The following is a 144,179-nucleotide window of genomic DNA, read 5'->3' as shown; positions in this document are numbered from 1 at the left end:
ATCCTAGACACTACTTTTTGACAATAATAATTATAAAAGACAAATGACAAATAATTACAATTCCTTTCCATATTGAAAGGCCACATGTCTTCAATAATGTGTCTTCTTTAATAATGGCTTCTTATGTCATTGCTTACGTCATTCCAAAAATCTCAAGGATTCTTACAAACCTAATAATCAAGGTACGATTTTAAACAATAACCATATTCATGATGTTAGATATTTCATAAGAACTAGTATTAAAATCCGTTACAAGCAAATACGTCGTCTATAAACAAAACTATTTGAATTTTTAAAACGTATGTCTTTTAAACATTATTATAATTACCACTACTATTAAATAAATTTTAATCGTAACTTTAAATTCAAAACGAGCTATTTCAACATCTTGTTTGATTATTTTAATAAGATCATAATGTTTGATAATTGCAGTTTTTATAATACCTTTTGTTGGATGATTGAGACTTATATCGTCATTTGTTTGTATAAATGGTTGATATAATTTAAGGAAATTATTTCCTATAACTAAATCTATTCCTGAATCATGTTGATATATAGTTAGAGTTTTAAATGGTGTTTTTTCAATTAATATATCTATATCTCTTCCTACGAACCAAATTTTGTGAATTGATTTATCAGCAATTGTTATTTTTAATGGTTTTTCTAATTTTTCCCAATTTTTTAATATCTTTTTTTCCCAATTTTTTATACACATGCTCTGATACCAAATTGAAAAACATGGCGGAATTAATAAAATTAGGATAGAATATACCTGAATGATGCGTCGGAATGGATTGACGATGGATTGATTGTCTGGGTTTGATATGTTTATATGAATATATGGATATGTTTGGATAGGGTTCTGCTATTCAGAAATAGACGAGCTATTTCAACAGAAGAAGATTGAGAACAACTCAAATCTTAAACACTTAATTTTAGCTTGTTTATTTCATATGAGCAAATGCCCTATTTATAGGCTCAAAGGAGCCGGTTACATAATTGAATTGCAATCGTTTGATTGCAATATGACAAACCTATTTACATTATAGCCCCCTAGACTATTGAGGGTTACACACTTTATATCATATCCTACAAACTAGACATCATATTCGATAGTGACATTTAACCTATCGACATATGACATTTAATCTACAGATAGCGACAAATACCAACAAATACAAAGAAAATACAAATTATAAAATACATCCTTCCACAACGAAAGGACACGTGTCTTCAATAATGTCTTAAATAATAATGGCTTTATACGTCATTGCTTACGTCATTCCTCCCGCCTCCGAAAATACATGTTTTTGAATAATGTTTGCTTTTGTCATGGCTGTCGTTAATCTTCCATGAATGGTGTTTCTTCTGTGTTTTCTGAACAGTGACTGCAATTGTGTCTTGGAGCATGCATAATATGTTTGCAAAGTTGTTTCTTGATATCATTACGTACCATTTCTTTATATTTTGATCTGCTTGAAGTGGTGGGTATTCTTCTGGATTTTGTATTATAGGTTGTTTTTCTGACTTGAGCATTGTTTGTGGCTGACTATCATCGGATGAAATTTCTTGAATGTCTTCTTTTGGTTGCTTCGTTGTTGAACTGCTAGCTGCTTCTTCTTTAGGTACTGATTGGGATGATAGAATTTGTATTGTTTGTAGTAGTTGTTCTTTTTCTCGTCTGACTGCTTCGAGTTGTCTGACTAATGATGCTTCTTGCTCTTCTTTTTGTTTGAACTGGTGTTTGATTTGCTTCATGATTGCTTCCATTTCAGTATTTCTGTGGATTGAATATTTGCGTCTCTTGGGTACCTGAATGATTTCTTAAATTTGTTTGTTTCAAATGATGATATGAGAATTTTCATATCAATGTATGCTTTTGGTGATATATTCATATCACTGTATGCTTGTGGTGATATATTCATATCACTGTATGCTTGTGGTGATATATTCATATCACTGTATACTTTATTATTGTTTACTTCAGATGGTACTTTCATACCATTGTATGCTTTAGCAATGTATATTCCAGATAGATTAGATATGAGGTTTCCCTCAAGTTCTAATTCTAATAATATTTTTTCCATAGAATTATGTACCTGCATCTGAATCAGAGTCAGTTGTATATGCATAAATATCTATATCTGAATTTATATCTGAATCTTCTATGGGTTCGTATCCAAGGTCGTATGCAATTTTTAATATATTTGTTTCTTTTTCTTTTTTAGTCTTTTTCGGGCATTCATAAGCTTTGTGTCCTTCTTCTTGACATATCCAACATTTACAGTCTTTTTTATTTGATGGGCAATAATTTGTTTTGGATTGATATTTTTGTTTATATTGTTTTCTATTTCGGAAATATTTTCTTTCCCCTTGTTTATAATATTCTTTATATTTGGGTTTATAAGTTTGTTTTTTCCAAATTTTCTTTTTACTTTGTTGTTTTTCTTTACAACCATATTGATTTACTTTGTTAGAAAGGATGTCACAACATAAATCTATTTTTGCATCTTGTGTTGTTTTTTGTTCTAAACATTTTTTCTGCATCCATGCTTTTAATATGCTTATTCGTGCTCCTAAGGTGTCTGCAATTTTATTTTGTTGTAATGCTTCTTGGAAATCTTTTATTACACTTTGGCTTACTAATGATGGTAATTTTTGATAGAACATATCTAATGCTGCCTTTTTTCTAATGGGATCTAAATTATAATAATGTTCGGAATATTCGCATATAAATGGTTCTAGATAACACATATTACAAATTCGTAAATTAGTTAAATGCCATAGTGATTCTAATTGAAAAGCTTCTTTTGATATTTTGTCTTCAATTTGTTTTCCTAAGAATTCCTGAATAAGACGGCTTAATACATTTTTAAATGTTTCCATAGCATCAGTGGTGGCTATCATCATTGTTTCGGTTTCATCAAGAGATGAAAGGAAACGATATGCATTACCCTGTGTTTTATGAATGATATAATTAAGAAAATGTTTTGGGTGTAAATTTCTTAATTCTTCGGTTAACTGAATTTGTACTCCCATTTTATTACTCCATTCTTGAATTTTTGCTTCAGGATTTTGGTCACAATCAATAAAAAGAATATCTGAATTTGTTGGAAATGTAAATAATTTAGGTATGTATTGAGGAGGTATTTTTTCCCATTTGTTTTGTTTATTTTTAACCATTCATTGTCTATATAAAAAATTTTCTTCTAATGAAGGTGGTCCATAAATATATTGACTTTGATAATCATCTTCAACATATGATTTGTTTTCGTTTTAATCCAAAATTGTTTTGTGAATCTCTATATGGATTTGAATAAGGGTTTTCATCATCTGAAGAAAAATCATATATTACTTCTGCGTCATTATCATCTGAATTATTTTCTATTTCTATATTATTTTCTTGAGTTTCAGATGGAATTTCTAATGCTGCAAATAATTTAGTTAGTGTTTCTACTTTTTCTTGTAAAGTTTCCATATATATTGTGTGTATTAAAAATAAAATTTTTAGTTTCTTTTTTCTAGTGAAGTAGTTGTTTTTTCAATCATATTTAACAAATTAATTTTGTTATTTTATCTTCAAGGTTTTTTATTTGTTCTTGTTTCCAATTTATACTATTATTTATTATATGTATTGCTTCAATATTAGATATACAATTTATCATTGATATGTCAGAATCTATTTTTAAGTCTAAAAGAAATTTTTTTAGATTGTTTCAATGTTTTACGAAAAAATTTTAATTCTTGTTTATTTGTATCTAGGCTTGAAAAACTCATGATTATAACTTTATAATAATAATGGTTTAGTTTCGTTTTGAATTTAAAGTTACGATTAAAATTTATTTAATAGTAGTGGTAATTATAATAATGTTTAAAAGACATACGTTTTAAAATACAAATAGTTTTGTTTTTAGACGACGTATTTGCTTGTAACGGATTTTAATACTAGTTCTTATGAAATATCTAACATCATGAATATGGTTATTGTTTAAAATCGTACCTTGATTATTAGGTTTGTAAGAATCCTTGAGATTTTTCTTAGAATTATTTATAGATTCTTGGATTTGCTGTATTCTTAAAATAATATTTCTATTAGGAATACAATTCATCAGAATTTTGTTAGACATAAATATATATTTTAAGCATGAATTTGATTAATTTGATTTTTAGGAACGAGTATTATTTTAATAAAAATTTCAAATTTTGTAGAATTAATAGTTAGAATAACTCAAAATGATACTATCATGAAGAAATAAAAGTGATTTAACAATTGAAAATATCTTGAGACATATTTATGGTATTAAATCTTCTTATGATAAATATTTTAATTGTTGATAACTTTTTTAAATATGAATATTTAAAAACAATGGTTATTTATTATCATGTTTATGATGCTTATCATGTTTATGATGCTGCATATGTATGTATTCTTATTAACGATAGATTGGATATGCGAAATAATAATAAGAATAATAAGAACGTTGCTTGGCTCTGATACCAATTTTTTATAAACATGATGCTCTGATACCAAATTGAAAAACATGGCGGAATTAATAAAATTAAGACAGAATATACCTGAATGATGCGTCGGGATGGATTGACGATGGATTGATTGTCTGGGTTTGATATGTTTATATGAATATATGGATATGTTTGGATAGGGTTCTGCTATTCAGAAATAGACGAGCTATTTCAACAGAAGAAGATTGAGAACAACTCAAATCTTAAACACTCAATTTTAGCTTGTTTATTCCATATGGGCAAAGGCCCTATTTATAGGCTCAAAGGAGCCGAGTACAATAATTGAGTTGCAATCGTTTGATTGCAATATGACAAACCTATTTACATTATATCCCCCTAGACTATTGAGGGACTTACACACTTTATGTTACATCACAATAATACAATAGACATATAATAATTATCCTACCGACACTTTAATTTAAATACAATAGACATATAATAATTATGTTACTCTGATTCTTGACCTTTGATCTTTACCGTTGCCAATGCGTGATGATGCTAAATAAACACCGGCAAGTGCAAAGATTAGATGTTCTTGTGTTGGGGATTCATGGGGTAGATCATCTTTTGTTGGTTTTGAGCCGTTGCTTATTCCCATGTTTGCAAAAGTAATACTTGGAACAATTAGTTGAGAATCTTCATCAAAAATTGGGTAGCTAGAATGCATTTTGATGAATAATCATCTTTCTTGTTTTGCAAAGCGTATTTTATAATTTCTGATGATAGTTTGCACAGCAGAAGGGAATTCGCTGATGCAGTGTAGATTGGTGCCTTCTAGATAGATGGTGTCGATGAACCCATGAATAAAATAATCCCATAAAGTCATAGGATCTGATAAATCGGCTAGGAAAACTGCTTTAGGGCCTGGGCGCCTGGCTACTGGGTAAAAACCCATTAAAGAATGGACCTCGGTGTAGGAAACGAGGCTATCCCATAATTCAGCGAATTTTTTGGCAGATGGTTTTTTCATGGCTTCTTTTTCTTTGGTTGATAGAATGGATTCAAGGGCAATTTTTGCATTTAATTGGTTAAGGGATCTTGGGATGGATACAGGTTTTTGTGGTGCGAAGCTGGTTATAGGTTTTTGTGGTGTTAGGAGAACTGTTTTTGAACATTCTACGTTATCTTTTATCACTGCTTTGTATGCTTCGTTGTATGCGGCTTCTGCTTCATTTTTTGTTTTGTAACTTTTGTGAATAATATTTCTTCCAAGAATATATGAACTGGCAATTCCCCAATTGTCATATACTCCTTTGTTTTCTCCGTTGAAAATTACGTACCATTTCTTTATATTTTGATCTGCTTGAAGTGGTGGGTATTCTTCTGGATTTTGTATTATAGGTTGTTTTTCTGACTTGAGCATTGTTTGTGGCTGACTATCATCAGATGAAATTTCTTGAATGTCTTCTTTTGGTTGCTTCGTTGTTGAACTGCTAGCTGCTTCTTCTTTAGGTACTGATTGGGATGATAGGATTTGTATTGTTTGTCGTAGTTGTTCTTTTTCTCGTCTGACTGCTTCGAGTTGTCTGACTAATGATGCTTCTTGCTCTTCTTTTTGTTTGAACTGGTGTTTGATTTGCTTCATGATTGCTTCCATTTCAATATATCTGTGGTTTGAATATTTGCGTCTCTTGGGTACCTGAATAATTGCTGAAAATTGTTTGATATGAAAATTTTCATATCAATGTATGCTTTTGGTGATATATTCATATCACTGTATCCTTTTGGTGATATTTTCATATCACTGTATACTTTATCATTGTTTACTTCAGATGGTATTTTCATACCAATGTATGCTTTTGGTGATACTTTCATATCACTGTATACTTTTGATGGGTCAGATATGAGGTTTCCCTCGTTATCTAGTCCCAATAATACTTTTCCCATAGGATTATGTACCTGCATCTTAATCAGAATCAGTTGTATATGCATAAATATCTATATCTAAATTTATATCTGAATCTTCTATGGGTTCGTATCCAAGGTCGTATGCAATTTTTAATATATTTGTTTCTTTTTATTTTTTAGTCTTTTTCGGGCATTCATAAGCTTTGTGTCCTTCTTCTTGACATATCCAACATTTACAGTCTTTTTTATTCGATGGGCAATAATTTGTTTTGGATTGATATTTTTGTTTATATTGTTTTCTATTTCGGAAATATTTTCTTTCCCCTTGTTTATAATATTCTTTATATTTGGGTTTATAAGTTTGTTTTTTCCAAATTTTCTTTTTACTTTGTTGTTTTTCTTTACAACCATATTGATTTACTTTGTTAGAAATGATGTCACAACATAAATCTATTTTTGCATCTTGTGCTGTTTTTTGTTCTAAACATTTTTTCTGCATCCATGCTTTTAATATGCTTATTCGTGCTCCTAAGGTGTCTGCAATTTTATTTTGTTGTAATGCTTCTTGGAAATCTTTTATTACACTTTGGCTTACTAATGATGGTAATTTTTTATAGAACATATCTAATGCTGCCTTTTTTCTAATGGGATCTAAATTATAATAATGTTCGGAATATTCGCATATAAATGGTTCTAGATAACACATATTACAAATTCGTAAATTAGTTAAATGCCATAGTGATTCTAATTGAAAAGCTTCTTTTGATATTTTGTCTTCAATTTGTTTTCCTAAGAATTCCTGAATAAGACGGCTTAATACATTTTTAAATGTTTCCATAGCATCAGTGGTGGCTATCATCATTGTTTTGGTTTCATCAAGAGATGAAAGGAAACGATATGCATTACCCTGTGTTTTATGAATGATATAATTAAGAAAATGTTTTGGGTGTAAATTTCTTAATTCTTCGGTTAACTGAATTTGTACTCCCATTTTATTACTCCATTCTTGAATTTTTGCTTCAGGATTTTGGTCACAATCAATAAAAAGAATATCTGAATTTGTTGGAAATGTAAATAATTTAGGTATGTATTGAGGAGGTATTTTTTCCCATTTGTTTTGTTTATTTTTAACCATTCCTTGTCTATATAAAAAATTTTCTTCTAATGAAGGTGGTCCATAAATATATTGACTTTGATAATCATCTTCAACATATGATTTGTTTTCGTTTTAATCCAAAATTGTTTTGTGAATCTCTATATGGATTTGAATAAGGGTTTTCATCATCTGAAGAAAAATCATATATTACTTCTGCGTCATTATCATCTGAATTATTTTCTATTTCTATATTATTTTCTTGAGTTTCAGATGGAATTTCTAATGCTGCAAATAATTTAGTTAGTGTTTCTACTTTTTCTTGTAAAGTTTCCATATATAAAATTTTTAGTTTCTTTTTTCTAGTGAAGTAGTTGTTTTTTCTATCATATTTAACAAATTAATTTTGTTATTTTATCTTCAAGGTTTTTATTTGTTCTTGTTTCCAATTTATACTATTATTTATTATATGTATTGCTTCAATATTAGATATACAATTTATCATTGATATGTCAGAATCTATTTTTAAGTCTAAAAGAAATTTTTTTAGATTGTTTCAATGTTTTACGAAAAAATTTTAATTCTTGTTTATTTGTATCTAGGCTTGAAAAACTCATGATTATAACTTTATAATAATAATGGTTTAGTTTCGTTTTGAATTTAAAGTTACGATTAAAATTTATTTAATAGTAGTGGTAATTATAATAATGTTTAAAAGACATACGTTTTAAAATACAAATAGTTTTGTTTTTAGACGACGTATTTGCTTGTAACGGATTTTAATACTAGTTCTTATGAAATATCTAACATCATGAATATGGTTATTGTTTAAAATCGTACCTTGATTATTAGGTTTGTAAGAATCCTTGAGATTTTTCTTAGAATTATTTATAGATTCTTGGATTTGCTGTATTCTTAAAATAATATTTCTATTAGGAATACAATTCATCAGAATTTTGTTAGACATAAATATATATTTTAAGCATGAATTTGATTAATTTGATTTTTAGGAACGAGTATTATTTTAATAAAAATTTCAAATTTTGTAGAATTAATAGTTAGAATAACTCGAAATGATACTATCATGAAGAAATAAAAGTGATTTAACAATTGAAAATATCTTGAGACATATTTATGGTATTAAATCTTCTTATGATAAATATTTTAATTGTTGATAACTTTTTTAAATATGAATATTTAAAAACAATGGTTATTTATTATCATGTTTATGATGCTTATCATGTTTATGATGCTGCATATGTATGTATTCTTATTAACGATAGATTGGATATGCGAAATAATAATAAGAATAATAAGAACGTTGCTTGGCTCTGATACCAATTTTTTATAAACATGATGCTCTGATACCAAATTGAAAAACATGGCGGAATTAATAAAATTAAGACAGAATATACCTGAATGATGCATCGGGATGGATTGACGATGAATTGATTGTCTGGGTTTGATATGTTTATATGAATATATGGATATGTTTGGATAGGGTTCTGTTATTCAGAAATAGACGAGCTATTTCAACAGAAGAAGATTGAGAACAACTCAAATCTTAAACACTCAATTTTAGCTTGTTTATTCCATATGGGCAAAGGCCCTATTTATAGGCTCAAAGGAGCCGAGTACAATAATTGAGTTGCAATCGTTTGATTGCAATATGACAAACCTATTTACATTATATCCCCCTAGACTATTGAGGGACTTACACACTTTATGTTACATCACAATAATACAATAGACATATAATAATTATCCTACCGACACTTTAATTTAATAACAATCCCTTCCATATTGAAAGGACACGTGTTTTCAATAATGTCTTCTTTAATAATGGCTTCTTATGTCATTGCTTACGTCATTCCATGGTAAGCACAAAGCGAACTATTCTTTCGCCTTTTACTAAAGAATACCGTGTGCTTGCCATACTAAGTGGCATACGCCTATTTTTGGAGAGTCCCTTCCTCCATTGGTGGGCTCCAATCAATTTTTAAAGTTTAAAGTTTAGTTTTTGTGTATCATGGCAATTATCCGAAAGCTTCGAAGAAATTGGTCAAAACTACAAGGAAAATATGAGGTAAGAAATTCAATTTTGATTAAATAAGATGAGAGTGATTAATCAGAATATGATTTTCTCTGTAAGTGTTCATAAGCTTTTCTTACTTTATTTATCTTTATAATATTAATTTTTTTGCCAGAAAAGTTCTTGACTTTTTGAGCTTATATATAAACCCAAATAAATTCTGTTTTCCTTGCTAGAATAAATCTAAGTTAAGAGTTAGGACTTAAAGTTAGTTTACATTTTTAAGTATACATAATACAATTGCGTATAAGTTTGTTGAACTGAGGCAAACATTAGTGTGAACTCAAAAACACATTTTGTGTTCGAGCAACTCAATAATGCATGCATCGACAATTATCCAACCTTCTTGATCCACAATATGAAAATCCACATTTTACCATCTTCTTGACTTTAATATGAGTTCTTTGGACATACTGAACGTGATGCTTTTTCGGAAGCAATTTTTATTTGATAACATTGTTGTGTTTTATTTTAATTTGTTTTTTCTTTTAAAAATGCTAAGGCTTCAAATAATTGGACTGACGTGGATTCAACACCCAATTCTGCCTTAATTTGTTTGTTCCTTGCTAGTTTTTTTTTTTTTTTTTTTTTTTTTTTTTTGAAATAGTTGCTTTTCTGAAAAATAATGTTGTAATTTGAAAACATGTTTGAAGAGTAAAACCCAATGTGCCGACTGTGAAGTCTAAATTCAAAATTATTTAGACTCTTTGACAAGCGAGAAAAATAAAATGACTTAATATATGTCATTATCCATTTTCACAATGCCTGTGTCCAAAAGTAAACCGAAGTTACCAATTTACCCCCTTTCATTTACCATAATATGAAACCCCAACTTCGTTTTTCTTCAAGAAAATGTTTTGGTCAAATAAAATTAATGTTTCACTAAATATCTTATTCTAATTAGACTATACGGAGTACCTCCGTAAGGAGCTCGGTAAGTTGATGTAGCAAGGCCACCTAAGCGTGAGTGAAGCAGCTACACCGCCCCATGCATCGTGAGTGTGAGGCTTTGTGTTTAATTCAGATCTTGGGAAAATACCTGAACAAATACAATATTTTAAAGAGTTTAACTACTAAAAGACATTGCTTGAAACGATTACTTTTTGTAAATTGTAATTGTGAGTTCAACAATCAACACAATCATGGCTTGTACAGGTTTGTTATCTTCCATTGCATTCGTCTTTCTTTTGCATTTCCCTAAACCTTTTCACTATGGATTTGAGATTCCATACCATCATATGTAGCATCGATGATATAAGTAGAAGGAAATTTATGGGTGTAACTTGTATGCTATATGTAACTTTTGTTTGACTCCGTTGCATTACTTTTTAGATTCACTCCGTAATGTAGAGAAGAAAAACATAATTAAGCCATAAAGGATTCAAGCAATACAATACTTGCTTATTCAAATATACAAGCAAACAAATTGAATTATTAGGCTTCGAGTATACAAATTGACTCCTATTATGATTGGACATTCTGTGTATAGGATCATGTCCTGAAACTCAGAAGATATACATGCATTAATACGTTATTTTTTTAAGAAATCTAGATACCAATGCATGTCTTAGAAACCGCTTGAAATGTTTTTAGCTGCACAAATTTCAGTGGAGTTGACGAATGTTTGATTGATTTGAATTTTCTTTGAAGCTCTGAATTCAAAAGGTGCAAATGGAATTTCAAAGGAAAGTATTATCCGTATATATATATTTGATTGCTTTCAAATAGGATATCCGAAAGATCCTCTACGTAACTCCAGATGATACTTTCATTCCAACTTCCATTTGCTAAAACTTGAATTCTTGTGAGGTCCCATTTCAACAAACCTTTTTAAAACTGAGGGAAAAAATAAGGAGATATGAATTTAAGGTCATCTCCAACCCAACACCAAGTCTTTGTGTAACGTCCCAAAAATACTAAGTAAAAATTTCATTTTTAAATAAGTCAAAACCATTCACTCATTGTTCCAAAATAAGATTAGATTCAAAGTATTGTCAAAACATCAGAGTAATTTGTAAACATACAGTGCATAATAAATCTTCAAGGGATGTAGTGCGATCAAGTCAGAACCTTCCTTTTGAAACCAGAAATACCTGAAAAAATTTAAACATAAACCGTAAGTACGAAGTTTAATGAGTTCCACAAAATACCCCATACCATACATACATATAAACGGGCCTCGCCCAAACTACATACGGCCCACGACCACAGTATAACAGGCCCCGCCTAAACTGCATACGGGCCCCGCCTACAACATAACAAGCCCCGCCTTAAACTACATACGGGGCCCCACCCACAACATAAACGGCCCCGCCCAACATGATATATAAAACATACATACACATGCAAGAATCACAAAGACAACAAGCACATACATGCATATCAACAAGTGTCACGAAGACCACTATCATCCTACAAACATAATCCAGTGGGTCGACATTGGTGCCTTCGATCCACGAGTATAGTGAAGAGACTCACCTCGATCGGTAAACGAATAGATCTCACACACGAGCCACTGGTGCCAAAGTCTCTCCCATTAAACATATCCAAAAACCAAACCCTAATTAGCAATTAAGATAAATATCCCAACTCATTAACTCTAAATACCAAGACTAATCCTCATTTGGGAAAAAGACCATTTTTCCCTTTAAGTCCTCAACCCCTCACAGTTGACCAAAAGCCAAACTGGTCAAAAGGTTAATGGTCAACCATCCATTGACTTACACATGACGTATACCTTGCTCTACGCAGGGCGTAGAGCCTTATCCAGAAAACGGGTGAAAATCCGGCTACGCTGGGCGTAGCCCAGATTACATCCGGCGTATAGTGTTTGTTGCCAAACTTCATTTTAAGCACTTAATACATTAAGACCTTACACATAAAGCAGACTTGGTTCCTAATAACTTCATAATGGATAAAGTTTCCAACTTTATCCATTTTGACGGTCCAAACAAACAAGATCTAGTCTTTAAGTCTCAAAGGGACCAAAAATGCATCTTTCTTAACTTAATCCATTAAGTCCAAGTCTCCAACCTTTAGATCTGAATCAATATGATGTTTCGATGGATACAGTTTCCAACTTTATCCATAACAAGGTCACAAACTTTCAAGATCTAAATTGTATACACTAAAATGACCAAAAATCCAAACACAACTTGCATGACTTAATGAACAAGCACTAAAGCACAACTTTCCAAGTCCAAAAAGTCCCAAGAGTGTTCCATATAGATAAAAAGGTGTTGGAGTTGCCTCAACTCCCAAAACACAAGCTTAAGGGACCGAAAAGTGGCAAATATGACAAATAACTAGATCTATGAAACCAATGAGTAAGTTTGAAGCTTTTTACTTACAATGGTACAAGAATGAAGTAACCTTGTTGGATCTATACTTGAATCGTTATTCTTTAAACTTTTCCACCACCTTGTTCTTCACAATTCCACCTTCCAATGGAGAAATAAGCTCATAAATGATACCAAGGTTCAAAACAAGTGAGAGGAGGATAGGATTTCTCAAGGACTAATCTTAGGTGATGGAGGATGTTCATGAGATGGTTTCCCATAAGCTTTAAATAAGGCTCAAAACCAAAGAATTAGGATTTTGATTTGCCGCGATTACGCCCTGTGTAGCAGAAGTTATGCCATGTTGTAACGTCCCTAAAAATTACTAAGTAAAAAAATTCATTTTAAGAACCAACATAATAGCATTCATTCATTTCAAATCCATCAAACGTGATAATGTATAAAATAGTTATCAGAGTACAAATCAGGTCATAAAATGTGGAATGCTGGTGGATGTTGTGCGATCATGTCGGGCCCTTCCTGTTCGAGATGAAAGTACCTGAAACCATAAACATAAAATTGTAAGCACAAATCTTAGTGAGTTTCCCCAAAATACCCCAAACCATACATGCATAACAGTCAAACATAATTGGGTCTATTTCACCCCCTCCGGTCTCTTTCAACCGGTACTTGGTCTATTTCACCCCTTCGGTCTTTTTCAACCGGTATTGGGTCTATTTCACCCCTTTTGGTCTCTTTCAACCGATGTTGGGTCTCTTTCATGTCACACCCCGCTAAAGCGGAAACACAGGGCGTGGCAGTACAAAGGGTTTCATCGCAAAAGTTAAAAGACAACACCAACCATAGTATTAAAAATCATTACAAATTCACAATGGGTTTGAACAACTTTTAAAAGAAATTACAATGTAAATTGAAATACAACACATGCGAATGCTCCTAAAAGTGAAGTGTCCCTAAGTGCCACTTACTCGATGATTCCTGAAAAAGCATGTAAAACGAGCGTCAACTATAAAAATAGTTGGTGAGTACTCACAGATAAACAAAATAATACTGGTTCCATGAATTGAAATCAAAGTTTTGATAAAAGTTTCCAATAATAAAAGTATATTGTTAAGATGGGTAAATAAGTTTGTAAAAACAAAGTTCTTTGTCATCATGAGAGATAAGGTATGTTGCCCAAATAAGATGCAACATTCATGTTCTCATGGAAGATAAAGTTCGTTACTCAAACGAGTAAACAAGTTTCATTTGCTAAAATGAGCAATCAATTTCGTTGCTACAAGGAGCAAACAATTTCATTGCTAAAACATGTATATAAGTTTTCAGTAATAACAGTTCGTTGTTGTAATGAGAAACAAAGTTCATTGCTATAATTAATAAACAAGTTTATTGCTATAATAAGTAACGAGTTTGTATGTGTATGAGCAAACAATGAGTCTCAACCAAACCTATGACTGAAGCCCTATCAAGATCTATGCTTATCGTTCCATAGATGAATATGGTATCATGCACTCCAACAATAAGGCGAGTGAGGAGTTGTCAATTCCTAATAGCGCTATCCATAATGACCATTGGCTCAAAGAGTTAATGGTTAGAGATAAGGGAAGGGCCTTAGTACGATAAGTTCTCATGTTCCGTGATGCATAGACATACATAGAGAGACATAGCAATAAAATAGCAATCATGTTTGATACAAATCAATTTAAATACAACATTCAAATAATAGTTTTTCGGGACATGCTTTTCCACCCCAAAACATAAAAACTGAAAATAGGGGAGTGTGTGAATACTCACAATATGCAAAATATAGTAATCAAGTTTATACGAGTCAACTAAATATAACGAACATAAATAGTTTAGGACATGCTTTTCCACCCCAAAACGTAAAAACCGAAAATAGGAGAGTGCGTGAATACTCACAATATGCATTGAGATGATGCAAATGATGCCTTAAGCTAAGTTCCACTTGTACCACTATCGATTCCTACAATAATGGTATTCGCTAGTGAGTCTTTAATCGAAATCTAACACTAGTATACTTACTACTACAATAGAATTATGCCAATATTGTGTCAAAATTTAATATTGATAAGTTACAAACATTTTTCTGTGAAAATTAAATTTCAATGAATCAATTGTTATATAACAATTTAAGTGGAAATTTCTCATTATTGAAATGTTAATATTTAACAATTTAAGAGGTGTTCCAATGATTAAATATTCAAAAACTAAATTAATTTAGTTCTAAAATTTCCCAAAGTTTGCATTTCAGTTTTAATTGAAGTGAAAGACCTCAAGATAAATTTTCTTGAATTTTTGATTTGTCTGACTATTTTTCACGATTTTAGTTTCTTGAATAACCATAAAATCTTGAAAAATACTAAACAGTTAATAAAAATTACCAAACTTTAGATTTTGGTTCTAAATGTACTAAAAGACTTCTAGATAAATTTTCATGGAGTATGAATATGTATAACCATTTTTCATATATTTAATTCTCTAAATAGATACGAATTTATGAAAAATAGAAATCAGTTTCCAAAATTACCCAAACTTTTTGTATTACTGTTATTAAACATTATTAAGCTGGGAAAATATAAAAATTGATTTCTAAACTGTTTAACCCAATTTTATGATTTTTGAGCATTTATTCTAATAAAAATTGAAATAAATAGAAAACAGTTTCCAAAATTGCCCAAAACTTTTGTAACACTTTTATTATACATGTAGAAGCTGTGAAAAATATAAAATATATTTTTCAATTAGTCTTTCTATTTTTCTTTCTTTTATCCTCTTAAATAATCATTAATTAGAGAATAATTATCAAACAGTTAAACTAAATTACCAAAATTTTTGTACACTTCATTTACAGAGTAAATAATCTGGGAAAAATACCAAATGTGGTTTTTATATACTGAAATCCGATTTTGTGTATTTAAGTGTATTTAATCTTAGAAAATAGGAGAAAAATAGTATACAGAAGAGAAAAATCATCAAAAATTTTATGTAGCCTCCTAATGTACTAAAAAGTGTTCTGGTAAATTTTCATGAATTTTGGGTGAGCAGAACTATTTTTTCTATTTTTAGGCCATTATAAATACAAAATCGGGGAAAAATACGAATGCATTATGAAAAATTCTAAAAATATTTTTCTAAGTCTTATACCTCTGGTAGAAGCTGCGAAAATTGTTATACAGCCTTTTCCAATTGTCTAAAGTGGTTTTATGATTTATTGGGGCTAAACAAAAAAAAATTCAAAACCATATTAAACAGTAACAAAAGTCATTGAAACTTCATGGGAGATGTTTATTAACTTAAAGAACCATCCAAGAATTTTTCCAGAATTTATTTACTAGTGTAAGTATTTTATATGATTTAACACTCTATTTTCTTATTATCTTCATATAAAAATAAAGAAAATATATATTGAGCTGAAAATTTCCAGAATGCATCTTCATACAATTTAACAACAATGAAAAATTGTTTTCTTATTTTTGATGTTGAAAACCATGCTTAAAGACTCAATAAAATGTATAGAGAAAACTTGGTTCTTGTGATTTATGTAAAGATTATTGATGTTACTTTGACAATTTTTGCAACATGTTACAAAGACTTTTGAATCAAGATCTTTTTGTTCCTATTAATACCTGATATTAAGAGTTTAAAATAATTTTTGAATGATTTGTAGTGATGAATAAGTCCTTTGAACATGCAACACAAAACAAATGTTCATAAGGAAAGTGCTGTTTGAGCAACAGTTTTGTAAAAATTGGTAAAAATCGAAATATTGGAATTTTCCAGTGAGGTCAGATGGGTTTGAAAGCTAACTCAAAATATTATATTTCAGAAAAAGAATCACGAATTTTGGCTAAGAAATGAGTGATATATGACAGTTTAAAGTCAGGTAAAGAAATCTGGCAGATTGCATGCATGATGATTGGTTAGAAAAGTGGGTTTTCATCATTTCCTTGAGTAAATCTTTTGAAGTATTTTAAATATATCATGATAAACTCATATTTTAGTCATGTTTCCAGAGATCAAAAGATTAAAACTTATCAAAATGTATACATGCATTTATGAACCAAATTTTGTTTCTCAAAAACTCTTAACTTGAGTTTGATGTTTTACTCCTTAAAATCGATTTTTGCACTAAGATCATGAACATGCAACCTTGTTTATCATACATGCATGGTGTTAAAACACATCCATCATGTTGTAAAAACCATTTTAACAAAAAGAAAACAGGTTTGAAGAAGATGAAGAAGGAGAAAGTGTAAGAAAAAGAGCAAAACTTGAAGGAAAAGTGAAGTAGAAATCGATTTTACCTTCAAGAATACCACAAGATGATGAAGATTTCGAGTTTGAGGAGTGTTATTGGGTTTGTTTTCTGGAAAATTTCTTGGTTCTTAGAGGGAGGAAGAGAGAATGGAGTGGTGTTTGGAGAGAAAAAGTAGAGAGAAGGTAGAGAGAGTTTTCTAGAGAGAGAAAGAAGAGAGATGTGTGTATGTTGGAGAATGAGAGTGTGAGAGAGATATGGGGAGAGAGGGATCCGATTTTAGGGGAGGAGAGGCTCTCTCTCTCTTGTTTCTTTTATAAAAATTCAAATCTTTTATAAAAATATCCAACTTTTTATAAAATGTGCACCTTAACCTAGTTTTTATGCATAAAACTCTTGATTTTTGACTTATAAATCAAGGGTAAATGTTAATAACTAAATCTTTATTTTTCATTGAATTTTATTTCATAATATTTATTATGATAAGATAATATTATAAGGTTCATAATTGTTTTTATAGGATTTTTAAGGTTAAAGTTTATAAATATGAGTTTTTTAGGGCTTATAGGGTTTTGGAGTTTAATAAACTTTGAATATCAAAATAAATAGAATATTTGAGACTTTAAATTATCTTATGGTATTATAACTCTTTTATAGTTATAAATAATGTTTGTAATTTATTTTTATCGGTTTATTGGCATTCTATGTAGTGATTCCGAGATTCAAGCGAAATTGAGGAATCAAGTATACTAGTCCTAGTCTTCAAATTTGACTTAAGTTTCTATAAGACTTTGAACTAACTTCTACTTCTAGGTCAAGTGCATGATGTGTGTACATGATTCATGAAATATTGTTCGAGTCAAAGAGTGATCCAAATATGGATAGTCACTACAGCTTAGTAGATGTAGAATTCACATATCAAGGTGAAATCTAAGTACACCATCCATTGTTTCTATCTGTTTCCAAGTTTCTAGTAGGTTATAACTTAGCTTCTAATTACTAAGTCTAATATGTGTTGTGCCTATATGTGCAACTAAGTTTATCAAATCTAGAACTAACTCGAATTTTGACGGTTGTCACATTTCACCCCCCCCTTCGGTCTCTTTCAACCGGTACTGAGTATATTTCACCCTTTCGGTATCTTTCAACCGGTATCGTTCTATTTCACCCCATACAGCTAAGCATACAATCATATCAGCACGAGTCACAAAGATAACAAGCACATACATGCATAAAAGTAAGTGTCACAAAGACAACTATCATCCTAAAAACATAATCCAGTGGGTCGGCATTGGTGCCTTCGACCCACGAGTACAGTGAATGAACTCACATATCAAACGATGATCAACTGCAACTACTACTACTCCTGCAAACACAGATGGTACCAACCACCTATACGGCCATAAAAAGTACACCCTTATCTTTTTCTTCCAAGACTTGAGGTTTGACCAAAAGTCAGCGTAAGTCAAAAGTCAAAGCCAATGGTCAAAGTTGACTCGCCACGTTGTGGCTATCCTTGGCCACGTCGTGGCCCACAGGTCTAACCCAATCCGAACCCAAGTCAAAGAAGTCAACACACCAAATTCCTCCACATTGTGGTCTTCCTTGGCCACGTTGTGGGCACAAGATGACAAAACAGTTGATCTGACCCCAGTGGCCACGGCGTGGCGACCTGATGCCACGTCGTGGTAACTGGGTTCCAAACAACTTAATGGATTAAGTTGCTTTCTTCAGCCCCACGAGCTTCAAAGCCCAGATCTAGTCCAAAACATGGTCTACAAGGATAAACTTTCTAACTTTACTCATTAGGACCATCCAAAAGGTATAAAACCCAAAACCTAGGTTCAACAAGGCATGAGCTTAACCATTAAGCACTTATTTCTTTAAGTCCAAAGTCTATCTTTTCCAAAAGTGTTTCTAAAACTAAAACCAACATAAAAGTTGGTGCTTTATAGACATGCATTCCCAATGCATGTCATGAACCCATATTAGGTCAAAAAGAGAGTTTATGACCTAAATCCCATGCATGACTTCAAAATACAACCAAACTTCAGATCTAAGCCACAAACTACACCAAATGTACCAAAGATTCATAAAGTTGCAAACTTTATAAGATACCACCATTCTATCTAACTAGAACAATAAGATTATGGGATAAAACTTAAGATATAGCAACCTAACATAATAAAAATCGAGTATATGACACTTACAAAGGTCCATAAGAGTGCCAAGGTGAAGAATGGAGACTTACTTGTTGGATCTTAGCTCACTACTTCCTCCTTTTTCCTTCAATAGCTTCCAAGAACACCAAAAAGAGCTTCAATAATGGAGGAAAGAGATTAGGGCTTCTTCATGGCTTGAGGAGGCTGATGGAGGTTGAGGCTGAGCTAACCTTAGCCTCCTCATTTGTAACATCCCAAAATACATGACTAAAAATTTCGTTTTAAAAACATTACTTAAACCACAATTGTCAATTCATAACATAAATCATAACATAAAATCATAATGTGAATTCAAGCATAATCTTCTTATCAGAGTAAAACATCACGGGCTGACTAGTTATGGTGTGTGCCATGCGATCATCCCAAGCTCTACTCTCCGCTACCAGAAATACCTGAAACCAAAACTGAAAACTGTAAGCACAAAGCTTAGTGAGCTCCCCCAAACTACCACATACCATACAATAACATATAAATCACATACTGGGCCTTGCCCACTGCATCGGACCGAAGTCTGGACTAACTGGGGCCTTGCCCCCTGTATCGGACCGAAGTCCGGACTAATTGGGGCCTTGCCCCCTGCATCGGACCGAAGTCCGGACTAACTGAACATAACATAGCATAATCATAACTACTAGCATAAACACATATACTGCATACTGCATCGGACCGAAGTCCGGAACACATAACACAAAAACATGCTTGAATCACAAAGATATCAAGCACACTGAACTACTGCATCAGACCGAAGTCCGGACTAACTGGGGCCTTGCCCCCTGCATCGGACCGAAGTCCGGACTAACTGAACATAGCATAGCATAATCATAACTACTAGCATAAACACATATACTGCATACTGCATCGGACCGAAGTCCGGAACACATAACACAAAAACATGCTTGAATCACAAAGACATCAAGCACACTGAACTACTGCATCGGACCGAAGTCCGGAACTACTGCTAACTAAACGGGCCGGAATTGTGGCCGTAGACCCGTTCCTACTGGAAGGAAAACTCACCTGTACTGCTGAACTCTGCTGATAATCCTCTGGCTGCTAATCGACTATTCTCCGAAGCGCTGCTCTCCTAGCTCACCGAGCTACCAACACCAAATAATAGAACTTAGCCTGAACTGTCCTCTAGAGGTCAACTAAGTCAACTCTGGTCAAGGTCCTGGTCAAAGTCAACCTTCCAGTTGACTCGACTCGCCGAGTCCATGCTCTTCAAATACCAAACAACCTCGACTCCACTCGTCGAGTCTACCGAGAACTCGACGAGTTCTCCTTCATCTAACGCTTCTGGACTATCTTCAACCGACTCGCCGAGTCCATCTTCATCAGCTAAGAAGATTGCCTTGGACTCGCCGAGTTCCTCCTTGAACTCGTCTAGTACCATGATATTCATGTCCATCACAGACACAGACTGGCTGAATCCTTTACTAACTCCACTCACTGATCTGTATCATAAACAGAAAGGTTTGGGTTTGCGACCCGACTCGCCGAGTCCAAGACTGACTCGCCGAGTCGATCTTGAGACAACTCTATTCTGTCGATTTCAATCTATTCCAACACTCCTAACTCATAGATCTGGACTCCTTATGCTAGCATTGCACGTAAAGTTGCTAACTTTATGTGCATGCAAGGTGCTATGAGGCTAGAACACCAAATCCAAGGTAATAAGAAGTTCAAGGTCAAGACATGGAGCCTTAGCTAGATAAAGCCAACAACTTTCAGCTTCTAGAGCTCAGAAGTGTCCAGATCTAATGTCCAATCCATCCTCCAAGGCTTATCACCCGGATTCCACTTGGGAATGGTCCAAAAGTAACAAAAGATAAGCTAGAAAAGGGATCTAGATGATTAACAGCCAAGGTATAAGCTTTATACCTTCAAATGATCTGGAATGTCACCCAAACTCTGGATCTATACTCCTTTCCTTGCTCCCTTTCTTCTACAATCTTCAAGATGCACACTAAGAGCCTTAATCTTCTCACATAAACTCAAGAATGAAGTTGGGAGGCTAGGGTTTCGTCTCTGGACAATGGAGTCTATAAATGAAACCCTAGAAATGAGAATGAGATGCTTAAATAGGGTGTCAAGTCCCGAAATTAGGGTTTCTCAACCCAGACCAGACTCGTCGAGTCAGTCTCCCCGACTCGCCAAGTCGGTCACTTAATCCGCGACACGGGTCACGCTCCGACTCGTCGCGTTCCTCCTTGGACTCGACGAGTTGACTCCTTTGACTAAGGGCTTTTCTTTCCTTTCTTGGTCCTTCGGATTCTGGGTGTTACATCATTCCTTTAAATAAGGTGAAAACCCAGAAAATTAGGGTTTTCCATCAGGTGGCTGCCATGCCGTGGCCACATGCTGCCACGTCGTGGCAGATAAAATGGAACACGCATTATAATCCAAACTCGCCACATCGTGGTGGTCCTTCGCCACGTCGTGACAACCCTACTTATGCCAAAATAAATAAATAAAAAGTACCTCAAAACTCTGGATGTTACAAATGCGTAACTTATAGAAAAATTGTAACATCCCAACCATCAGGTATTATTAACATTGTTCCTTTTAGACTTCACGTTGAAGGTCTACTCGACGAGTTGGCGCTATGACTCGTCGAGTAGCAGCGGGTTGGTCCGCATGTTTTAGTGACCTACTCGCCGAGTCCAATAGGGGACTCGACGAGTAGGAGCTGGCAGATGAAACCCTAAATTTTGGGGGTTTGCACCCTATTTAAGGATCACTCATCCCCCCTTAGCCTCTCTTACTGCTCCCCTCGAATTCAGAAACCCTAATTCGTGTTGGTCTCTATATTGGTGTGCTTCTTAGCTTGGAAGGGGGATTTGATGAGGAAAGGTTTGAAGACCAAGAAGTTTTGAACAAGGAACAGTTGGGGATCTGAAGTCTACCTCAGTTTATCATCCATTTGGAGGTATCAATTCATCACCTTGAGCTTCTTCTAGTTGAACCCCCTTTCTTTATTGAGTTTTGGGACCATTTTGGGCATTTGGTGTTGCATTTCGAGTGATGAACCAAGATCTGAAGTTGCAACTTCAGATCTAGGCTCATTTTGGCCGTTATCATCATAAAGTCTCAGTCTTTAGCATGTTGGTGAAGCTCTTTTGCCTAGAACCCCTTATTTAGCTTGTTTTAGGTCATTATCACCTTGCATGCACGTAAAGTTTGCAACTTTACGTAATAAACATGCCTTGGGAAGCTGGATCTACAATATGGAGCCTCAACATGGCTTAAAAAGCATCTGTATGGATGAAGGATTGAAGGGACTCGGCGAGTCGCAAGGTCGACTCGGCGAGTCATATGAAGATGGGCATGAACTCGACGAGTTGATGAACAACTCGGCGAGTCCGTTGAAGATTGCCTTGAACTTGGCGAGTCGTTCGACGACTCGGCGAGTCGGCTAGGGTTTCTCCCAATTTTTGGACACGTATGAACTCGGCGAGTTAAAGGGGAACTCGACGAGCCAATCAAGGATTTCACGACTTCTCGAGTTCAGGAAAGACTCGACGAGTCGGTGAACTGCACTCGACGAGTCGAGTCAACATGGACTGTTGACTTTGACTGTGGACTTTGACTTTGACCAAGAGTTGACCAGTTGACTTCTGAGGGTATTCTAGTAATTTGGAGATTTATGAAAAAAAAGGGTTTTATGGTAACTATAGGTGGTGGAGTTCGTGTTGGTGATCCGGGAGTTGAGCCTTCTAGTTTCAGACGACAGTTGCAAGGTGAGTTTTCCTCACTATACTCAAGGGTCTAAGGCACCAAGGTCGGCCCTTTGGATTATTATATTGTTATGTTATGCTAGTATGATCTGTTAGATCGGTATCCTAGAGGGTAGGATAATATTATATGATATGTGGTATGATCTGTTAGATTGGCATCCTGGTAGATAGGATGGTGTTATGTGCTATGTGGTAAGATCCGTTAGATCAAGTATTGTCTATAGACTGTTATGTGATTATCTATTATATGTGCACATATTTGTTTAGCGGTTGAGGCTTATCTGCTTGGTGCGAAGGCCAATAGACCTGGGCATTCCAACCTGTAGGTTGTGGGCCGTGAGTATTCCATCCCGAGGATGATTGGACTCAGAGTATGTGGGCATTCCAACCTGTTGGTTGTGGGCCTGGGGTATTCCAACCCGATGGTTGATTGGACCCATAGTGTGTTGGCAATCCAACCTGTTGGTTGTGGGCATGGGGTATTCCAACCCGATGGTTGATTGGACCCATAGTATGCTGTTATGATTCGATGTGTATTGTTGCGGGTATGGGTATTTTGGGGGGAACTCACTAAGCTCCCGGGCTTACAGTTTCAGTTTATTGTTTCAGGTACATCAGGGGATCGTGACAAAGCGAAGGCGTGATCATACAACTCCTCATGTTTTGTCTATGTTTCTGGGAAAAACTGTGATACTATACATTTTGAAAACAAAGTTGTAATAATTTTCAATGGTTTGAAATGTTTTTAAAAGTTTAAATTGGTTTGAATTTTTGGGTGTTACAAGTTGGTATCAAAGCCTTGGTTTGAGTGAATTGGAGGAACATGCCTGTAACTCCAGTCTCAAATTAAGGAAAGGATTTTCAAAACGATTTCTTTAAAAAGGTTTTCAAAATAAGTAAAGGAGGATGCAGGATGTACGATCAGCCGGAGCCAGTATGTAGCCCCAAAATACAATACAGTTAATTGATATGTTAGAACAGCATGCTAGTTCTAGGTTAGGGGTCTTCAGGAATTGCATGATAGAATTGCCTGATTGTATGATGCCTGATAGCCTAGGGTTTCCCTTATATGAAATTGACATCATTACTGTAGTTGCTTAGTGTATGCAACACGGCCGTACATAATCAAGATCTTATAGCCTAAGAATGTTTGATTTAGCCTTATGTTCTGTTCTTGTTTGATTGGGAGCTTAGGGTAGGATTGGATATTCGAAAGTCTATAGGGTCTAGCATTATGTATGACTGGCATACACAAGGGCTGCAGGGGTTGGTGGAAGTTTCATGGATGGGTGAGTTGTAAGGGGACCGGTAGGTCAGTTGTGAGACGGTTAGCCTTCCTCTAGGAGTGAGGATTGAGTGTTCTCTATGATATGTATGTTGTTAGGGTGTTGTGGTGATACTTGAGACAAATATGGGTAGGTGTGGAAGGTAGTATGGGCCCGTACTATTGAAAGCACAGGACCCATACACGTAGCAAGGAAGTCACAACCCCTAGGGATTAGTCGGGAGTTGGTTCCCAGTTACTTATGCGGATTGTCTGATATCTTCCTATTATGTTTCAGAATGGCAGTTACGAGGCATTTCACGTCGGGGTCCGGATCAGGATCAGGACAGGGTGATCAAGAGGCCCCAGTGGCACGTGAGGCAATCGGCCAGGAGGGGCCAATGTTGACAGAGGATCGGGTCAGGGACATCATCCGCGAGGAGGTGGTCGAGATTGCCCGGGGTTAGATTCTGGAGTTGTTCAGGACTATTAAGTCCGCTATGATGGAGTATTTCGACGACAGATATGCAGCCCTCGCTCAGACAGCTGCCGCTGCAGCCACTACGGCTGTAACAACGGCGAGAGGGGGAGCGGGGTGAGTTTTTCAGTACAGGGACTTTGATAACACGAAGCTCCCTACTTTTGATGGGACGCAGGATCCCATCAAGGCTATGAGGTGGATCTCGAATGTGGAGGGGTGTTTCTGATGGGTTTTAGGTACAACAAATAAACTAGAAAACAATTCCTAAGTTCACATGCAACCTACTTTGGATCTATGTTTTAACTATTGAACATACAACTTTGAATTGCAAAACAAGAACCCTAGAGGAGAGAGGCTATTTTCGAAAATAGTAAACTAGGGTTTAGGGTTTACATACCTTTCAATTGCTATAGCAAACAATTGACAATCCTCTTGATCTTGATCTTGATCTTCTTGGAAGCTTTAGCACCACAAGTGTAATGCCTCTAATGGAATCACACCCAAACTAGCAAGAAGGAAAGTAGAAGAGAGAGAGGGGAGGGAGTATGCAAAATCTCGGCCTTAGGGTTTCTTCAAAAGAAAGAGTGACCAAAAACATGAACCAGGAGGCTCCTTATATAGCTGAGGGATCTAGGGTTTAAGGGAAACCCTAGTTATCCTTTGCTTAGGGCCTAAGCAAACTCAAGGGCCTTATCCAAGCCCCAATGGACGAAATTATTAGGGTTTCCCCTAAAGATTTCGTCCACCCTCTTCCAAGGGGGTTCTAGAGCCTTCCACTCAACTATTAGATAATTGCAAACTAGTCCCTGCACCTTATAATTAATTCTTTTAACCCCAAAATCAATTCTGATTAATTTCTGGCTAACAATTAATTAAACATAATGATTTCTAATTAATATATTAATCCATTAACATATTAATAAATCATTTATATATATATATTAATTTATTAATCTTATAAATTAATATCTCTCCTTTCATAATTTCCTTGTCCAGTTGCTAGGTTGAGGGCAACCCAAAAGGACTGTGCTGCTATCAATTCAAGTACATACCAATTATAGTTATGGGCTTAGACACCTAATCCAACAGTCTCCCACTTGGATAAGTCTGTAACTATAATTGCTAGTATGCCTTCTAAATTTGACCAGCAAATTGTAGCTTCCAAAAGCTGCTGCCGAACTCTGACCCAGTCAGTTATGTGTCCTAAGATAAGTGATCATATAACCCATCGTTCTGCTTGATATCCCCAGACAAAAGACATGGAATGTAATCAATATGTTTGTCCAGAATCTATGTTTCCCGATTCCTGATTTGTGATGATGAAGGACTTCTAATCGAACACATCAATTTAGTCCTGGCTGGGCCCAGCACATAAGTCAACACCAAATCATCGAGGGGCCCACAGATATCGCTTTTCCTGTTAGGGCAAAAGGAACGAATAAACGTTGACTCATATGCTTGTATCTTTTACTCATCAAATTATGCATGACAATACGTTTTATAACACCAAGTTACTGATGCGTTTTCGTATCACCAATGCACAACCGACTTGTAAATTACAACTCATATATCTTCGTTTCAAGATTACAAGATATTATCGTCTCAGTATTACTCGTGATGAATTCCATGAAGTAATACTCTGAGCGAGGGTTTATCCAATACTCAAATCTCAATTTCTGAGTACTCATGAACGTTGCAGCAATTCTATTGCCATGTCTATCCTTAGACAATCTGCAATCCAATTCATGACAGTCTTAATTCACTACTTACTTCCAAGAGTACGAGCGACTGTGGAGTTTGAATAATCTCATTATTCAGGAAGTAAAACATGCAAAATATGAAACACAATAATAAACAATTGACAAAAGGTAGTAGCCAAACTTATAAATAATACTTTATTATTTAATCACCAAAAGTCAATTACATTTACTTTGTTACAAGTTTCAAAAACTAATCTAACTACTAAAACTGATATCATCTTTCAGTCCTATGCTCCGAGCATGCTGAATATGCTTAGCCCTACTCAGACCCTTTGTGAGGGGATCTGCTGGGTTATCTTCAGATGACACCCTCTTTACTATAAGATGGCCTTCTTCAACTCTATGTCTAATGAAATGGTACTTTCTGTCGATATGTCTGGTCTTACCATGATCTCTCGGTTCCTTTGTCAAGGCAACCGCTCCTTCATTATCGCAGAACAGTTCCATAGGCTCCTGGATGGTTGGAACAACTCCGAGATCCCCGATGAAGTTCCTCAACCAAGCTGCTTCTTTCGACGCTTCACTTGCTGCAATGTACTCTGATTCACAAGTAGAATCAGCCACCGTATTTTGCTTGGAACTCTTCCAAGTAACTGCTCCTCCATTCAGTAAAAATACCCAGCCCGACTGAGAACGGAAGTTATCTCTATCCGTCTGAAAGCTGGCATCACTGTAACCATCTACTCTCAAAGTATCACTGCCACCAAGCACAAGAACCCAGTCCTTTGTCCTTCGCAAATACTTGAGTATATTCTTAACTGCTATCCAATGAGCTCTACCTGGGTTTCCCTGATAGCGACTGACCATGCTCAAAGCAAATGCCACATCAGGGCGAGTACATGTCATAGCGTACATGATCGATCCGACAGCGGAAGCATAAGGTACACGACTCATGTCATCTATTTCAACATCTGTACTCGGGCATTGAGTCTTACTCAATTTGGTATTGCTCTGGATAGGTAGCTCTCCTTTCTTGGAATTTTCCATACTAAACCTCTTTAGTACCTTATCCAAGTATGTGCTCTGACTAAGTCCAATTAGTCTCTTCTTTCTATCTCTCAATATTCTAATCCCAAGAATATAGGCAGCTTCTCCAAGGTCTTTCATGGCAAAACACTTTCCAAGCCAAGACTTAACTTCTTTCAAGGTTGGAACGTCATTACCAATGAGTAATATGTCATCGACATACAACACCAGAAAAGTTACTATACTCCCACTAGCCTTGATATACACACAAAACTCATCTTCACTTCTAGAGAAACCAAACTCTTTGACTTTCTCATGGAAGCAAAGATTCCAACTGCGAGATGCTTGTTTCAATCCATAAATGGATTTCTCAAGCTTGCACACTCTATTGGGGAACTTTGCATCAACAAAACCCTCTGGCTGACTCATGTAAACATCTTCAGCCAACTTCCCATTAAGGAAAGCAGTTTTGACATCCATCTGCCAGATTTCATAGTCATGAAAGGCAGCTATGGCGAGCAATATCCTAATAGATTTAATCTTAGCTACTGGTGAGAAGGTCTCATCATAGTCAACCCCTGGGGTTTGAGTGAAACCTTTTGCAACCAGTCGAGCTTTGAATGTGTGCACATTTCCATCCATGTCTGTCTTCTTCTTGAAGATCCATTTGCACCCAACTGTCTTACGACCTGGTGCACTATCAACCAAATTCCAAACTTGGTTGTCATACATGGACTTAATCTCGCTGTCCATTGCCTCTTTCCACTTGGAAGCCTCTGGACCTTCCATTGCTTCCTGATAAGTGACTGGTTCATCTAAGTTTACCAGTGTTCTGTCACTTATGAATGTGTCACCATCTGAAGTAATATGGAAACCATACAACTCAGGTGGCACACTCACCCTAGTGGATCTTCTAAGAGGTAATGAGTTATCAATTGGTTCAACAGGAACTGTTTCCTCTGGTTGAGTGCTAGTGTCATCTAAGATTCCTTCATTGGCTGACTCTTGAATTTCTTCAAGGTCAATAGTGCTCCCACTGTCCTCTTTGAATATGAGCTCTCTTTCAAGAAAGACTCCTCTTCGTGCTACAAAGACCACGTTCTCACTAGGCCTGTAGAACAAATATCCAAAAGACTGCTTTGGGTAACCAATGAAAACACATTTCTCACTTCTAGCTGCTAGCTTGTCGTGAGTCTCTCGTCTTACGAAAGCTTCACAACCCCAGACTTTAATATGTGCTAACGAGGGAACTTTCCCTGTCCACATTTCGTGAGGTGTTTTGGCAACCTTCTTTGTAGGGACAAGATTGAGGATGTGGGCGGCTGTCTCTAAGGCATACCCCCAGAAGTGAATGGGAAGCGAAGCCCGACTCATCATAGAACGAACCATGTCTAACAAGGTTCGATTACGCCTCTCAGCTACACCATTTAACTGTGGTGTCCTAGGAGGAGTCAATTGTGAGACTATCCCACATTCTTTCAGATAGTCGTTAAACTCGATACTAAGATACTCCCCACCTCTATCGGATCTAAGTATCTTTATCTTTCTACCCAATTGATTTTCGACTTCATGCTTAAACTCTTTGAACTTTTCAAAAGTTTCTGACTTATGCTTGATCAAGTAGATATATCCATATCTGCTATAATCGTCAGTGAAAGTCACATAGAATCGATTAGCATCTCTTGTAGTTGATCTAAAGGGCCCACACACATCCGTGTGTATGAGATCCAACAGACCTTCACCTCTTTCACAAGACCCTGTGAATGGTGATTTTGTCATCTTTCCCAAAAGACAAGATTCACACATATCATCTGACTTTAGGTCAAATGATTCCAACACTCCATCCTTTTGGAGTTGGGCTATGCGTTTCTTGTTAATGTGTCAAAGACGACAATGCCACAAGCATGCCTTGTCTACACTATTAGACAAGTCAATATTAAGTACACTATTTCCTAGGCTATCAACACAAGTCACTGTTTCATACACACCATTACAAGGTAAAGCTTCAAACATAAAAACACCATTCTTATAAACAGAAATTGAACCATTCAAATCATTAAAAGAATATGTAAAACCTTGTCTGAACAATGCATGAAATGAAATAATGTTTCTCGTCATCTCAGACGAATAGCAACAATTTATTAAATCTAATCTAACATCATTACTAAGCAGAAGCTGATAAACTCCGATCTTGGTTACTGGTGAAGACTTTCTGTTTCCCATGATCATGTTTATCCTTCCTCGCTCTATCTCCTCACTTTCCTTTAGACCCTGCAAATCAGAACAGATATGAAAACCACATCCTGTATCAAGGACCCATGAACGAGAAGATAATGAGTTATTAGCAGAAATAGTGTAAATACCTGCCGAAGATGGCTTCACTTTGCCATCCTTGATATCTTGCAGATATTGTGGGCAAGATCTCTTCCAATGCCCCTTTTGGTTGCAGTAAAAGCAAACTGCCTCTTTTGGATCAGAAACATGGGGAGTGGAACCATTGGGCTTAGCCTTTGGGCCATTACTAGATGACCCAGCTTGAGCCTTGCTCTTCCAGTTTTGCTTGGGAGGACCTTTCCTCTTTTTCCCCTTTCCCTGTCCAATAGCCAAAACAGGGGCACTCGTAGGTGTGGAGGGTATACTTTTACCCTTCATCCCTGCCTCAGCTGTCTGCAACAAGTTGTGCAATTGGGCCAAGGTCTGCTCAGTATTGTTCAAATGGTAAGTTAGAATAAACTGACCATAACATTCAGGAAGTGAGTTCAAGACCATGTCAATGGCCAATTCCTCATCAAAGTGAATATTGAGCTTGACCAAACGCTCTATGTAGCGTTGCATTCTTTGCACATGTGACACAACCGACTCCCCATCTTTCATCTTGCAAGCCATGAGTGACTTGACTACTTCGAACTTTTCTTGACGAGCTCGCTTATGGTACTTTTCCATAAGGTCCTTGTTCATCTCGAAAGGCCAGTAGTCCTCATAGTACCTCTGCAATTCTGGGGACATAGTTGCCACCATGATGCATGCCACTTTGGTAGCATCATCGTAATGTTTCTTGTAGGCAGCAAGATCTTCAGGAGTAGCTTCATTCTCATCAACCTCTTTGAGCTCCTTTTCAAGAACATATTCTTTGTTCTCGAAACGAAGAGCCATCTTGATGTTGCGCATCCAATCGTTATAGTTTGAGCCATCCATAACGACTTTGGAGCAGATATTGAGCAAAGAGAAGTTTTGGTTGGAGGAGGACGAAGCAGAAGTGTTTCCAGGAGTAGACATCTGAAAAAAAAGTTTTAGTTAGATTTCAAGATACCTTAATAAAATAACCCAAAGATATAATATCAAGGTTAGGATCCAACTATGAAGATTCACAACTCAGAAATGGGATGCCGAGATCCAAGTGCAAATTTCATAAAGGTAGGTGAATGACGATTCACCAATTCCACCATTAGACGAAACAAACGAAGTGAAATTCCTAATTCTTTTGAGATACATTGAAACTATTCAATGGCATGTTTTAATCTCAGATTATGCTCTTCTATTTGTGACTGGGATGCCGAGGATCACAAACAAGATGTGAATAACCATGCAAATGTGCTTGGTAACCTCATTGTCTTTATCATTAACTATTGATGTGCTGGTAAACCACACACGCTCCATCAAAATGACAATTATGAGATACCCATTACTACTCTTTATTAGTGCCTTTTAGTGTGCTGGTTAACCACACACGCTCCACTAACGACCAATAAAGCATAATGTGCAATTTCATGGATTAGCATACTTTTCACATTTTTCCTAAAGTAACTAGAGTTGGGATTTTTGAAAATAATGTTCTAGTACTTTTAATATCATTATACTTTTAATGAAAAGTAGTTGTCCTATCAAATCCGTTCTGCTAACGACCCTCCACTAATCAAGGAAGCGGTGGGTGAGAGTGGACACTCATTCAACTACCATTTTATAGGCAGTTTCCTTATACCCCCCTTATAGATTAGCTTCGTGAATGAGGCATACTAGCGATTTGACTGACCATATTCTTATACATAACCTTTAATTATAATATATATATAAGGTGTGTTTTAAAACTTTTTAAAACTTCAAGGGTTTATATAAATTTCGAAATTTAAGCTGTTAAATTCAAATTTAAATAAACCAATTAACTAGATTTAATATTTATCTATTAATTAACTATTAATCAAATTATTAAATCTTGTAAGGATTATCTAAATAAATTAATCAATTAATTTAATCCTAATCCTTATCCCTCTAATTTCGAAAAATAGGGTAAGGATAATTATCCAATTAATCTAATTAAGTAACAATTATCCAAAAACAAGAAACCCTAAAACTTCTAAGCAAATTTCGAAATTTACAAGGGATGAGGCTAGGGTTTTCAAAACCCTAACCCTAATTTCGATTAGGGTTCTTTGGAGGCTAGGGTTTTCGAAAAAAAACCTTTGATCCAAAACCCTAATTGCAAAAATTTGGCCTTTAGGGTTTAATGGCTATAAACCCTAATTTGCAATTCAACTATTATAGCAATTCAATTTAAAACAACTTTGGCTCTTATACCACTGATGGGTTTTAGGTACAACAAATAAACTAGAAAACAATTCCTAAGTTCACATGCAACCTACTTTGGATCTATGTTTTAACTATTGAACATACAACTTTGAATTGCAAAACAAGAACCCTAGAGGAGAGAGGCTATTTTCGAAAATAGTAAACTAGGGTTTAGGGTTTACATACCTTTCAATTGCTATAGCAAACAATTGACAATCCTCTTGATCTTGATCTTGATATTCTTGGAAGCTTTAGCACCACAAGTGTAATGCCTCTAATGGAATCACACCCAAACTAGCAAGAAGGAAAGTAGAAGAGAGAGAGGGGAGGGAGTATGCAAAATCTCGGCCTTAGGGTTTCTTCAAAAGAAAGAGTGACCAAAAACATGAACCAGGAGGCTCCTTATATAGCTGAGGGATCTAGGGTTTAAGGGAAACCCTAGTTATCCTTTGCTTAGGGCCTAAGCAAACTCAAGGGCCTTATCCAAGCCCCTATGGACGAAATTATTAGGGTTTCCCCTAAAGATTTCGTCCACCCTCTTCCAAGGGGGTTCTAGAGCCTTCCACTCAACTATTAGATAATTGCAAACTAGTCCCTGCACCTTATAATTAATTATTTTAACCCCAAAATCAATTCTGATTAATTTCTGGCTAACAATTAATTAAACATAATGATTTCTAATTAATATATTAATCCATTAACATATTAATAAATCATTTATATATATATATATATTAATTTATTAATCTTATAAATTAATATCTCTCCTTTCATAATTTCCTTGTCCAGTTGCTAGGTTGAGGGCAACCCAAAAGGACTGTGCTGCTATCAATTCAAGTACATACCAATTATAGTTATGGGCTTAGACACCTAATCCAACAGTTTCTTCACCTGCTCGTGTCCTACTGACCAGAAGGTCAAGTGTGCTCTGAACCTGCTAAGGTCCGGGGCCAAGGACTGGTGGAGACTTGCGACTGGGTCGTACACTGATGACCAAAGAGTTGTTGTTACTTGGGAGCAGTTCAGAGGCATGTTCCGTGCCCGTTACATTCCGCGGGTCGAGCGGGAGCGTTTAGCACAGGAGTTTCTGAGTTTGAGACAGGATGGGGAGTCGGTGACGGAGATCACCCGTATGTTCACTGAGAGGGCGATGTTTTGTCTGGAGTTTGCTTCCGAGCAGGCTCAGATGACCCGTTATCTGAGCATGCTCAAGACTGACATCCGTCAGTTTGTGTCTAACCAGCGATGTGATACACTTTTGGAGTTGCAGGAGGCCGCTAGACGGCGTGAGTTGGAGATTGAGCTGCAGTTGAGGGAGCAGCGACAGGCCCCGACACAGTCACAGCCGGCGCCAAAGCGGTCTAAGACCGCTGATACGAGGACTGGGGGACAGTCAGGCCGCACTTGTGGGAAGTGTGGGAAGGCTCATTTAGGGATGTGCCGGACAGGGAGTGGGTGCCACCGATGTGGCAAGCAGGGCCATTTGGCCAGGGATTGCAGGCAGCCGACTCCGACTTCCGGAGTCAGGCTTTGCTATCATTGTGAGCAGGTGGGCCATATGAAGGCCCAGTGTCCTCTACTAGCCGCCAAGTCGGCGCAGGCTCCAGCGCCGACTACCTTGAGGATCACGGATGGGAGACCAGTCACGACAGAGCCTCCGAAGGCTCAGGGTCGTGCTTTCCAGTTGACCGCAGAGGAGGCCAGGACAACGCCAGATGTGGTTGTCGGTATGTTTCTCCCCTCTATCTCATTTATTATAATTGTGTTATGCTTATCTGTTGTACCTGTGATTAGGTACGTTTTTAGTGAACTCTTTTCCTACTTTGGTTTTATTTGACTCGGGGGCGAGTCGGTCTTTCGTATCTCAGTCATTTAGTAGGGAGTTCAGTGTACCAGTGGGCGAGTTAGAGTTTCCATTGCGAGTGTCTATCGCCAACGAACACGAGGTTTCTGCTTCTTCGGTTTATCGAGGGTGTGATTTGGAGATTTTCGGGGTGTCCTTTCCGATAGATTTGATTCCGATTCCCATGGGGGAGGTGTGCGTGATTGTAGGCATGGATTGGCTCAGTCGGTTCGATGCTATGATTGATTGCGAGGGCCAGCGAGTGGTAGTTCGAACCCCAAGTGGGGGAGAACTGACTGTATATGGTGAGGGCACCAGAGTGGGATCAGGGTTTTGTTCAGATGCCAGGGCTCGGCAGTACATTCAGCACGGGTGTGCGGGTTATCTAGCGTATGTGGTAGATACGCGGGTCAGGGATCAGATTTCGGTTTCCGATGTACCGGTGGTCAGGGAGTTTGCAGATGTGTTTCCGGAGGAGTTGTCGAGGATACCTCCGGAGAGGCAGGTCGAGTTCAGGATCGACCTGGTGCCAGGTGCGGCCCCTATCGCTAAGGCGCCGTACCGATTGGCACCGCCAGATATGCAGGATCTATCGTCACAGCTACAGGAATTGCTAGGCAAGCAGTTCATTCGTCCGAGCAGTTCTCCATGGGGAGCACCGATTCTTTTTGTCCGGAAGAAGGACGGTTCGCACCGGATGTGCATTGACTACCGGGAGTTGAATAAACTAACGGTGAAGAACCGTTACCCACTCCCGAGGATAGACGATCTCTTCGATCAGTTGCAGGGTGCATCTTGGTTTTCCAAGATAGACTTGAGGTCTGGGTATCATCAGGTCAGGGTCAGAGAGGACGTAGAGAAGACCGCGTTCCGAACTCGTTATGGACATTACGAGTTCGTGGTGATGGCGTTTGGGCTCACCAACGCGCCAGCGGTGTTCATGGACCTGATGAATCGGGTCTGTAGACCGATGCTCGATCGCTCGGTCATAGTGTTTATAGATGATATCTTGGTGTATTCCAAGACCCGAGAGCAGCATGAGGAGCATCTGCGGGAGTTGTTGGGAGTTCTGAGACGAGAACGGATGTACGCCAAGTTCTCGAAGTGTGATTTTTGGCTACGAGAGGTCCAATTCCTCGGACATCTCGTTAACCAAGAGGGGATTTTGGTCGATCCGGCCAAAATCGAGGCGGTTATGCAGTGGGAGGTTCCAAAATCTCCCTCAGACATCAGGAGCTTTTTGGGATTGGCAGGGTACTACCGGAGATTCATACAGAACTTCTCCAAGATTGCGGTACCCCTCACTCGTCTGACGAGGAAGGGAGTGGATTTCCGGTGGGGCCCTAAGCAGCAGAGGGCGTTTGAGACCCTCCGACAGCGGTTGTGCGAGGCCCTAGTCTTGACACTCCCGGAGGGAGTTGAGGATTTTGTGGTGTTCTGTGATGCATCCATCATAGGGTTAGGGGCGGTCCTCATGCAGAAAGGACGAGTGATAGCTTATGCGTCGTGGCAATTGAAGCCGCATGAGACAAGATACCCTACGCATGACTTGGAGTTGGAGGCGGTGGTATTCGCCCTCAAGATATGGAGACATTACCTTTATGGGGTCCGCTGTACCATTTACACGAATCACAAAAGCTTGAGACATATCATGGATCAGCCGAACCTGAACATGAGGAAGCGCAGGTGGCTGGATGTAGTCAAGGACTACGATTGCGAGATCCTTTACCACCCTGGTAAAGCGAACGTGGTTGCGGATGCTTTGAGCCGCAAGTCAGCTGGGTCTTCCACCCCAGCGGTATGTATGAGGTTAGCAGTGGACTCCTCGCTTGTGAGTCTGATCAGAGATGCCCAGGTTGAGGGCATGCGACTGGAGAATTGGAAGTTGGAGAGGATCAAGGGTGAGAATACACGGTTTGAGCAGGATAGTCGGGGATTATTGACCCGATGCGGTCGGGTTTGGGTTCCGATGTCTGGCGGGGTTAGGCAGACGGTTATGCAGGAGGCTCATAAGTCTCATTTCTCTATTCACCCGGGGGCCACCAAGATGTTCCGGGATTTGAGTTTGAGCTATTGGTGGTCGTGCATGAAGCGAGAAATCGCTTGGTACGTCGAGAGGTGCTTGACCTGTAGGATGGTCAAGGCCGAGCATCAGAGGCCGCATGGCAAGCTGCAGCCCCTGGAGATCCCCATGTGGAAATAGGAACAAATCACGATGAATTTTATTACCAAGTTGCCGAGGACGGCAAAGGGATTTGATGCTATATGGGTCATCGTGGATCGATTGACCAAGAGTTCCCGTTTCTTGGCCATACGGGAGAGCTCATCGGCCGAGAAATTGGCCGACATGTACATTCACGAGATCGTGTCTGGCCATGGGGTTCCCGTTTCCATTGTCTATGATCGGGATGTCAAGTTTACCTCCCACTTCTGGCAGAAGTTTCATGAGGAGTTGGGCACGCGGTTGCACTTCAGCACAACATTCCACCCGCAGACTGATGGTCAGAGCGAGCAGACCATTCAGACCCTCGAGGATATGTTGAGGGCGTGTATCATCGATTTTGGTGGGAGCTGGGATTCCCACCTACCGCTTGCAGAGTTCGCCTACAACAACAACTATCATTCTAGCATTGGCGCCCCGCCATTCGACCTGTTGTATGGGCGGAGATGTCGCACCCCAGTTTGTTGGGGTGAGGTTGGTCACAGGGTGATGGGTCAGACGGAGGTGGTCTTGCAGACTACCGAGAAGATTCAACAGGTTAGACAGCGGCTGCAGACCGCTCAGAGTCGGCAGAAGAGTTACACTGACCGACGCCGGTCCGAGTTAGAGTTTCAGGTCGGTGACATGGTACTCCTGAAGGTCTCGCCCTGGAAGGGTGTGATCTGCTTCAGGAAGAGGGGAAAATTAGGTCCCCGATATATTGGGCCATTCAGGATCATTGCCAGGGTTGGCAAGGTGGCTTACAGACTAGAGCTGTCGGAGGAGCTTAGTCGGATCCACAGTACTTTCCACGTTTCGCAGTTGCGAAAGTGCATTATGGACCCGGAGGCAGTGGTGCCACTAGATGATATTCAGGTTGATGAGCGACTGAATTATATTGAGAGGCCGATTGCCGTTTTGGAAAGGAAAGTGAAGGTCATGCGCAACAAGGAGGTTCCATTGGTAAAGATACAATGGGAGCATCGGAGGGGATCCGAGTGGACATGGGAGTCGGAGGCTGAGATGCGGGAGCATTACCCGGAGTTATTCGCTACAGCTGACTTCGAGGACGAAGTCTAAGTCAAGTGGGGGAGAATTGTAACATCCCAACCGTTAGGTATTATTAATATTGTTCCTTTTAGACTTCACGTTGAAGGTCTACTCGACGAGTTGGCGCTATGACTCGTCGAGTAGCAGCAGGTTGGTCCGCATGTTTTAGTGACCTACTCGCCGAGTCCAATAGGGGACTCGACGAGTAGGAGCTGGCAGATGAAACCCTAAATTTCGGGGGTTTGCATCCTATTTAAGGATCACTCATTCCCCCTTAGCCTCTCTTACTGCTCCCCTCGAATTCAGAAACCCTAATTCGTGTTGTTCTCTATATTGGTGTGCTTCTTAGCTTGGAAGGGGGATTTGATGAGGAAAGGTTTGAAGACCAAGAAGTTTTGAACAAGGAACAGCTGGGGATCTGAAGTCTACCTCAGTTTATCATCCATTTGGAGGTATCAAGTCATCACCTTAAGCTTCTTCTAGTTGAACCCCCTTTCTATATTGAGTTTTGGGACCATTTTGGGCATTTGGTGTTGCATTTCGAGTGATGAACCAAGATCTGAAGTTGCAACTTCAGATCTAGGCTCATCTTGGCCGTTATCATCATAAAGTCTCAGTCTTTAGCATGTTGGTGAAGCTCTTTTGCCTAGAACCCCTTATTTAGCTTGTTTTAGGTCATTATCACCTTGCATGCACGTAAAGTTTGCAACTTTACGTAATAAACATGCCTTGGGAAGCTGGATCTACAATATGGAGCCTCAACATGGCTTAAAAAGCATCTGTATGGATGAAGGATTGAAGGGACTCGGCGAGTCGCAAGGTCGACTCGGCGAGTCATATGAAGATGGGCATGAACTCGACGAGTTGATGAACAACTCGGCGAGTCCGTTGAAGATTGCCTTGAACTCGGCGAGTCGTTCGACGACTCGGCGAGTCGGCTAGGGTTTCTCCCAAATTTTGGACACATATGAACTCGGCGAGTTAAAGGGGAACTCGACGAGCCAATCAAGGATTTCACGACTTCTCGAGTTCAGGAAGGACTCGACGAGTCGGTGAACTGCTCTCGACGAGTCGAGTCAACATGGACTGTTGACTTTGACTGTGGACTTTGACTTTGGCCAAGAGTTGACCAGTTGACTTCTGAGGGTATTCTAGTAATTTGGAGATTTATGAAAAAAAAGGGTTTTATGGTAACTATAGGTGGTGGAGTTCGTGTTGGTGATCCGGGAGTTGAGCCTTCTAGTTTCAGACGATAGTTGCAAGGTGAGTTTTCCTCACTATACTCAAGGGTCTAAGGCACCAAGGTCGGCCCTTTGGATTATTATATGGTTATGTTATGCTAGTATGATCTGTTAGATCGGTATCCTAGAGGGTAGGATAATATTATATGATATGTGGTATGATCTGTTAGATTGGCATCCTGGTAGATAGGATGGTGTTATGTGCTATGTGGTAAGATCCGTTAGATCAAGTATTGTCTATAGACTGTTATGTGATTATCTATTATATGTGCACATATTTGTTTGGCGGTTGAGGCTTATCTGCTTGGTGCGAAGGCCAATAGACCTGGGCATTCCAACCTGTAGGTTGTGGGCCGTGAGTATTCCATCCCGATGATGATTGGACTCAGAGTATGTGGGCATTCCAACCTGTTGGTTGTGGGCCTGGGGTATTCCAACCCGATGGTTGATTGGACCCATAGTGTGTTGGCAATCCAACCTGTTGGTTGTGGGCCTGGGGTATTCCAACCCGATGGTTGATTGGACCCATAGTATGCTGTTATGATTCTATGTGTATTGTTGCGGATATGGGTATTTTGGGGGAACTCACTAAGCTCTCGGGCTTACAGTTTCAGTTTATTGTTTCAGGTACATCAGGGGATCGCGGCAAGGCGAAGGCGTGATCGTACAGCTCCTCATGTTTTGTCTATGTTTCTGGGAAAAACTCTGATATTATACATTTTTAAAACAAAGTTGTAATAATTTTTAATGGTTTGAAATGTTTTTAAAAGTTTAAATTGGTTTGAATTTTTGGGTGTTACAAAAATGCTACCAACATTAGCCAGTTACGCTCTGCGTAACTTTTAGTTATGCCATACGTAGCAGCTACGCCCTACGTAGGACAAACCCCAAATTTCCACTTCAACTTCAAATAGTCATAACTTTTTCGTTTCAACTTTGTTTTCGGCGTTCTTTATATGCACGAAAAGGTATTGAAGATCCCCACAATTCTATCTAATTACTTTTTACTTAAAATATGCCTAACTAAAATCCTTAATACATGAAAGAAGTCTGAAACATCATTTTTCCCATTTTACCCTTTAACTCCAAAACACAAATTAAGGCTTGGATCACATAACCATTATTATCAACATCCAATAGGGTCTAAACCCTATTCCATTGAAGACCAAGGCCTTTACTTGATATTCTTATTGTCCACAATCCCGAAATAAGAAACTTCTCGAAATAGGATGTTACACTCTGTTTGGCAAAAATAATCAAGCTTATTGTAATTTAGGGTTTGGTAAGACCACAAAAAGTAGTTTATCGAAGCTTATAAGCTAGCTTTTTGAAATGTAGTTTGAGATAACTTATTGATAAGTTAAAAACTAGCTTTTCGATTAACACGCTAAACATGGACAAATCATATTATCTACATCAAAATGGTGTAGAGTCATGTTCAACTCACTCGCACAAATTTGGAGTAAATTTTTAGTTTTGGTCTCATGGTATGCACACTTATGCATATTTGGTACTAGTTTTTGAAATTCGACACCCGTCATCCTAAGAGTTGGAAAATCCATTAGCCTTGGTCCTTTACACTAACACCATTATATTTTTTTTGTTAAGCTCAATAAAAAATATTTTTTTTACCCTTGGACCATAACGGTTAAAAGCTACAAACTAGACAGACCATTTTGGAAAAGAAAAATTAAATCTTAATTAAAACATGTTAGAGCCATCTTGTTCACCATAAGCATGTGGCTTTGTCTATCTCGCTACTACAACTTTGACAACCACCCTTATTCTCCGCCTACCCAACCCTTCCTTGTTCACCGACCCTCTCATCTTCTAAAAGAGAAATGTAGGTTTGATGTTCATCCCACATCGTCTGCTTACAAGAAACAAAAGATATGAAAATCATTACATAAACCAAGCAGGTGGGAAACTGAAAAACATCCAGCCATGTGGTGATAACAAAACAAACTATTCTTTCGCCTTTTACTAAAGAATACCATGTTTCGCCATATATAGTGGCATCCCCCTATTTTTGGAGAGTCCCATTTTATTGATGGACTCAAAGTAATCTCAAATAGATCAAATTTCTACCAATTATTGTGTTTGTCAAAGGAATCTAAGAAAAAAAATTTATCTTCATTCTTCAATACCTAAAAAAAGAATTTGTCGCAAATTTCCTCATTACCTGTTTTGCTAGTTTCTTACAACCTTATTGTTTGTTTGTATATTTTTTTCTTTAATCACAAACCACTTTTTATTTTCTTCATTTGGACTGATGTTTTTATTGTAGGAGATCATTCTATCATTGAATGTGTGTTCACAGCTTTTGTTTTATGTCGAAGGTCATCAATGAAACCAATCCCCCTTTCTTAAAAGAAGGTTGTATGCGCCTTACCTTCCCCTTAATCCATTTTTATGGGAAATGGGTGTTGATATTTATATTTAGTGATAATCTTACGAGGACTTGCTGCCATGGGAAACATTCTGTGATGACCATGGAACAATTCCTTCCAAGTCTTAGTGGCTCATAGGAATCTTGGTATTCCGATGAGCTATAATCTTCTTTTTGGAAGCAGGAAAATAAATGAACAAAAGACAAAAATACTATTGCATTATAACACACTTTTCACTTAGAACAGATACAATATTTGAAAAAGATTAACTATTAAAAACCTTCCTTGAAACGATTATCCTTTGTAAATTGTGATGGTGAGTTCAACACATCAATCAGGGCTTGTACAAGTTTGTTATCTTCCATCGCATTCGTCTTTCTTTTTCATTTCCTTAAACTCTTTCACTATGGATATGAGATTCCATACCTTCATAGGTAGCATCAAAGATATAAGTGGAATGAATATATATGGTTGAAACTTTTATGCTAAATTTGCCTTTTGTCTTGTTGATATCTATCAAGGATCCCAATTGTATTTGACAAGTTTTTTTTTTTTTTTTTTTTTTTTTTTTTTAATCTTTTTACAACAATGAGTCTATTTCAAAAAACCTTATGTTCGGAATCAGTTGCATTACTTTAAAAGATTCACTCCATAATGTAGAGAATAACAACACAAAGCAATACAATACTTGCTTATTCGATATACAAGCACACAAAATTGAACTATTAAGCTTCAAGTAAACAAATCGAATCCTATTATGATTCGACATTTTGTGTATAGGATCAATCCTGAAACTCGGAAGATATGCATGCATTAATACGTTATTTTTTAAGAAATCTAAATACCAATGCATGTCTTAGAATCCACTTGAAATGTTTTAGTTGCACAATATCATTGGAGTGACGAATATTTGATTGATTTGAATTTTCTTTGAAGCTCTGAAACAGTACAAATGGAAGTTCAAATGAATGTATCATCCGAATATTTGATTGATTTCAAATAGGATATCCAAAAGATCATCTCCTTAACTCCAGAGGATACTTTCATTTGAACCTCCATTTCCTAAAACAATCATTGAGTTCTCGAGAGGTCCCATTTCGGCAACTAAAACATGAATATCTGATTGATTTGAATTTTCTTCGGAGCTCTAAAAGACACACATTAACGTTTGCAGGGATGGGAGGGTGGGTTAGGAAGGGAGATACATAATCATGGTTCATATCTTTATGATCATCATAGTCTTTACAGTTGAAAACAGAAAGATCAACAGCTGATATGTGGTTGCTCTCTCCTGTAACTGGTGGTGGCTCATGCTGCAACCCTGTCATCTCTGTAACTCTGCCTGTTGTGGGTGTGGAGGATCTATATATGTTACCAAGTTGAGTATGAACAGACTTCACTTGAACGTGTTACATATACACAGTTTGTAAGTAACACACATTCAAGTAAAATCTGTTCATACTCAGCTTGGTAACTTATATAGATTTTCCAAACCCACAAAGACAGAGTTACAGAGATGGCAGGGCTGCAGCAAGAGCCACCAGAGTCGCAGGAGGGAGAAAATCACTTGGATGTGTTACTTATACACTCCAAAATAGAGTTCTGTAGACAACCAAACATCCCGATTTGATGATGTGCTTCCAGATTTCTCTACTCACGATATGATGACATACTCACGATTTGATGATGTGTTCATGATTTGATGACGTGTTCCTAACTTCTGTACTTGCGATTTGATGATGTGCTTCAGGATTTCCTGTTGGTAAAAGTCTATAAATACTACTAACTTTTGTGAGAAATAATTAAAATTTCAGCTGTAATGTCTTGTTTAGTATCCTTGGCCCAATTAAAGATATTTATGAATTTGTAGTCAAGCACGTCATTATTCTAATCCTAAGTAATCGTTGTTTCGTTATACAGGGAGCATAAAGTTATGATTATAAAGATGCCAAAGGTCAAATATGATCATTTATTGGGATAATCATTGTTTTACAACCAAACAATTAAATATGAACTAGTACCTGTTTCACCAATGGTAGAGGCAATTTCAATAAATATATGTGAAAATTTAGGGTGGTAAACAAGCCGAGCCAATCCCGAGCTCGAGCTCTGCTCATTTATATTCATGGGGATCAAGTCCAGCTCCTTTCGAGCCTAATTTTGAAACGGAGGAGTTAACTGGCTCGGGCTCAACTCGTTTTCCAGCCACCCTAAACAAGCCTAAGCTCGGCTCTATCCAACATGACCCAACCTTGTTGAGCCTCTATCCAACATGTTCTTTATATCACTATATCTATAGATTATAAACCAATCAACAACTTTGTTCCTAGGTTTAATCCCCATATCTTCATATTACATTCTGTTACAACATACGCTTATCCAAAAGCTAAACGAACTTTCAAGATAATATTAAGCTTTAGTTTCATAAGGCTGCTATTTTTCTTTACATATTATTTTCTTTTTGACCAATTAAAACCGTCACAAACATCCTATTCTGATTATCAAATCTCTAGTATTTAGTTTCAAAACCCACTGCCTAAAAAACAAAAATCAAGGTAAAAGAAGAGGAAAATAAGAGAGGAAAAAGGGGTTGAACACGTGGAATGTATGTGTGGGATTCATCCCACATCGGCTGCTGGAATGAAACAGAAGGTGTGAGAGTCGTTACTTAAAGCAAGCAGATGAGAGAAGGAAAGGCACGCAGCCATGTGGTAAGCACAAAGCGAACTATTCTTTCGCCTTTTACTAAAGAATACCGTGTGCTTGCCATACTCAGTGGCATACGCCTATTTTTGGAGAGTCCCTTCCTTCATTGCTGGGCTCCAACCAATTTTCAGTGTTATAATTTCTCTCACTTTTTGTGTTCTCCCCAAATCACCGTGTGATTATTACACCGGCCCTCCATTAGCTAATCACCTAGACCTAGTGATTGTTTGGCCAAGTTTTATCGTTTCACAGTTAGGATTAGCTAACACCGGCCCTCCATTAGCTAATCACCTAGACCTAGTGATTGTTTGGCCAAGTTTTATCGTTTCACAGTTAGGATTAGCTAACGGGCACAAATCCAACAACACCTGATGCATAACAGATCGTTGGCCACAACCTCTTTGGTTAATTTACCAAAATAAATCATGGGCCATATTTTTAAAATTGTTAGGATCGAGACACTTAACACACGACTCTAAACACACACACAACTCACGAAAAACAAGAACACAAGGATGAACACGAGGGATTTAACGTGGTTCGGTCCTTCTCTGACCTACGTCCACCGGTAACTAGGAGTTTATATTTCTTGGTGCTAATCTGCACTCACTCTTTGTTGCTTATTTTTACAATACAGATGAGACTCATATATAGAGTCTGAAGTAAACAATTGAACAAGAAAAGCAGCCATGAAACATGCATCCGGGAAATATGGATCACCTCTCCTTTTCCACCTTTTTGACTTGCTTTTCTTCCATGTTTTCTGCCTTTTGACCAGCCCAATGGCTTCACACTCAACAAAAATGTTATATGAGATGATGAAAGAGAAGTAGTGCATTAATCATTAAATAGGTAGGATGATGAAGTAGGAGTATAAAGTAGGTGGAAATTTTATTTTCCAATGTCTTATCATAGTTGCCCACCATATTTTGACCCGACCAAATTAATTTGACTATTTGACATGGATTAAACTGAATGACCATAGTGGGATGCGAATGCGAAGCTTTCATACAATTTGAAGTTCAATGGGAAAATGATTAAACAGAAAAATGATATATATATTTTTTAAAATATATTCTACTGAACTCTATAGAGTTCTATGTGTTGTACGAATTAAATGAAAACTTGTATTAAAAGTGGAATGTTGATATAGAAATCTTTTAAACTTATAGAATTTAATGCATTATGAATTCCCTTAGTTTCACAAGTCCTCTAGATCTTAAGCAAAATTTTGTTGGTCTATATTGGAAAGAAATGTTGCCAAACCAATTTCAAGGTGGTTCTAGTAAGATTAACAATTTGATAGGTTTAGTTCATACATGTCATAATGACATTGCTGGTTTGGCCGGAGTTTTACAAATCAAACCTGCTAAAACGGGACCTAAGCATGCCTAGCTTCAATAAACTTCATATAGAAATGTAGGAATTAGAACTATTACCTTTGTTGGATTTCTAATACAGTTAGATATAAGTATATAATTAACATTGTGTGTTCAAAAGAGTAGGCACTTCCACTTCCTTCCTTTAATGAAACTCGGGAACACTAATTCCTTTTACTTTCTTCTCACTTCCATCCATTTCCTTTCTTTTCTTTTGTTAAGTAGAACTCGGGAATAAGGTTTAAGAGACTCTAATATGAAATAACTCAGTAATGCATGAATCGGTAATTACCAACTGCCTTAATTTACAAAATGAAAATATACCTTTCACCGTTGTGTTAATTATCAAGTTGTAGAAAAAGGAACTCATGTTATTTGAGATTAGTCAAAAAGTTGAAGGTTCACTTTCTTTTTTATTATTATTGAAGGTTGAAATCTGGAACATATTTCTTACAAAATGGAAAATGTTCTTTTTGGTTGATATGGATTTATCCCTAACTAAATATTCTATTTTAATTATCCAACATCTAGTATTTAGTTTCAAAATCCACTTCCTAAAGACACAAAAACAAATTCTAAATTCTAAGTCAAAGAATAAATAAAAGGAGAGGAAGAATAGGGGGAGTAGGGTTTGGGAGAGGGGAATGAGGATTTGGGGTTCATCCCACATAGGCTGCTTACAACAAACAACATGTGTGAAAGTCATTACACAAACCAAGAAGCTGCAACATGTACAGGTATGCAGCCATGTGTTAAGCACAAAGTGAACTATTCTTTCCTCTTTTACTAAAAAATACCATGTGACTGCCATATTTAGTGGTATATGCCTATTTTTGGAGAGTCTCTTCCTTTGGTGGAGGACTCCAACCAATCTTAATTAAAAGCCCAAATTTCTATCTAACAATACGATCTTATAAAAAAATTGCTCACCTACAACTTCTCATTTGGGCTTATGTTTTTTTTTTTAAATATTATGACAATTATACTGTTATTTTTTTATATTCTGGAAGTTATAAATGAGAAGATTGAGAATGATAAGCAACATCATGAAAAGTCAACTGGATGAGTCCTGCATTTTTATATTACATTTTGTTACTTCTTTAATGTGTTTTTATTCATTTATTAATTTGTTATGTCATGAAGGCACGCAAGCACCTATTGATAGTCCTCAAATGAAGCAGCAGAGTCAACATTTTTAATCATATTAAGTCGATTTGAATAATGATGTATGGAACTGGGAATGAATATAAAGTACATAATGTTCAATAAACTTATTATAGTAATATACTCATATTCACAATATGTTTGATTTTTCAAAGAAATATAACGATTTTGGGCGCTTGCATCATCCTAATTGGATGAGGTTATTGATATTGAAGCTTCTAAAGTTTAATAATTTGAGGAGAACTTGACTCATACTGCTGACACATTGGAAGATTCTCCAAAGAATGTCAATATGCCTCGGTGTGATTTGTAACATCATAAAATTTAAGATTGTGTTGTTGAATTAATAAAGTAAATAAATGAAACATTATTTATATAAATAAATCATCAAGGTATAATCATATCATTAGTTGATATGAAGTTTAGAAAATTATAAGTGAAAGTAATAACATTTCAAAAGTTAAAGGACCAAAAGTGTCAAGTTGGCAAAATGAGTTAACCAAAGGGTTGACTTAAATAATGGAATGGACTACCAAAGTTATAAAATAGATGAGGAAGGACTTATTATATCAAAACTTAAGTTAAATCACAAAATATGAGTTTATGGTGGAAATTGGCAAAATGAGCAAACTTGAGAGACTAAATGGTACACTTTTAGGAAATAAGATGCATCATTCTTCTCTTATGGAGGATGAATGTGTTTGAGCTCCATCATACCTCCTCTAATGGCGATTTTAATCCTAAGAACTCCTAGGGTTAGATTCAAGTGGAAATTGGAGCATTCAAGCAAAAGGAAGAGAAATCAAAGGCTTTCTAAGTATAATTTCTTCTCCTTCTAACCTTGAAATTCAAATTTATGAAGTGATTTCACCCCAATGTTGAATTTGATGAGAAATATTGATTAGGGTTTGGTTTTCTAGCCTACATTTATTGGTTTCCATGGTTCTAATCTCAATCCAATCATCCCATTGATGGATTTGGTGATTTGGGTAAAAAGCTCCATGAACCTTAAAAAAAAAAACCCAAATTGGGAATATTTCAATTGATGATGAAGTGGGATTGGATTCTATGACCTAGATGATGTTTGAAAATAATTAATCCAATTGGAATTATCAAACTCGTCCATGATGGTAGAATCATATATAAGCTTGGATTGAAATTGATTTTGGGACAATATGATGAAAACAATGGAATCCAATGTAGTTGAGCAATTGTTGAGCAAATGAAGTTCATAACCATGAATGGATGCTATTAGAATGATTTGGAATTAAAATACTAAGTGTTTATTGATTATTGGATGAATCCATGGAATTTGTGGTCATAAGGGTATTTTGGGAAATCTATGGATAACTATATGATGATTGATTTATTATCAGTGAATAACATTCATGGATATGAATTGACACTCTAGATATGATATTGGAACATTAACATGAAGGGATCCTAGTGAAGTTCTAGCCCTAGTGATTGTTTTGGCCCAAAGGGCAAATTGGGAAACATATAATGGAATTGAGGATTCATGTACATACAAAGAGATTGGTTGTGGTTTTATGTAATTGACAACACCCAATGATGTATTAAATGATTTGGGAATAATTCATATTGGTTAAATAGTGTTATTGATCAACTTGGACTCTTAACCCTTTAATTTTAGTGTTTGTAAGCATTATGAACTTAACATTTTGATAATGGTCTTAATGATTAAGTCATCATGAGGATAAGGGTTAATTGAGTATTTGGGAAGTTAATAGTCCTTATTATGTCCATAATAGCCTTGTGGTGAAGTTTGGTAGCCATTAAAGGTGTAGAAAACAAGTTACAAAGTTTTTAGCAAAATTCTACACAAAATGGTGACCTGCAGTTTTGACACGGGGGTGTGTCAAATAGTCTGTTAAATGTATTTTTTTTCGTGGAAAACCTAGTAAATGACCTCCGATTGCCCTCAAACTTTAAATATAAGCTAATAGGAAGTAAATAAGCTTATGGGGGATATCTAAATGTTAAAAATCTTATAAGGTTACTTTGGTCATTTTGTTAACCTTCACCTCTATGTTATATAGGTGGTGTTTGAGAAGTGTTGATCTAAGCAAAGGAACTAGAAGAGGACTAGCTAATCTACATTGGAGAACGAGGTGAGTACGTGTTGAAAATTTTCCCACTTTGGGGTACATGGCAAAATTATTTTATGATAATGAAGTGTAATGTTTTGATATATGAACTGTTTTAATAAAGAATTGTTAAATATTTTGGAAAGAGTATTTTGAAAGAATGCCTTGAAGGCAAAAATGTTTTAAAAGCAAATAATGTTTTTGAAAGAAAGAATGTTTTGATAACGTGTTTGAAACGTTTGAAGTATAGATGTTTTACTTTTGAATGAGCATTGTAATGCAAAAGTATGAAATGTGTAAAGCATGGAAAGTAATGATAAGAAACAAAAGTAATGACAAGAATTGGAAAGTAAAGAAATAATGATTTGTTCTTTCCACCTTGGTTTAGACTTGGTGGATTGATTTGTTCTTTTCACCTTGGTTTATGACCCAAAAGTAATCATAAGAGGTCTAGAGGAATCTACTAGGGTGATGCCTCCCCTCCGCGAAGTAGATGTCCTAGTTAGCATGATGCCTTGGTGGATTGATTTGTTCTTTCCACCTTGGTTTAGACTTGGGGGTACCCTAAGTATAAAAAAATTAGAAACGGTTTAATATCAGAATTAGCCCTTGATAAAAGAGAAAAAAATGTAGAAAGATGTCTTTTGAAATGAAATGATAAGATGTGAAATGATAAGATATGAAATGATATTTATGATGCGTATGAAAAGAGTTTTCCTTTAAAATGCTTGAAAATGTTTTATAGTCTAAAACTATGTTTTGCAAAGATGAAATGTTTTTTGATGAAAATGTGATAAAAGTTTTGGGTCATAAACCCACGTAGCTCACGAGACATTATTGTCTTACATATCTCTTTTATATGCCATGTATCTCAGGTTACAATTAAGGAGAGAGGATGATAGATGAAAGTTAGAAGTCAAGAGATAGAGAATGGAGTGGAACTTGTTAAGTTCTTTATTAATTGCATTAATGTAATTCTTATTTGCCTGGTATGGTTGTAACGATGCTTAATGGTAACACCTAATGTTTTAATTATAAATGTGTTTTATGGGAATGGATTTTTATTAAATATGGGTTAACACCCAAAAGTAATCATAAGAGGTCTAGAGGAATCTACTAGGGTGGCGCCTCCCCTCCGCGAAGTAGATGTCCTAGTTAGCACGATGCCTTGGTGGATTGATTTGTTCTTTCCACCTTGGTTTAGACTTGGGGGTACCCTAAGTATAAAAAAATGGAAACGGTTTAATATCAGAATTAGCCCTTGATAAAAGAGAAAAAAAATGTAGAAAGATGTCTTTTGAAATGAAATGATAAGATGTGAAATGATAAGATATGAAATGATATTTATGATACGTATGAAAAGAGTTTTCCTTTAAAATGCTTGAAAATGTTTTATAGTCTAAAACTATGTTTTGCAAAGATGAAATGTTTTTTGATGAAAATGTGATAAAAGTTTTGGGTCATAAACCCACGTAGCTCATGAGACATTATTGTCTTACATATCTCTTTTATATGCCATGTATCTCAGGTTACAATTAAGGAGAGAGGATGATAGATGAAAGTTAGAAGTCAAGAGATAGAGAATGGAGTGGAACTTGTTAAGTTCTTTATTAATTGCATTAATGTAATTCTTATTTGCCTGCTATGGTTGTAACGATGCTTAATGGTAACACCTAATGTTTTAATTATAAATGTGTTTTGTGGGAATGGATTTTTATTAAATATGGGTTAACACCCAAATGTTTTTAAAACCATAACATTTTAAAGTTGGAAAATTTTGGGGTGTTACATGGTTGTTGACCTGTAATTAGTATTGGTCACTAAGTTTCACCTAATTGGTGATTTGGGTGGTTCGTGTTGCTGATTCGTTCAAGGTCACGAGTGTGTGGTTGTTCGTCTTCTAATTCAGGTGAGTGTTTTCACTATATTGTGTGCGATATTGTATGTCCAGTGTGGTAGGTTGTGTGTGTACTGTTAGGGTATAGTCATGTGAATAGTATTGGTTTTTCTTATATTGTGGTATGTATCGAACCCTAGGGGAAGTTGGTCTTAAGCCTTTAGGCCCATTAGGAGGATAACTAAAAGTTTAATAGGTTAAATTGGAATGAGAGATTTGTGCCTATAAGCCCATTGAGGTGTTTCTTATGAGCTAGCTAAAAGTCTAGCACGTCAGGTTGTGATGATAGTATCATACATATATGCCCAATGAGGTGTTGACTATGAGTTATCTGTATGTATGCATTGTATACATGATGTGATATATAGTATATTGGAGAACTCACTAATCGGTGTGCCTACTCTCTTAAGTCAACTGTTTTTTAAATTGCTCCAATGACAAAGGGAAGGGTAATGCTTGACTGCTACGCATCAATATTTTTTTTAAGTTTTGAGACTTCCACATATTCTAATATATTTTGATTGGGTTGGGTTATATGATGACTGAACATTTTGGTACTTGGTGTTTTTTAATGAAAAGTAGTTCATGGAATGTTTTGATTATGCCTTTAAATTTTTTTAAAAAATTTGGTACGTTAAGTGTTAAGATTCATTAATGAACAATAAAAGACATATAGAGCTTACTATAAAATATGAAAGAGGTTATTTTTAATAAGATTATATTCACATAAGCTAGAAGGCAACTTGTAACATCCAAAAATATGGTCCCAAAAATTTTATTTTAATAATAGATAAAAGAGTATTTTCCAATAACATGCAAACATTTAATTAAAACTCAATGTATCATTTTGTCATAAAATCAGAGTAAACATCATAAGCGAAATCTCAACGGTGTGTGCGATGCAGTCATCCTGAGCTCTTCCCTTTACAACCGGAAGTACCTGAAACATAAACTGAAAACCGTAAGCACAAAGCTTAGTGAGTTTCCCCAAACTACCCCATACCATATATAATAAATCGTATACTGGGCCCCCTCCCGACCTCGGGCCTTGCCCGACATCAAGCCCCGCCCGACATCGAACCCCGCTCGGTATACATATCTGTTATTCACAGGCCTCGCCTGTCACTGGGCCTTGCCCGCTATACACATACAATCAATATCATATAATCATGCTAACACATATAAGAATCATTACAGTAGCATATGTTCCCATCTTTAGGCCTTGCTTGGCATCGAGCCTCGTCCGGAACGCATAGCAGCACATAACACATGCGAGGGTCATGAAGACTCTTAACATCCTAACTTATCAACAAGGGCCGACATTGGTGCCTTAGACCCGCTAAACCCAGTAAGGAAAACTCACCTCGAATACAGAAAGATAGCTGGATTGATCCCGACTTTGAGTATCGACTCTACTCAACCCCTAAACATAAAAATTTCCTTAAGTACAACACAAAATGCCCAAAAGCCCCTTATAGGTCGAACTTGGTCAAAGACTAAAGTCAAATTCAAAGTCAACAATCTGAGTTGACTCAACTCGCCGAGTTTCCCCCAATCAACAGAATCGTGAAAAGTCAACCCAACTCGCCGAGTTCACCTATGAACTCGCCGAGTTTCCCCTTTAGTCAACAAAATCGGGAAAAATTCGGTCCAACTCGCTGAGTTTACCCATGAACTCGCCGAGTTCTTCAGGAAACACACCTCTTAATCCATTGAGTTACCATTCTCGAAACTAAAAGGTCCACCACTCAGATCTTAACTGAAATAACGTCTAGAAGGGTAAAGTTTCCAACTTTACCCTTAAGAACCATCCTAATGGGTTTAGAACCCAAACCACAATCTTAAAAGGTTAAGGCTTAATCAATAATCACTTATTCATCAAGACAAGGCCCCATAATACAAATATGGTCCTTAAAGGCTGCAAGGTCACGTAAAGTTTCCAACTTTACTATCAAGCATGGGTAGGAGAGACTCAAATGTTCAAAGAAGCCATAATAAGGACTCAATGGATGCATGGAGCTTTTAAGACCATAAAGTTGGCACCTTTATGCCAAAAGAGCTCTTGAAGATTATGGATATTAAGGAATAACCCCTTTGGGACGACCTACACTCCATCACCTACTCAACTTGGCTAGATCATGCAAACTAGCCCCAAAAAGAGATCTAAATGAATATTAAGCAAGGTTAGGACTTTATACCCGAAATAGGCTGGAAATGGAGCAAAGAATAGAGATCTGAATGCTCCCACTTGAATCACCACCTTGCACCAAGCTCATTTCCTTTAACAAGCTTCAAACACACCAAAAAGCACTCACAATAAACTCACAACACTCAAGGAGGCTCTTAGGTTTCGAGATTAAGGTAAGGGACTATGGAGGCTGCAAATGAGGACAACACCTAGGACTTAAGGTGTTTAAATAGGGTGCAAAACCCCGAAATTATGGTTTCTTCCCCTGCCGCCAACTCGCCGAGTTGAGGCATCCCAAGTCGTCGAGTTGGTTCATTAAACCATGTGGTCAAACCCACTCCAACACGACGAGTTGAGGCTTCCAACTCGTCGAGTTCTACAAAGAATTTCAATAATTTGAAGGTTAAATACATACTAGAAACCATACGTTACACAACTAGTCATATCCCATAAAAGGAGACTATAGAAATACATGGTTACATATACAAATAAATAGCTGACAAATAAAGAAATCAAATTCCTCTTCTTTTAACCTAACATTATTGAACGCTTTGCCATCCTTAATGACCACAATGCATTCCTATAAAAATATATTTGAATTAGGCATGCTTGGTGACAGACTTAAAGTTTTTTTTAAACTATGAAGAACCAGTAATACCTATAAACAAATTTGATTCGTTTAATACATGTTCATTTATCATCAAATAAACTTCAAACTAGTATGAACTAGGGTGAGTCCGTTGCTGATATTGAATACATTAGTGAAAGAAAGTTGAATGTGAAAGACGCACAATAGATGAAGAGAATCAAGGAGATTTGTGATAGAGAATATAGTTGGTATATGAAGCATGATATTTATTCGTAATTGGTAAGGGCATGGAGCGATGACTGTTGCCAAATTTCCTCCTCGTCTTCTCTTCATCTTCAGTTATTATAAAAGGTGTGTCGATGCAGTGTTGTTAGGGAGAACGAGGAGTCAGAAGCATACACATGGGATTTAGGTGCGTCGCTGACCCCTTCATTTGTTCTCATGTGGACTATAACTTAACTCTTTGTGCTAGTGGATCAAAAGCAGGCCTAAATATGATATACCCATAACAACCATATGTAATCATAAGCCCCATTAAAACCTGTTGTACTAGGTTTTGTCCAACTTGCCCTAGGCTCGGGTCGGCCATGTCGTCATCATTTATAAGTTTTGAGGGGAGAATGTTGGATGCAAAGCTTTCCATAAGGGATGACAAGGAGGATTGGATTATTCCTTTTAATATGCGGAGAATATTCTCTTATGACTTGGACACAAACTTATATATAGACATATATGTATTTGTTGGAAGTGTTTACAGATTTAGTTCATATAAAGTTGTTAATTGAAAGTTGAACTTAGATTTATATCTATTTCACTTTTGTACTTTCCTAAAAATAATCGAATGCAACTTTAACCCCGAAATCATATGTTGTAAATTATGTTGCTCTTAATTTCCGCATATCAAATTCTGGTTTTTTGTTGCGAAAATCTACATTATTTATAATTAAAAGGCATTAGCTAAGTAATATTAAAATATTGTGATATTAAACAAACCAATTATCAGGAACAAAGTTATTAACAAAAACAACCAAGTTTTTTGTGTTTTAAGAAAATGACAACTTAGTTCGGAATGGGGAATTCCGAATTCATTCCGGACTAACTTAATGTCACATCAAAAAACTTTTTTCTAACAAAAAAATATACATTTCGGATTGACGTTCTAGCAAGACCATTTGAGATTACAGAAAAAAATACATTTTCGGAATATTCTGGAATTACAAGAACAATTCCGAAATCCAATACACAAATTTGGAATTTCGAGAAGATGCTTTGTTTTTCACTCAAATCCAACAAAATTCTAGAGAAACGTAACTGATGGTAAGTAGATACAATAAAAGAACTTAAAATGTGATATTTAATTGAAAAAACATTATATTAGACATTTCGAAAGTATCATCATGAACATGAGTAGAGATATTTTTGGTGCAACTAAAAAAAACAAAAATTATATATTTTGATTAGTCCGAAGGAGCCATCCCGGCCGGACAAATTGGTTATTTTCACAAATCACAAACAAATTATCATTTTTGTTAACAACTCTATTCCTATTGGTTAGTTTAGTTAATATCCATATAATATTTATAGTGACAACTCACAAAACACATAAGGCAAAAGGTTCAAATACAAGGAAGCCTCAGTTTAGGATTAAGGACCAGTCAAAACAGTTGAGGCAAAAGGTTCAAATACAGTTAAGACCAATCAAAATTTTAACTAGCACTATATATTTTACTCTCATTATTCAATATCTAGTATTTACTTTTGAAACTTAAACAAAACAAAAACAAAATCAAAGTAAAACAAGAGAGGAAGGGTTTGAAAAAGAGGAATGCAAGTTTCTTGTTCATCCCACATCAGCTGCTGGAATGAAACAGAATGTGTGACAGTCATTACTTAAACCAAGCAGCTGAAGGATGTAAAGGCACGCAGCCATGTGGTAAGCACAAAGCGAACTATTCTTTCGCCTTTTACTAAAGAATACCGTGTGCTTGCCATACACAGTGGCATAGCTTATTTTTGGAGAGACCCTTCCTTCATTGCTGGGCTCCAACTAATTTTTAAAGATCAAATTTCCAATAGGTCTTGTGTCAATCGATACAAGAAATGCAGTGATAGTTTTAACAGAAACCCTGAATGTTTGACTTTTTGAGCTTGTGATCGGAAACAGCATTACAGAAGAAACCAACTGGATTTTGTTAATTTATTTATCTTTATAATATTAAGACTTTATAATGGGGGGATAAATAGGCGTTAAGCCCAAATCAATTAAGCTTCTGTTTGCCAAACTCAAATTGACCTGGTCGTTAGTTTCGTAGGTTAACCAAACCTTGCTTGAGTAAAATTCACTGAAAAAAAAGTTAAGAGTTATGACTTATACCTTCTTTATGTTTTTAAGTATACAAGTGTATATAATAACCTTGAAAAATTGAGCCAAACAATATTAGTGCTTCTGGAATTCAAAAACACATTTTGTTCCAAACCAACTCAGTAATGTATGAATCTGACAATTACCTAACCCCCTTGATTCACAATATGAAAATGCATATTATACCAAAACTATCTTAAGAAATACAATAAAGGAGCTAATGCTGTTTGAGATAAAGTAAAAAAGGTTACAGATCATCTGTTTTTTATAAGGCTGGTCGGAATACCAGCACCACACACCACGGTTGAGGTCCCAAAATGATTTCGGCGCACCTTCTTCCTATCCTCCCCAACGGCTACTTTTGGATTTTATTTTATTTCACACTATCTAATACTTTATCACTCAAATAATACACTTCCTACTACTCATTTCACACAAACACTACACTTAATTTCTGCTACCAAAAATGAATTCAGACAACCTTTCCACCAATTTCACCCCAAGATTCGGGCGAAACAAGCCGCGTGCAAGTGGTTCAACAACCCCGAGTCAAAATATTTTCGTTTTTGATCCGTCGGTTTACCGACCACAACTTGATATGTTGGAATCCTAAGTCTTGGGGTCCAAGCAATCTAATTTACGGAAAGTTTAGTTTATGACAAGCCGATCATAAGTTTCCTAGTCTAATACAAGTTGGTTTGTTAGGCTATATATACATGTTCATAACCGAGTTTATGATTATGAGAACAAATTGTAAAACATCGGTTTTGAGTTAGTTTCCGATTAATCAAAGAGTTATTTTGGTTATTTTGTTTTGCATTCTTGTTTTCTAAACTTTAATAGGTATCAGAGCATAAGGTTCGTGAGGACGTAGGGCGGCCGGTTTGAGAGTCGGTTTTAAGCAAAGTGTAGCCCTTTGCTGCGGGGGAGACGCAGCGGGAAACAGATTCGGTTTAAGGGGTGTGGATTGTTTTTGAGCGCAAGTTGAAGCATCTCAACAGCAGCCTCGATTTCTGTTGATCGGGCTTGTTCTAAGGTAGAGAGAGACTAACCGGAGGCGCGGAATAAATGAATGGGAAGACGTAAAGCGGGTAGCTTTGATTCGGTTCATTTTGCGGGTGACGGAAGACGGTAAAGGTTGTCGTGACCTTGTCTTGTTGTTCCGTGGAAAAGTGCTCTCGGAACAAGCTTGATTAAAGAGGTCGGGTGGTGAAAAAAGATAATAGGATGTTGATCGGGTTGAAGAATTCTCTAGAAGGACTTAGAGATTCAGGGGTCATTGTTGGAATCCTAAATCTTGGGGTCCAAGCAATCTAATTTATGGAAAGTTTAGTTTATGGCAAGTTGGTCATAAGTTTCCTAGTCAAATACAAGTTGGTTTGTTAGGCTATATATACATGTTCATAATCGAGTTTATGATTATGAGAACAGATTGTAAAACATCGATTTTGAGTTAGTTTCCGATTAATCAAAGAGTTATTTTGGTTATTTTGTTTTGCATTCTTGTTTTCTAAACTTTATGATACCCCTATGTTTTCAACCCAAACAATTTCACTATTAACAAATACCACAATATTACTCTATGCCACCCATTAACCCAACCGTATTCCATAATTTTTCCTCTCTCCCCATATACATTTTGGTAAGCCAACCCCTGACCAGGCCGAAAAAGGTATTTGTTCGGGAGAAGAAAAACAAAAAAAGTTGCAATATGAAATTTCTAACGAAAGACATTGACCATTTTCGGGAGACGACCTCGTGATGGTTTGGAGGAGAAGAGAGGAAATTATGAAAAATTATTTCAATTAGAAGTATTCTATATTGTTTTTATTTAATTGTCGTTTTTTACTACGTAATGATTTTTATTATTAAATTAATGAAATATTCCTCTTTTATTATTTTAAATATTTAGAAACTTATTAAATTATAATTTTATATATTTAATAGAAAAAGAAAAACATGAGACGTAGCCATTTCCTATCGATGAGAGAGGTGAAGGTGCCTATCGATGAGAGAGGTGAAGGTGGAAATGACATGATTACAATGTCAGGCAAAAAGTGCGAAGTGGTGAGAAGGTACACTCACTAAGCCTTACGCCTTTTTCCCAAGTTCTACTTAAAGAGAGATATGGATGTATATGGAGGGAATGTGAGTGATGTCGAAGGAAAACCGTGTTCCCGAATTTAACCGATGTAAGGAAAGTAAGGGGAAGGAAAGGATTTTAGAGCCATGTTTTCATTCTAAAATTTCCTCCCAAATTGGGCGGATTCTGGATGAAAACACAAAACTTACAATTTTCCTTTTATTTCCTTTGAGCTCGGGAACACGGAATAAGAAAATTTCTCCTTCCCCTCCCTTTCTTCCTGTCAATATTTTCTTTCTCTTTCTTTTACTAAATTTACTAAAAACTCATGAACAAGGCGTTAGTGATAAATGTTGAACTATGAAACATGTTTAAACAGTAAAAGCCAACGTGTGAACTGTGAAGTCTGAAGTCTAAGTTCAAAACTATTTAGAATCTTTGACAAGTGATATGAATAAATTGATTTAAGGGCATATCATTATCCATTTTCACAAAACCTTTGTCCAAAAGTAAAACGTACTTACCAATCTATCCTCTTCATTTACAACTCCAACTTTGTTTTTCTTCACCAAAATATTCTTTTTTTGGTCAACTAAAATTAAAATTTCACTCGATATCTTATCTTATTCTAATAATAATTCCTTTCAAAACCTATATAGGAACGCTTCCTATATTAAAGACAAATCAAAAACCAAGTAAAGAGAAGGGGGAAAGAAAAGAAAAGTGGAAGAAGGGTTTGAAAAAGAGGAATGCAAGTTTCTGGTTCATCCCACATAGGCTACTTAAACGAAACAGAAGCTATCAAATTCAATACTTAAACCAAGCAGCTGAGACATGAAGAGGCACGCAGCCATGTGGTGAGCACAAAGCGAACTATTCTTTCGCCTTTTACTAAAGAATACCGTGTGTTCTCTATATATAGTGGCATACGCCTATTTTTAGAGAGTCCTTTCATTTATTTGGAGGGCTCCAACCAATTTTTGAAGTTTATTTTTTCACTAGTTCTTGTTTGTTAACTGTCACTGATCAGGTCTAATGTTATCTGTCGCTAAACCTAAAGCTTGTAAAATTGTTGTCAAAAATACAAATGCAGTTATAATCAAAATAGAAGTACAAAGGAGGAACTCATGTTGTTTGAGATAAAGTCAGAAAGGTTACTGATCATCTGGTTTTGACTTTTGAATAATGATTAAATGTTGAAATCTGAAAACCTGTTTAAGCAGTAAAAGACAATATATGAAGTCTAAAATCTAAATTCAAAACCTTTTAGACTCTTTGACAAGCGGGATGAATAAAATGACTTAATGTACGTCATTATCCATTTTCACAGTACATTTGTCCAAAAGTAAAACGTACTTTTACCTATTTATCTATTTCATTTACCATAATATGAAACTCTAACTTCATAATACTGTCGTTTTTCATCAAGAAAATATTCTTTTTTTGGTCAACTAAAACTTATCTTTCACCAAATATCTCATTCCAGTTATAATACCTAGTAATTTCTTTCAAAAACCCATATATATGAACACTTCAGAAAAAACAGATCAAAAACCAAATCAAAGTAAGAGAAGGGGAAAAAGAAGAGAAAAGAGGGAGAATGGTTTGGGGGCATCCCATATCTGCTACTTGAATGAAGCAGAGGGTATCAAAGTCATTACTTAAAGCAAGAAGCTGGGATGTTAGAAGGCACACAGCCATGCTGTGGCATACACCTATTTTTGTAGAGTCTTTTCTTATTCAAGGGTTCCAACCAATTTTTAAAGTTCTAAATTTCACTAGCTTTTGTGTATTAATCACTACTCATGTCTCTTGGCTGCTTACAACAAACAGAATGTTGAAAGTTGTTACTTAAAGCATGCAGCTATGATATTGAAAGCCACGCAGCCAAGCAATGAGCACAAAGCGAACTATTCTTTCGCCTTTTAGTAAAGAATACAGTGTGCTCGCCATATATAGTTGCATACCTGTTTTTGGAAAGTCTCTTTCCTTTGTTGGAGGGCTCCAACCAATTTTAAAATCCCAATTTTCAATCTAACAAAATAATCTTACAAAAGATTTGCCCAACAAGATTACCCCTACACCTTCATCTCTACAAAAACCTTAACCTGCCAATGGTAAAAAGATTTTGGTTGGATATTTTAAAGTATTTTTTTTTCAATAAACTTGCATTAAGGATGCTCTCATTTGGGCTGACTTTTTTTTTATCGTAGTGGATAATTTGATTATAAAACTGGAGTCAATATTTTGTTATGACAATGCAGTGATAAACCAAAAAGTGGAGTTCACGGTAACAAAACTCAAATCACATTCATCACATTCGTGGAATGAACTCAAACCGCAAGTGCTTGCTTATTCATCGACAGACTAACAAACCACAAGTGCTTGCTTCATTGACAGACTAACCTGGAAGTACTTTTTGGAAAAAATTTAAAAACGGTTTGGTATAAAACAAGAGATTCGCCAGCTAGAAGAAGATCTTGTCATACTTAAGGAATGGGGGACGAAGGTAGTAGAGTATAATACAAAGTTACTCATTACTCAAACTCATGGGCCTCGCAGGGAGACTTGCTCTAAATGAGAGAATGAAGACAAACTAATTCATTTATGGATTACCCTAAGAACTTGCTTTAATTGGTGATTTAGGTGGTTCGTGTTGTTGATTCGTTCGATGTGATTGTTCGTCTTCTAGTTCGGGTGAGTGTTCTCACTATATTGTGTGTGATATTGTATGCCTGGAGTTGTAGGTTGTGTGTGTATTGTTAGGGTACAATTATGTGATTAGTACTGGTTTTTCTTATCTTGTGGTATGTATCGGACCCTAGGGGAAGTTGGTCTTAAGCCTTTAGGCCCATTAGGAGGATAACTAAAAGTTGAATATGTATGTAACGCCCCGACTCTCAGGTATTAATTTTATGGCTTTAATTTTCATAAATTGCAAGGTCTACTCGACGAGTAGGAGCTAGGGGATGATGAAACCCTAATTTCTGGGGTTTTGCACCCTATTTAAAGGATCATTAGCCTCCTTTTGCCCCTTACAGCCTCTTGAGAGTCCAACAAACCCTTATCCATGTGTGTGCTCCATTCTTGTGTATTTTAAGCTTTGGAAGGTAGATCTTAGTGAGAAAAGCTTGGAGAAACAAGTGGCTAGAAGCAAGGAGCATGTGGGGATCTGAAATCTACCTTACTTAGCATCTTCTGAAGGTATCAAGTCGTTACCTTGACCTCATTTCCTTCTAGATCTCAATTGGATAAAGATTAGGGCTTTTCTAGCATATTAGGAAGCTATTTTTGGGTATGAGCTAAGATCCGAAGTTGCAACTTCAGATCTGAACTCTCTTGGGTCTCTAAGTCTATAAAACTTCCAACTCTAGCAAGTATGAACCTCTCCTTAGGTGTAAACCTCCATTACAAGCTTGGTTTTGACATTATAAGTCTTTAGAGCCTTGCATGCACGTAAAGTTTGGAAGTTTACGTGATAAACATGCCTTGGGAAGCTGGATCTGCAATATGGAACCTTAAAATGGCTTAAAAAGCATCTGAATGGATAATGGACTGAAGGGACTCGGCGAGTCCGATGAAGATTGTCGTGCAAGGACTTCTGCATGGACTCGGCGAGTCAGTGGGGTGACTTGGCGAGTCAACTAGTGTGACATCCACCAAAACTCAGGTCAGTACTCATCTAGAACTTCGTCATTTTCTTGTGTGCACTTAACTTGGCTCTAGAGTTACAAGTTGAACTAGGTTCACGACTTAATAGATCCCTCGGAACAATTAGTGTATCTTAGCTTGTATTGAACAATCACATTGATATTTGTATGAACCAGCTGAGTGATAAAGTGCCAAATTTGAACCTTAAGTCCAAACACAACACTATGTTTGGTAGACCATAACCCAAGGTAAGTTAGCAACCCTAAAATTTCCATATTGGAAAAAAAAAATCTAATGCTTAACAAGGTTAAGTAATTTAAGCTAATATGAACAAAATTAAACCATAATATGAACCAACTATAAAGTTGATGAGAAATTCATATAATTCATGATTCGAAATGTGAAACAAAAGAAAAATCCAAGGATATCAAAATCTTACAACCACATATTATGAATCCTTGTTATAATTGTTGAAATATGAGAAATTGATTTTTATAAAAAAAAAAAATTAAATAATAGGTTATCATTTTCTAAATTAATTCAACAAATATAAATTTACAAGTTATTACCTAGTGTAATTATTTCAACAAAACCCAATAATTAAAACCTTAGGAGATTATGATAATGTTTGAGTTTTTATAAAATATAAAATCTAGATTTATAAGAATTCAAGGGAGGCTTTTATTATTTGATCTAATATCAATAAAAATACCATATCCCTCTTAAATTTTCGTCCATTAGGCTTTTCCCTCTCCCCCATGCCTTAAAACCCATCATTACACCTTATTTGAACCACGTACACACTCCATCTCACACTCCTTCTCCAAGAAAACTCTCCCACTTCCAAGACCACTCCTACACATCAGAAAATCCTCCATTCTCTGTCCTAATTTCGGATTTTTGAAGGTCAAGAAGTGTTCTTGCTTCTCTCAAGATCAAAACCAAGGACGCTAGTAGGAATCGCCCTCGTCAACATCAAACCGCGAAGCCCGAGCCACAAACTTTCTATTGTGAGTTTTCACAGCCCCTATTTTACGTTTTAATGTTTTGGGGTGAAAAGCATGCTACAATTTCTATGAACATTATTTTACGAGCTTGTGTTATGAACTTAGTGATGTGAACTTTGTTGTATGAACCTTTTATTATGAACTTGTACTATGAATGTGGTGTTATGAAATTGTATGTTAAGTCCCCGGAGAACCGATACAACCTATTAACTCATATTTGAGCCGATGGTCTTATGGATAGCGCTATTTAGGGTCGACAACCCCCACTCGCCCGGAACCGCGAGTGCATATTTCCATGAACTGACATCATGGGAACCATGGACATGATGGAATGGGGCAGGAACGGTAGTTAGGCTTGGTTGTGAATGGAATGCAATGGCATTCATCGTTTTCTAAATTGGAACATTCATAGAATAAACTACCTTTTTGAAATAATATATTATTATAAACCTGTGAACTCACCAACTATTTTATAGTTGACCCTCGTTTTTGCATGCTTTTCAGGGAACGGTCAGTGAATCAACAAGACGTTAGCATGATTTAAGTTGTTACGTTTGCTATGTATTAACTTATGTATTGTGAAAACTGAATGTATTTGTTTTGTACGCGATGTAAACTTAAAACGCTTAATGTTTATGGTTGGTACTTCTATTTACCTTTGTGATGAGACCTTAGCCTGTCACTCTTCGTGTTTCCGCTTTAACGGGGTGTGACAAATTTGGTATCAGAGCCTAAGGTTATAGAGAATACCGGCTTCCCCTTTCCCTTAGGGACGCCTAAACTATAACCATTGAGTTAATAAAACATGCCATTTAGTATAAGTAATTCCGGTAATGCGCTACTGGACCTTAATTATACATAGCCTGATCACCTATGTATAATTAAGGAAGAGTTAGTGCAAGACCGGAATTGATTATAGTGAATGGTATCAACACCCTAGGATAAACATAAACATCAAACATAATAGAAATTTTCTAGAAGGCTAAAAATTCATCTAAACATTAGAGTTTCTCGTGTACAGCGTAGCCATGTCAAACGCTAGCTCTCAAGCACTTGGATCGGCAGATGAGTCTGGTTACGTCACTGCGCGCCCGAAAGTCAACCGCGACTCGAGCACCGAACTGACTGAAGATCCGTCTACAGGATCAGAGACTGGAGAGGAAGTGAGCAGCCAGGCACCGACTGAGGAAACTTCAGCCCCGCCGATACCCGAGCCTTCGCGACAGCTGACGCCTCAGCCACCCCTTTATGGACTATACCACAGGAGGACAGCGAGAAAGAGCGCACCAATGCCGAGAGAAGTGTTGAGGTTCGAGCGTCCAGAACCCGTGGCAGCACCTCCCGCACCAAGGAGTAAGCGTCTCAAGCCTAGTCAGCCTCGACCCCCAGTCATAGGGACGCCTTATATGCGAGCACCCGGAATGACTTGTCAGGAGCGACGCAGCATGGAGGCCATGGCCCGAGACCTGCATGATGCCCGTAGTAGGATTGCTTATCATCATCACAGCATAGCCGACATGTCAGACGTGGTGGATGCGGTGTGTGGTTATGCATACTCCGCCCAGAGGACAGCAATCAGAGCTATGATCACTAGCGCTATCGCTGGAGGGCTAGCATTGATTCTGGCAGTGGCACTTGTCTGGGTGATTGTGTTTTGGGGTTGAATCTAAACGTCATGGTTTATGTTTTGTCGTTTTTGGTCTATGTATTTTGATGTAATGCCTTTGGTTTATGGCTTTTGAGAACTATGGTTGAAGTGTCTTTTGTAGCTTGCAGTATCAAGCAATATGCTTTGTTAAACCTTTTATGTACGAACTACGAATGAAATCTATTTTAATGATTTTCAATCACCATGTTATTTCACACTTATATTTTTCATGAACTGTAAATTGTTTTGATGATTTGAAATCGTTCTTGAAAATATATTTTATTATTATTAATATTATTATTTCTTTGAAAAAAAAACTAATTAATAATGATAATAACGTCCTTAATTTTGTTTGTGTGTTATAGAACCATGCCCCAAAGAAGAAACACCCGCTCACGCCCAACACAGCCTGAGAATGCCACTCCCGATATTGCTCAACTGGTCTCGCAACAACTAATGGCTGCTATCCCTAACATTGTGGCTCAAGTCACTGCGGGAATCAATGCTAGTCAGACAAACCATGGAGGCCCTACACCTACTGAGAACACCGAAGGAAGCGGAGTTCGTAATGAGGAAACAAGGGGATGCACCTATAAGTACTTCATGTCTTGCAAACCCAAGGAGTTTCATGGAACAGAGGGTGCAGTGGGATTGTTGAAATGGATAGAAGGAATTGAGGCTGTACTCCACATCAGCAAGTGCTCAAATGACTGCAAGGTTCCCTATGTTGCATGCCTTCTCCAAGACAGAGCCTTAACGTGGTGGAATGCGCAAGTCCGGAACCGTGGAAGGGAGGCAGCGAACCAATTAGCTTGGGAGGAATTCAAAGAGTTAATCAAGAAGGAATACTGTCGTAAGGATGAGATCCAGAAAATGGAATCTGACTTCTGGAACCATGCCATGGTAGGAGCCGATGTGGAAGGCTACACTGTGCGTTTCCATGAACTCGCTGAACTAGTGCCGCACATGGTCACCCCTGAGAGCAAGAGGATTGACCGATACATATGGGGTTTAGCACCAGAAATTCGAGGCATGGTTACTTCAGCAAATCCTACCTCAATCCATAGCGCTATAGACCTGGCCACCGCCTTACGAATGATAAAGTGAGGGCCGGGATATTGACCATAAGCAACGAAAGTAACAAAAGAAAATCGGAGAACCAGCTGGGAAGGAAGAAGAATGACAACTCAGAAAAGAACAAGAAAAGGGCAACAAACTTTACGGTTAAAACAGAGGAACCTGTGCAATGAGGGCCTAAACCTAAGTGTGAGAAATGCAGTTATCATCATGAGGGTGCCTGCCCTATCTGCCACAAGTGCAATCGAACTGGACATTTCGCAAAGTATTGCAGGATAGATAAAGATCGCAAGGATGGTAAACGGGCATGCTATAAGTGTGGAAGTGTGGACCACTTTAGGAATGTCTGCCCGAATCTGAATAAGGGCCCCAATAACAACAATACCAGGAACCAGGCGGGACATATAAACCGTGGAAATCCAGGAGGCCAGGCTCGTGGGCGAGCATTTGTGATTAAGGCGGAAGAGGCTCGCCAGAACCCGGAGGTGGTAACAGGTACATTCCTCCTAAACAACCACTATGCATCAGTATTATTTGACTCGGGGGCAGATAGAAGTTTTGTGTCACATGAATTTAGACCCCTAATCGACTTGAAATCAAAAATATTGGAACATGCCTACGTAGTTGAAGTTGCTAACGGTCATGAAATTAAGGCTAGGGAGATAGTTCCTAATTGTACCTTGAACTTAGCTGATAAAATTTTTAGTATTGACCTTATCCCTATAGAACTTGGAAGCTTTGACGTAGTGATTGGAATGGACTGGTTGTCCAAGAATCGAGCAGACATAGGATGCTTTGAGAAAGTTGTCAAAATACCCCTCCAAAACAACGAAACCCTTATAGTGTACGAAGAGAAACCAGGCAAGAACTTGAAGATAGTCTCATGCATGAAAATTCACAAATATCTGAGGAAGAAATACCTTGCGTTCTTGGCTCTTGTAGTGGAAAAGAAATCAGAAGAAAAACATATTCAGGATATTCCAATAGTGCGAGAATACCCCAAAGTATTCCCAGAAGAGTTGTCTGGGCTCCCCCCAGCAAGACAAGTCGAATTCAGAATTGATCTAATTCCTGGATCGGCACCTGTAGCTAAAGCACCTTACCGCTTGGCACCTTTTGAAATGCAAGAACTTTCGGGCCAACTTCAGGAACTTTTGGAAAAAGGATTCATTCGTCCAAGTTCCTCACCATGGGGTGCACCGGTCTTATTTGTGAAAAAGAAGGGTGGATCGATGCAAATGTGCATCGATTATAGAGAACTAAATAAATTGACTATCAAAAATAGATACCCCCTTCCTCGAATAGACAATTTGTTCGATCAACTCCAGGGTGCCACGTACTTTTCAAAGATTGATCTACGATCGGGATACCACCAATTAAGGGTACGCGATGAAGATGTTCCTAAAACCGCCTTCAGGACTCGTTACAGACACTATGAATTCCTAGTTATGCCTTTTGGGCTAACTAACGCGCCAGCTGCCTTCATGGATCTTATGAATAGGATTTGTAGGCCGTACCTTGACAAGTTTGTGATCGTGTTCATTGACGACATACTAGTCTTTTCCCCAAACAAAGAAGAGCATGAACGACATCTTAGGTTAGTTTTGGAACTGTTGAAAGACCAAAAATTATTTGCAAAGTTCTCTAAGTGTGAATTTTGGATTAGGGAAGTACGATTCATTGGTCATGTGGTTGTAGAAAAAGGAATACACGTGGATCCCACCAAAGTTGAAGCAATTAAGAAATGGGAAACCCCAAGATCCCCGACGGAAATTCGGCAATTTCTGGGATTGGCGGGCTATTATAGGCGCTTTATTGAGAACTTCTCCAAAATTGCCCAACCACTGACTATTTTGACCCAAAAGGATAGGAAATTTGAATGGGGAGAACCACAAGAAGATGCCTTCCAATTATTGAAACATAAGTTGTGTAATGCGCCAGTCTTGGCATTGCCAGATGGTGTGGAGAACTTCACAGTGTATTGTGATGCGTCACACCAAGGTCTGGGTTGCGTACTGATGCAGAAAGGAAAGGTTATTGCATATGCGTCAAGGCAGTTGAAGGTTCATGAGAAAAACTACACAACCCACGACCTAGAATTAGAAGCGGTGGTATTCGCCCTTAAGATCTGGAGACATTACTTGTACGGAACTAAGTGCACTATTTATACTGATCACAAAAGCCTACAACACATCTTGGATCAAAAGATGCTTAACATGAGACAGAGGCGGTGGGTAGAATTACTCAACGACTATGATTGCGAAATTAAATACCATCCAGGAAAGGCCAACGTTGTAGCCGATGCGTTGAGTAGGAAGGAAAGGGTGAAACCCTCACGAGCACATGCCTTCGGAGCCCTTGTTCAAACCAGTTTGAAGAGCGAAATCCTTGCTGCTCAAGGCGAAGCGTTAAAAAACTGAGAACTTGAAACGTGAAACATTGCACGGCCTGGAACAACAATTTGAAACACGTTCAGATGGAGTGAAGTACTTCAAAAATAGGGTATGGGTACCAAAGATCGACGAATTACGTAAGGTAATTTTAAAGGAAGCCCATAATTCCCGATACTCGATCCACCCTGGAGCCGACAAAATGTACTTGGATCTAAAGGAATACTATTGGTCGTCTGGAATGAAGAAAGATATTGCCTTGTATATTGGGAAATGTTTAACTTGTTCCAAAGTGAAGGCCGAATATCAAAAGCCCTCCGGTTTGCTTCAACAACCAGAAATACCTCAATGGAAATGGGAGCAAATATCCATGGATTTTGTTACCAAGTTGCCAAGGACCACAAAGGGACACGATTCTATTTAGGTGGTGGTGGACAGATTGACGAAATCCGCACACTTTCTCCCCATTTGAGAAGATTATCAAATGGAAAGGCTTGCTCGAATTTACATAAACGAGATTGTAGCACGCCACGGGGTACCTATTTCCATCATTTCAGATAGAGATAGCCGTTTTACATCTAGATTTTGGCAGTCACTTCAAAAAGCCTTGGGGACCCGTTTAGACTTAAGTACCGCCTATCATCCCCAAACAGATGGTCAGAGCGAACGAACCATCCAGACGTTAGAAGACATGCTCCGGGCTTGCGTGATCGACTTTGGAGGAAGTTGGGATAACCATTTGCCATTAGTCGAGTTCTCCTATAATAATAGCTACCATACCAGCATTCAGTGTGCCCCCTATGAGGCCTTGTATGGGCGTAAATGTTGCTCCCCGCTATGTTGGCTGGAAATTGGCGATAGGCAGTTAACGAGACTGGATTTAATTCAAGAAACCACTGAGAAGATCTCGATAATACGTGATAGACTGAAAGCAGCTCGTGATCGCCAGAAGAGCTATGCTGACAAGCGTAGGAAACCCTTGGAATTTCAAAAGGGAGACAGAGTACTCTTAAAAGTATCCCCATGGAAGGGAGTCGTGCGTTTTTGTAAACGAGGAAAACTGAGTCCCCGTTATGTAGGACCCTTCGAGATTATCGAAAGGGTTGGTCCAGTGGCATATAAGCTCAAGCTACCGGATGAACTGAGTGCGATACACGACACATTCCATGTGTCGAACCTCAAAAAGTGCTTGGCGGAGGAATCCCTACACATACCCCTCGGGGACCTCCAAATTAATGATCGACTAAAATTCCTGGAGGAACCTCTAGAAATCCTCGATCGAGAGGTTAAGCAATTAAAACGAAGTAAAATACCGATCATGAAAGTTCGTTGGAACTCTAAGCATGGGCCCGAGTTTACGTGGGAACGGGAGGATTTCATGAAGAACAAATATCCTCAACTATTCGTTATGTTCGAACCAGTGTTACCGCCAGTTGAATTTCGGGACGAAATTCCCACAACTGGGGGAGACTGTGACATCCACCAAAACTCAGGTCAATACTCATCTAGAACTTTGTCATTTTCTTGTGTGCACTTAACTTGGCTCTAGAGTTACAAGTTGAACTAGGTTCACGACTTAATAGATCCCTCGGAACAATTAGTGTATCTTAGCTTGTATTGAACAATCACATTGATATTTGTATGAACCAGCTGAGTGATAAAGTGCCAAATTTGAACCTTAAGTCCAAACACAACACTATGTTTGGTAGACCATAACCCAAGGTAAGTTAGCAACCCTAAAATTTCCATATTGGAAAAAAAAAATCTAATGCTTAACAAGGTTAAGTAATTTAAGCTAATATGAACAAAATTAAACCATAATATGAACCAACTATAAAGTTGATGAGAAATTCATATAATTCATGATTCGAAATGTGAAACAAAAGAAAAATCCAAGGATATCAAAATCTTACAACCACATATTATGAATCCTTGTTATAATTGTTGAAATATGAGAAATTGATTTTTATAAAAAAAAATTAAATAATAGGTTATCATTTTCTAAATTAATTCAACAAATATAAATTTACAAGTTATTACCTAGTGTAATTATTTCAACAAAACCCAATAATTAAAACCTTAGGAGATTATGATAATGTTTGAGTTTTTATAAAATATAAAATCTAGATTTATAAGAATTCAAGGGAGGCTTTTATTATTTGATCTAATATCAATAAAAATACCATATCCCTCTTAAATTTTCGTCCATTAGGCTTTTCCCTCTCCCCCATGCCTTAAAACCCATCATTACACCTCATTTGAACCACGTACACACTCCATCTCACACTCCTTCTCCAAGAAAACTCTCCCACTTCCAAGACCACTCCTACACATCAGAAAATCCTCCATTCTCTGTCCTAATTTCGGATTTTTGAAGGTCAAGAAGTGTTCTTGCTTCTCTCAAGATCAAAACCAAGGACGCTAGTAGGAATCGCCCTCGTCAACATCAAACTGCGAAGCCCGAGCCACAAACTTTCTATTGTGAGTTTTCACAGCCCCTATTTTACGTTTTAATGTTTTGGGGTGAAAAGCATGCTACAATTTCTATGAACATTATTTTACGAGCTTGTGTTATGAACTTAGTGATGTGAACTTTGTTGTATGAACCTTTTATTATGAACTTGTACTATGAATGTGGTGTTATGAAATTGTATGTTAAGTCCCCGGAGAACCGATACAACCTATTAACTCATATTTGAGCCGATGGTCTTATGGATAGCGCTATTTAGGGTCGACAGCCCCCACTCGCCCGGAACCGCGAGTGCATATTTCCATGAACGGACATCATGGGAACCATGGACATGATGGAATGGGGCAGGAACGGTCGTTAGGCTTGGTTGTGAACGGAATGCAATGGCATTCATCGTTTTCTAAATTGGAACATTCATAGAATAAACTACCTTTTTGAAATAATATATTATTATAAACCTGTGAACTCACCAACTATTTTATAGTTGACCCTCGTTTTTGCATGCTTTTCAGGGAACGGTCAGTGAATCAACAAGACGTTAGCATGATTTAAGTTGTTACGTTTGCTATGTATTAAATTATGTATTGTGAAAACTGAATGTATTTGTTTTGTACGCGATGTAAACTTAAAACGCCTAATGTTTATGGTTGGTACTTCTATTTACCTTTGTGATGAGACCTTAGCCTGTCACTCTTCGTGTTTCCGCTTTAACGGGGAGTGACAACTAGGGTTTTCCCGACTTTTGGACACGCATAGATTCAACGAGTTGGTCGGAAACTCGGCGAGTCAGTGAAGGTTTTATGACCTTCTGAACTCTTAAGGAACGCGACGAGTTGCTAGGTGCACTCGACGAGTTGGGTCAACATGGACCGTTGACTTTGACTTGGACCAAGGGTTGACCAGTTTGACCTCTGGGGGTATTTTGGTAATTTGGAAATTTATGGAAATGGTTTTATGGTAACTATAGGTGGTGGAGTTCGTATCGGTGATTCGAGAGTTGAGCTTATCACTTCAGTGCGACATTTGTGAGGTGAGTTATCCTCACTATACTAAGGGGTCTAAGGCACCAAGGTCGGCCCATTGGATTCGATATCCCAATAGTTGATTATGTGTTGAATAGAAGATGATTATGCATGCTAGTTTGCTATGCCTGTTAGGTAGATCTGTAGGACTACCTTTGTTACTGTTCGATTATCAGTATGTGTTATTAGTTGTATAAGTGGACATGTTGTATAAGTGGACTTATACTGTGGGCTCAGGGGGTAATCCTGTCTGTAGAGCTGTGGACCCAGTATATGCTGTTATTTGTATATGTTTTATGTGCAGTGTATCGGTATTTTGGGGGAACTCACTATGCCTCGGGCTTACAGTTTCAGTTTATTGTTTCAGGTGCATCAGGGGATCGCGGCAAGGCAAAGACGTGATCGTACAGCTCCTCATATTTATGTTGATGTTTCTGGGATACTCTGACATTATACATTTTGAAAACAAGTTTTGTAATGATTAATGGTTTTGAAATGTTTTAAAAGTTTAAATTTGGCACGATTTTATGGGTGTTACAAGTTGGTATTAGAGCCTTGGTTTGAGTGAATTGGAGGAACACTCGGGTGAATCCAGTCTCAAATCAAGGAAAGGATTTTCAAAATGATTTTTTTATGGTTTTCAAAATACTAAAGGAGGATGCAGAGTGTACGATTAGCCGGGGCCAGTAAGTAGATCCCAAAATACCATACAATTATTTGATATTGTGATATGTTATAACAACATGCTAGTACCAGGCTAGGGATCTTCAGGAATTGCATGATAGAATTGCTTGATTACATGATGCCTACTAGCCTAGGGTTTTCTCTATATGAAATTGACATCATTACTGTAGTTGCTTAGTGTATGCATCACGGTCGTACATAACTAAGATCTTATAGCCTGAGAATGTTTGGTTTGGCCTTATTTCCTGTTCTTGTTTGATGAAGGGCTTAGGGTAGGATCAGGTATTCGAAAGTCTATAGGGTCCAGCGTTATGTATGACTAGCATACACTAGTGTTGCAGGGTTGGTGGAAGTTTCATGGGTGGTTGAGTTGTGCGAGGTCAGTAGACCAATCATGAGATAATTAGTTTTCCTATAGGAGTGAGGATTGAGGGATCACCATGTATGTGTATGTTGTTAGGGTATTGTGATGATACTCGAGACAAATATGGGTAGGTGTGGAAGGTAGTATGGGCCTGTACTAGTGAAAGCACAGGACCCATACGCATAGCAAGGAAGTCACAATCCCTAGGGATTAGTTGGGAGTTGGTTCCCCTGTTATTTATGCGGATTATTTGATATCTTCCTAGTATATTTTGAGTATGGTGGTCACGAGGCGTTTTGTGACCGGATCCGGATCGAGATCAGGGCAGGGTGATCAGGGTGCTCCGACAGAGTCTAAGGTTATCGGCCAGGGTGGGCCAACATTGACAGATGATCGTGTCAGGGAGATCATCCGCGAGGAGGTGGTCGGGATTGTTCGGGGTCAGATTCTGGAGATGTTTGGGTCTATTAAGACCGCTATGATGGAGTATTTTGATGAAATATATGCAGCCCTAACTGAGACGGCTGCCGCAGCAGCTACAGCGGCTGTAACAACGGCAGGGGAGGAGCTGGTAGAGCTTTTCAGTACCGAGACTTCGATAACACGAAGCCCCTGACATTTGATGGTACTCAGGATCCGATCAGAGCCATGAGGTGGCTGTCTGACGTGGAGGGTTGTTTCTTCACGTGCTCATGTCCTACTGAACAGAAGGTCAGATGTGCCCTGAACCTACTGAGGTCCGGGGTAAAGGACTGGTGGAGACTGATGAAGGGGTCTTATTCGGATGATCAGAGAGTTGCTGTTACTTGGGAGCAGTTCAGGGATATGTTCCGCGCTCGATATATTCCACGGGTCGAGCGGGAGCGTCTAGCTCAGGAGTTTTTGGAGTTGAGGCAGGAGGGTGAGACCATGACTGAGATTACCCGTACGTTCACACAGAGGGCGATGTTTTTCCAGGAGTTTGCTTCCGAGCAGGCTCAGATGACACGTTATCTGAGCATGCTCAAGACTGATATTCGACAGTTTGTTGCTACCCAGCGATGTGAAACTTTGCTGGATTTACAGGAGGCCTCTAGGCAGCGTGATCTGGAGATTGAGTTACAGTTATGAGAGCAGAGGCGGGCCCCGGCACAGTCACAGTCTGCGCCGAAGGGGCCCAAGACCGATGATACTAGGACTGGAGGTCAGCGTGGCCGTACTTGTGGAAAGTGCGGAAAGGGTCATTCTGGAGTTTGTCGATCAGGTAGCGGGTGCCACAAGTATAGCAAGGAGGGTCATTATGCGAAGGATTGTCGCCAACCAGTCCCATGTTCCGAGTGTGAGGTTATGTTACCACTTACCACTGTGAGCAGATTGGCCATGTGAATGCCAACTGCCCGTTGCTTACCGCTAAGTCGGCGCAGGCCCCTTCACCAGCTACACTGAGGATCACGGACGGGAGGTCAGGTAGAGCAGAGCCCCCAAAGGCTCAGGGGCGCGGCTTCCAGCTCACCGCAGAGGATGCCAGGGCAGCACCAGATGTGGTTGTTGGTATGTTTCTATCCCTTATCTTACTGATTATATATGTTTTATGCTTATATGTTTGTACATGTGATTATGTACGTTTTTAGTGAACTCCTTACCTGCTTTGGTATTATTTGACTCGGGGGCGAGTCGGTCGTTTGTTTCTCAGACTTTCAGTAGGGAGTTCGGATTGCCAGTAGGAGAGTTACAGTGTCCGTTGCGAATTTCCATCACCAACGAACATGGGATTTCTGCTTCTTCAGTCTATTGGGGTTGCGTATTGGAGATTTTCGGAGTATCTTTTCTGATAGAACTGATTCTGATTCCCATGGGGGGTGTATGTGTGATCGTGGGTATGGACTGGCTTAGTCGTTTCGGTGCCATGATCGACTACGAGGGTCAGAGAGTTGTAGTTCGAACCCCAAGTGGGGGAGAACTGATTGTTTATGGCGAGGGCACTAGGTTGGGATTAGGGTTTTGTTCAGCTGCCAGGGCTCGGCAGTACATTCAGCAAGGGTGTGCGGGTTATCTAGCAATCAGGTTTCAGTTTCAAAGGTTCCGGTGGTCAGAGAGTTCGCTGATGTGTTCCCGGAGGAGTTACCCGGAGTACCTCCAGAGAGGCAGGTCGAGTTCAGGATCGACCTAGTGCCAGGTGCGGCCCCTATCGCCAAGGCACCGTATCGGTTGGCACCGCTAGAGATGTAGGAGCTGTCATCACAGCTGCAGGAGCTGCTGGGAAAACAGTTCATTCGTCCGAGCAGTTCCCCTTGGGGAGCACCGATACTCTTCGTCAGGAAGAAGGATGGTTCACACCGGATGTGAATTGATTACTGGGAGTTGAACAAGTTAACGGTGAAAAACCGTTATCCACTCCCGAGGATAGACGATCTTTTCGATCAGTTGTAGGGGCGTCTTGGTTTTCCAAGATAGACTTGAGGTATGGGTATCATCAGGTCAGGGTCAGAGAGAAGGACGTGGAGAAAACCGCGTTTCGGACTCGTTATGGACATTATGAGTTCGTGGTGATGCTGTTTGGGCTCACCAACGCGCCAACAGTGTTTATGGACCTGATGAATCGAGTTTGCAGACCGATGCTCGATCGCTCGGTCATAGTATTCATCGACGATATCTTGGTGTATTCCAAGACCCGAGAGCAGCATGAGGAGCATCTGCGAGAGTTATTGGGAGTTCTGAGGCGGGAACGGCTTTATGCCAAGTTCTCGAAGTGTGAGTTTTGGTTACGAGAGGTCCAGTTTCTGGGACACCTCGTTAACTGTCACAACTGACATTTTAGCCAGGAAATTCTGTGATCATGTAAACGTCATCTTCGATAATATTTGTAACTCTAACTTGATATCATACACTATGTTCATTCTATGACAACAAACTTAGTCAAGACTCACAATTGAAATTCAAAACTCTATGTTAAACATTTCAGAAAGTCAATTGGGAGTTGAAAACCCTAAGAATCTCGGTTCAAATTCATTATGGACTAATATCTTCTTATTGGGCCTAATGGACCAATAAGCATTCAATTTGACTATTTTGGGCTTAGAAACCCTATTTGGATTCTAAATGGACCCAATTCATAAATCTATAACATTTTGGACCATTTGGGCCTGGAATGATTCATTCTAACCCTAATGGGCCTTATTGGGCCATAAATGGATTAATTAGCCCTAATAGACCATAAACCCATTCCTTTATACCATAATGGGCCGTGAACCACCTTAAGAGCCCAATGGACCGATAAATATTATTGGGCCTAGGAAATTCGAACAAAGCCAAGAAATTGAGCCCAACACCATTTTTCCTTCATTCCATAGGGCTCATTCTCGGCCAAGGTTAAAAAAGAGATTAATGAAGGATTATTTAACAATGACACCTAAGTATTATTTAGAGGTAATCCATGCATTACCTCTCATATTTCCATGTAAAACCCTACATGTAATAACCAAATATCTCATTCCTCCCTCTCTTCTTATCCTCTCGGTCGAACCTTCCATCATACCACCTTCATAACTTTCTTCAAAACACTCTCAAACACACTCTAGAACTCTTCCTTCTTCCATCAAAAAATTCGAGATTTGTGGGTGCTTTCAAGAGGTTCTTCATCAAGGTTCATCATATTTGGTAAGTTTTGGTTAGACCTCATAGTTTTAACTTCAAGTTACACCTTAAATCTCTTCTTAACCCACATTACTTCATGATCCATACTCTAGCACTTCATAAAACTCGAGATCAACTCAAGGGAAGCTTACTAGGGCCGCAACCTCACTATTCTCTTCACCAAACTGAGAACAAACAAGCAATGTGAATTCATAACCCCTTGTTTTCGGTTTTTACATGTTTTTGGGGGAGAATACAAGTGTTTATGTGTAGATCTATGTATTCATGCATGTTATGTATGATTTTCTTGGTTTATGTTGTGATTATGTGATAAAACTTGATGAATCTCGAAAACTCTAACAAAATGGATGAGATTCATAAACTAAAACACTCTAAACATCATACTACAAAGATAAAAGTGTTATACATGCCTAAGATGTGAAAAACAAAACAAAAATCTTGTATAAGGACCATTTTTGACAAGTAAACAAAAGATTGGGATAATTTTGCCACTTACGGTTTTGTAAGGATCAAAAGGGTCACATTTGTATAAAAATGAGTTTTTATAACAACTATACCTTCCAAAGGACCAAAAGTGTAATATTTTGCATTATGGGCCTTAATTTGGGCCTTACGGCTTTTTGGGCCCAAATTGCAAAAATATAAATTTTCATGGACTAAAATGTTATTTGAATCAAAACTTGAGTCAAAAATGAAAACTTACAAATTTAGGGGCTGAAAATGACTCTTATTTCAAAATTAGGCCAAAAATGTTAATTTTATAAAAATTGGGCCGAAAATGTCATTATATTCAAATAAGGGCTGAAAATGTAATTTTCTGCAAAGATGGGCTGAAAATGTCAATATATGTATTTTTGGGCCAAACCCGTCAATTACTAAACATTTGGGGCGAAAATATAATTTTTTATAAATTAATGGGCTAAAATGTTATTTTTAATTAAAATAGACCAAAAATGACATTTTATGTAAAAATAAGCCTTTAAATGTTCAAATTAGTTCTTAAGGGACCTAAAGTGACATTTTTACTAAATTTTTACTAAACACGAGTTCAAATTATAGAATTTTGACGTAACGAACTAAAAATATCATTATAACAAAACACTGGACTTTTTTATAACATTATGGATAAATGTTTCGACGAAATGAACAATACTATAACAAACAAACGAAATACAACAGTTGTACGACTATTGGGCCTAGTGCTCACTATACATGCTTATTGGGCCTTCGTGATCCATTTGCATGTTTATTCGGCCCAATATAATCATTTCATGTCGATTGGGCCTTCGCGATCCAGTTACATGCTTAATGGGCCTAAATTAGACTTTACATGTTATTGGGCCTTAGTGGCCCATTTACATGCTAATTTAGCCTGAAATAATTCATCATATGCTTAATGGGCTTTAATGTGTCCATTCGCATACTTAACAAGCCTGGAAATAACTTACATGTCTAATGGGCCACAGTTGTCTTTTTTTCATGTTTGTTGGGCCTTATCCTTTCACATTCATGTATCATCTGGTGTTCGTAATTCTCAATACATATAGTCATGTATCATCTGGTGTTCGTAATTCTCAATACATATAACGTTATACATATTCATGTGACAATAACTGGGATTTAGTGAGACTTGTCGATTGACAGCATTGAGTGTATGGTCGTAGCCCGTAGTTATAATCAGAGTCTCCTAGAGGGAGAGCGAGAGTTTGTGTATAGATCTATATGGGAGTGACTCCCCCACACCTGAGTTGTTCGCTACAGTTAGGCTAGGCCAGTCTAGGGTGACAAAACCTTGATCAAAATCCGGCGTTTTGAAAAAATGCCAAGACAGGGAATCAGTCACGATCATGCATGGTTATAACGACTCATATAGAGATCCATTACCATCACGACATTACGGAAATCAAAACTCGTAAATCATATTGATACAAAACAAATCATACGATAATGCAAGGACCGCAACATTTTTATAAATCAGAAAATATCGGATTTTCTGGGGAAACACTATTATTCAATTACCTTCTACTTACAACAGAAAGAATACAAAGAAATTTGGATTGCATACTTATACATGTTTTTACTATGAAATTCACACATGCATCTATACTCAATTTTCACATCATTTTTCAGACTTTTTATAGAAAATATCGGATTTTCTGGGTTTTTACAAACAATACAATGACTTTCATTCAAACATGCTTATGAACTCACCAACATTATATATGTTGACCGTTTTCAAAATAACTTGTATTCTCAGGTAACCGTTAAGCAGGGGAACTTTCAAGTGTAGGAAATTTATTTTGTGTAATGTCAAATCATCGTACAATCGAATATTTTAGGAACATGTAATCTAAGACAATGTACTTGATGTGAACAATTCCAGTTGTAATATGTAATGTTTGGTGATGATTGTGTTATGTTTCATGTATATTCATTGTGATGATAATTCAATTGATAGTCACACGAGCCCCCGGATGATTCCGCCGTCTGGTTCGGGGGTGTGACATTAACCACGAGGGGATTTTGGTCGATCCGACCAAAATCGAGGCGGTTATGCAGTGGGAGGTTCCGAAATCTCCCTCGGACATCAGGAGCTTCTTGGGATTAGCAGGGTACTACCGAATATTCATACATGATTTCTCCAAGATTACAGTACCTCTCACTCATCTGATGAGGAAGGGGGTGGATTTCCGGTGGGGCCCCGAGTAGCAGAGGGCGTTTGAGACCCTCAGACAATGACTATGCGAGGCTCCAGTCTTGACTCTTCCGGAGGGAGTTGAGGATTTTATGGTGTTCTGTGATGCATCCATCACGGGACTAGGAGGGGTCCTCATGCAGAGGGGACGGGTGATAGCCTATGCATCGCGGTAGTTGAAGCCGCATGAGACGAGATACCCTACTCATGATCTGGAGTTGGGAGCGGTGGTATTCGCTCTCAAGATTTGGAGACACTACATCTATGGGGTCCAATGTACCATATACACGGATCACAAGAGCGTGATACATATCATGGATCAGCCGAACCTGAACATGAGGCAGCGCAGGTGGCTGGATGTAGTCAAGGACTACGATTCTAAGATCCTTTACCACCCCGGTAAAGCGAATGTGGTGGCAGACGTTCTGTGCTGCAAGTCAGATGGGTCTTCCACCCCAGCGATGTGTATGAGGATAGCGGTGGATTCTCCACTTGTGGGCTTGATAAGGGAAGCCCAGGCTGAGGGTATGCGTCAGGAGAACTAGAAACTCGATAGGGTCAGGGGTGAGAACACCCGGTTTGTGGAGGATAGTCGAGGATTATTGACCCGTTGCGGTCGGGTCTGGGTTTCAATGTCTGGTGGGGTCAGACAGACTATATTGGAGGAGGCTCATAAGTCTCGCTTCTCTATTCACCCGGGGGCCACTAAGATGTATCGGGACTTGCGATTGAGTTACTGGTGGCCGTGCATGAAGCGAGAAATAGTTTGGTACGTCGAGAGGTGCTTGACCTGCATGATGCTCAAGGCCGAGCATCAGAGGCCGCATGGCAAGCTGCAGCCTCTGGAGATTCCCATGTGGAAATGGGAGCAGATCACGATGGACTTCATCACCAAGCTGCCGAGGACAGGAAAGGGGTTTGACGCTATCTGGGTCATCGTGGATCGATTGACCAAGAGTGCTCATTTCTGCCCATTCGGGAGAGCTCATCGGCTGAGAAGCTGGCCGATGTGTATATACGCGAGATTGTCGCTCGCCATGGGGTTCCTGTCTCTATCATCTCAGACCGTGATGTTTGGTTTACCTCCCGATTTTGGTTGAAGTTCCACGAGGAACTGGGCACACGGCTGCATTTCAGTACAGCCTCTCATCCGCAGACGGACGGCCAGAGTGAGCGGACGATACAGACTCTTGTGGATATGTTGAGAGCCTGCGTTATTGACTTCGGTGGGAGCTGGGACTCCTACCTACCACTTGCAGAGTTCTCCTACAACAACAGCTTTCACTCCAGCATTGGTGCCCCACCGTATGAGTTGTTATATGGGCGGAGGTGTCGCACCCCAGTCTGTTGGGGTGAGGTGGGTCACAGGGTGATGGGACAGACCGAGGTAGTCCTGCAGACTACCGATATGATTCAACAGATTAGGCAGCGACTGCAGACCGCACAGAGTCGGCAGAAGAGCTACGCCGACAAACGCCGATCTGAGATGGAGTTTCAGGTCGGTGACATGGTACTCCTGAAGGTCTCACCCTGGAAGGGTGTGATCCGCTTCAGGAAGAGGGGGAAACTGGGTCCCCGATACATTGGGTCGTTCAGGATCATTGCCAGGGTTGGCAAGGTGGCATATAGACTCGAGTTACCAGAGGAGCTTAGTCAGATCCACAGTACCTTCCACGTTTCGCAATTGCGGAAGTGTGTTTTGGATGAGGAGGCGGTGGTGTCATTAGGCGGTATTCAGGTCGATTAGCGCCTGAATTATATCGAGAGGCTGGTAGCAGTTCTGGAAAGGAAAGTGAAGGTTTTACGGAACAAGGAAGTACCTTTGGTAAAGGTACAATGGGAGCACCGGAGGGGATCCGAGTGGACTTGGGAGCCGGAGGCTGAGATGCGGGAGCGTTATCCAGAGTTGTTCACCGCAGCAGACTTTGAGGACGAAGTCTAGTTCAAGTGGGGGAGAATTGTAACGCCCCGAATCTCATTGATTAATTTTATGGCTTTAATTTTCATAAATTGCAAGGTCTACTCGACGAGTTGGATGCCCTGACTCGTCGAGTAGGAGCGTGTTTGGCCACGTGTTAAGTGAACGAATCGCCGAGTCCAAGATAGGACTCGACGAGTAGGAGCTGGGGGATGAAACCCTAATTTTCGGGGTTTTGCACCATATTTAAATGATCATTAGCCTCCTTTAGCCCCTTACAGCCTCTTGAGAGTCCAACAAACCCTAATCCGTGTGTGTGCTCCATTCTTGTGTATTTTAAGCTTTGGAAGGTGGATCTTAGTGAGAAAAGCTCGGAGAAACAAGTGGCTAGAAGCAAGGAGCGTGTGGGGATCTGAAATCTACCTCAGTTAGCATTTTCTGAAGGTATCAAGTCGTTACCTTGACCTCATTTCCTTCTAGATCTCATTTGGCTAAAGATTAGGGCTTTTCTAGCATATTAGGAAGCTATTTTTAGGTATGAGCTAAGATCTGAAGTTGCAACTTCAGATCTGAACTCTCTTGGGTCTCTAAGTCCATAAAGCTTCCAGCTTTAGCAAGTATGAACCTCTCCTTAGGTGTAAAACTCCATTACAAGTTTGGTTTTGACATTATAAGTCTTTAGAGCCTTGCATGCACATAAAATTTGCAACTTTACGTGATAAACATGCCTTGGGAAGCTGGATCTGCAATATGGAACCTTAAAATGGCTTAAAAAACATCTGAATGGATAATGGACTGAATGGACTCGGCGAGTCAGTGGGGTGACTCGACAAGTCAACTAGGGTTTTCCCGACTTTTGGACACGCATAGATTCGACGAGTTGGTCGGAAACTCGGCGAGTCAGTGAAGGTTTTATGACCTTCTGAACTCTTAAGGAACTCGACGAGTTGCTAGCTGCACTCGACGAGTTGGGTCAACATGGACCGTTGACTTTGACTTGGACCAAGGGTTGACCAGTTTGACCTTTGGGGGTATTTTGGTAATTTGGAAATTTATGGAAATGGTTTTATGGTAACTATAGGTGGTGGAGTTCGTATCGGTGATTCGAGAGTTGAGCTTATCACTTCAGTGCGACATTTGTGAGGTGAGTTATCCTCACTATACTAAGGGGTCTAAGGCACCAAGGTCGGTCCATTGGATTCGATATCCCAATAGTTGATTATGTGTTGAATAGAAGATGATTATGCATGCTAGTTTTCTATGCCAGTTAGGTAGATCTGTAGGACTACCTGTGTTACTGTTCGATTATCAGTATGTGTTATTAGCTGTATAAGTGGACATGTTGTGTGGGTAGGGTTGAGGTTGCACTGTCTCGTGCAGTGACCAACAAACCCTGGAGTATGCCAGATATGAACTGAGGGCCGGGAAGGTATACCATACTCATACTGAGGACTCGTTAGCATACCAGATACGAGCTAAGGACCAAGTGGTATGCCAGACTCGTACTGAGGGCAAGTCATATATGTTCCAGTTGTGGGACTACAGGTGGCAAGCCATATGTGAGCTGTGGGCCGGAAGGCAAGCCGGACTCACACTGTGGGCTCAGGGGGTAATCCTGTCTGTAGAGCTGTGGACCCGGTACATGCTGTTATTTGTATATTTGTTATGTGCATTGTATCAGTATTTTGGGGGAACTCACTAAGCCTCGGGATATTAAACAAACTAATTAACAGGAACAAAGTTATTAAGAAAAACAACTAAGTTTTTTGTGTTTTGAGAAAATGACAACTTATATCGGAATGGGGAATTTCAAATTCATTCCGGACTAACTTAATGTCACGTCAAAGTACTAATTTATAACAAAAAAAATACATTTCGGATTGACGTTCCAGCAAGACCATTTGAAATTTCAGAAAAAAATACATTTTCCTGTAATTACAAGAACAATTCCGAAATCCAATACACAATTTTGGAATTTCGAGAAGATGCTTTGTTTTTCACTCAAATCCAACAAAATTCTAGAGAAACGTAACCGATGGTAAGTAGATACGATAAAAGGACTTGAAATGTGATATTTAATTGAAAAACAATGATATTAGACATTTCGAAAGGATCATCATGAACATGAGTAGAGATATTTTTGGTGCAACTAAAATAAACACAAATTATATATTTTGATTAGTCCGAAGGGGCCATCCCGGCCGGACAAGTTGGTTATTTTCACAAATCACAAACAAATTATCATTTTTGTTAACAACTCTATTCCTATTGGTTACTTTAGTTAATATCCATATAATATTTATAATATTTATAGCGACAACTCACAAAACACATAAGGCAAAAGGTTCAAATACAAGGAAGCCTCAGTTTAGGATTAAGGACCAGTCAAATTAAACAGTTAAGGCAAAAGGTTCAAATACAGTTAAAACCAATCAAAATTTGAACTAGCACTATATATTTTATTCTAATTATCCATTATCTAGTATTTACTTTTGAAACTTAAACAAAACAAAAACAAAATCAAAGTAAAACAAGAGAGGAAGGGTTTGAAAAAGTGGAATGCAAGTTTCTTGTTCATCCCACATCAGCTGCTGGAATGAAACAGAATGTGTGACAGTGTGAGAGTCGTTACTTAAACCAAGCAGCTGAGAGACAGAAAGGCACGCAGCCATGTGGTAAGCACAAAGCGAACTATTCTTTCGCCTTTTACTAAAGAATACCGTGTGCTTGCCATACATAGTGGCATACGCCTATTTTTGGAGAGTCCCTTCCTTCATTGGAAGGCTCCAACAAATTTTTAAAGTTCAAAATTCCACTAGGTCTTGTGTCAATCGATACAAGAAATGCAGTGACAATTTTAACAAAAACTCTGAATGTTTGACTTTTTTGAGCTTGTGATCGGAAACTGCATCACAGAAGAAACCAACTGGATTTTGTTAATTTATTTATCTTTATAATATTAACTGTCCTGCCATATTTTGAATTTACAATACAAGAAAGTAAAATAGGTTACAGATCATCTGTTTTTTATAAGGCTGGTAGGAATACCGGCACCACACACCATGGTAAAGTGAGGTCCCAAAATGATTTCGGCGCACCTTCTTCCTTTCCTCCCCAACGGCTACTTTTGGATTTTATTTTATTTCACACTATCTAATACTTTGTCACTCAAATAATACACTTCCTACTACTCGTTTCACACAAACACTACACTTAATTTCTGATACCAAAAATGAACTCAAACAACCTTTCCACCGATTTCATCCCAAGATTCGGGCGAAACAAACCGCGTGCAAGTGGTTCAACAACCCCGAGTCAAAATGTTTTCGTTTTTGATCCGTCGGTTTACTGACCACAACTTGATACCCCTATGTTTTCAACCCAAACAATTTCACTATTAACAAATACCACAATAATACTCTATGCCGCCCGTTAGCCCAACCTTATTCCACAATTTTTCTTCTCTCCCCGAATACATTTTGGTAAGCCAACCCCTGACCGAGCCGGAAATGGTATTTGTTCGGGAGAAGAAAAACAAAAAAAAATTGCAATATGAAATTTCTAATGAAAGACATTGACCATTTCCCGGAGACGACCTCGTGATGGTTTGGAGGACAAGAGAGGAAACTATGAAAAATTATTTCAATTAGAAGTATTCTATATTGTTTTTATTTAATTGTCATTTTTTACTACGTAATGATTTTTATTATTAAGTTAATGAAATATTCCTCTTTTATTATTTTAAATATTTAGAAACTTATTAAATTATAATTTTATATATTTAATAAAAAAAGAAAAACATGAGAGGTAGCCATTTCCTATTGATGAGAGAGGTGAAGGGGGAAATGACATGATTACGATGTCAGGCAAAAAGTGCGAAGTGGTGAGAAGGTACACTCACTAAGACTACTAGGTGTGGGCAACATATTATTACATGTTATCACACCCAAATTGTCCACCTCATTATCCTAATCACAATTTGGTGTTATAACACCAAATGTGGAAATGGACAACACCAAATAACACGGGATAACACATTCTATTTTCTATTTCTTTTTTTAATTTTTTTTTAATGTTTTTAATTTCTTTTTTTCTAATTTGTTTTATTTTTTTTATTTACTTCATATATTTCTAATTCGTTTTATTTTTTTATTTATGTCATATATCTATAAAAAAACATATAAATTAATAAAACATAATTTCATTAATAAGTAAATTAAAAATACCATACAAACCAAAAAAAAAAACATTGAAAAAAAAAACACACAATAGTCCTAATAATTTAAAAAAAACATCGACAAACTATTCTTCGCCCAAGTATTTGCTCTCGATCTTTGCCTTCATCTTCCGTATCACTTCAGCTCATCTCGGTGGTAAATTTGCTTCGTTTGTTGTAAGAATTGCAAAATCCTTCGATATGCGATCTTCTTCGGCTTATTGACGAAGGAAATCCAAATGTTCCCATTGCAATTCATATCTTTTATTTGCAATTTCCGTGTGGGCGTCGATTTTTTTTCATTTCGTCGTGCTCTCGAAGCCGACTTTCATTCTCCTGCGCATGTCGTTGCGCGCACTTGGCTTTGTCGCGCCCCATCGGTCGTCGTGGCGGAGAGATTTCCTCGATGTCATCAAACTCGTCCGGGATCTCATCGGTGTCCGCGTTGAGGGCGATGTTCGTGTGTCCATCGGAAACGTCATCGAACCCGAACCCGAACCACGAGACCTCTTTGATTGTTGTTCCGATGATGTTGGCGTTTTCATCCATTTTGGATCTTTCCTCACTATGTCCCATACGTTTTCATACTCAAATATGTGCCCCATTTGCACGTGATATTCCTCCTTCGCGGCTCTAAACACATCGAAATCATTGGCACACTTTGACGTTGCGAAGAAAGTTTGTTGTATATGGAATTGAATTTGGTGCACTTCCGGCTAATTTGAGTCCACTTGCCACTAAGCATATCATTATTGCGATATGTGTCACCCTTGTTCAGAATTGTGCGGAATTTGACAATTACGGCATCCCAAAAATCAACTCTCTTCATATCGTTCCCCATAGTTGGTTGTTTTGAAGTACTGCATCAAGCCACCGCCAGCGCATGCTCTTCCTACGGTGTCCAACATGTTGGAGGTGCTTCCGTTTCTTCCGCCCCGACCACGACCTCTTTCCCTTTCTTTTTTGGTCTCCCTTTTTTCCCGATGCTTTCTGACTACCCCCAGCTTGCGTCTCGACAACGGTTTCTTGCGTGGGTGGGCGTTGTGTGACTGTTTGGCGCATGGGACCGAATGTGTTAAAAAGGTTTTGTTGAATGTTTGCATTTTGTTGCATAAATGGCGAGGTAGGGAATTGTAGTGGGGGTGAGGCGGGATTGAAAAAATTGTCGGAATATGGAATTTGTGGTGATTTTTGGGAGTTTAGAAGGTTCATGTATCCCTCATATCCCGCAAAACCTAATGGAGTGGATGTGTTTGTCTTCGGAGGAGGGGTATTCGGGTTTTGATCCATAGTGTTTTTTTTGTTTTGAATGAAATAGAGATAGATATAGAGAAATAGAGATAGATATAGAGAAATAGAAGTGTAATAAAATGAGGTATATGTATTGATATAGTTTAATTTTTTAAGTAGTAATTTTTTTTTTAGAATTCACCGTATTAAACGGTAATATTACCGTTTTTCAACGGAACAAAATTTGCAACGGTCAAAAAATGGTGTTACCATTCGTTACCATGGTAACGGGTAATGGCGTAATGCCCCATAACGGCTACCTGGGGCGGTGTTCCGCGTTATGGCGCCGTTAAAGGCGCGTGCCACGTCAGATAACGCGATGTCCGCGTTGCCCACACCCGTCTGTCTAAGCCTTACGCATTGTTCCCGAGTTCTACTTAAAGAGATATATGGATGTATATGGAGGGAATGTGAGTGATGTCGAAGGAAAAGCGTGTTCCCGAATTTAATTGATGTAAGGAAAGTAAGGGGAAGGAAAGGATTTTAGAGCCATGTTTTCATTCTAAAATTTCCTCCCAAATTGGGCGGATTCCGGAAGAAAACACAAAAACTTACAATTTTCATTTTATTTCCTTCGAACTCGGGAACACGGAATAAGAAAATTTCTCCTTCCCCTCCCTTTTTTACTGTCAATATTTTCTTTCTCTTTCTTTTACTAAATTTACTAAAAACTCATGAACAAGGCGTTAGTGCTAAATGTTGAACTATGTAACATGTTTAAACAGTAAAAGCCAATGTGTGAACTGTGAAGTCTGAAGTCTAAAATCAAAACTATTTAGAATCTTTGACAAGCGATATGAATAAATTGATTTAACGGCATATCATTATCCATTTTCACAAATCCTTTGTCCAAAAGTAAAACGTACTTACCAATTTATCCTCTTCATTTACAAATCCAACTTTGTTTTTCTTCACCAAAATATTCTTTTTTTGGTCAACTAAAATTAAAATTTCACTCGATATCTTATTCTAATAATAATTCCTTTCAAAACCTATATAGGAACGCTTCCTATATTAAAGACAAATCAAAAACCAAGTAAAGAGAAGGGGGAAAGAAAAGAAAAGTGGAAGAAGGGTTTGAAAACGAGGAATGCAAGCTTCTGGTTCATCCCACATAGGCTACTTAAACGAAACAGAAGCTATCAAATTCAATACTTAAACCAAGCAGCTGAGACATGAAGAGGCACGCAGCCATGTGGTGAGCACAAAGCGAACTATTCTTTCGCCTTTTACTAAAGAATACCGTGTGTTCTCCATATATAGTGGCATACGCCTATTTTTGGAGAGTCGTTTCATTTATTTAGAGGGCTCCAACCAATTTTTGAAGTTTAAATTTTCACTAGTTCTTGTTTGTTAACTGTCACTGATCAGGTCTAATGCTATCTGGTGCTAAACCACTACTAGAAAACTGGTGCAATAGCTACAGCACAATTCATAGCTATAAGCGGATAACTACGGAATTGCTACGGAAAAATGTATGTAGCATAATGGCCCGTGGGAAAATTATAGCTATGGATTAGCTACGGAATCGCTACATAATAGCTATGAAATTTTCTGTAGCTACCATAGCTACGAAAATAAATAGGTACGGATTTCCAACAGAATAGCTACAGAATTAAATAGCTACGGAACCAAATAGCTACGGAATAGCTACGGAATAGTTACGGAAATAAATAGCTACGGAAATCTGTAGCTATTCCTTAGCTAACTTTGTTTTATTTAAAAAAAAAATTATTTAAAATTTTAAAAATTTCCAATTTTTTGTCAAATACCACATTCAACTCACAATTGTCCCAAACTAGGTAAAAGAAACAACATAAAAACGTGAATTTATTAGCATAGATGCACCAACATTTATATAATGTTATAATTAATATAATGTTCTAAAACGGGCTGTTATTCTACTTAACTCTTCTTTCACTGAAGAGGCTGCTGCTGAGGTACTTAGTCTTAACAGTTCCCGTTTAATCTTGACAGCTTTGGAATCTGCTTACATCAACTCGTCTGTTGAAAGAGTGCATTCCCTTCGTGATTCTCTGCGAAGCATTTCAAAAGGTATCAATATATACCAATAAATGAAAAAGTATAATCTACAATAGATGTTACTATGATGTTTTATGATTGAAACATATATGAATCGTAGTAGTATAATATGTGAGATATTAAACACTATTATTATACAACTTGGACATATAATTAAAAGATTAAATAACATAATCATATATACAACCAATGGGAACATGCAAAGTTTCTGATATGTGCATATTATATATGTGCATATTATAGAATCCAAGAATATTAGTACTTGAAGTTTTTAATTTATTTAAGAGAATGTTAAGATATACCTCAGTCTTTGATTCATAGAATGCTTGCTGCATGCTTTAATATATGTTAATATAAACCTGCAATAAATTTATAATAAAATTGCTTGGTAGATTGTAAAAAATAATAAACTATTGTAAAAAATAATGAACCATTGTATACTCACCTTCAAAATAAAAGAACATTAGTTTAGCACGAAGAAGCAGCTGCAAAAACTCACGGGCTAAAGGAAGAACCTGCCAAAATAACAACCTACTTTTATTCATTGTTTATTAATTATTCATAGATTACTGTCATTCTACAGCATCAAAAATTTAATATCAGTTGGAATGCCCCTAATGGCTACTTTTTCAAAACATATATACCCTAATTATTCTAAAGTTGTATTCAATAATGCCACGAACAAAAAAACCATGTAACATGCTAGCTAAAAAAGGATGTTAAACAAAGAGTCGTCAGTTTACCTTAATGTGTTCAAGACTTACCTAGTAGAGGAAGAATGGCCAAAGCTAACCGTTTAATTGAACTTCAAACATAGATTGTGTAGTGGTCAATAACAGAACATCTGTAACAAATAAAAAACAAATATTAGTAACAGAACATCAATTTTCTGCAATGGGATGGGCCAAGGAAAGACAACGAGGTGGTTTGCTCAGCTCTAAAAAAATGAAAATTTTAACCAATAAATTAAGCTAAATTCAACCAAGTTTTAACCTAATGAATTTAACCAAGCCATGATCAGCTTCACTAGTTACCAGAATTTTAATAAATTCAACCAAAATTTAACCTAAAACCTCAAATTCGACCTAAAATATAATCTAAAACCTCACATTCAACAAAGCAAATCAACATTATCAATGAATTAAACATCTAAAGGTGTATACATGAAGTAATATAAAAAAAAGGGTTTTACCTATCTTGGGGAAGAAATCGAGCAAGGAGGCGGTGAGATTAGGAGGGCAGATGTGCCGGCGAGATGGGGAGGGCAGATGGAGACGGCGACCAGGACTGCCGGTTGGAAAAACGGAGAAGGAGGGTCGACGAACGCAGCTGCGTCTTTGTCGAACAAGGGGATGTGTTCGTCTGCGTCTTCGACTTCGTGTTCGTCTGCGTCTTCGACTTCGTCTCCCTGCGGCGGCGACTGTTCTTCGCAGATGGAGGCAGCAAATCGACCGGACGAGCGGTGGTCGCGTTTGAGGAGCAGAGGACGGGCAAAATGGAGGAGACGGCGGAAAAGGGAGAAGAAAGGAGGAGAAGTCGGGAGCACTGGAGCAGGAAATCGCGTTTTTGCCCTAAGATGAAGCTTTTATTAAACGGAACAAAAAAAAAAGACGGGGCTAAAAAAAACTGGACTAAAAAAGCTTGGGTGGGGTTCGAACTAGGGTTCCCCACATACAGTGTCACAAGCTTAACCATTCGGCCGGGCATGCCACATCCGAATGTAATATCCCCTTAGTGATTCTTATACAATAACTATTTTTCCTTTAATCTATTATTATTATTATTATTATTATTATTATTATTATTATTATTATTATTATGACAATTTTACCCTCAAATGGACACCCTTGAAACAAAGTAATTATGACAATTTTACCCTCAAAGATCAGTTGTGTGAGATTTTTTGTCATCTGGTGTTCAGGACTTTTCATGATGTTATAACAAGCATCGAAATCAAATTAAAAACTCAAGTCTGAACTAACTAAAAAAGCTTTTAGGTAAGAAATAAAAAATATTTATATTCAAGAAAAAAGAAAAACCAATTTTGAAACGAAAACACCATAAACCCTTTCTTATCAGGCCACCACTGCACCAATCACATAAACTTCGAATTTCCCAAGTGTTCAAGGATAATACATGGAACCTACCAAATAGAAAAAGTCCAGCTAACCCAATAAAATAAAGAATGAGTGAGAGTCTTATTCTGTAAGCCAAGTTGAAAACCATTTGGCTTACTTCCAATAACATTTAGTCAACTCCTATCTTTCCTTTTTTCTTTTGTAATTTGTTTTGTACTTTGTAAGTAAAATTCAGAAACTTTCCATAGCCCAATCCTCTATTTTTCTCTATTTCCCCCATGTTTCCATAGCAGCAAAAAGTCATTTTTTTGCTCAATCAATCCCAGAAACGTCTTGAAAGTGTTAAGAGATTGAAAAGTTAAAATGTTACCACCTCACTCTGTTCATTGGCAGCAACTATGTGAAAAGCAGTAGTATGTTGAATGAGAGATGGATCTCACTCAAGAAGACACTTCACACGACATTTGTGGGTATATTATTCATGTTGTCCATTTCCCTATATCCATGTTGTGTTTCATCATACATAGAATCAAGCATCAAACTTGCTTCACTTCTTACGGCCTGCATGTTAAAAGGAACAAACATCAGTTCTTCTTTAACCGGGTCTTTTACTTACCTGTTTGACCCATTGGGACAATAAAGATATAAAAATTAAGATTTAAGTTTACATAGATACACACACACCTGGAAAATATGAAGCTTGAATAAATTCACGTTTCAACTTCCCCCATTCTGATTTTTGAGTCTTTCTAGAAAATTTAGCACACAAAATCGACACACACACACAGACATTTATAGAGAAAAAGAGGGGGATGAACCATCGATTTTAGGGTAATTGATATGGGAGGTCGAACAGTCACTCGAGAAGGAGAACACTGGAGATCACACGCCTGCTAAGTCTCGATTCAAATCAAACCATTTGCAACATATCCGCAATAATAGAAACCAGTAAGTCTTAATTCAAAGATGCAAAACCAAAACATATTCATAAGAGAAGAAAGCTTGATCAACATTTGATGACTTTAAACCTGAAAACACGTTTGCATAATTTTAATCATTATCTTCATTTAGGAAATCAAAAAACAAAAAGCGATGGAAAGGCAAAAAAAAAATGAAGTTCCAACCAGGGAAATTAAAAACCAAAACAGATGAGAAATAAAAAAAAAAAAAAATGGAAAGGGGAAAATGTCTTATAAGTCCAACGAAGTTTTCAAACCGTTCAAAAAACTCCAATTATGTTTTGTCTGTTCAAAAAAACCCAATAAACTTAACATTTTGTCTAAAAAATCCCAACTAACTTACACTTTTGTTCACTTCTCATTTAGGGTCAACCAGCTAATGACAGTCAACGAATGACATGGCTTATGACGTGTAATTAAATATCGAGAAAATGACTTGTAAGACCAACGAAGTTTCGAAACCGTTCAAAAAACCCCAATCATGTTTTATCTGTTAAAAAAAACCAACAAAGTTACACTATTAATTAATTCTCATTATAGGCAACCAGATTCATTAGGTATAAAATTAGTTGGCAAATGACATGACATTATATTTAATGACATGGAATAAACAGATTAGAATTGTCCATTATATATCGATTTAGGACTTGGAGAAGAGAAAAACGAACTACGTCTGTCTTTGATATCTTGTAATGGCTACTTCTTATTCTTCCTCTCAATCGTTGATGTCCAACTCAAGATCTACAAAGAATATATTTGATGATGCAAACCCTTGTGGATGTGGACGCCCTTCTTGGATTTGGACATCTAGAACGGAGGATTATCCAGAGAAAAGAGAAAAAAGTTCAGGGCTTGTTCGATCAGATGGGTAAGTGTAATTGAAAGCTTTATCATGTCCATATTCTATCCAAACATATGGTTCTTTCAAAAAAAAACTTATTAAAATGGACATGATAAAGCTTTCAATTACACTTACCCATCTGTTCGAATAAGCCTTGAACTTTTTCTCTGGATGATCCTCCATTCTAGATGTCCAAATCCGAGAAGGGCGTCTACATCCACAAGGGTTTGAATCATCAAATATCTTCTTTGTAGATCTTGAGTTGGACATCAATGATTGAGAGGAAGAAGAAGAAGAAGTAGCTATTACAAGAGATCGAACACAAATGATGTTCGTTTTTCTCTTCTCCAAGCACTAAATCGATATATAAAGGGAAATTCTAATTTGTTTATTCCATGTCATTAAATATAATGTCATGTCATTTGCCAACTAATTGTATACCTAATGAATCTGGTTGCCTATAATGAGAATTGAATATAATGTCATGTCGTTGGGTTTTTTTTTACAAACAAAACATGATTGGGGTTTTTGAACGGTTTCGAAACTTCGTTGGTCTTACAAGTCATTTTCCGATATTTAATTACATGTCATAAGTCATGTCATTCGTTGACTTTCATTAGCCGGTTCACCCTAAATGAGAGGTGAACTAAATAGTAAGTTAGTTGGGCTTTTTTAGACAAAAGGTTAAGTTCGTTGGGTTTGAGGAAGTTCGCGGGAGAAGTTCCCGACATAATTCCGATCTCAGAGTTAAGAATGGATGAGAACAAGAGGATGATTGAAGAGCCCGAGGCAATTGTTGACCGTAAGACTAAGAAGTTACGACGCAAGATGGTCGACTTAGTGCTAGTCCGTTGGAAACATCTGAATGGGTCGAATCTCACTTGGGAAACAGAGGATGACATGATGAGTCGCTATCCACATCTGTTTGCTGACGCATGATTCTGGGACGGAATCATCCTAAGGGGGAAAGAATTGTAACGCCCGTGTTTCAGGGCTAAGCAGTAGTAGATGATGTAATAGTCTAGGTCAACTATTGTAACTCTTTTAAGATAATAAAGATGAAATATTGGAGTATTATGTGAATTATGTGCATTTATATGCTTATTACTTATTTATAAATGTGTAATAAATAAAGAATAAAAATAAGCGTCAAAATTAAAGTGTGAGATAAACCCGATATCTCTACATAAAGTTGTAGTGGTCGAAACAAGGATTCCGAGGATATAAAGAACGCCGAAATCTGAGTTATAACGAAGAAGTTATGACTCGTCGAAGTTTCGCGACGGAACCGGCACGGCACCGTAAGCGTAAATAGTGAATTTACGATAGAGCGACTTTTAGATTTAGCGATCTAAATGAAAGTCGTAGAAAACGTTAAACCGAGAGCGTCCATAAAAAGAACGCCCAACTCTGACTTCATATGAGGAAATTATGATTTTTCGAAGTTTCGGCTTAGCAGTGTACAGCCCGAAGTTCGAATATTAGATCGAGCAATTTTTAGCCGACACAACCTAAACGAGAATTGAAGATCTCGTTAATAGTAGCGTAACGATAAAAAGACAGACGAAAACGGACGTCAGATGAAGAACTTATGAATTTTTAACGGACCAATCCTGTCGCGGCCTGTTAAAAATATAAATTTAAAATAAAGTCTAAATTACCCGACGGAGTCTAAACGAAAGTTGTAGAGTACGTTCCCGCCTACGCGTGGATATAAAGAACGTCGAAAACAGAGCTCGTATGCGAAAGTTATGAATTTTAGAAGTCGGGAAGCAAAATTGTGAATCTGCGAGAAGGGTGATGACGTGGCCGCATCTGAGCCGTTGCTTGTTGCCCAAGGCTTCGCTTCGGATGAACGACATCTGGCCTCGCATTACGCCCAGCGTCCGAGCTTGGAACGTGCCGCGTACGCGGACCCTTCCTTGGTGCAGCTTGGCCCACGTTGCACCATCCGGAGCCTGCCACCTCGTGACCCTATCCGAACTACCCCCGCGTAGTGATGTACGCCTAGCGTACCACCGAGGAGCTGAGCGCCTATAAAAAGGCTGCGAGGGTCAGCCAATTTTTCACACCTTTCAAAGCTTTCTCTCTCTAACCCCCCCCCCCCCTAAGCCTAGGTAAACCCCCTAGCACCTGAAGGAAGCCCCGAGGCTCCCTTAGTCCCGAGAAAAAGGGTTTTTCGGTTCGGAAACGCTGCTCCAAGCGAAGCCCGGTTTTCTATAAAACCTGTTGTAAGTGAGCTACGCCTACGCTATTTTTAATATTGCTTTTATTTAACTATAGTAACATTATTAGGAACTTATAATAAGTACTTGGGCTATTATTATGGGTTATATAAGTATTGTTTAACGCTTATATAATAGTAATAATAGCTAGACTACTAATTAGTCGTGGTTAACGTTAGACTAAACCCTAGTGGCATTGATACTAGGTTTGGTCAAGGGAAAAATTGTTTTGAGATAACGAAGCGTTGTCCGAGTACCGAGCTAACAGGTGACTGCATAGTCACTTTCATCTTACACATAAATATGAAGTATTTAATATAAATTACGTGCTATGTGTGCATATTGTCTGAATACTTGCTGTCTATGTTGATGAAAGATTTTCATACATGTTTTAAATGATTTAAATTGTATATGTATTTTATATCTACAAAAATGTTGGGGTAAAACATGGGTAGATGTAATAGACGATGTGTGATAAAATGATGAGAGGCATCGATGTTGTTGTTGTTGATTCTGTCATCTAGCGGAGTATGGATGACGACCACAGACTCTTCTAGACAGTCCAGTGGAACGCTAGCAGGCTCGCTGTAACGACCCAATTTTACAAAGAAAATTTTCATTATATTTTTTTTCCTTTTAAAACCAAAGCCAATCCCCTAAACCATAAAATCCCAAAACATTTATTTTCAAATCAACATTCATTACTTCATTGTTTTCCTTTATAAAACATCAGAGGGTCCCAAACACATCAAAAGAGAGATAGAGTGCACGTCACGTCATCACGCATTGCCCTTGCCCTTAGGCTCAGAAGTACCTGAAATAAATCAACAACCTGTAAGCGAAATGCTTAGTGAGTTTCCCAGAGCATACCACACACATTCGCATACATATATCCTGATAGCTAAAAATAAGCTATAAACATGCCACAGAAACTATGCAATACGATTCAACAAGAGTGTCATGGGCTACCCCACATGGTCTTTACCTAGGACTGCCATGGGCTACCCCACATGGTCTTACATCCAATGTCATGGGCTACCCCACATGGTCTTTACCTAGGACTGCCATGGGCTACCCCACATGGTCTTATATCCAATGCCACGGGCTCCCCCCGGGGTCTTCCATACCAACATAATATCACACAACATATCAATTCATAAATGAATAACACACACATAACATGATCACATAATGGGCCGGCCTTGGTGTCGTAGACCCATAGGTATGGTGAGAAGACCCACCTCCGTCCAATGAATACAATTACTGCCCTCCCAATAATCTGCAACCTACCAAGCTGAATAATAACAATAATATATAATCAATGATAAGACCTTAAATTACCCAAGGAAAGGCCCAACCTTCAAACTCTACCCCCAAGGCACAATTACCCCTTTCTTGCAAATTGGACCCCAAAATCCAAGTCCAATATCCTTAATGGGCCCCTTGGCCCAATAAGGCCCAACCAATAAGTCCTTGGCCCAAACAGATGAAAAGGCCTCAATCTTACAGAGTCCAAACAAGCTCATCAGCCAAATGAGGCCCAAAGGCCCAAAACAGATTAGGGCCCATCTGAGCTGCGTACGCCCAGCGTACCTCCCTGGTACGCGCAGCGTACTGAAGGTCTAGTGACTACGCGCTGCGTACAGACAGTTACGCCCAGCGTACAATCGCATTAAGCACTTTTCCCATTAAGTGCTTAATGCTCGAATCTCTCACGTCCAAAAGCTAGATCTAAGATTGAAAAGATGTCCCAAGGCATAAAGTTGGCAACTTTATGCCCTTGCATGTCTCATGCACTCCCAACCACCCCATTAAGACCTTTTCAAGGTCTTTTACCCAAGCATGAGGTCACAACTCTCATCAAGCTTCCATTTTTATACTTCTAAATGACCAGGGGACCTCAGATCTGACTTTCACATCAAAAGGGAAGGCTTAACTCAACAAAAGAGGTCCAAAGTTCATAAAAGGGACAAACCACCAAAACCCTAGCTAGATCTAAAGATTAGAAAGGAAAGATGCAAGCTTTTTACCTCCAGAAGCTTTGCAAGATGCTTTTGGTGCAGGATCTTGAAGCACCCTCTTGATCCAAGCTTGCTTGACCACCCCTTCTTCTTGAAATACACACAAAAAGGCCACAACTGCACTCTTTAAGGCCTAAGAATGATCTTACAAGGTTTCCAGGAGTATATGGACGTTCTAGGGCTGTGGAGGCTCTCTAGGGTTTAGTCCAAGGGACTTAAAGTTGGTTAAATAGGCCTCAAGTCCGGAAAAATTAGGGTTTACGTCCCTGGCGCGTACGCCCCGCGTAACTCAAGGTACGCCCGGCGTACCCTGAATTCCCCGCGACCATTTTTATGCGGTACGCTAAGCGTACACTTAAGTACGCCCAGCGTACTTAAGGAACCAATTATGCAAACTTATCATTTCTTAGGGTTTCAGGACATACCAGAATTTTGGATGTTACACTCGCAACCTGTAGGTGTTTGTGAACGATGTGTTCACCGGTGTACTCCATCCCCTCATGGTTGCCTTAAGGACATTTATTGTTGAGGAATCCCCTTAGCAGTAGTGTCCATCCCGATGATGATCCTTAGGCTAGGTCCCTTATGATAGGTGTTTAGGGACGTAAAGTGAGGATAACGGGAACGGGTAATTGGGTTATTGTTGGTTGATGAAATTAAATAACTTATTTATTGTGGGTTGAAAATCCTATGTGCTCACCAGGCTCCCAAGCCTGACCCACTAAGTTTCATGTATTACAGGTAGTGGCGTTCGAGCATAGATGTGATGTTTTGGATGAGGGATTACGGATATAGGCCTGTAGGTATGAAATAATGTAGTAAGGCTTATATTGTACTGTTTATGCTTTTGATCTGTATCGAACATGACATCCCGAGTCTTTTTAATGAAATACATTTCTACGGAAATGCTTTGATAAATCTTTATCATATTTTTATTTTGGGAACAAATTCCACAACACTTTTATGTAAAATGTTACTCTGATTTTCAAAGAAGCATAAACAAAATCGGTCTTTTCTGGCCGTGAAAATGGGGATGTCACATATATATATATATATATATATATATATATATATATATATATATATATATATATATATATATATATATATATATATATATATATATATCCCGCTCACTTAAGATTTAACGATTCTAGGTCGGGGCTAGCTGAAAGTTATTCAACGTGTTGATGAATTGTCTCATCTAACCACTTGTTGTGTGAAGCCTCCACTGGTCGGTCGTGTTGTTATTCCTCGTATTTATATGAGATACTTATTATATATATTATTCATCTTATATATATATATATATATATATATATATAATCAAGTTAGTGTGTTTTGCATAACCGGGCAGAGTAACCGCTACGTATCAAGCTTATAAAAAGGTTGGCTATAATAATGACTAGAGTATCCGTGTTTCCTGGCATGTAACGCCCCATTCCTGGTACGTATTTAATTCAATAAATGTCATTTTATAAAGAGCTACTCGACGAGTAGTAGCCCTAACTCGTCGAGTAGATGCCAGGAGTTGGACGCGGGTTTTAAGTGATCTACTCGGCGAGTCCGCGCCTTGACTCGACGAGTAGGCCAGTCTGGGGAAACCCTAATATTTAGGGTTTACACCCTATTTAAACAACATTATGGGTCTCTTGTCCAGCCCCCATCACCTCCAGAGCATTAATCCTGAAACCCTAATCCTCCATAAATGAACTTGAGCTTTCTTGGTTATATTGAGAGTTATTTGGTGTATCTTGAGTTATTTGGTGTATCTTGATCATTGAGACTTGGACGTCCCAAGTCAATTTACCCTCAGATCTGGAACCTTGGATGGTCCTCTTGGCATAAAGGTGCCATCTTTATGGCCATGGGAACCCCATGTATGAAATAAACCTCATTTTTGGTTGTTTGAGCATAAAAGTCCCATGCATGAACGTAAAGTTCAGGACTTTACGTGTCATACCGATCTTAGGAGTTTAGATCTACCTTCAGGATGAGTTTTGCCCATCAGAAATCGAGTTATAGACTTGGACATGCATAGAATCGACGAGTCGTGGGTTGGTTCCCACGACTGTTATGATTCAGGAGGAACCCAGTTGAGTTTAGAAGGGATTTAGATGAGTCCAGGGAAGGGACTCAACGAAATAGACATAGCCATGGAACTGGAAACAATGGGACTCGGCGAGTGCAGGAACGTACTCGGCGAGTCCAAGGCCATCTCCTAACTCATGAAGGCGTACTCGACGAGTTGTTCATACAACTCAGCGAGTCACAGACTAGACACGTTCATTTGATGAAGATAAACTCGACGAGTTCGGGAGGAACTCGGCAAGCCAGATGAAGATTGTCCCGACATTATGATCGAAGGAGAACTCGTCGAGTCTTGCTAAACTCGACGAGCAGAGTCGGGTTGAGAATAGATGAAAGGATTGGGACTCGGCGAGTTGACGGGCCAACTCGGCGAGTCTGGTAAACTGGAAAGTTGACTTTGACCAGGATGTGGATTTTAGCCAGGGGTAAAATGGTCATTTTACCCTAAGGATAGTTATCAAGTTTTTTACTAAGTGTCATTGTGGAAATTATAGCCGGAGAGTCGCCGGAGCAGCAGTCAGATATTTTCCGCGCAGTGTTTCGACAACCAGTTACGCGAGGTGAGTTTCTTTTCAGTAGGAACGGGTCTAAGGCACCAAGGTCGGCCCGTAGTATGAAATTTTAGTAGCTGAGTGTGGGCGGGGCCCGTATCTCACAGTATAGTTTGATTATGGATATATGTCTGACTGTTAGAATTAGTATACTTGTTGTCTGTGTGATACTTGTATGTTGGATTAGTAGCTGAGTGTGGGCGGGGCCCGTATCTCGCAGTAGATGAGTGTGGGTGGGGCCCGTATCTCATAGTAGTCGAGTGTGGGCGGGGCCCGTATCTCGAAGTAGCTGAGTGTGGGCGGGGCCCGTATCTCAAAGTCAGCAGAGTGTGGGCGGGGCCCGTATCTCAAAGTCAGCCGAGTGTGGGCGAGGCCCGTATCTCTTAGTTGCATGATATGTGTGTATGGTATGTGGTAGTTTGGGGAACTCACTAAGCTTCGTGCTTACAATTTTCAGTTTTGGTTTCAGGTACCTCCACTAGCAAGGGAAAGGGCTCGGGATGATCGCATGGCACACACCACAGTCACAGCCTGGGAGTTTACTCTGATGTTTTACTATGAGATTTTGATCTAAGACAGATATTATGATGGTTTATGAAACATGATTTATGTTTTTACTTATGCCTTGAATGGTTTATGGTTTTAGTAATGATTTGAAAATGAAATTTTTGGGTCATATTTTTGGGATGTTTCATGGCAATTGGCCAGTGTAACAACTAGTTATGATATTTTCTATCAGTGTGAGTCAGTATAACAGCTAGGCATAATATTATCCTTAAATATTGGGTGGCGTATCTATCGGGCATAATATCATCCTAATGTTAAGAGCATAATTATTTAACTAATATTATACAATTAGTAATAACTATGAAATAATTTTATTTTAACATGTATTCATCCCGGAAAGGTTTAGAAAATGGAGCTGTAAACTTACCTAAAAATTTGAAATCGTTGTTTGTATGGTAGAAAATCGGGAGTCTGAAACTTCGAGAGACGCTCGGGGGTAGTGGCACGCAGATCAATAGAGTTTGAGAGAGCGTTTGAGGTGTGAGGAAATGAGACTGTTGAGGCATGTTCTTTATAGCAAATTTTGGGGTGCACACCACGCAGTGCGCTTTGTGCAATTGCACGTGAGCCACATGGAGCTGCCACATGTCGTCCTCTCTTTGTGCCACGTCATCCTGTATCCCGACGGATCAAGTGTCAGATGAATGTGGTGCATCGCGCGCGAGTGCATGCCTCGGTAAAAATTAAATTTTGAAATTGCGTAACTCTCGCATACGAACTTCATTTTCCATGACTCTTATATATTCGTGTAGGTCTCGACGTACCCTAAAACTTTCCTTTTGGTCGTTTCGACTAGTTTTAACTTTCATTTTTCGACTATATTTTATAACCATTATGATTTTATAAAAATCATAACTCTCATGCGGATTCCGTTTTAGGCGTTCTTTGTCTCAAAATTCCTACTTTGAGTAGTACTACGTTTATCCTTTTGGTGACTTTTACTAAAGGTCAATCATTCTCTACGTAGTTATTGACGTACTTTCTTACACACAGTAGATTTTTATTTACTATAAAAATCATAACTCTTTCATACTAAGTCATATATTTACAAAGTTTATATTTTTCGAATCATGGTAACACGTATATCCTAAAAATGTAAACCAGCTCTCACGGCGACAAGATTTTTCGCACACTATATTTTGAGCCTAAATATTGATGTAATTAAGGACAAAATCGAATATATATATATATATATATATATATATATATATATATATATATATATATATATATATGTCGAATGGTTACATGGTTGTCCTATTACATTTTTGTTTTTGTCGTTAAGTTGTAACGATGGTTGATAACGTGTTTTTCAGGTTGACACAGCCAAACCTCTACCCGTCCCTCCCCCCCCCCCCCCCCCAATACAACCCTTCTTACTGTTAAATTCAACTAATCATGACTTAAACCCACCACCTCCTTCCGCTCCCACCCCATACCACTCCATGACCACTCGCTCCAAAATGGGAACAATTAAACCAAAGCTTCCTTTTAACATATATGTTACATCATCCAAACCTATGTCCCCTTCCCACCTCAAGGCCATGTCCAATCCAAATTGGAACGCAACGATGTCCGATAAATTTCGAGCTTTAACGGATAATAAAACTTGGGCCTTAGTACCTCGACCCCAGATACTAATATCATATCATCTGGTGCATGTGGTTATTTCGCCATAAGTTCAATGCCAATAGTACTTTACAACGTTACAAAACTTGGTTGGTTGTTAATGGCAAAAGTCAACAGGTTAGAATAGATTATGATGAGACTTTTAGCCCGGTCGTAAAACGAACCACTATATGTACAATTTTAAGTTTGGTCATATCCTACAATTATCTTATTCACCAACTTGATGTGAATAATATTTTCCTTCATGGTGACCTCCATGAGACGGTCTACATGTTTTAACCACCCGACTTCACCGATTAACACTATCCTAATCATGTATGCCTCCTTAAAAAGTCTTTATATGGTTTAAAGTAGGCACCTCGTGCTTGGTACAATCGATTTGCTACATACATTACCAAGTGTGGTTTTCACAACACTATTAGTGATACCTCATTGTTCGTTTACACTAATAGTTCTAAGATGGCTTATTGTTATTTATATAGACGACATTATTCTGACATGTAACATCCCAAGACCAGGTATATCTTATAAGCCCTTGTTCTTTTGGAAAGTTGTCAAGTTTAGCCCTTATTGAGAAAAAGGTGGTAAATGAGTACGAGGGGCGTACGCGAGTGTACGCTCAGCGTACTATATATGTGTTTTGACGCGGAAGCCACCTAGTATGCTGCCACGCTGGGCGTACCATAGGGTACGATGGGCGTACTAGGCCCAGAGTGAAAACCCTAATTTGGGGTGTGTCCCTATATAAAGGATATGATGGCCTCATTCCTGGCCACCGTCTTCAGACAAACAACCCTCTAAAACCCTAATCCTCGTTCTTGAGCTTGTGTGTGTCCATTTGAGAGCCTTTTAGTGACTTTGTGTGTTCTTGGAGTGAAGAAGGGGCTTTGGGAGAAGAATGAGTGAGAGTCCATACCTTGGATCTGAGCATATCTAATTTGGGAGCTTCATCTAGAGGTATAAAGCTCCAAGCTTTCTCACTCTTTTGATTTGTGCATCATAGTAGTGTATTTTAGGGTTTTGTCCCAAAAGTTGGAGAGTTTATGAGATAATTGAGCTCCAGATACTATAATCAACCCATTTTAGTGTATTTAGTGGTGTAGTGTCATAAAAATCAAGAGTTGGACGTTGGAATCAAGCCATGCATGAGATATGAGCATTTTGAGATAAGAGAGTGAGAGTTTTGTGTGTTTGTGACCTTATCAGCCATGCAAAGGCTTAAAGTCACTGACTTTATGGAGTAAGAGCTATTAGGGAGTCTAGATCTGTGATATGAGCCAAGGTCTTAACTTATTAAGACCAAATGAGTAGGAAGAGTGAAACTGGGACGTACGCTGAGCGTAATCCCAGTACGCGCCGCGTAATCCCAGTACGCGTCGCGTAAGGGTCGAGCATCCCCGATGCCTGCATGGCAGTAGAGTACGCCCAACGTAGAGAGCTGGTACGCGCAGCGTACGCTCTGCCGTTGACTTTTGGTTGACTTTTAGGGTTTGGTCAATTTATGGACTATTAAGGCCAAGGAGGGGTGAAATGGTCTTTTACCCTTCTGGGAGCTTGTAGAAGGGTTAGTCTAGCTTTTTGAGAGCCACTATTAATTAGGGATAATTATTGTATGTGTTAGGCGGAGGCTAGACCGGTGATTCGAGTTCGAGGTTATCCGATTCTTACGAGGTGAGTCTTCTCACTATACTTACCATGAGTGGTATCTATGTGTGACCGGAGGGTCTTATGTGCTTATTGAGTTATGTGATATTATGCATTTTGTTTGTGTGATATATATGCTATATGTTGTGTTTTATTGAGATAGGACCGGAGGGTCCAACACGAGTTGTGGGACCGGAGGGTTTCCACTGAGTCAGGACTGGAGGGTCCAAACCGAGCTATGAGACCGTAGGGTCCTCACTGAGACACATGACCGGAGGGTCCACACCGAGACGCATGAGACTGGAGGGTCCATGCCGAGTTATAGCCATGAGAGGCTCATTATTTGTGTATGTGGTAATTTGGGGAACTCACTAAGCTTCGTGCTTACCGTGTTATGTGTGATGTGTTTTAGGTACTTCTCACGACCGCGGGAAGGCACCGACATGATTGTACACACCTGTTCGAGATTATGTTGAGGATTCTGGGATTTGACTTTCGTTTGTGGATTTATGTTGACATTGAGATACTTGTGTTTTTTTTTATGAAATATAATATATGAGTTTTATGTGTTTTAACAATGAAAAATTTGGTTTGAAAATTTACGGTGTTACAAGTTGGTATCAAAGCCTTGGTTTGAGGGTTTCAGATGCACCTTCGGTTATGTCTGGACTCAAACTGAGTATTTGAGGAAAAATTTCAAAAGAAATGATTTTTCTAAACCGAGTAAGAGATTTCAAGAGAAAACGAGAAGGAGCAGTGTGTACAATCAGCCATAGCCCGAACGGTGGTTTCCCAAAATACCCTTAACTGTTTACTTTCCGAGATATTTATGAGATACTTATGTGATATAGAGATGCATGCTAGAGAGTAGGCTAGGTATTTCATATTCTAGGGCTAGAGTTGCCTGATTTGTGATGCCTTAGCCTAGGTGATGCTTTTGATCAGTGTTATCTGTTATTTGCTCTGAGTATGTGCTGAGTTCTGAGTCGAGAGATAATCAAGAAAGAGATGCCTAGATGAGCATATGAGTAGCCTACCGAGAGAGTACTCTGATACTTGTGAGAGATAGAATACTTGTGAATTAAAATTCTAGGAGGAGGACTTGGGATGACTAGAGGTTGGTGTGGAAGGTAGTATTAGGCCCGTACTACTGAAAGCACCGGATCTGTATGCCACCCAAGTAAGAATCCTTAGGATGCTAAGGAACAAGTAGGGATGAGTGATCGAGTGTGAGTATGCTCGAACGAGTCTCTGATGATTTTTGTGTTGTGTTTCAGAGACATCATGGTGGGTACACGCCACAACCCGGGAGGCAGTGGGACTAGTGATGATGAGATTCGCAGGATGATTCACGAGGAGGTGGCCGCAGCTATTCGAGCGGAGATTGGTGAGATGTTTGGGTCTATTAATACCACCCTGATTGAGACGTTTGACGAGCGATACGTTGCTGTTACTAAGGTCGTTGTTGCGGCAGCCACTGCAGCTGTTGCTGCTGCTAGGCCACATGGAGGTGACTCGTTGTTGTTTCGGGAGTTCAACAACACGAAGCCACCAGAGTTCGATGGGAAACAGGATCTGATTGCTGCCATGAGATGGACCGCTGATATTGAGGGGTGCTTTTATACTTGTTCATGCCCAGAGCATCTGAGAGTCCGGTTCGCCCTGAACCAGCTTCGCTTGGGAGCGAAGGACTGGTGGAAGTTTGTGACGACTGATTTTACCCCTGCAGATCATGCTGCAGTGACTTGGGAAAGGTTCACCAAGTTGTTTCGAGATGAGTATGTTCCCCAGGTGGAGAGGGAGCGTTTGACATAGGAGTTTCTGTCTCTCAAGCAGAAGACAGAGTCAGTGATTGAGATTACTAGGATGTTTCATGAGAGGGCGATGTTCTGCCCTGAGCACGTGTCCACTGAGCAGGCACGTGTGAGCCGGTACTTAAGCATTTTGAGGAGGGATATTCGGGAATTCGTGGCGAACTCATCTTATCAGACATTGGCTGAGTTGCAGACCAATGCCAGAAGGAGGGAGATTGAGTTGTAGATTCAGACCAAAGAGGAGGGGGAGCAGCAGGGGAGAGATAGGAGACCGACACAGTCGCAGCCGGCGGCTAAGCGGGCTAAGCCCGCTGATTTGAGGACTGGAGGTCAAAGGGGCCGCGCTTGTAGCAAGTGCGACAAGACCCACGAGGAATCTTGCAGGGTAGGGATTTGCTACAAATGCGGCAAGGAGGGGCACATGGCGAGGGACTGCCCCAAGGGATTTTCTGTTTGCTTTCACTGCAACCAGACCGGCCATCGGAAGGCCGAGTGTCCTCAGCTTACCCAGGGATCCGCCCAGACTACCACTCTTGCTGCTTTGCGTGTTATTGATAACAGGCCAGGGAAGGCCGAGCCTCCGAAGGCTCGTGGGAGAGCATTTCAGCTGATAGCGAAGGAGGTCCGCGCCGCGCCTGATGTTGTTGCTGGTACGTATCTCCTTATTTATGTTATTTGATATTGTTTATACTTATATTGTGTTGTGTATATGTACTTTTCTTGTGAGTTTTGTACATGCTCTGGTGTTGTTTGACTCGGGTGCGAGTCGATCTTTCGTGTCCTTAGCTTTTAGTCGTCACATTAGTGTCGAGCGAGAGGCGTTCAGTCGACCTTTGAGAGTTTCTATAGCCGAAGAGCATGCGGTTTTCGCTACTGATGTATTCCTAGGATGTTTACTAGATATTTTCGGTGTTGAGTTCCCGATAGACCTGGTACCGATCGCGATGGGTGATGTCTGTGTCATAGTGGGCATGGACTGGTTGAGTCGGTTTGGAGCTGTGATCGACTGTGAGCGTCAGATGGTAAATATACGAGACCCTAGTGGGGGAGTGGTTACGGTGTATGGCGACGGTACTAGATCTGGATCAGCTTTTTGCTCTGCTGCCAGAGCGAGACAGAGTCTACAACAGGGTTGTATGAGTTTTCTGGCATATGTGATGGATACGCGGGTTGCTACAGAGAGACCGAGTTCTATTTTCGAGGTTCCGATAGTGTGCGAGTTTCCAGATGTTTTTCCCGAGGAGTTGGCGGGTGTGCCTCCCGAGAGGCAAGTGGAGTTCCGGATTGATTTGATTCCGGGCGCGGTGCCTATTGCCAAGGCACCTTATCGCCTTGCGCCGCCACAGATACAGGAGTTATCCTCGCAACTCCAGGAGCTACTGGGGAAAGGGTTCATCAGACCGAGTAGCTCACCGTGGGGAGCTCCGATCCTTTTTGTCAAGAAAAAGGATGGTTCATACCGGATGTGCATTGATTATCGGGAGTTGAACAAACTGACGGTCAAAAACCGTTATCCACTTCCGAGGATCGACGATTTATTCGATCAGTTGCAGGGGGCATCTTGGTTCTCTAAGATTGATTTGAGGTCTGGATATCATCAGATGAGAGTTTGCGAGGAGGATATTTCGAATACAGCCTTTAGGACTCGTTATGGGCACTACGAGTTTGTGGTGATGCCTTTCGGGCTTACCAACGCACCGACGACGTTCATGGACCTCATGAACCGGGTGTGCAGGCCCATGTTGGATCGATCGGTGATCGTGTTCATCGACGATATTCTTGTGTACTCGAGATCCAGGGAGCACCACGAGGAGCATCTTAGAGAGGTTCTTGGAGTTTTGAGGTCGGAGAGGCTATATGCCAAATTCTCCAAGTGTGATTTCTGGTTACGAGAGGTCCAGTTCCTGGGACATCTCGTTAATCAGAATGGGATATTGGTCGACCCGGCCAAGATTGAGGCAGTTATGAGTTGGGAGGTGCCGAGATCTCCGTCCGAGATTAGGAGTTTTCTGGGTCTGGTCGGTTACTATCGGAGGTTTATCAGAGACTTCTCCAAGATCATTGTTCCTCTCACCAGGTTGACCCGGAAGGGTGTTACATTTGCTTGGGGGCCCGAGCAGCAGGCCTCATTTAAGACTCTTCGCCAGAGATTGTGCGAAGCCCCGGTGTTAGCCCTTCCCGAGGGAGTGGAGGATTTCGTAGTTTACTGTAATGCCTCTATATCATGGATGGGAGCGGTGTTGATGCAGAAAGGGCACGTGATAGCATATGCATCGAGGCAGTTGAAGCCTCATGATACGAGGTATCCCACCCACGATCTGGAGTTGGGGGCGGTGGTGTTCGCCCTCAAGGTTTGGCGCCACTATCTTTATGGTGTCCGGTGTACCATATATACGGACCATAAGAGCCTGAAGTACCTGATGGATCAGCCCAACCTGAATATGAGACAGAGGAGATGGTTGGATGTAGTGAAGGACTACGACTGCGAGATCTTATATTACCCAGGCAAGGCTAATGTGGTAGCCGATGCCTTGAGTCGTAGAGCCGAGAGCGCTCCAATCTGAGATGTGTGTATGAGGATGACAGTGATGACTCCAGTCTTAGACACCATCCGAGAGGCTCAGGTGGAGGCGGTGACACCGGAGAACCGAAAGAGAGAGCGTGTGATTGGGCAGTTTTCCGAGTTTATGACGGACAATCGTGGGCTTATGACTTTCCATGGGCGGATTTGGGTGCCCTATACAGGTGGAGCTCGTCGTGTACTGATGGAGGAGGCACATAGATCGAGATTCTCGATCCATCCGAGGGCCACTAAGATGTATTTGGACCTGAAGAGAGATTACCGGTGGCTCTGTATGAAGAGGGGCGTGGAATGGGTAGTTGAGAGGTGTTTGACCTATCGCCGGGTTAAGGCCGAGCACCAGCGTCCACATGGCCCGTTACAGCCTCTAGAGATTCCCCAGTGGAAGTGGGAACAGATTTCGATGGATTTTATCACCAAGCTACCGAGGACTACGCGTGGGGTCGACGCGATATGGGTGATTGTAGACCGGTTGAAGAAGAGTGCTCACTTCCTTACTATCAGTGAGAGCTCTTCTGTAGAGAAATTGACCGAGATCTACGTTCGAGAGGTGGTGGCACAGCATGGGGTGCCGACATCGATAGTGTCAGACCGGGACGTGCATTTTACTTCCAGGTTCTGGAAGAAGTTCCTCGAGGAGTTGGGTACCCGGCTACACTTCAGTACAACTTACCACCCACAGACAGACGGACAGAGTGAGCGGACAATTCAAACGCTTGAGGACATGTTGCGTGCATGTGTTATGGACTTCGGAGGGAGTTGGGACACCTATTTGCCTTTGGCTGAGTTTTCATACAACAACAACCACCATTCCAGCATTGGAATGCCTCCCTTTTAGCTTCTATACGGGAGGAGGTGTCGGACTCCCATCTGTTGGGGAGAGGTAGGGCAGTGAGTGATGGGTGGCACTGAGATAGTGCTGAAGACGACCGAGCAGATTCAGTAGGTCAGACAAAGGTTGTTGACAGCCTAGAGTCGCCAGAAGAGTTATGCGGACCGGTGACGATCCGAGCTAGAGTTCCAGGTTGGAGATTTTGTCCTCCTGAAGGTATCCCCGTGGAAAGGGGTGATCCGATTCAGGAAATGGGGCAAGCTGGGGCCCCGATACATCGGTCCTTTCAGAGTGACCGCCAGAGTGGGTAAGGTAGCTTACCGGTTAGAGCTACCAGCAGAGTTGAGCCAGATTCATAACACCTTCCACGTGTCTCAGTTGAGGAAGTGTGTGGCCGACGAGACGGCGGTGGTACCACTAAAGGACATTCAGGTGGATGTGAGCCTGAATTATATTGAGAGACCGGTTGCGATTTTGGATCGGAAAGTGAAGGTTCTGAGGAACAAGGAGGTGCCCCTGGTTCAGGTCCAGTGGCAACATCGGAAGGGGTCCGAGTGCACTTGGGAGCCGGAGTCTAAGATGCGCGAGCAGTATCCAGAGCTATTTTCAGAGCCTGGCTTCGAGGGCGAAGTCAGATTCTAGTGGGGGAGAATTGTAACATCCCAAGACCAGGTATATCTTATAAGCCCTTGTTCTTTTGGTAAGTTGTCAAGTTTAGCCCTTATTGAGAAAAAGGTGGTAAATGAGTACGCGGGGCGTACGCGAGTGTACGCTCAGCGTACTCATATGCGTGTTTTTGAAGCAGAAGATACCTAGTATGTTGGGCATACCAGAGGGTACGCTGGGCGTACTAGGCCCAGAGTGAAAACCCTAATTTGGGGTGTGTCCCTATATAAAGGATATGATGGCCTCATTCCTGGCCACCATCTTCAGACAAACAACCCTCTAAAACCCTAATCCTCGTTCTTGAGCTTGTGTGTGTCCATTTGAGAGCCTTTAAGTGACTTTGTGTGTTCTTGGAGTGAAGAAGGAGCTTTGGGAGAAGAAGGAGTGAGAGTCCAGGCCTTAGATCTGAGCATATCTGATTTGGGAGCTTCATCTAGAGGTATAAAGCTCCAAGCTTTCTCACTCTTTTGATTTGTGCATCATAGTAGTGTATTTTAGGGTTTTGTCCCAAAAGTTGGGGAGTTTATGAGATAATTGAGCTCCAGATACTATAATCAACCCATTTTAGTGTATTTAGTGGTGTAGTGTCATAAAAATCAAGACTTGGACGTTGGAATCAAGCCATGCATGAGATATGAGCATTTTGAGATAAGAGAGTGAGAGTTTTGTGTGTTTGTGACCTTATCAGCCATGCAAAGGCTTAAAGTCACTGACTTTATGGAGTAAGAGCTATTAGGGAGTCCAGATCTGTGATATGAGCCAAGGTCTTAACTGATTAAGACCAAATGAGTAGGAAGAGTGAAACTGGGACGTACGCTGAGCGTAATCCCAGTACGCGCCGCGTAGGGGTCGAGCATCCCCGATGCCTGCATGGCAGCAGAGTACGCCCAACGTAGAGAGCTGGTACATGCAGCGTACGCTCTGCCGTTGACTTTTGGTTGACTTTTAGGGTTTGGTCAATTTATGGACTATTAAGGCCAAGGAGGGGTGAAATGGTCTTTTACCCTTCTGGGAGCTTGTAGAAGGGTTAGTCTAGCTTTTTGAGAGCCGCTATTAATTAGGGATAATTATTGTATGTGTTAGGCGGAGGCTAGACCGGTGATTCGAGTTCGAGGTTATCCGATTCTTACGAGGTGAGTCTTCTCACTATACTTACCATGAGTGGTATCTATGTGTGAATGGAGGGTCTTATGTGCTTATTGAGTTATGTGATATTATGCATTTTGTCTGTGTGATATATATGTTATATGCTGTGTTTTATTGAGATAGGACCGGAGGGTCCAACCCGAGTTGTGGGACCGGAGGGTTTCCACTGAGTCAGGACCGGAGGGTCCAAACCGAGCTGTGAGACCGGAGGGTCCTCACTGAGACACATGACCGGAGGGTCCACACCGATACGCATGAGACTGGAGGGTCCATGCCGAGTTATAGCCATGAGAGGCTCATTATTTGTGTATGTGGTAATTTGAGGAACTCACTAAGCTTCGTGCTTACCGTGTTATGTGTGATGTGTTTCAAGTACTTCTCAGGACCGCGGGAAGGGGCCGGCATGATTGTACACACCTGTTCGAGATTATGTTGAGGATTCTGGGATTTTACTTTCGTTTGTGGATTTATGTTGACATTGAGATACTTGTGGTTTTTTTTATGAAAGAGTAAATTACTGAAATCGTCCCTGTGGTTTGGTCAAAATTGCACGTTTGGTCCCTAACTTTTTTTTTGCACTCGGGTCGTCCCTGTGGTTTGATTTTGTTGTGCTTTTCGTCCCTATGGTTTGGTAAAAGTTGCATGTTTGGTCCCTAACTTTATGTATGTAAGGGACGAAAAATGCAACAAAATCAAACCACAGGGACGAAAAATGCAACAAAATCAAACCACAGGGACGATCCGAGTGCAAAAAAAAAGTTAGGGACCAAACGTGCAATTTTGACCAAACCACAGGGACGATTTCAGTAATTTACTCTTTATGAAATATAATATATGAGTTTTATGTGTTTTAACAATGAAAAAATTGGTTTGAAAATTTACGGTGTTACATGACAGCACCGAACACCACGATTTTGCATAAAATAATTCAATCTTTATCCATAGAATTTTCTATGTTCGGTCTTAGCACGCTTCACCATTTTTTCAGCATTAATGTCACCAACCATAATAATGGATTATTTCTTTCTCAAGCCCCTTATGCCTCCGACATACTTTCCCACGCTTACATGTCCGATTGCAAACCTTCAGCTACTCCCGTGGACACCAGTTCTAAACCCAATGCCACGAGGGGAAACCTTTTACCGGAGGTGTCTCTTCACAACAACTTGGCCGAGGCGCTACAGTATCTTACCATCACCCGATCAGATCTTACATACGCAGTGCAACAAATCTGTCTTTTCATGCATGCACTGTGGGAACCTCATCTTCATTTCTTGAAACGAATATTGTGTTATCTTAAGGGAACTCTTCATTATGGCCTCACCATCTCTCCCTCAAATTCGAAAACCATGTTTCCTATTCTAATGTCGATTGGGTTGGGGTGGACTCTCACCAATCAACATTTAATATTGTGTTTTTTAGGAGACAACATTGTTTTATGGTCATCAAAGCGATAACCCACAATTTCCCATTCTAGCATTGAGGCTGAGTATCGGATCGTTGTTAACGTTGTTGAAGACACTAGTTGGCTACACAACCAACTATTGGAATTATTCGTGCCTACCCGAAAAGCCACATTGATCTATTGTGATAATATTTCTGCAATATACTTATCATAAAATCTAGTTCAACATCAATGCACCAAACATGTGGAGCTTGACAATCATGTTGTATGAGAAAAGGTTTGCATTGGTGTTTTTCGTGTATTCCACATACCGACAAACTACCAGGATGCCGACATCTTTACCAAAGGCCTACCGCGACAACTTTTCACTCGTTTTCGATCCGGTCTATGCATGTGTCATTCTCCAACTCATATTGAGGGGGTGTATTAGCCATATATATTCTTTGAATAATAATATTATGTTGTATCTTAGATAAGAATAATTTGGTTCCTTATTTATAGGTTTCCTTTGTATATATACGGTATTCCTTTTAATGAAAGCCTTTGACCTTTTCTAAAGAGTTCACAGTCGAGAGTACGAACATATTTCCTTGTTTTATCCAAAGAAAAATAAGTCACTGTGTAAAGGAGATAACACCGATATGCAATTGAAAGCGAATGAAAACAATGTGAGACAAGAAAGCAAACACAGCAAAATGAAGAATCGAAGAGAAAGATAAGAATGATTACTCAAAAGGAAAATCTTTAGAAGTAGTTGCCTGCTGTTACAAATATGGAGAGGGAGGATACTACGCTAATATGTGCAGGGAACCAGCAATTTTCATTAGGGGTAGCACAAATTTTTTTCCCGATAAAATATGAAAGTGTAATACCAAACTAACCACAAAAATTTCATTGGTTATGAAGAGGCCAATATAGAGAGATGAACTAAAAAGAAAAGGGATACCTTGTAGATTTTATGTTCTATTGTTGTCATGAAGAGCTACCCGCTTTTTCTTTTTAAAAAAAGCTATTAATTTAGATCGCAACAGCATACTCTTTTTGTAAATGAGGATATAAATTTGCATTTAAAAGTTCTAAACTATAAAGTTTCACAAACTCAATGAATTTAATAATGTGATTTCAAAGACTAAGTCTACCTGAACCTATTTTTGGCTCTTGCCTATAGTAAGACATCAAGGCAATAGGATGCATTTTCATGAAAAGGATGCCTCAAATACAAGTCTAGGCGTAAATATGAGCATGAAATCCACAATCATACTAAAATGTGTTAAAAAAATACTAATATCAAATTGGATTTAGGATAACATTAGAAGAAAAGAACCTTTGATTTACCTCTTAAATTGTTAATGCAATTGCATCTAAGGCTGCACCAGCCATCAAAAAACCACTAATCTTGACTACCATATAGTCAGACGGCAATGTGGAGAAAACCTGTGCAAAAGAAAGCATGGGGTTCCAATGTGACTAGAAGATACCAAGTTGAGGTGAAAGAATCAAAAGGGTAAAATGACCACTTACTTAGATTCATTAGACTTTCCTCAAATGCATGACATAAGGGGTTATGTTCAAACAGAATCTTAGCCCACATGCTGCCAAATAGCAAGCAAAATCTAAGAAATGAAGTTCATTTAGGCATTCCATCAAACACTTGATATGCACAGATTTTGTCAAAAATCAAATTTGTTTCCGGTATTGGAAATCGAATGGCAAACAAGATGAAGGGTTAAAAACAACTACATACCTTTCAATTGATATTTGATTCAGTTTTTTGTTGCCATTTGATGGATTGATTTGAGATTATTAGGTTCCGTTGCAGTTTTCATGGAACTTGAAGTTCTCAATCGGCACATCCTTAAATCACTGGTTTGAAATTGACATCGATAGATGCCAATTTCTCCAAAAGGTAGCACCTTATATCATCTAGAGTAGCACCTTGTATTATCCTGAGCATAATCCAAAAAGTTTTGCAGTTCTTCGACAAATCTGAGGGGTAGCACGGGCTACCCCTGGCTCTATGTTGGTTCCGCCACTGAATATGTGTGAAAAAAAAAAGATGCAAATGTTAAGAAGCTACATCATGAGTGTTGATTACTCGACAAATCTTTGACCAATTTCTGTCATAATTAACAGCAAGTCAGCAACACCAAATACATATTGCAAACGAAGTACATGTATACACAATACATTTTATATATTGATAGTTGATAAAACGGGCAAAATTAGTTTTTTAGCTAAATCGGAAATGGGCATTTAGAAGTCGTCCAATATAAACTCGAGTGTCTACTGTCTACAACCTTCTAAAATGTTTCATGCAAAACATTGACATTATTCAGTAACGAGCACTTATAATCATATTTAATATATTAGTTAATAACCGTTCAAAAAGTTTTATTAATAAACCATTAAATTCAAAGTGACAAGAATCATCCATATGTCATGTCAACATGACCCAACTTGTTATCCAACCTATCCCATTTTGGCATCAATAGCCGTAGATTATAGGCCAATCAAAAACATTGTTCTCATGTTTAATTTCAACCAGGAAAAGTCCGTGCGTTGTACGGGTGAAAATTTAGTGGCAAAAATATAAAAAAATAAAAATAAAGTGCCAAAATTATAAAGATGAAAAGTTTGTTGAAACTTTAGTGGCAAAATTAGTAAAAATAAAGTACCAAAACTATAAAGAAGAAAAGTTTGTTGAAACTTTAGTGGCAAAATTATAAAAAGGTAAAAATAAAGTGGTAAAATTATAGAAGAATAAAGAAAAAGGGTTTTAAAGAAGTAAAAGTGAATGTTTAGTGGCAAAAATATGAAGAAGTAAAAATAAAGGGGCAAAATTATAAAAAGGAAAAGTTTATTGAAACTTTAATGACAAAATTAAGAAAAAAGTAAAAATATAGTGTTCAAATTATAAACATGGAAGTTTCGTGTTGAAACTTCCCATATGGTTTAATATATATATATATATATATATATATATATATATATATATATATATATATATAATATCTTCAAATTATATTCGACAACAATTTTAATAAAACTAGCCCTCAACAATTTGAACGAAACACCCCATGTAATATTACCATTATCAAAACAGTAAAACAAAATTCCCTATTTACCCTTATCAAAAAGTAAAACAAAAATAACGTATGTGGTAAGTCGCAATTGAAAAACCGATTGAAAATTGCTCAAGGCGGCTAAGGAGGCTAAATAGAGACAATAGGGGTGTTCGCGGTGCGGTTTGGTGCGGTTTAGAGTCAAAACCGCAAACCGCACCACATATGCGGTTTGAGTTTTTCGAAAACCACAAACCGCACCGCGAACCATGTAAACCGCATTATGCGGTGCGGTGCGGTTTCATGCGGTTTAAAAAATTATATATGTTATAAAAGTATTATACGATATAATTATAATGAAAATAAAAACATCTAAATAATTAGAACGAAAAACAAATTGTCTATCATAATTGTCACACACATAGAAGTTAAACTATAATTATCGTCTGTACTCTACACAATTATCAATAATTAGAATTACTTTAGTTATGAAATCAATTCAAAACCATGCAATCTGATGAACTTCTATCCTTCAATCTATTTCTTCTTTTGTTTGTATATATATACACGAGCGATTGGTTATTATATATATATATATATATATATATATATATATATATATATATATATATATATATATATTGCGGTGCGGTTTGAACCGCGGTTTCATATTTAAAAACTGCAAACCGCACCGCGTAGTGCGGTTTGACAAAAATAGAAACCACAAACTGCACCGCTAATGTTCCAAACCGCGTTATGCGGTGCGGTGTGATGCGGTGCGGATGGTTTATGCGGTTTGTGCGGTTTTCTGCACAGCCCTAAGAGACAATATTTACAACAATTTGAATGAAACCCTTTGACGTAATATTACCCTTATCAAAAAAGTAAAACAAATGTATCGTACTTTGTGCGGTTTATGCGGAACTGGTTGAAACCTGCTCAAGTGTCTAAATAGTAACAATATTGAGAGTTTAAGGACTTACTAGGATTTTTAATGACTAAATGATGACGTTTTTGTAACTTTGCTACTCATTTAAGTCAATAGTCATTTATAAATTTGTCTCCACCATCCATAAATGTTTTAAAGGTGAAGGAAATATTATTTATGTTATATTTATCTTATCTTTATTTAATTTCCTAGTTTCCTTTATTCAAATTGATGTGTATATATGATCTTTGGATCGTTTGCATAATTCAAGAACCTGGAGTCAAATTGATCCAATCTAAACCCTATTCCATTCACCTAACTGATTATCCTTGTCAGATGCACGTGAATGACAATCTGAATGATAATAATTATGTGGATTGGTCTTGAGAGATGAGCAACTTTCTTATTGCCAATAACAAAGTAGGCTTCGTTGATGGAACCATTCCCAAACCAGCAGAAGATGCGTAAGAATACAAATCATGACACAGGAGCGACACCATCATCAAAGGATAGATTACCACTGTCATGGAAAAGGAGATCATGAACAGTGTAAAATACGCCACCACAGCCAAGCAAATTTGGGAAGACTTTCAAGAAAGATTTGGAAAGGAAATTGCCCCGAGGGCATATGAACTAAAACAAACCCTTACCAACATGAGGCAAGGAAATCATTTAGTTTCATCCTACATCACCATGATATGAGGCGTGTGGGATGAAATTGAATGTCTCACCTTCGCCAACATGCACATGCAACAACTGTTCCTGCAATATGGGAAAAAGACTCATGGAGTCTAAAGAAAAAGAACGTATATAAGAGTTTTGATGGGTCTCGATGATAGTTTTGGAACCATAAAAACTCAAATACTTAGCACCAAACCCATGCCAAGTGGGCATCGTGTATCATCTTGTTGCTGAAGATGAGCAACAAAAGAATATTAGTGCGACAAGGAAGCCAACAGTGGAGGTTGCGGCCTATCAAGCTGAAACAACACAAAGTTTTGAAACTAGCCATTCTGATAAACGCATCAATTGTGAAGGACTGAAGTGCAAGCATTACAATAAAACCGGTCACACTAGGGGTGTTGATCGGATAAATTTTCGGGTTTCGGGTAATTCGGGGTTTTCATGTTAAAAAAATACCCATTATCCGACCCGAATTAAATTCGGGTATTTTGGGTTTGGGTAATTCGGGTAGTAGGTCGGGTTTGGATAATTCGGGTATTACCCGAAAATAAATGTAATGAAGTAAATATGTTGTGCTCTATTAGTCTTATTTATATAAACATTTACAAGAAGCCATTTAGTCAATAATACTTGAGATATCAAGTAATCTTTCACAAAAATAATACCATTTAAAAGAAATCAAAATGCAAGAAGCCAATACCTTGTTTTCGAAATCATTTACAAGCAAGTCATTTACTTTGAAGTTTGAAGTCTAAATCGGTGAGTGTTGGCGACGACTTGATGACGAGTTGATGACCAGTGACGACGAGTTGAGTTGAGTTTGAAGTCTACTTGAGATATCTCTTTGTCTTCGTAGGGTTCGATACTTCGATGGAAGACTCAAGAAACATACAAGGGTTTTTTTTAAATCAATGATTGAGAATAAGGGTAAAGTTGTAAACAACATATGGATAAGTGTGGATATTATCCAAATGGCACTTTATTTTTTAAATAAATTGGGTATTTCGGGTATACCCGAAACCCTAGACATATACCATATACCCAGTCTAAAAAAATCGGGTAACCCGAATACCCAAAAATATATACCCGATACCCGATTTACCCAACCCGATTTACCCAAATTCAAACGGGTTGGGTCGGATAATCGGGTATCGGGTATTTTCAACAGGATTGGGTCACACAATTGATGGCTACTTCGAGAAAATCGGTATCCCGACCGGTGGGAAAACCGACAGCGAAAACCAACCAGTGAACAAAATAAGACTGTAAATGGAAGACCTAAAGTTGTTACAGTTGGAATAGAAGTCAACCCCATACCTGGGCTAAGTGTCGAGCAATACAAGAAATTGATTCATCAATTAAGCAACAATCCCAAACTTTGAAATCAACATGGCTGGTAAGATCAATTTTCTTCAACCATGGGTAATCGACTCCTGTGCTACCGAACATATTGCTAGTAACAACTTCGTCTTAACCGACTTGAAGGAATCGTAGGATGACGTTCTTGTTAACGTACCGAATGGTGACAACGTTCCTGTTGAAGGAATAGGGAGTGCTTGTTTACCTATCAATTTAAAAATCAATGATGTCTTTTATATACTAAATTTTAAATGCAATCTTCTACCGGTTAGTAAAATCACCAAAAATCATAACTGTTTCGTAACATTTTTCCCGAATGTTTGTTACATACAGGACTTACATTCGAGGATGCTGATTGACATGGGGAGGTGTAAGAATGGTATATACAACACGGAAGAGATGGATGCAAAGATCAAGGCATTGGCTGTTAAAGTTGACATAGAAATTTGGCATCGGAGGTTGGGACATGCTTCAAATTATAGATTACAACACATTAGTTTTATAAAAAAATTAGGAAGTTTTGATTATTGTGATTTGTGTATTCGGACAAAACAAACCAGATTACCCTTTCAAACTAGCTCTATTAAAACAACTTCTCCTTTTGATCTTATTCATTATGATATATGGGGAGGGTATCATGTTCCTTCTCTTTCTAGTGACGCTACTTCCTAACTATTGTGGATGATTACAGTCGTTCTACTTGGGTCTATTAGTTAAAACATAAATTTTATGCAAGCTCCAATCTCGTTGCATTCTATAAACTAATGGAGACTCAATTTAAAAGGAAAATCAAAAGGACTATAAGTGATAACGGGGTGAATTTGTCTTAAATAATATGCTCAGGTTCCATGAAGAGCATGGCATTGTGCTCGAAACCTCTTGCGTTCACTCCCCACAACAAAACGGGGTCGTTGAGAGAAAGCATAAGCACCTAGAAATAGCTAGGGCTCTTCGTTTCCAAGCTAATATTCCCATCAAGTTTTGGGGAGAATGTATACTTACCGCTACATACATCATAAATCGACTACCCTCTCGGTATGTGTAGAATAAAAACCCATACAAAATTTTGTTTGGAAATAAGCCTCAATATGATCACATGATAGTTTTAGGCTGCTTAGCTTATGTAAAGGAAAATAAAGCAGGAAATGATAAGTTTGACGAAAGCAGGGGCGGAACCTGAGCACTAGAACTAGGGGGGCCGAAATTAAAACATCAAAAAAAGTTGTATAAGAAAAAAATGGTCTCAATATGTTGGTATCAAAATCTAAACAAAAAAACTAAATATATTTAAGCAAATTTTGAACAAAAAAACTGACCTATCAAAATCTAAACAAGAAAATTAGATATGTTTAATGAAAATCTAAACAAAAAAAACTAAATATATTTTCGCAAAATCTAAACAAAAAAACTAAATAGATTTTAATAAACAACAAATTTTGATATATTTATTTATTTTAATGGAGTAATTATATTTCACTTTATATAAAATAAAGTACGTATGTATATACACTTTTTGAAATTGAATCTATACTTACAAGAATAAAAAAATAAATAAATGCTTTTTATGTGATAACTGATAAAGCAATAGGTGTCAGACTTTAGTAGACTTTAGTGTGTATCATATGTATCTTCACACTTCACAATCTTTTACGGTCATTATACCTTATTTTATTAAGGGACTAGTAAAAGAAATAGAAAATAGAGATATGTACCGAAAGAGTACCGTAAGTAACCAAGTGTAGCTTCTCACTCCGGTAGAGAGAACACTAGGCCGAAGAGGGATAGTGGCAGCCGGCAGATCGCAAAGTGGAGGTCAGAGCGCAGTCCGGTGAGGCGGCGACTGGCGGAGTGGTCAAGTGGAGAGAGGAACGGTACGGATCGAAGTCCGGCGTCCTCTCGAGAGTAGAGAGCGCTCGAAGAAGCCGACAATCAGGCAACGACAACCACGACAAACGGTAGAGGAGGTGCAATTGGGCGGCGGTTGTTTTTCCGGAGGCTGAGGTTTTTTTTTGGGGGGGGGGGGTTTACTTTAAAAAAAAAACTCAAATCTTGAGTCAGGAAGGTCGTAAATTTTATTGGAGTTTTTGTTTTGTATAGAGTTTAATTGTTTAAGAGATATAGTTTCCTAATGAAACATGGATTGTTTTGAATTTTTCAGTGATATCGTGGATTTTTTGTTAATTAGTTGTCATTTCTTTGTTTAACCAGATTTTATTAATTATAAGCTTAAATCAAGGGGGCCTAATTAGCGAATTTATTGATTATGTCGTTTATTTCATTGATAATCAATAGATATGCACGTATTAGAAACTTTAAAACCGGGGAGGCCATGGCCCCCACTGCCCCTATTAAGATCTGCCACCACTGGACGAAAGGGGGAGGCCTTGTGTTTTCTTCGGCTATCCACAAGGGAAAAAAGGGTATAAAGTTTTCGACATTGAAGACGAGAAATTCTCGTCTCTAGAGATGTGAATTTTATAGAATCTGTTTTCCTTTCCAAAACCATGAAAAAAATGGTTTGCAAGAAAAGGACGAGATTATTTCAAGTCATCTTGACTATTCTCACGAGGATCAGAACATAGAAGATCTCGAAAGAGATCTCGAAAGCTCTGACCATGTTGCTGACATCGATCCCCCAGCCTCCAGCAGTCCACCGAGGTCTTCTGTTGACCCACAATACGACTCAAGTCTTGCTGCTACTTCTAATAGGCCCGAAACGGCCCAAACGGGCGAGTCCAATGTCGATCCAGTTCATAGTTCGGTTCCAAACCAACGCCCAACATGAACTCGCACTAAGCCTGCTTGTTTGCAAGAATTTGAAGTTGATTTTCCACCTTCTATAAACCATTCACACTCCAATGACAATCTAGTTTCCTCGACGGTACATCCTTTATCTTATTTTGTGTCTTATAAAAAAATACTAACTCACACAAAGCATATTTGGCCGTTATCTTTTCCCAAGACGAGCCCAAGAATTTTTACCAAGCAGTTAAAAGTCAACATTGGAAGGATGTTATGAAAAAGGAAGTTGAGGCTCTTGAAAACAACACCACGTGGGTTTTGACAGATTTACCATTGGGAAAGAAAGCAATCGACTCCAAATGGGTCTACAAAGTTAAATACAAACCATCTGGTAAAGTGGAACAATACAAAGACACACTCTTTGCGAATGGCTTCACTCAAATTGAAGGTGTAGATTTTCATTAAACTTTTGGACCGGTGGCCAAGCTCGTGACAGTTAGGACTATGTTGGTTGTTGTTGTTCAAAAAAGGTTGACTATTCATCAACTTGATGTGAATAACTCCTTCTTACACAGAGATTTGCATGAAGAAGTGTATATGAAGGTGCCACAAGGGTTTGCCAAAGAAGGAGATACCAGAGTTTGTCATCTCCAAAAGTCATTGTATGGTTTACGTCAAGCCTCTCGAAACCGGTACAACAAATTCACCAGTACTCTCCTCCAAATCGGTTTTAAACACTCAAAGGCAGACCATCTCTTTTCATCTTCAAACGAAAGGGTATATATGTTTCGGCTCTTATTTATGTTTATGATGTTATTCTTATGGAAAATGATGATCAACAGACAGCCAAAGTCAAAGATTTTCTTAACAACAAGTTTAGTATAAATGATTTGGGTCCTTTGAAACATTTTCTTGGAATTGAAGTTGCTTGAACACCTGATGGAATGGTTCTTATTCAAAGAAAATCTAAATTGGATATCTTAGCTGATAACGGTATGGAAGGATGTATACCAAGTTCTTTTCCTATGGAACATAACATTCGTCTCACTATTGAGACGACTCTCCACTTACTGATGTTGGGAGGTATAGACGACTGATTGGCGTCTTCTTTATCTACAAGTTACGCGTCCTGACATCATGTTTGCTGTCAACATGCTTAGTCAATTTGTTTCTGCTCCACGAGAGACCCATTGGAACATTGCTCTTCGTGTGTTGCGCTATCTTAAGGCCACTCCTGGTCAAGGGCGGATCTTTATTAGGGCTAGGGGGCTGTGGCCCCTCCTGATTTTTTTATCACAATTAGTCCCTATACTTTAATTTTATACATATTAGGCCCAAAAATATAAATTTTTGGCTGTGGCCCCCCTGCTCATCGATTTTTATACATATTATATTTCCGCCCCCCCCCCCCCCAAATAAAATGTTGAAGCTCCGCCCCTGCTCCTGGTCAGGGTATTTTTCTTCTGGCCAAAGGCGATTTATAGTTAAAAGCGTATTGTGACTCCGATTGGCTTGGTTGTCCCTTCACAAGGCAATCAAAGACGGGTTATTTTATCACTTTGGGCGTTGCACCTATTTCTTGGAAAACTAAGAAGCAATTGGTGGTTTCTCGTTCTTCTGCTGAAGCTGAATATCGTTCTATAGCCACTACAGTTAGTGAAATTTTGTGGTTGCGTTGGTTACTTTAAGAGTTGGAATACGCTCAAAACCATGCCACACCACTTTATTGTGATAACCAAGTTACTCGTCATATCGCGAACAATCCAAACATGTTGAAATGGACTGCTACTTTGTTCGTGAACGGGTTGACACCGATGACATTTTCCCAACAACAATTAGCACTAAAGATCAAATTGGTGACATTTTTACCAAACAATTTGGTACTGTTTTGTCTTCTACCTGACAAGATGGGCATTCGCAATCTTCATGTTCCATCTTGAGGATGAGTGAAGAAAATATTATTTATGTTATGTTTATCTTATTTATATTTAATTTCCTAGTTTCCTTGTAGGATATCTAGTTTCATTTATTCAAATTGATGTATATATATATGATCTTTGGATCGTTTGCGTAATTCAAGAAGTTGGAGTCAAATTGATCTGTCTTAACCCTAATTATGTTTTCTTTAAAAGGCTTATAAGTCCCACAGATTTTTTTATTAGTCTAATCTATATATTTTAACAAAATACATTTTTAAACCTAAAAGTATATTAATAATAATCTTATTTTTATAAAACTAAAAATAACATTTATGGTAAAACAAGTTTGTCGAAACCTATTAAATGGTTTTGTTTTGAAGATATCCATAAACTCTTTTTAATGGTGTAACTTGTAAAAAAATCATATATGTATTTTTAATAAATTAATAAAAGGGAAGATATAAAGTGAAAGTGTTGTATAATAAGAAGGGGTTAAAAATAAAATAAAATGAGGTGTCTTTAATTCGATGGACTCATTGGACTGCCGTCCATGCAAACATGGAAAGAGCCCATTTTCCACCATGGGATACGTACTACGTACTACGTAAGAGTCAGCTGGAGAGGTTGTTGGGTCTATGGACCATTCATGGACTCTCATTCCCACTGTGGATGATATATATCTTATATTTCTATTACATTCCGACAACAAATTTTAATAATAATATCCCTCTCATCAATTTTAACCAAACACTCCTTGTGTTTCACATACCCCTTTCAAAAAGTAAACAAAATTATAGTATTTTTTTTTCAAACATTCAAGGATTCATTATAAAATGTTCTTTTTGACCAATCAAAATTTGAACGTCACTATATATCTTATTTTAGTTATCCAATATCTAGTATTTACTTTTGAAACTTATATCTGAAACATTTCCTAATATTGAAGGGCTCCAACCAATTTTTAAAGTTCAAATTTCCACTAGTACTTTTTTTTAACAGTACTTAGGTCTAGAGTAATCTGTCAATAAAACCAAAAGCTTTGAAGGATTTGGTCAAGAAGTACAAGAAATGCAGTGACAATCTTAACAGAAAACCTGAAAGTTTGACTTTTTTTTAACTTGTTATCAGAAACAACATCAGCATCAGAGATACCAAATGGATTTTGATACTTTATTTATCTTTATAATTAATTGTCCTGCCATAAAATTGACCTGGTCAATAGTTTCTTATGTTAACCAAACCTTGCTTGACTAAACTTCACCGAAAAAAAAGGTTAAGAGTTGGGACTTATAACTTTTTTATACTTTTTAATATAAAAGTGTACATAACCTTGTAAAATTAAGCCAAACATTAGTGCTTCAGGAACTTAAAAACACATTTTTGTTTGACTAAACTTTATCGATGATTCACATTTTTATCAATACACTAACTTGAGAAATAGAAGAAAGGAACTCATGTTGTTTGAGACTTTGAGATAAAGTAAAAAAGGTGTTACAGATCATCCGGTTTTTCTTAGTGCTAAATATTAAAATCTGAAAACATGTTTGAACAGTAAAAATCAATGTGTGCACTGTGAAGTCTAAATTCAAAACCATTTAGACTCTTTGACAAGTGAGATGAATAAAATGACTTAATGTATATCATTATCCATTTTCACAATACCTTTGTCCAAAAGTAAATTGAACTTACCAATTTATTCCCTTCATTTACTATTAATTTGAAACTCCAACTTCATTTTTCTTCAAGAAAATGTTCTTTTTTTGGACAGATAAAAATAATATTTGACTAAATATCTTAAAAGACAGATCAAAAATCAAATCAAAATAAGAGAAGAAGGAAAAAAGAGAAAAGTGGAAAAAGGGTTGGGAAGAGACGCATGCAGGTTTGAGGGTCATCCCACATAGGCTGCTTAAATAAAACAGAAGGTATGAGAGTCATTACTTAAACCAAGTAGCTGGGAGAAGAAAAGACACGCAGCCATGTGGTAAGAACAAAGCGAACTATTCTTTCGCCTTTTACTAAAGAATACCGTGTGCTTGCCATACACAGTGGCATACGACTATTTTTGGAGAGTCCCTTCCTTCATTGGTGGGCTCCAATCAATATGTAAAGTTCAAATTTTCAATAGTTCTTGTGTAACAATCATAAGTCAGGTCTATAATAATTTTGCAATTAACTAAAAGCTTGTAAAACTGTTGTTGAAAACACAATGTGCATTGAGAATTCAATATTGAAAAAACCAGAAAGTAGGCAGTAGAGTTCACGATCAGCAATGGCATAAGAGAAACTAACTGGATTTTGTCACAAATGTTCATCTCTTTTCTTAATTTTTTAATCTTGATAATATTGATTGTTCTGCCATAAAATTTCTTGACTTTTTGAGCTTCTAATGAGGTGAGATACATAACTAAACGGTTAAACCCAAATCAAGTAAGCTTCTTTTGCCAAACCAAAAATTGATCTGGTCAATAGTTTCGTAGGGAAACAACATCGCCTGAATACAATTCATAGAAAAACTCAAAAAAGTTCAAGAGTTAGGACTTATACACTATACATTTAAGTATACAAGTGTATATAAACCTTGTTTATACTTCTAATACAATTTGAATAAAAGTTAGTAGAACTTAGGAAAACATTAGTGTTTCCGGAACTCAAAACACTTTTTGTGCCCAAGCAACTCACTAATGTATGAACTGATAATTATCAAACTTCCTTGATTTAATTTACAATATGAAAATGTACAATTTACCAATACATTATTACTTACCAAGTACAAGAAAGGAACTCATGTTGTTTGAAAGAAAGTCAAAAAGGTCACGAATCATCTTGTTTTGAATAGTATGAAATGTTGAAATCTGAAAACCTGTTTGAAGAAAAGCAATGTGTGAAGTCTAAATTCAAAACCATTCGACTCCTTGATAAGCGAGCTGAATAAAAGGACTTAGTTTAAGTCATTATCCATTCTCACAATACCTTTGTCCAAAAGTAAAACGAACTTTTACCTATTTATCCATTTCATTTACCAAAATATGAAATTCTAACTTCCTAAGATTGCTGTTTTTCTTCACGAAAATGTTCTTTTTTTGGTCTACTAAAAATAATCTTTCACGAAATATCTAATTCCAGTTATAATATCTAGTAATTTATATCAAAACCCAAATACATGAACAGTGAACACCTCATAAAAAACAGATCAAAAACCAAATCGAAGTAAGTGAAGGGGAAAAAGAAGAGAAAAGTGGGAGAAGGGTTTGAAACAGAGGGATACAGGTATGGGGCTCATCCCACATCGGCTACTTGAATGAAACAGAAGGTATCAAACTCATTACTTAAACAAAGCAGCTGGGAACGGAGAAGGCACGCAGCTACGCAGTGAACACAGAGCGAACTATTCTTTCGCCTTTTACTAAAGAATACAGTGTGTTCGCTGCATTAAGTGGCATACGCATATTTTTCGAGAGTCCCTTTCATTAGGGCTCCAACCAATTTTCTGAGTTCAAGTTTTCAATTGTCGACATTGAAAAAGTCTAAATGTACTCAAGCCCTAGAAACTGAATATAAGCATACACAGTTTCTGTGATTAGAAGCAGTGTTGATTTCCTAACTAAAAACGTGAAATAACCCAAGAATTACGATTCTGTCAAGCATCTTGTACCGCTATCTCTACGTTTACTGCGCATTCGTCGTTATTCCTCCAGTTCGAGCCATTTCTTTAAACGATTGAGTCTGATTGCTTGATTCCACTGTTCAGATGAATCGGTGATGATGATTTCTTCTTGTTGTGTGTTGTGTGAGTTAAGCAAAAGATTCGAAGCCAAACATGAGTGTGATTTTTCAGGTCAGTCGCTCGTCAAAAGAGGAAATAAATATATTTCAAGATAGAGCCTCCAACTTTCGTAAAATATAACAAGTCCCTCGAGTTTTCTATAGTAAATTAGTAATACATAAATCATAAATGTCTTATGTAATTTCTGTTAGGAATAAATAGTGGTTGTTTTCAATTTACAACAAAGTAGATAATGTATTTTTTTAAGAATAGATTTTAACAAAAGTGGTTTTGCTCTATTCATAAAAAATAATCCATTCTTGAAAACTATGAAATGTTAACATTTTTACAAAAATGATTGTGTGCCATCCTACATTTTCACTTCTTGGGTATACATCATCAGGAAAACTAACCTGATTTTATAGCGTTTTAGACAGAAAGGGACAGTCGGAAATCCTCTTCGTTACTTTTCACGAAGAAATAAATGGATCAAAGGGTCTTACGGTGAAGACGAAGATGAAGTGGTCGGTTCAAAAAGGGCATCACGTTTACCAGCATTGCCCCGTTTTAAAAGATTTAAAGTGAATGGTGAAGTTAAAGCAAAGATGCATTCATTGCAATAAAGTATTTGGTGCGGATAACAAGAAAGGTACAAAACATTTATTTGCCCATTTTAAACGTTTTTTACACAACCCAACTTCAGATATTCGCCAATCTATCTTGGTGCAAGAAAAAAGAAAATGGATGGTACTACAACTTATGTCTCAAACTATACATTTAATGCTGATACATCAAGAAAAGATTTGACGGAAATAATTATCATACACGAGTATCCACTTTCAATTGTAGAGCATCATGGATTTAGAAATTTTATGAGAGGTCTTCAAACATAACTTGTATTTTAGAAAATAACAATAATCACTTAGCCCAAGTATTTATGAGTCCAACAACAGTTACAACATAATTTGTATTTTAGAAAATTCCTTGTATTATTAAATGATATACGAAAATTGAGATTGAGATAACCTGATTTATTCATCATTTTTGATTCATATATATATATATATATATATATATATATATATATATATATATATATATATGTGTGTGTGTGTGTGTGTATGTGTGTGTGTGTGTTTATTAATTAATTTGTATGGTTTTTAATTATTGAAAATAGTGATGTGGCAGTGAGTTAGGAAAAATAGAGTTTTCATGTGTTGTGAGTTATGAAAGATGGAAAAGATATGAGAGAGAAAAGTTGTTACGGTGGGTTGAATGGGATGGGAGGAAAGGACTTCCTCCACCATAAGCGTTGTTATTTTTATTTTGGTTATTTTCTATGTAGTTGGAAGGTATGTAAGGGTTTATAATGTATATTTAGATATTTTTTACTTTTGTTTTCTATCTTGTAACGCCCCGATTCTCAAAGTATTAATTTATGGTTTAAATTTTCATGATTTCAAGGTCTACTCGACGAGTTTGTTGCCCTGACTCGTGGAGTAGCAGCGGATTGGTCCACGTGTTTAAGTGACCTACTCGCCGAGTCCAAGAAGGGACTCGACAAGTAGGAGCTGGAGGATGAAACCCTAATTTTCGGGGTTTTGTACCCTATTTAAAGGATCATAAGCCTCCTTCAACCCCCTTACAACCTCTTGAGAGTTCAGCAAACCCTAATTTGTGTGTGTGCTTCATCCTTGTGTGTTTCAAGCTTTGGGAGGCGGATCTTCGTAAGAAGAACTTGGAGAGCAAGTGGCTAGGAGCAAAGAACGTGTGGGGATCTGATATCTACCTTAGTTGACATCTCTTGGAAGGTATCAAGTCGTTACCTTGATCTCATTTCCTTCTAGATCTCATTTGATTAAAGATTAGGGTTTTTCTAGCATAATAAGAAGCTATTCTTGGGTATGAGCTAAGATCTGAAGTTGTAACTTTAGATCTGAACTCTCTTTGGTCTCTAAGTCCATAAAGCTATCAGCTTTGGCAAGTATGAACCCCTCCTTAAGTGTAAAACTCCATTTCAAGCTTGGATTTGTCATTTAGAGTCTTTAGAGTCTTGCATGCACGTAAAGTTTGCAACTTTACGTGATGAACATGCCTTGGGGAATTGGATCTGCAATATGGAACCTTATCATGGCTTAAAAAGCATTTGGATTGATGAAGGACTGAAGGGACACGACGAGTTGTATGGTCAACTCGGCGAGTCCGATGAAGATTGTCGTGAACTCGGCGAGTCAGTAGGGTGACTCGGCGAGTCAGTTTGGGTTTTCCCGGCTTTTGGCACATGCTGTTAGTTGTATATGTGTTATGTGAAGTGTATCGGTATGTTGGCATTCCAACCCAATGGTTGAGGCATGGGGTATTCCATCCCGATGGATGATTGGACCCATAGTATGTTGTTTGTTATTGTATGTGTATTATTGTGTGTATGGGTATTTTGGGGGTAACTCACTAAGCCTTCGAGCTTACAGTTTCAGTTTATTGTTTCAGGTTCAGCGGATGACCGCGGAAAGGCGAAGGCGTGACCGTACACTTCCTCGATTGATGATTATGATTTCTGGGAACTCTGATGTTTAAACTATTTTGGAAACAAATTGTAATAATAGAATGGTTTTAAATGATTTAAAAAGTTTTAAATTGGCTCAAATTTTATGGATGTTATAAGTTGGTATCAGAGCCTTGGTTTGAGTGAATTGGAGGAACACTCGTGTGAATCCAGTCTCAAATCAAGGAAAGATTTTCAAAATGATTTTTAAATGGTTTTCAAAATAAGATAAAGAGGATGTGAAGTGTACGATCAGCCGGAGCCAGTAAGTAGACCCCAAAATACCATACGGTTATTTGATATTGTGATATGTTAGAACAATATGCTAGTACTAGGCTAAGGATCTTCAGGAATTGCATGATAGAATTGTCTGATTACATGATGCCTGCTAGCTTAGGGTTTCCGTTATATGAGATTGACATCATTACTGTAGTTGTTTAGTGTATGCATCACGGTTATACATAATTAAGATCTTATAGCCTGAGAATGTTTGATTTGGAATACGTTAAACCGAGAGCGTGCATAAAAAAGAACGTCTAAATCTGACTTCGTATGAGGAAGTTATGATTTTTCGAAGTTTCAGCATTAACAGTATGCAGCCCGAAACTCGACATTGAGGTCGAGTGATGTTTAGCCAAAACTTTCTAAATAAGAATTGAAGATTTCATCAATAGTAGTCTAACGATAAAAAGACAGACGAAAACGGAGTTCGGATGAAGGAGTTATGAATTTCGAACAGAGTTTTCCTGTCCCGACCTACTAAAAATAATATATTAAAATTAAAGTCAAAATTAACCAACAGAGTCTAAACGAGAGTAGTAGAGCATAATCTCACCTTCGCGTCGATATAAAGAACGTCGAAAACGGAGTTTGTATGCGAAAGTTATGAATTTCTGAAGTTCGGGCGCGAAACCCCAAAACTGTCATGGTTCACGACATGAAAACAGTGTTCACGACGTGAACTGACTTCTGACGCCTTCTGGAGCCTCCAGAGCAAGTGGACGAGTGACGAACGCAGTGACCTACTATGCTCACGACGTGAGTGCAGAAATTTCACCCTATAAATAGAAATCAAGGGTCAGCCGATTTTGGTTGCTCCGTCTCTTCTCTCTCACTCCCGATACTCTCTCTAAGCCCTAATTTAACCCCCTGAAGCCCCGATATCATCCCGAGACCTGAAGCGAGTCCCGAAGCCCCGAAGATCCCGAGGAGAAAGGATTTTCCGAGCCGAAGCTCTGCCTGCGAGAAGCCAGGTATTTGAAGATATTCTAGTTTCACCGAAGAGCTACTACTCTTAGAGCCGTAGTGTTGTCCGATCATCTTCTGATCAAGTGAGTGTATAGTCCCTTTCATAAACACGATTTTAATACAAGTATTGTTTGAATGTATTAAGTATATGTTTGGTGTGAGTGTGTAGTTACTTTCTTCTACCGCATAGATATGAAGTATTTACTATGAAATACGTGCTATGTGTTTATACGTTGTTTGCTTACTTGAGATGGCTGTTGAATGAATGTTTTATACAGGTTTTTAAATGATTTAAACTATATATGTAATTTATATTTACAAATATGTTGGGTAGAACATAGGTAGATGAAATAGTTGGTGTGTGAGGAAAGATGAGTTTGAGGATGAGACTTAGTGCCTAAACCCTGGTGACTATGCAGACTTAGTGCCTAAACCTTGGTGACTATGGAGTTAGCGCATGTTAAGTGAACATTGGTGACTATGGAGTTAGCGCATGATAGCTATGGATTTAGTACCGTATAGACAAACGTTGGTAGCTATGGAATTAGTACCTACACTAGTAGCTATGGATTTAGTACTGTAAAGATAAACCTCGGTAGCTATGGATTTAGTACTGTATAGATGAACCTTGATAGCTATGGATTTAGTACCGTATAGACGAACGCTGGTAGCTATGGATTTAGTACTGTTAGATAGACGATGATAGCTATGGACTTAGTACCTGTTAGATAAACGTTGGTAGCTATGGACTTAGTACCTACATTGGTAGCTATGGATTTAGTACCCGATGAATGAGCCATAGCAGCTATGGAATTAGTGCTTTACGAAAGAACCTTGGCAGCTATTGTCTTAGTGCCAAATAAAGAATCCTGGCAGCTATTGTCTTAGTGCCAAATAAAGAATCCTGGCAACTATTGTCTTAGTGCCTAATAAAGAATCCTGACAACTATTGTCTTAGTGCCTAATACGGAGTGAACGAATAGATGACTCTTAGGGTAGACCCTTAAGAGTAAGGAAGATAATGGGGATGGGTAATTGGAATGATCGTTTGATGATTGAATATATATATATATATATATATATATATATATATATATATATATATATATATATATATAAGATATAATATTGTGGGTTGAAAACCCTATATGCTCACCAGGCTCCCAAGCCTGACCCACTCAGTTTTCTTTGTATTACAGGTTGTGGCACAAGAGCATAAGTTGGCTGACGTAACGAGAGATAAGGATTATAGGCTCGTAGTTATAATTAACTGTGTAAGGTCTATGTTGTTCTGTTTATGCTTTTGGTCTGTATTGAACATGACATCCCGAGATTTTGTTATATAATGAAAATACATTTCTTTAAAGAAATGCTTTGATAAATTCTTATCATGTTTTGTTTTGGGAACAAAAATTCCGCAACTGTTTTCTGTAAAAGATTACTCTGATTTTAAAAACAAAGCATAAACAAATCAGTCTTTTCTAGCAGTGAAAACGGGGATGTCACACCTGACTCGTCGAGTAGCAGCGGGTTGGTCCATGTGTTTAAGTGACCTACTCGCCGAGTCCAAGAAGGGACTCGACGAGTAGGAGCTGGAGGATGAAACCCTAATTTCCGTGGTTTTGCACCCTATTTAAAGGATCATAAGCCTCCTTCAGCCCCCTTACAGCCTCTTGAGAGTTCAGCAAACCCTAATCCGTGTGTGTGCTTCATCCTTGTGTGTTTCAAGCTTTGGGAGGTTGATCTTTGTAATAAGAACTTGGAGAGCAAGTGGCTAGGAGCAAAGAACGTGTGGGGATCTGATATCTACCTCAGTTGGCATCTGTTGGAAGGTATCAAGTCGTTACCTTGATCTCATTTCCTTCTAGATCTCATTTGATTAAAGATTAGGGTTTTTCTAGCATAATAAGAAGCTATTCTTGGGTATGAGCTAAGATCTGAAGTTGTAACTTTAGATCTGAACTCTCTTTGGTCTCTAAGTCCATAAAGCTATCAGCTTTGGCAAGTATGAACACCTCCTTAAGTGTAAAACTCCATTTCAAGTTTGGATTTGTCATTTAGAGTCTTTAGAGCCTTGCATGCACGTAAAGTTTGCAACTTTACGTGATGAACATGCCTTGGGGAATTGGATATGGAATATGGAACCTTATCATGGCTTAAAAAGCATATGGATGGATGAAGGAATGAAGGGACTCGACGAGTTGTATGGTCAACTCGGCGAGTCCGATGAAGATTGTCGTGAACTCGGCGAGTCAGTAGGGTGACTCGGCGAGTCAGTTAGGGTTTTCCCGACTTTTGGCACGCATGAACTCGGCGAGTTGCAGGGAAACTCGACGGGTTGGCCAAGGAGTTTACGGACGCAAACATTAGGAACTCGACGAGTCACTCATGTGACTCGGCGAGTTGACGAGTTACACAAGAACTCAAAGAGTGGCTGGTTGTACTCGACGAGTTGAGGTCAACATGGACTGTTGACCTTGACCTTTGACTTGGACTTTGACGAAGGGTAGACTATTTGACTTTTGGGAAATTGGAAATTATGAGTATGGTTCTATGGTGAATATAGGTGGTGGGGTTTTAGATAGTGATCCGAGAGTGGAGCTTATCACTTCAGCGCGTCAGTTGCGAGGTGAGTTATCCTCACTGTACTCAAGGCTCTAAGACACCAAGGCGGGCCTTTGTTTTGTTATTGGGATTCTTACTGTTGTGATATGTTAGTTTGGTATCTTGGTAGATAGGATGGTTATATGCTAGTATGATCTGTTAGATCGGTATCCTTGTAGATCAGATGTGGTTATGCTTAGTGACCTATAGTTGGTCTGACTGTCTGCATGCTAGTAGTTATGCCAGTTAGGTGGATCTTTAGGACTACTTGTAGTATTATGTGATTATCTGTATGTGCATTGGTTGTGTTATATGTCGACATATTTTGTGGTATGGGTTGAGGCGAAACTGCTCCGTGCGGTAACCAACAAACCCGGGAGCATTCCAGATACGAGCTGAGGGAGACTCGTACTGTGGGCTCGATGGCAATCCAGATGTGAGCAATGGGCCCAGAAGGAAATTCAGACTCACACTGTGGGCCCAGGGGTAATCCAGTCTGTAAAGCTGTGGACCTAGTACATGCTGTTAGTTGTATATGTGTTATGTGAAGTGTATCGGTATGTTGGCATTCCAACCCAATGGTTGAGGGCCTGGGGTATTCCATCCCGATGGATGATTGGACCCATAGTATGTTGTTTGTTATTGTATGTGTATTATTGTATGTATGAGTATTTTGGGGGTAACTCACTAAGCCTTCGAGCTTACAGTTTCAGTTTATTGTTTCAGGTTCAGCGGATGACCGCGGAAAGGCGAAGGCGTGACCGTACACTTCCTCGATTGATGATTATGATTTATGGGAACTCTGATGTTTAAACTATTTTGGAAACAAATTGTAATAACAGAATGGTTTTAAATGATTTAAAAAGTTTTAAATTGGCTCGGATTTTATGGATGTTACATTTCTCTTAGAGTTATTATCTTCTTCTTATTAGAACTCAATGTTTAGATTAGTGCTCTTATATCTAAGTGTAGAGAGCATAATAGGCTTCTTTGCAGTGAGTTTTTATTATAACTTGTTTAAATCAAAAAAAGTAACAGATTTAGGGTGCGTTTGGCTGTGGAAATTTTCCAGTTTTCTAGGAAAAATTTCCAAGAAAAACAGAAAATTTGAAAACGCGTTTGGTTCGTTCAGTTTTCCAAAATTTTCCAAGAAAATAAAAATTTCCAGTTTTCCAAATTGTATGTAAATTAGAAAAGTGATTTTTACAGTTTTCCAAAGTTTTCCAAATTTCAAAGATGAAAAATGAAAACTCCTACGCTTTTAACCAAACGCGTTTTCTAAAATTTTCATTGAAAATTGAAAATGGAAACTCAACTCCATTTTCTGAAAACATTTTCTTAACAAATGAAAATAATTTTCCACAACCAAACGCACCCTTAGTTTTTCTACGGTTTCCTTGAAATCATGTAGTCAATGATATAACTTGAAAGAATTCGTGACAGAAAAATAAAACATTAATAACATAAAACACAAATGATTCATTATCCTACTTGTCCGTTTTGATACCTATAGCTATAGATTATAAACCAATCAATAACATCGTTCTTAGCTTTAATCTTAATATGTTCATATTACATTCATACAACAATTTTAAGAAAACTCTCTCAAAAATAACTATCCCTCAAAGAGATTAACCAAACACCACTGTGTTTCAGATACCCTTATCAAAATGTAAACTAAACTTACTACACTTATTTACATATTTATTTTTATAAAATGAAACCCTAACTTCATAAGACATGATTTTTCTTTCACAAATGTGATTTCTGAACAATGAGAATTTATCCGTCACTAAATATATTATTCCAGTTATACAATATCTAGTACTTACTTTCAAAACTCACTTCCTAAAAACAAAAACCGAAGTAAAAGAAGGGGGAAAAGAAGAGAAGAAGAGGGGGTGAAAGGTTTGCATAGATCTTAGGAGGAATGCAAGTATGATCCGAAGTTGCATTTTTAAGGGGATAAAAGGATGGACTTATAAGTATTTATCATCCTCTTTTTGGAACTTCAAAACACCATATGACATTCCTCCAAAGACGAGTACTTCATGTTATATCTTTGACCTCATAAGGATATAAAACTAGACTCAACATGTTTTTACTTTACCCAATCCTCTCATTTTGGCAACTATAGCGATTGATCATGAACCAATCAACAATGTTGTTCTTATGTTTGATCTCAATATCTTAAAATCACATTCAACAAGAGTTTTAATAAAACTGACCCTAAAGATAAGTTTCCAAAAAAGCTATGCTATATGCTGCTAACACTCTTCAAAGTTAATGTTTACATAAATGTTTTGACTTTTCACCACTCCGGCAAACAAAAGAACAAATAATCTTACAAATTTTATTCTTTTGGAAAACATTTACGACCATAAACTCCCTAAAATTTACACTACCTTTATCAAAAAGTAATAGAAAATTACTTGTTTACCCCCTTCATTTAATATAATATGAAACTCTAATTTCATAAGACTATCATTTGTTAATGTTGTTTGGTCAGTCAAACGTATCGTTCACAAATATCTTATTCTAATTATCCAATATCCAATAATTTCTTTCAAAACACATACTCACACTTCCTGGAAAACAGATCAAGAACCAAATCAAAGTGAGAGAGGGGAAAAAAGAAGAGAAAAGTGGACGAGGGAAGGAAGGGTTGTCCCACATCGGCTTCCGGAATGAAAGAGAAGGTATGAGAGTCATTACTTAAACCAAGCAGCTGAGAGGTGTAGGGGCACGCAGCCATGTGGTAAGCACAAAGCGAACTATTCTTTCGCCTTTTACTAAAGAATACCGTGTGCTTGCCATATTCAGTGGCATACGCCTATTTTTGGAGAGTCCCTTCTTTCATTGCTGGGCTCCAACCAATTTTCTGAGTTCAAAATTCTATTTCTAACCTTTGCCTATCTAACATTTGCTGTTAGTTTTAAAATCGAGAGGAAATAACATAAGAATTACGAGATTGACTTGTCGACGTAAGAAAATCTTATGGGTTTTATAACAAGAGAGACAAAAATGGTAATCGGAAATTCTCTTATGAAGAAACCAATCAATCAAATGGTCCTACCGAAATATTAAATATTAATCATGAAATTCCGAGCACAACTATATATAACCTTTTTAAATCAAGGATATGAACAAAATGGAAAGAAATGGGTGGATTTGAATTGAAGTATTTTGTTTGTTTGGCATGTTTTTGGTTGAATACAAGTAAACCAACAAGAAAAGACAAAAATATTCTTATATCACTATAAACACATTTCACAGTTTCACCTTATATAATAATTAGTATTTCAAAAAATAAATATAAATGAACTGTCAAAAAACATGGCATGAAACTAAGCTTTTGGTCAATCAAAATCCTTAATTGATATTTTATTATCCATTTTCTAGTATAGTTACATTAAAGACTATGTTCTAGCAGTTCCAAAAAGCAAAGAAGGGAGGGACTAGGACTCTAGGAGGAGAAGTGCTTGGAACAGATGAATACGCTTATTTTTGGAGTTCATCCCACATGGACTGCTTACAGAAAATAGAAGGCGTGCAAACCATTACATAAACCAAGCAGCTGAGACATAAAGAGACACACAGCCATGTGGTGAGCACAAAGCAAACTATTCTATCGCCTTTTACTAAAGAATACCGTGTGTTCTCCATATATAGTGGCATACGCCTATTTTTGGAGAGTCCTTTCATTTATTTAGAGGGCTCCAACCAATTTTTGAAGTTTAAATTTCAAATAGCTCCTTCCCTGATGTATATAAAGAGGTTGTACCTCTGACTGGTACTCATTTTTCATTCAAAACAACTAAGTAAAGTAATTGGTTTTTTAACCATAAGATAACTGTTAAAAAGGCATGCCAATTAGCAAGAACCGATTACCCACTTTAAAGAGAGAGCATGTGTTTAATACATCAAGCATAACTTGTACAAGCTTGTCATCTACTCGTCTTCCATCTCATTTCATTTTCTTTAGCTTTAACTCCAACCTCTTGAATCGCATTCCTTTGAACGTGGCATCAATGATATTATGATAAAACAAATCAAAACAATAACATAAGATACACATAAACATAGTATATTCTTACAGAGCTAGGTTCAGGTATTTAAAGTAATTATTGTGTTATTGTATGAATAAATATATGTCAATCATTTCAAAAGGGTAAATATGTAATCATACATTTAATTAATTATGGTAAATATATAAATCAATTAATATCCCTTTAATTTAGGAATATCAGTTTTAAAACCCAATTTCTAGTATATTACTGTTCACTGATCCGATTGTTCAAGCCCAAGTTTTTTTTTCTTCACTTCCTCGTTCCAGTTACTTGTTTTTATCATCCATCGTCGACAATATTATCTTCCAATCCGGGTTTCTCATTTATGTTTCGATCAATTGATTTGTGTTTGCTATTCGATTGTTCATTGAGATTCATATGTTTTCTTCAATTTCCGATTTAATGTTTGATGACCGAATCTAAAAATCGATGGTGATCTTTTGGACATTCAAAAGTTCTTGTTTGCAAATCTAATCACATTGATCTTGCGTATACTTAAAGTCGAACCACCTGGAAAAGCTTTTCTGTTCCAAAGTGTTTCAATGATGAACATGTCGATTATGATTCGTGTTTTTTTTTTGTGATTCTTGGTTCTTTTGAATGACGACATGAATTCACACTTGCAGAGATCGAACACCTTGTGGATCCTGATGATAAATCACACCCAAAATATTCTGAAGTTGAAAAGCTTGAATTTCTCATGTTCCCAATTTGAAAGTTGTTTTGATGCACACCAAACGCTCGCTAAAATGCTTCAATTTCTCATTCATGTTTCGATCAATTGATTTGTGTTTGAGATTCGATTGTTCATTGAGATTCATATGTTTTCTTCAATTTCCGACTTAATGTTTGATGACCGAATCTAAAATCGATGGTGATCTTTTGGACATTCGAAAGTTCTTGTTTGCAAATCTAATCACATTGATCTTGCGTATACTTAAAGTCGAACCACCTGGAAAAGCTTTTCTGTTCCAAAGTGTTTCAATGATGAACATGTCGATTATGATTTGTGTTTTTTTTTTTTTTTTTTTTTTTTTTGTGATTCTTGGTTCTTTTGAATGACGGCATGAATTCACACTTGCAGAGATCGAACACCTTGTGGATCCTGATGATAAATCACACCCAAAATATTCTGAAGTTGAAAAGCTTGAATTTCTCATGTTCCCAATTTGAAAGTTGTTTTGATGCACACCAAGCGCTCGCTAAAATGCTTCAATTGAATGGTATTTCTTCGTTTATAGTATTCTATCAGAAAAGAATGTTTTTTATGATAATCATGAACATATTCTGTTAGAATTCCCCGAATTAATATAATTATTGGTAAATGAATTCCAATTCTATCATAATGGAATCACAAATTCCAATTATGTTGGAATGAAATATGGATATTTTCTCACTAATTTATTCATTGGATTTGATTCTATAGAACTGATGCTTGAAGAACGGACCACGAAATTTGAACGACACCTTTTAGCAACATTATTCTTTTAGAATGTATTAGTGTCTTTATTAGATTTTGATGTTTTTTTTTCCAGATTTGTAAGTTTTTTTAGTTTTATTCTTTAACAATAAATGTAATTCTTAGCAATTGTTACATGTATTCTATAAGAATTAATGTAATTTTTGTTTTAATTCTTCATTTGATGGTTCGAGAATTTTGTTATTCTACAAGAAATTTTTAAAGTCATGATCAAGAAATATGTTCAAGAATATTTTTATTATTTTATGGTTCAATAATATTTTTATTTTTGAACATACTCAAACATATTCTGTTAGAATGTCCGAATTAAAAACCTTATAATTCGTAAAATCGGATTTTTAAAATAAATAGAATCTATGATCCCTTAAAATATGCAAATTTCATTTATTAAATCTATGTTAATTGACTAAAATACCCTTCTAGTTAAATTAGATGGTATTTTTCAATTATATTTAATTCAATAATATGTAGTAATCATTTTCTTAAAATAAGTAAAATGATTGACCCATATTTATGCATACAATAACACAATAATTACTTTGAATATAATAACCTAAGCCTATTCTTACAATTACAAATAACATGGTAACATAGTATATTCTTACAATTACAAATAACATGGTAGCTAATTCAGGAGAAAAAGATAAGAGTTCGACATTTATAATTACAATACCACGTACAAGCCCTCTTGGTGTTATAATAAAAGTTGCGGAACTTAATGTAAGTTGAGCCCATATTCTCATTGTGCCTGTCTTTCTCTATGTTAAGGTGATCATTGATAAAATTCTTTCGTATAAAGTTATGTAGAAGGCAACAAACAAGGATGATCTGATTTAATGTTCTATGAGGATAAAATGCATGGACTTCTAAGGGGCTGTTTGTTTTTTTTTGTGAAGATCTGCGCAACCACTTTTGTCTGCGCCACGCAGACAACGCGCAGACATATGCCCTCGCAGAGTGTTTGTTTTTTGGAAGTGCGCAGATCAAAAAACGTTTGTGCGAGGTCTTTTTGGCGCAGACATGGGCCACTGTCTTCAAAGGTCTTCAGACCTCATTTTAACCTAAACCAAAAAAAAAACATAGGCCACCGTGCAGTTTTTTTTTTTTTTTTTTTTTTTTTTTTGCTGAAAATGCATTTTTAATGTTTATGACATGAAATTAAGTTTGAAAAATCAATTTATTTCAACATCTGCAGACGTTAAAAACAAACAGTCTTTTTATTGCAGACTGCAGACATTTGGTCCACCTCTTCTGCCGCAGAGGCTTGCAGATATGGTCCGCAGACTGCATACATTTTGGCTTCAAAAAAACAAACGGCACCTAAGTGTAGCCAATTTCTTCTTAGAACTCCAAAACATCGTTCTATGATATTCCATGAAAATGGGTGCTTCATGTTAGGTTATATTCTCAACTTTTGTTGATCGATGTCAATGCAACCATCTTTTAATGGATATATTTGACTTATGAATGGTGCAAGAAATAGAAATCCCTCGGTATTGGTAGCATCTACATGATAGTAGTTTCCTAGGAACTTATAATCCATTTTCGCATAGCTTAGTAGCACTATAGAGTATTCTGTCATTATGTACATGAATACATTGCATATTATGTGAACAAAAAGCTACACCATTTGTAGTGATTTATCTCTTCCGATTTGTTATATGGTTTTGTCTTTATGTCGTGCATGTAAACATATACATCAACAAGAAGAAGAAGCCCACAATCTCATTAGAATGGACAAGTGGAAGGTGGATATCAGCAGGTAAACTTATATATCTACCACATGTCACCCCTGAGCATCCTTATGACCAAAATAAATATGTGATACAAGAGTTAGAAAAAGTTTATAATAATTAAACATATAACTTTTGGTCAAGTACCTCGAACCACTTTCTATTACCTGTCTAATATAGGCTTTGGTAGAGTGTCCATAAGTTCAAATCCAATGGATTTTGATGAAATCGATCCGATCCAATTATCCATTGGATGCAGCCGATACAATCCAATTTGTTAGATGCAACAAAACCAAACCAATCCAACTGGTTATCAGATTCGATCGGTTTTATCCATTGGATGTCAATATATAACACTGGATGATAATGTATGCTCGGTTTTATCCAACAAAACTACTTTATTTTGTTTACCATCTGTGTTTAATAAAAGTCGAGAGTAAGGATGGCAATTAAATAGACATTTTTAAAATTAAAGACTTATTATTGTAAATTAACATAATATGTATTTTGCATGTATATTTATTTATTTGCTAATTAAAAAGACTTCTGGTGCTTTGTTTACAAGAATAATTTCTAAACATTGTTTAGTTTATTCTTTATTTCAAATTTGGCATGGTTCTTGTAGTCAAACAAATCATGTTCTTTTGTTTCTTTATGTTTTGTGAGAATCGACCATCAAAAGATTCGTTCACACTCTTTGATTCACACTAAATAATTAATTTTCATTGGTTTTAAAAACTATTTTTAATCTTAAAATAGAGTTAAATATACTTAGTATTTTAAGAAACTGGAACCCACTATAAACGATACACATTTTTTTCTTTCAATAATAACAATAAGAAAAGCTTCTTCGCAAGATGTTACCTCTATCAAAAAAGTTCAAAACTGATTTGGTACCGCTTAAATATTTAATAAATGATCTAAATACAAATAAAAAATATAAATAAGTACTATTATAAACAGAAAATAAAATACAATATTTTTATAATAATAAATTAATAATTAATAAATATATGCTATTTGATCGACATAATTACTTTTTAAATAATATTTTCATATTTTCCGTTGGTGGTGGTGGAAGTGAAATTTTGTTTTGGATTCTTGTCCTCCTCTTTTGTGGCTTTTGGAGATAGGATCAGTCGTACTTCTTATTCATTCTGATTTTCTGATCAACATCCAATTTCAATGGCGGCTAACTGTTCCTCTCTTACACCCTCGCCAATGGCTCTTTCCGGTGGCTCCGCCACCTCCTCCGCCACTCCTCGTCTCCTTTCACTTTCTCCAACTACCTCCGCCAGACCTTCGTCCCTCTCATTCCATTTCCTCTCTTCGTCCTCTTCTGTCGCTGCATCTCTCAAATGCCTCAAATTATCTCATCAGGTTTCTCTCCATTCCCTCCCTCATTCATCACAAATGTTTTAATCCTTCTCATTATCGATTTATTGCAGAAACGAACAAAGCTTCATTCGTCCAGTGGTGACTTCGGCGCAGTGGTTACCACGAAATGCTTTGCATCTAACCCTGATCAGCTCAAGTCTGCTAGAGAAGACATTAAAGAACTCCTCAAGACTACCTACTGTCATCCTATTATGGTTAATTTTAAAACCTTCCCCGATTGTATCTATTTTGACCTAATATTTACTACCTTCTCCTGCCTCACTAAACATTCCAAATACAGAATTAATCAGGATCCGTTGTTGAACCCCAACATTAATGTAGTTTCTAGCAGTGAATTTAAAGTTCATTTTACTTCGCTAAATTTCGTTGAAGTAGATTCTATATCAATTAAGTTTGGTAACAAAATTTTCATATAATCAAGTTGAGAGGTAAGTTTGGTAACAAAATTTGCTATCTGATATCTGTTGAAATATATTCCATATCAATTATCAAGTAGGGACTTGTATGTTTTTGATGTTTGCTATCTGATATCTGTTTTAGAAGAATTTCATTGGGGATCAATCAAGGGCACTTAGTTATTGATTGAAGTAAAGAAAGAACAACTCAGGAAACTATAGTAGCCACTAACTACTACCCAACAAAGAAATATAAACTAGTGAAAGTTCAAATTCACCCTTCTAACTATAAACTTTGATTCTTCATCTGCAATAGGTTCGCCTAGGATGGCATGATGCTGGAACTTACAATAAGAATATTGAAGAATGGCCTCAAAGAGGTGGAGCTAATGGAAGTTTAAGGTTTGATGTTGAACAGAAACACGCAGCCAATGCTGGCAAGTTATTTACTTCCCTTTACCTTTATCTTTAATCTTTTTTCTTTTCTATTTTTAATATTCCTTCATGTTATTACAGGGCTTGTAAATGCTCTCAAGCTTCTCCAGCCTATCAAAGACAAGTATGCAACCATAACTTATGCAGACTTGTTCCAATTAGCAAGTGCTACAGCTATTGAGGTCACTTTTAGAATCTTTGTAGTAAATTTACAAAAAAAAGATATATTCAATCATTGATTTTTACTTAACATAATAAAAATCACAGGAGGCTGGAGGTCCCAAGATTCCTATGAAGTATGGACGTGTTGATGTTTCTTCACCTGATCAATGTCCAGAAGAAGGGAGACTCCCAGGTGTCATTACTAAAAAATTTCATTTCTCTTTAAATTTTCTTTTATAGATATTTTTTGAGTTTGTAACTTTTTTTCATTTCATGGTTTAGATGCGGGCCCACCTTCACCTGCTTCTCACTTGCGTGATGTTTTCTACAGAATGGGATTGAATGATAAGGTTGAGTTCATTAGATCACTATTTTTTATATGTAAAAATGTAAAATGTTAATTGCAATATGATGTTTTATTATTTGGATTTGCAGGAAATAGTTGCATTATCCGGGGCCCACACTTTGGGGAGATCCAGACCTGAACGCAGTGGCTGGGGAAAGCCAGAGACTAAATATACGGTATGAAACAATTAAAATACCAAAAATACCCTTCACTATCAAATTTAAACCTAACAATTAAACGTTGAATATATGACAGAAAGAAGGGCCTGGAGCCCCAGGGGGACAATCTTGGACTGAAAAGTGGCTAAAGTTTGATAATTCCTACTTCAAGGTAATGCAATAACAATTTTTCATTATTTTTTTTTTTGCTTTTCTTAATTTTATAAGTTGTAAGAAAAATAGTGAATATGTAAACAGGACATTAAAGAAAGAAGAGATGAAGATCTATTAGTTTTGCCTACGGATGCTGCCCTTTTTGATGATCCATCATTTAAGGTGAAAAAAGTAAAAAAATTGTTTGATAAATTTTGAATTTGTTTATGTAAAAGTAGAAATGATTTGGTTTTCAGGTATTTGCTGAGAAATATGCAGAAGATGAAAAAGCATTTTTTGATGACTATGCTGAAGCACATGCTAAACTCAGCAACCTTGGAGCTAAGTTTGATCCTACCGAGGTTTGTAGAATCTGTTCTATTGTTTTTATAAAATATATCTTTTTTCTCATTTATAGCAACCTATTTTTTACAAAAAAAAATTTGAATTTGTCAGGGGTTTTCAATTAATGATGAACCTGCAGCAGCAGTACCTGAGAAATTTGTAGCAGCCAAGTACTCATCCGGAAAGGTTTTACTTTTTACCATAACGCCCTTCTATCTTACATGCTGGATAAAATAATAATGCTGAAAAAGTAAAAAATAGATAAGGGTACATATGGTTTCTTGCAGATTGTTTAGATTTTTTTGTGTTTGATTGGTGCAGGATTAAGATACACAACAACTATCTTGTTTTGTTAAGGAATAAATTTAAAATAATACAAGAATGCAATGCAATGAAGCAATGCTGAAATGTTAATAATGGAGATGGTAAGTTGAAATATTTGAATTTGCAGAGAGAGCTTTCAGATAACATGAAGCAGAAGATTCGTGCAGAATATGAAGCTGTTGGAGGAAGCCCTGATAAGCCTCTTCAGTCGAACTATTTTCTCAATATTATCATTGTCATTGCTGTTTTGGCACTTTTGACATCTCTACTTGGGAACTGATTCGGTTTTTTTTTTGTTCCATTTTTTTTTAATTATTTATAGAGTTTGTGTTTATATTTTGGTTTTGGCTTTCCTTGAGAGTGTGTAGAGATGCAATGATTGACTGATATAGTTGTTTACTGTGAGTATTTTTAATGTTGTCCATTTTCGTATGATCTTTTGAGGTTGTGTTTGAATTAGGTTACTTTCTGATTGAAAGACACCTGTTTGGTTCAAAACAATTATTCGAAATGAAATATAAAGGCTATAACTATATTGAATAATTAATCAAGTAAAGAGCATATGTATGTTACAAAAACAATGTTTTCTATGGGACAATGTTATAGAAAAAAAAAAAAAAAAAAACGAAAGTTGACAGCATTATAGGAATGTTGACATGATGTAAAGTAGTTTTGTGTAGTATGTTTTATTCTCATAACCTCCTAATTTCTTATCCTAAGTAAATGTATATCAATTGCGGGTTTTAGGGTGTTGTGGCAAGTGAGGCACATGTTTTGGAAGTTAAGATAGGATTTGATGCATTCCAAAAATACCTTGAAGGATGTTACTACACATGTAGACTATGGGAAACGTGCAACCATAAACTACTCCCATCAACTACCCCTGTGTTTTTATAAACAACTACTTTAGCAAGGACTTGTTTGATCAAACTTACGGGAGCAACAACAAACTACTTAATGGTAGCTATATGTGACCTAGAACCACATATACCAAGTGAATGAAGGTGAAGCTGAAAATGAAGGTGAAACTGTGAATGAAGGTGAAGTTGTGAGTGAAGCTCATGTGAATGAAGGTGTACAAGAAAGTTAGCCAATTCATGTACAGATTGATAAAGGTGACTTAAGCTCAGGTTGTGAATGAAGCTCAGGTTTATTCGTCTATTATTCATACAAGGAATAACTACATATTTCAGATCTTTTCTTTCAAATATAAGGAATCATAAAAACATATAATATCACAGAAATGCAATGAATTTAATATTAATATAAGATATTAAATTAACACATTATCCAAATTTAATAAAATAGGTTAATTATGCTTTTTTTATATAAGCAAATTAGCCAATGTTTGAATTATAAACTACACCCGACTAAAAATCAACCGAAACCACCGAAACATGCCACGTGGGAATGATGACTATGATTTATGAATACCGAATTGCTGCGAGTACGGCAATGGCTACCGGGTCTCGCTATTTTTCAGTTCAACTCGATCTCGGAATATTTTACAGAGGAAGAATCTAAACAGCTACCACAACATTCCGGCAATGGCGTCATCTAGGGTTCCGATCATCGTCTTCCTATTTTCTCTTCTAACGCCGTTGTATATTGGCGGATTATCATGTGTCGCTGCCCATACTACTAAAGACTCATCATCACAATCGAAAGAGTTCGTTCTGACTCTCGATCAATCCAACTTCACCGGAACTATTAGCAGTCATGATTTTCTCGTCGTCGACTTTTATGCACCTTGGTAAGAACCTCCATAACTCCATTGTATACATATCTGATTAATTGTTTGTTTTCAGTCGGTGATTCATTGTTTGTTTTATCGTTGTTGCAC

At 37.8% G+C, this 144,179-nt stretch overlaps 2 protein-coding genes, 5 long non-coding RNA genes and 13 other non-coding genes across 23 annotated transcripts in view; 17 read left to right on the top strand and 3 right to left on the bottom strand.

Annotated features, from left to right (window-relative positions):
* The first annotated feature begins 9,335 nt into the window (after nucleotides 1–9,335).
* Nucleotides 9,336–9,452, top strand: LOC145122940 (U5 spliceosomal RNA). Its single transcript, XR_013714826.1, has one exon. It is a non-coding gene; the product is annotated as a U5 spliceosomal RNA (small nuclear RNA).
* Nucleotides 9,453–40,399: 30,947 nt separating this feature from the next.
* LOC145122942 (U5 spliceosomal RNA) lies at nucleotides 40,400–40,516 on the top strand. The gene has a single exon (XR_013714828.1). It is a non-coding gene; the product is annotated as a U5 spliceosomal RNA (small nuclear RNA).
* A 930-nt stretch (nucleotides 40,517–41,446) lies between these two features.
* LOC145118781 (uncharacterized) lies at nucleotides 41,447–44,306 on the bottom strand. The gene is made up of 2 exons (XR_013713451.1): nucleotides 42,871–44,306; nucleotides 41,447–42,605 (listed from the first exon to the last, which is right to left on the bottom strand). It is a non-coding gene; the product is annotated as an uncharacterized LOC145118781 (long non-coding RNA).
* Nucleotides 43,552–43,671, top strand: LOC145122933 (U5 spliceosomal RNA). Its single transcript, XR_013714819.1, has one exon. It is a non-coding gene; the product is annotated as a U5 spliceosomal RNA (small nuclear RNA).
* A 1,187-nt stretch (nucleotides 44,307–45,493) lies between the features above and the next one.
* Nucleotides 45,494–46,236, top strand: LOC145122637 (uncharacterized). The gene is made up of 2 exons (XR_013714693.1): nucleotides 45,494–45,671; nucleotides 46,078–46,236. It is a non-coding gene; the product is annotated as an uncharacterized LOC145122637 (long non-coding RNA).
* Nucleotides 45,678–45,796, top strand: LOC145122943 (U5 spliceosomal RNA). The gene has a single exon (XR_013714829.1). It is a non-coding gene; the product is annotated as a U5 spliceosomal RNA (small nuclear RNA).
* Nucleotides 46,237–54,804: 8,568 nt separating the features above from the next.
* On the top strand, nucleotides 54,805–54,922 carry LOC145122938 (U5 spliceosomal RNA). Its single transcript, XR_013714824.1, has one exon. It is a non-coding gene; the product is annotated as a U5 spliceosomal RNA (small nuclear RNA).
* A 3,251-nt stretch (nucleotides 54,923–58,173) lies between these two features.
* On the top strand, nucleotides 58,174–58,294 carry LOC145122939 (U5 spliceosomal RNA). Its single transcript, XR_013714825.1, has one exon. It is a non-coding gene; the product is annotated as a U5 spliceosomal RNA (small nuclear RNA).
* Nucleotides 58,295–59,209: 915 nt separating this feature from the next.
* On the top strand, nucleotides 59,210–59,328 carry LOC145122944 (U5 spliceosomal RNA). Its single transcript, XR_013714830.1, has one exon. It is a non-coding gene; the product is annotated as a U5 spliceosomal RNA (small nuclear RNA).
* Nucleotides 59,329–82,550: 23,222 nt separating this feature from the next.
* LOC145122927 (U5 spliceosomal RNA) lies at nucleotides 82,551–82,669 on the top strand. The gene has a single exon (XR_013714813.1). It is a non-coding gene; the product is annotated as a U5 spliceosomal RNA (small nuclear RNA).
* Nucleotides 82,670–86,579: 3,910 nt separating this feature from the next.
* On the top strand, nucleotides 86,580–86,692 carry LOC145122934 (U5 spliceosomal RNA). The gene has a single exon (XR_013714820.1). It is a non-coding gene; the product is annotated as a U5 spliceosomal RNA (small nuclear RNA).
* Nucleotides 86,693–87,193: 501 nt separating this feature from the next.
* Nucleotides 87,194–89,110, bottom strand: LOC145120962 (uncharacterized). 2 transcript variants are annotated; one of them, XR_013714439.1, is made up of 5 exons: nucleotides 88,626–89,110; nucleotides 88,177–88,277; nucleotides 87,879–87,948; nucleotides 87,736–87,792; nucleotides 87,194–87,426 (listed from the first exon to the last, which is right to left on the bottom strand). It is a non-coding gene; the product is annotated as an uncharacterized LOC145120962 (long non-coding RNA). The 2 variants fall into 2 exon arrangements; XR_013714438.1 differs by having other exon boundaries at nucleotides 88,198–88,277; nucleotides 88,626–89,104.
* A 4,792-nt stretch (nucleotides 89,111–93,902) lies between these two features.
* Nucleotides 93,903–112,840, bottom strand: LOC145120801 (uncharacterized). Of its 2 annotated transcripts, none has more exons than XR_013714364.1 (4): nucleotides 112,228–112,840; nucleotides 112,005–112,096; nucleotides 111,819–111,917; nucleotides 93,903–94,350 (listed from the first exon to the last, which is right to left on the bottom strand). It is a non-coding gene; the product is annotated as an uncharacterized LOC145120801 (long non-coding RNA). The 2 variants fall into 2 exon arrangements; XR_013714363.1 differs by having other exon boundaries at nucleotides 112,005–112,075.
* Nucleotides 112,841–123,152: 10,312 nt separating this feature from the next.
* Nucleotides 123,153–123,271, top strand: LOC145122937 (U5 spliceosomal RNA). The gene has a single exon (XR_013714823.1). It is a non-coding gene; the product is annotated as a U5 spliceosomal RNA (small nuclear RNA).
* Nucleotides 123,272–124,540: 1,269 nt separating this feature from the next.
* LOC145122936 (U5 spliceosomal RNA) lies at nucleotides 124,541–124,656 on the top strand. The gene has a single exon (XR_013714822.1). It is a non-coding gene; the product is annotated as a U5 spliceosomal RNA (small nuclear RNA).
* A 9,430-nt stretch (nucleotides 124,657–134,086) lies between these two features.
* Nucleotides 134,087–134,206, top strand: LOC145122931 (U5 spliceosomal RNA). Its single transcript, XR_013714817.1, has one exon. It is a non-coding gene; the product is annotated as a U5 spliceosomal RNA (small nuclear RNA).
* A 729-nt stretch (nucleotides 134,207–134,935) lies between these two features.
* Nucleotides 134,936–135,056, top strand: LOC145122941 (U5 spliceosomal RNA). Its single transcript, XR_013714827.1, has one exon. It is a non-coding gene; the product is annotated as a U5 spliceosomal RNA (small nuclear RNA).
* Nucleotides 135,057–136,434: 1,378 nt separating this feature from the next.
* On the top strand, nucleotides 136,435–137,046 carry LOC145119165 (uncharacterized). The gene is made up of 2 exons (XR_013713707.1): nucleotides 136,435–136,630; nucleotides 136,834–137,046. It is a non-coding gene; the product is annotated as an uncharacterized LOC145119165 (long non-coding RNA).
* Nucleotides 137,047–139,699: 2,653 nt separating this feature from the next.
* Nucleotides 139,700–142,768, top strand: LOC145119541 (putative L-ascorbate peroxidase 6, chloroplastic/mitochondrial). 2 transcript variants are annotated; one of them, XM_079055210.1, is made up of 12 exons: nucleotides 139,700–140,000; nucleotides 140,069–140,212; nucleotides 140,730–140,850; nucleotides 140,930–141,030; nucleotides 141,116–141,203; nucleotides 141,293–141,360; nucleotides 141,446–141,532; nucleotides 141,612–141,686; nucleotides 141,773–141,850; nucleotides 141,925–142,029; nucleotides 142,124–142,198; nucleotides 142,464–142,768. In XM_079055210.1, exons 1-12 carry the CDS (start codon nucleotides 139,806–139,808, stop codon nucleotides 142,614–142,616), a joined length of 1,290 nt encoding a protein of 429 aa, XP_078911336.1. In that variant the 5' UTR covers nucleotides 139,700–139,805; the 3' UTR covers nucleotides 142,617–142,768. The 2 variants fall into 2 exon arrangements, with proteins under 2 accessions (XP_078911336.1, XP_078911337.1); XM_079055211.1 differs by having other exon boundaries at nucleotides 139,701–140,000; nucleotides 142,334–142,672.
* A 1,037-nt stretch (nucleotides 142,769–143,805) lies between these two features.
* LOC145120234 (protein disulfide-isomerase-like) overlaps nucleotides 143,806–144,179 on the top strand; it is a 4,948-nt gene continuing 4,574 nt past the window's right edge. The window contains exon 1 of the mRNA XM_079056049.1: nucleotides 143,806–144,089. Coding sequence (XP_078912175.1) covers nucleotides 143,884–144,089 — 206 coding nt within the window. The 5' untranslated portion in view covers nucleotides 143,806–143,883. The remainder of the gene's footprint in view (nucleotides 144,090–144,179) is intronic.

Source organism: Lactuca virosa, chromosome 6 (assembly GCF_052849685.1).
Source record: "Lactuca virosa cultivar CGN04683 chromosome 6, Lactuca_virosa_CGN04683_v6, whole genome shotgun sequence".
Taxonomy (NCBI): domain Eukaryota; kingdom Viridiplantae; phylum Streptophyta; class Magnoliopsida; order Asterales; family Asteraceae; genus Lactuca; species Lactuca virosa.
This window is presented reverse-complemented; position numbering and strand designations above follow the sequence as displayed.

What these genes read in the sequence shown, in the direction of transcription:
- LOC145119541 (XM_079055210.1), top strand. Translation starts at nt 139,806, where the DNA reads ATGGCGGCTAACTGTTCCTCTCTTACACCCTCGCCAATGGCTCTTTCC. An exon ending in CTAAGTTTGATCCTACCGAG is followed by an intron (nt 142,030 to 142,123) that starts GTTTGTAGAATC and finishes TGAATTTGTCAG; the next exon opens with GGGTTTTCAATTAATGATGA. An exon ending in CCAAGTACTCATCCGGAAAG is followed by an intron (nt 142,199 to 142,463) that starts GTTTTACTTTTT and finishes TTGAATTTGCAG; the next exon opens with AGAGAGCTTTCAGATAACAT.